At 40.1% G+C, this 144,179-nt stretch overlaps 3 protein-coding genes and 1 long non-coding RNA gene across 8 annotated transcripts; 2 read left to right on the plus strand and 2 right to left on the minus strand.

Moving 5' to 3' along the window:
- The first annotated feature begins 1,531 nt into the window (after positions 1–1,531).
- Positions 1,532–18,114, plus strand: PDIA6 (protein disulfide isomerase family A member 6). The gene is made up of 13 exons (XM_026097154.2): positions 1,532–1,667; positions 4,673–4,814; positions 6,218–6,275; positions 6,990–7,116; positions 7,600–7,706; positions 9,731–9,864; positions 10,329–10,443; positions 11,428–11,568; positions 12,483–12,567; positions 12,660–12,732; positions 13,953–14,111; positions 16,212–16,308; positions 17,092–18,114. Exons 1-13 carry the CDS (start codon positions 1,634–1,636, stop codon positions 17,158–17,160), a joined length of 1,341 nt encoding a protein of 446 aa, XP_025952939.1. The 5' UTR covers positions 1,532–1,633; the 3' UTR covers positions 17,161–18,114.
- Positions 18,115–18,606: 492 nt separating this feature from the next.
- Positions 18,607–39,071, minus strand: ATP6V1C2 (ATPase H+ transporting V1 subunit C2). Of its 4 annotated transcripts, none has more exons than XM_064508462.1 (13): positions 38,926–39,071; positions 37,664–37,822; positions 36,040–36,107; positions 30,892–30,977; positions 26,066–26,160; positions 25,271–25,362; positions 23,290–23,388; positions 22,267–22,335; positions 21,186–21,278; positions 20,662–20,755; positions 20,273–20,370; positions 19,739–19,868; positions 18,607–19,006 (listed from the first exon to the last, which is right to left on the minus strand). In XM_064508462.1, the coding sequence occupies exons 2-13, from the start codon at positions 37,790–37,792 to the stop codon at positions 18,911–18,913; spliced, it is 1,149 nt and encodes a 382-aa protein (XP_064364532.1). In that variant the 5' UTR covers positions 37,793–37,822; positions 38,926–39,071; the 3' UTR covers positions 18,607–18,910. The 4 variants fall into 4 exon arrangements, with proteins under 4 accessions (XP_064364532.1, XP_064364533.1, XP_025952941.1 ...); XM_064508463.1 differs by having other exon boundaries at positions 38,871–39,056; XM_026097156.2 differs by lacking the exon at positions 38,926–39,071 and adding an exon at positions 37,990–38,594.
- Positions 39,072–43,700: 4,629 nt separating this feature from the next.
- On the minus strand, positions 43,701–46,484 carry LOC112981486 (uncharacterized). The gene is made up of 2 exons (XR_003258723.2): positions 46,358–46,484; positions 43,701–45,109 (listed from the first exon to the last, which is right to left on the minus strand). It is a non-coding gene; the product is annotated as an uncharacterized LOC112981486 (long non-coding RNA).
- Positions 46,485–46,873: 389 nt separating this feature from the next.
- NOL10 (nucleolar protein 10) lies at positions 46,874–102,646 on the plus strand. Of its 2 annotated transcripts, XM_026097199.2 has the most exons (21): positions 46,874–47,002; positions 48,291–48,336; positions 49,094–49,192; positions 49,896–49,973; positions 51,796–51,833; positions 55,531–55,667; positions 56,432–56,497; positions 57,972–58,032; positions 58,523–58,608; positions 58,964–59,042; positions 60,230–60,379; positions 62,553–62,619; positions 67,827–67,879; positions 86,335–86,461; positions 88,215–88,294; positions 88,425–88,523; positions 89,476–89,559; positions 91,396–91,569; positions 91,962–92,209; positions 97,288–97,390; positions 100,730–102,646. In XM_026097199.2, the coding sequence occupies exons 1-21, from the start codon at positions 46,937–46,939 to the stop codon at positions 100,847–100,849; spliced, it is 2,061 nt and encodes a 686-aa protein (XP_025952984.1). In that variant the 5' UTR covers positions 46,874–46,936; the 3' UTR covers positions 100,850–102,646. The 2 variants fall into 2 exon arrangements, with proteins under 2 accessions (XP_025952984.1, XP_025952985.1); XM_026097200.2 differs by lacking the exons at positions 62,553–62,619; positions 67,827–67,879.
- Positions 102,647–144,179: the final 41,533 nt, after the last annotated feature.

Genomic DNA, 144,179 nt, shown 5'->3' on the forward strand with positions numbered 1-144,179 from the left:
CCCAAAGTGTCATGTTCACTTTTTTTCATCATACTGGTGCAATAGAAGAGCAATGCTGATATTCCTTCCCTGCTGGGAAGGATGCATCATATTCTCCACAGCAGCTCCTATTTGTTTTATAGACTAATGAAATCACTTCAGAAGGGCTGGTACCAAGAGTCACTAGACAGCACCTCATCTAAGGAGAAGCTTTCCTGGTGCCATATCATAAAACTTCCCTAAAATAGAAGACTTTTACAGACAGATTTGAAGCCAGTAAAAATAACATGTAAAGTATGTTATGTTTTATCTTAAGAACTAGGAATCATCACAAACTTGAACCTGTCTGTTCTGCAGGCTGCCTTTTTTAAGAATAAAATGCCAAGTTGTCAATACTATATGGCCACTCTGATCAAGACTGCTTAACTTTGTGCATCCATGTTCCATCCTATCTGAAACAATGTGAGTTTGGTAACAGCTGGATATCATTCTCACTATTGTGCTAACAATATCATACCTTAAGGAGCAGGTCTGAGTAGCACTAAAAGTGCTATTTGTGAGCATGAAGCCATGAGGATGTGGGTAGGATGTAAGAATCAGTCCATTTCCCATCCGATTTCTGAACTTTTCTATTTTGGTGGTAATTAAGTCCAGCTACTATTACTTCACTAAAAAATCAACAGCTCAGTGAATCTTTGACTCTTAATCTGTCTGGATCTGTGCCCAGCAACAGCATAGCCCCAAGTTCTAATACCTCCTACAGTGTGCAAACATTTGGAATAATAATAAAAAAAAACACTTCAGGATTTTGAGTCAGCTGAGTTTCCGTGTCTTTTGAACTGGGATGAAGATTTTTCATCCAGAGTAGCCATATACAACACGTTGTGCCACTGGACCCAAACGTTCCAAGTCTGTTGGACGCAGGGAGGCTATCCAAGTTTTAATAGTGCCTGTGCTAGCACGCATCAGCCTTCCTCACCACCATCCTTCCCTTTTTTCCCTTTGGCCTCCAACAGATATGGCTAAACTAATTTCTGTTTGTGCATTCAAGCTTTTGGCTTGCGAACAAATTTTTTTCTAATCTAGGTGTTGGTCCTGGTTTTCAGAGTGACACTATCTAAATTGTCAAAACCTGGAGGCTCAGTCTGCTTTTAAAGGCAGCACAAACGAGGCTTTGGCACCGCCCAGGCCGGGACACAGGCCCGTCTTCCCCTGAAAGCCCTGCGCCGGGTTTCGCCCAGGCCCACGTCCCGCTCTGCTCACGGCAGAGGCCGAGGACGACTTGTTGGCTCTCTGGCTATGACGGGACTCCAAGAAGCAGCTCAAAGCGGACAAAGAGCGTTTTCCCGGGAACACCCCGCTGGGAGCACTGGCCGGGACACGTCCCCCGCCCCCTGCCCTCGGCAGCTCCCACCCCTCCGCGCAGCCCTACTCCGCTCTCCACGGCCCCGCCGCCCTCCGCCCCTCACGACCCCGCAGCCGAGCGGCGGCTGACGCGGCCTCCCCCCATTGGCTATGCAAATACGCCAGCGCCGGCGCCGCCAATGGGTGGCGGCCACGGCGGGGAACGCGGCGGCGCGTGGGAGCGGGGGGGAGGGGCGGGGAAAGCTCTAGTAGCGGCGGCGGCGGACGGTGGCAGGGTGTTGCGGCAGCCATGGGGGCGCGGGGCACGAGTCGCCTCTGGTGGGGTAGGAGCCGTGCGGGCGGGTGGGCTCGTGAGGGGCGGGGGGCGCGCGCGGCGGGACAGCCGTTGGAGGGGGGAGGGGGCGGCCGTTAGTGGGGCCGGGAGGGGCCATTCGCCTGAGGAGGGCGGGGGGCCGCGGCTTCCCCGCCAGGGGCGTTTCTGGCCCTGCTGGGGGGGTCTGCGGCCGCCGGGAGTGCTGGGGGGCTCCTCGTGCCCCGCGCCGTGGTGCCGGAGGGGGGACGTTGGGGTCTTGTGGCGGATGAGATAGTCGGGTCCGGGGTGTGCCCTGTACCCTGCGTGCGAGGGGAAGCGCCACCTGCGCGGCGTGCCGGGAAGACTGGGCCGTGCACGCTGTCCTCTTGAGGTGAAAGGTAGGAAGGGGGTAAGTTAAACGGGAGAGAGTGTCCGAAGGGATAGAGGCGATTTGTATCTATTCCAGAAGAGGAAGTAAGTGTAAAGACTGCTGCTTTTTCATGTGTTACCAGCACCAGCCGGTGTGTTGCCTTAACGTGCCCCAGTTGCTGGGTTGTCACCATACACAAATGAAGGTAGAAGGTTTAAAGATCCCAGCAAACAAACCTCAAACATCAGTATTTACTTTTCATTATAATTAAGAAAAAAAAAAATTTCCTCTAAGTGGTGGCATGTTATTTGTCTGACCTCCATGAACTGGGATCTAGCATTATAGAGAAAGTAATTTATTATTGGAAAACAAAGGGAGGAGTCCATGGAGAATTGTACTTCCTTTTCCCTCACCCTGTTGCTGGGTCTTCTGTGATGAATAAACCAATAACCACTTTATTAAGCGTTCCCAGTTGGTCCTCTTTATAAATAAAGTACTGAAAGTAAGATAACACCATGCAGAACCAAAGAGGTCTTGCTTAATGAGGGCCCACCAATAGTGCTGTGTGAACTTCACCACACCAAGCTCTTCTGCTGAACATGCGGTTTTCTTTTTAAGAAGCTCATAGAATCGTCATCATCCCATAGGGAAGGCTTTTCTTCCTAGCTGTAAGTTACATCTTGGCTTTTTGATGGGAACTAGTAATACTAAAATGAAGCCTTCTTACTTGGTTTAACAACGCTCCTATCCAAGTAATTCACTTACACTGCAAAACAACTAATTTTGAAATTACGTTATCTAAAATCTTTTTTTGTCTTTTTTGCCTAGTATCAAGCAAAGACTTGTGTTTTCCTGACTTAGGTTATTGCAGGAAAGTGATCTGTTCCTTACTTAGCTAAAGAGGAATTTAACCTTGAATATTTAACTATAGAAATGAAAATTATGCTAACAATTTATGAGAGTCATATTAAAAAATGCAGGGGCATATGACAGGTGAATTTCACCATGTACTTTCTTCTGTGAGCTCTCTTTGGTAAATTAGACGTTCTTGCTTTGAAATAGTTGGGAATTGACAGAAATGATTGAGAGAACTCTGTTCAGTTTCTGAATATATTCTTAGGTAAAGGTAAAATATGTTGGATTCAGCTTAATGGTCCGCTTTCATCTAAGGAGAAGTTTCTGTCTTTCTTGAGTGACTATAGCATTCAAGTAGCTTTTTGCATCCTTGTTTTCTTGCTGTACCCTAGTGGCAGCTGTTACTGTAGGTCACTGTGACATGCTGTGGCAGTCACGTATCACCCTGAAAGTCTATTGTTCCGTGCTGACGAAGTGCTGCTGTTTGTGGATGTACTGAAGGGAGAAAGCCTTTCTGACGTGCAAATCTGGTGATGGAAACCAAGTAGGAACCTCTCAAAACAAAGGGTTTGAGTTCTAGGGCTAGAAGAAGCCCTTAGGAGGGAGTATGGTGCAATGGATAGAGCACTGGGTTGCAGTGAACGGTTCAGTCTTGATCTCTGTCTTGGCCTACTAAGTAACATGAAAGATGTTACCACTTTCAGTGTCCCTCAGGTGCAGAGTAGGTATAATGAAACTGACCTTTTTGGAGCTGAACTGATAAAATGCCAGTGATGCTGTACAGTTCTGTGTGTGTGCTACAGACTGTAGAGTTTCTGCATCACTGAACTGTATCTTTCTCTCACATTCAGTCATGAAGAGTGAGAATCTGCCACTTCCTATTCAAGTTATTAACCACCTGGAACAAAGCTAACTGTTCTTATCTGTTTTTTACTTCCATGTCTGAAGTACTGCCTTTCTTTGGTGAATTAAGAGTCTCCTGCTATACAGGTTTATTACAAAGATGCTTGTCTTTCATCAGGTCATCTCTTAATCTCTCTGACAAGGTAGAAGGAGGGATTGTGAGGTCTTATACTGAATGTCTGAAGCAATAAAAAGGTCCAGAAATGACCAGAAAAATGAGGTGTTTCTTAACAGAAAGTTAATATCCTTGTGTGAGTGTGTGGGGTGTGGTTTTTTTAGTTCTACAGGTGCTTGAATCATTAACTGGAGAGATTTAGCTAGTCATCTTCAGTTCATCACTAGAGAGAGAAACCAATGCTAGATTAAGATCCCCACGAGCAAGAATGAGGAAACTCCTTACGCTATCAGTGCATCAAATGCTGGTCCTAAAATCAATGTAACTGAGTGTACTAAGACTAGTAGGGAAGCACCTGCATAATGTGATCCTATATGCTTGACAACACAGTTCTGAGTGCCTTATTGGCTAAGAAAAGGGCCATTGGTTTAGGAGTTTCTGTAAGAAAGAACTGAGAAAATTTAGCTGGTCCTGGGGGAGAGCCATGTGGAAGTGCTGTTTTGTGCCAGTAGTTAGGGTTGCAGCTTTGACAAAACAAAGTTCTATGGAAAGTCTTAACAGGGGTGACACAACTTCAGCTTTTATGTACAGAAAATCTATTATGTGGTCCTGTGGAATCATGATTTGAGTGAGGAGGAAAGACATTGCATTAACTTCCGTTTCTCTGGCGAGGTTGGAATCCCCTTTTTCCTACTAATTTATAGGATGGCAAGGGGAGGGGAGATTTGATCATGGAAACAGGAGAGCCATAATTGGTCTTGCAGGAGCACTGATTGCTTTGCTTTTGTTCTAGGCATCGTAAGCTGCACGTTGTTCCTGGCTGTTAATGGTCTATATTCGGCCAGTGATGATGTGATAGAGCTAACGCCAACAAACTTCAACAGGGAGGTCCTTCAGAGTGAGAGCTTGTGGCTTGTGGAGTTTTATGCCCCATGGTAAGTACCACAGCTGTGCATTTGCTTATTCTTACCTTGCAGAAGCACCACAGGAAGCCGGTGCTGACCAGTCAAGGGTTTTGTTCTGTTGTTGGCAACACAGATCTCAGTTTGGTGGCCACGTGACTAGCAAAATTAGCTGTGGTTAGGATTCCTGTTTTCAACACCCTTACCAGGGAAAAAGGGAGGAATTAGTCCTGAGCTCTTGCAGCTCCACTGAGAGGTTTAGGAAAAGCTCACTGCCACTTGTTCCAGCGTTGCTGCAGCTTTACAGGTTGAACAGTGGGAATGAAGTGTAGAATAGGTGTCACTAAATGGCCAGCTCTCTCTTCCCACAGACCTGTAGTGTGATGCTTACACACTGATGGCCAGTCAGCTGTTCGTCTCCTGCCATGGAGACCTGCAGGAGATGAGCAAGAACTTGTCTCATGTCTCATTAAGGAGTTATCTCTAGAATTAATTTTTCTGTCACCATCTCAGGTCTGTTTTAGCTTGCAGCAAACTCACTAGTGCCTAAATGTGGATTTTGGTGTCCATGTTTGCCTGTGTGTTAGAAAAGTCAAGTAACTTTTGATACTTCTTTATTCACATCCATCTCAAAACCTTTCATAGCTGGCTCCTGGTTTTAACAAGGGCTTGTTGGATTTTTCTCATCTAAAGTGTTAGATGACTCCCCTCCATTTTATATAATTACTTGAAATAAAACACTGCCTTTTGATATCCCCTATGAAGTGTTATCTGGCACTTTACAAATAAGACAGGATCACTTCCAGGCTGAGCCCATCCAGATTAATTTATACCTAGGATTAGTAGGATTTGCTTTTTAATTAGGTATGTTGGGTTTTGTATTCTCTCTCTGGTCAGTGTTTAAAAGAAACTCTGGTGGAAGTGTAGTGTGTGTGCATATATATGTGGATCTTCTGCTGAAGGTGTCTGGATTCACTTCAGTATCACCACTGATCTGGTTGGTTGAACTGTCCTACTCCATAGGAATTCTCTTCACAGTAAAAACACTGACGAAATTCCATCTTCTACTTTTCCTTTTTCCTTGGTTTAACAGTGTTGGGTGATGCAAGTTCTTTCAGTCAATCCTGCCTTTACACCTACTGAGTTAGAAATCGCCCTCTTGTGTATTTTTAGATGCTGCTTCTCAGTAGGGTATGTTTGCAAAACATGCCTCTGGAGGTTTTTCCTCAAATGTCTGAGTGATGGCGTGATGTGATGTCTGGCCTACCCTCTTCCCCTTACCACGATTAGAACTTAAGTCTTCTACAGACTGCAGATTGTGTGGCTGTTCTGTAATTCCAAACCCAACAAGGCTACTCTCATATTTTAACATATTCATGCAGATTTGAATGAGAACTACTGGTTTTTTTCTTTTTGTTTTTTTCTTCCCCTAAAAGGTGTGGTCATTGTCAAAGACTAACCCCTGAGTGGAAGAAAGCAGCAACAGCATTAAAAGTAAGTTCAAGCTTTCCCAAATGTCTTTGTGGTTGTTGATTGAGGACAGTTTGGCTCTTTGTCATCTGGCTTAGAAACATGGTTGGGGAGGGAGAATCCACCAAGGTGTGCTGCTTTGTCAGCCTTGCAGAAATTGTACTTCTCCAACCTGAGAATTGATGTATCCCAAGCAATTAAAATATCATGAAGTTTTGTTTATTTTTTTAAAAGGAAGCCATTATAAAGGCTTTGTAGAGGAAGCAAGACAATTCTGTGCTGGTAAATTTCCATTACTGTTTTTCAAGGCTGCTTTTGACACCATCAAGATGCTGGAATCCAGCCATTCTCTGGAATACTATGTTTCTTTTCTCCCTTGCTATTCTGTCACCTGCCTTTGAAGTTCAGAAGCAGGATGAACTGAGTATTTGAACACAGCTCTGTAAGCTGTGGGTGATGAACATTTGTTTCATTGCAATGACTTGTTGAACTATTCCTGCATAAATTCAATCCCCTTAAGAAAAGACAAGTATTCAAAACTTGGAAGTTGTTTGGGGTGAAGAAATAATTAGGCACATATGGTTTTCCATGATTTAATGCTTTCTGGGGAAGAGTCTCTTCCTTGTGGTGGCTGTTCTCCTACCTTTCTCATAACTATCTGTTCAGCATGCATGGAGTATAAAATGCATTAAATCACAGAAGATTTGTCTTACTCAATTTCTGTTTTTACTTCAACAGGGAGTAGTGAAAGTAGGTGCAGTAGATGCTGATAAGCATCAGTCCTTGGGCGGGCAATATGGCGTCAGAGGGTTTCCAACTATCAAGATTTTTGGAGCCAACAAAAACAAAGCGGAAGATTATCAGGGTAAATGTGATGCTCTTTCATGTTGCATGCCTAAAAATGTCCTTGAAGACAGGTAATTGTTAGCTGTTAATGCTGCCTTTTGTGGTGTTTTCTTCCTGTTTAATGCTTGTAGTAGCTGTTTGAGAGACAGACAAGTGGGATTTGTTTGACCAGATTGTCCATGTCTCAGAGCTGCTTGTCCCATCCCAAGTTTGTAGTTGGTGGAGGTCAAAAAGCAGTTCAGGGAATTGTTCCTTTCTGATTACTGTGAGCTTGCCGCAGTCATCCCCTTTCAGATAAGGTGAGTGTTTGGAAGTGAAGTGAATCATGCTGCATATTTAGATCAGTGATGTCCCTCCACTAGTATCACATCATTTGCAGCCCAGGCCTGCTCTGCTTGAATCCAGCAGGAAATGGTTTGGTCCCTGAATTTAGAATTCAGTCAGTAGTTTGCCTTAAACTTGCCTTTTTTGTGCTTTAATTGTTCATTTTGCTGCGTTGCAGGTGGCAGGACAAGTGAAGCCATTGTTGATGCTGCTCTAAGTGCTCTTCAGTCCCTGGTAAAAGACCGTATTAGTGGCAGAAGTGGAGGATATAGTTCTGGGAAACAGGTATTTATCAGGGAATGTGTAACTTTATTTGTAAATGGAGGTTCCCCTGTGCAGGAGATCAGGGACTTGTGCTCTCAGCTGTGTCTGTTAACAATCACAGAGTAGTACAGGTTGGAAGGGACCTCTGCTGTTTCTCTGCTCCAAAAACTGTCTAGTCCAACGCATCTGCTCAAAGCAGGGTCAGTTAGAGAAGGTTGCTCAGGACCATGTCCAGTCAGATTTTGAGCATTTCTGAGGATGGAGACCCCACTACTTCTCTCTGGGCAGCCTTTTCCAGTGTTCAACCAACTCAAGTTTAAAAAAAAAAAAAAGGTTTTCTTATGTTCAAGTGGCATTTCTTGTGTATCAGTCTGTGCCCATTGCTGCTTGTCCTGTCACTGGGCTCCGCTGAGAAGAGTCTGGCTCTGTCTTCATTCCCTCCCATCAGGTAATTATGCGCATTGATAGGATACCCACAGAGCCACCTTCTTGAGGCTAAAAAATTTCCAGCTCCCTCAACCTCTCCTCATGTGATAGATGCTCCAAGCCCTTAATTGTCATCATGGCCCTTGACATGGAAGTATTGGAGCAAGTCTGGCCCTTTTTGTACTGGGGAGCCTAGCACTGGACCCAGCATTCCAGATGAGGTCTCACCAGGGCTGAGTAGAGGGGAAGGGTCACCCTACCTTCACCTGCTGGTGACATTCTTTCTAAGGCAGCCAAGGAGGCATTTGGCCTTTGCTGCAAGGGCGCATTGTTAGCTTGTGATCAACTTGGTGTCCACCAGGGCCCTCAGGTCCTTTTCTACCAAACTGCTTGCCAGCTGATTGGCCTCTGGCATGGGGTTATTCCTCCCCAGGTGCAGGACTTTGCATTTCCCTTTGAATGTCGTGGGGTACCTGTTGGCCTGTTTTTCCGGCCTGTTGGGATATCTCTGAATTGGCAGCACAGCCACCTGATCTGTCAGCCACTCCTCCCAGTTTTGTATCACCTGGAAACTCGCTGGATGATGTGCTCTCTGTCACATCATCCAGGTCATCAATGAAGATACTAAACAGTATTGGCCCCAGTAACAACCCCTGGGGGACACCACTAGTGACTGGTCTCCAGCTAAACTTTGTCATTGATCACAACCCTTTGAGCCTAGCAGTTCAGCCAGTTTTCAGTCCACCTCACTATCCATTTATCTAGCATGCAGTTTATCAGTTGGTCTATGAGGGTTTTGTAGGAGACAGTGTCAAAAGGCTTACTAAAGTCAAGGTAAATAGGATCAACTGCTTTCCCCTCATCCACCAAACCAGTCTTCAGGCATGACTTCCCCTTGGTAAATCCATGCTGACTACTCCCAGTCGCCTTTGTGTCTAAAATATACTTGGAAATGGCTTCCAGGGGAATTAGGTCTGTCACCTTCCCAGGGATCATGGTAGTGTTTCTGCTTGGTATCAGGGTCACTATTTTTGCTGTTTAGTCCTCGTCTAACCTGGATAGATAAGGCTTTTTAATGTGGTAATGTTCTGCAGTTTTTTGTGCCAGATTCCTCCCTAACGGTGAATTGTAAAGCTCCTGACTCCTAGTGCTGCTTCTAAATCATGGAGCAAGTACACTCTGACATCCCCAGGTTGACCCAGTAGAAGGCCTAGGTGGATTGTACCATGTATAGCGTACCCCACTCACCCATGTTTTCTTTGGCCTGGAAGCCAGGGTGCACTGAGGGAGGGAGGATGGTGAGCGCTTTGTTTTCTGGCTGATTGGAGCATGAATAACTGAGATGACGTGGGAATGTTTCCAGTTAGGTACCGTTTGACCTGGATTCTGTTTTTTAGGAGAAGGTTCACTTGCTGTTTCTTTGAAGTGCTGTAGGGAATAGGCTGTCGATGTTGTTGTGTCGAGCTCTACAATGGGAAAGTTGCATGATGTAACGCTGCCTGTCTTGTATCTAACTCAAATGCAGACCATTTGGTACAACATGACACACAGGAGATAACCAAACTTGGTCTCCCACGCAAGCTATTTCTTATTTGAGGGTCTATGTTTGTTTCTTACAGAGACGAGAGAGCGGAGGTGGAGATAAGAAGGATGTGATTGAGCTGACTGATGACAGCTTTGATAAGAACGTCATAAATAGTGACGATGTGTGGATGGTGGAGTTCTACGCCCCGTGGTGTGGGCACTGCAAAAAGTAACTGAGGTTTTTGACAATTCAGTTCCAGTTAATGCTTCTTTGTGTGGAAGAGCCTTAATCCCCTAAGAGGGACCTTGCTCTTCTTTTTATCAGAAGTGTTTTTTTCCATAAGGTGTTACTGAAAATGTTTGGGCTTTTCCTGCTCAGGGCAGCTAGGTGCTGTTCAGTGTGTAAGAGTATCTTCTTGCTGTGCTCCTGCATAGTAGTAAAACTCCTGCTCACTACTGGAAATAAGATCAAGAAGTTATATTAACCTTTCATTCCTTCTGATGCAGGACTTAAGACTACTTGAAGTAATCAGTCTGGCTGTCATTCTTTACATAGACTTTTTTCCCCTCCAAGTAGAGTACATTGCATAATGTTGGCACCATCATGCACTTTTACTGAGTTTTGGAGCGCTTAGAGCACCGATTGTTAAAGAATAGTTAACTTCTATAACACCGATAATCTCTGTTTTTCAGTTTGGAGCCAGAATGGGCAGCTGCTGCCACTGAAGTGAAGGAGCAAACTAAGGGAAAAGTAAAGCTGGCTGCAGTAGATGCAACAGTCAATCAGATGTTGGCAGGCCGATATGGGGTGAGTATGCTCTACAGTGGTTACGATTCCTTTCCCATCTCTAGTAAGTCAAATTTCCCTTTGCTTACCAAACTATTTTTTAACCTGGTGCTTCTTAGTGTTTTATACTAAAAATATTAAGAGTGGCACATACCATTTCTCCACAAAATTCTTTCCTGAATGTTGAGTAACAATATGAATAAATAGGGTGAGGGAAAAGCAGAGTAAATGGGGACGTTGCTAATGAAAAAGGCCACCTGTTTCCGTGAGATCTGGTATAGCTTTATCATTCTAAGTGAGAAGTCTCCCCTTTCAGACTGTCATGTATTCTGCCCAGGTATCTCCAGAACACAAATGTGTTCATGTACAGAAACTGTACTGGTTTCTCTAGCCAGTTATCAGGGATCGCTCCAAAAATATTAGCTGCTTGGACCAGTTATGCTTTGGCCTAGAGTGAACTGGCAGTCTTTAATTCTCAGTGATACAGTACAGGGAGACTTAATAATGTGCTGCTTAAAGTATTCCTGTAAGTACATGTGGCTGGCAGTCACTAAGAGGCTGGACAAGTGTCCATAACTTCCACTTATTGGAAGTAAAGCAGAGGGAGCCTAGGATCCATTTGTTGCCATGAAGACACAGCACTGTCTTCCCAGGGCCAAAGTGGAATTAAGGTCTTAAGACCTTAGTATCTTAAAAATGCGAAGGGTTAAGATGGTCCCGCTGATACTTAAACATGTAGTGCTTGGTGCCTCTAAACCGATGAGACCATTGCAGCTTCATCAGTCATAAAATTTGAGACTGTTTCAGTTGTATTGACACTGTTTCAAACTGATAGATAGGGAGCTACAAAACTGTTAACTTCAGTCATAAGGTGTTGAGACTTGTTTCTTTTAGGGGTAAATCTGTCTTCCCTTCCTCTTAATCTAGAGCATGTTAGGGTAGCAGGTAACTTCCACCATAAATGTACAGATTTGTTTGAGATGATGACTTTAACTTCCCTTGCAGATTCGTGGATTTCCCACAATCAAAATCTTTCAAAAAGGAGAAGATCCTGTTGATTATGATGGTGGAAGAACCAGGTCTGATATCATTGCTCGTGCTCTGGATCTGTTTTCTGATAATGCACCACCACCTGAGCTCCTGGAGGTATATTGACTATAAATAAAACAGCCAAAGTGTGCTGTTTGTGCACCATTTTTGTGGCAGAAATATCCAAAGATCACAAGTTTTTCTACTGTGAATATATTGTTCACTGATAGACTCTCAGAACTGATACAGTGAAGGCACTGGCAGTGCTGGTACCAGGGTGGATTACTGTTGTGTCCAAATCGTCCCCCAGAAGGAATGGGTGAAAAGGTTGAGTTCTGTGCCCCGTGCTTAATCTAAGAACTGAGGGCAGGGTTTGTCACCTACAGTGCCATCCACTGGGAGTTGGATGAAGCCTGTGACTTTGCTTGTTGTCTGGAAAACCCTGCTCTCATATGGTGGTTCTCAGTTTCAGCTTGACAGAGGTAGATTTGGAGTAGTGATCTAGATAAATGCATTGATTCCTTTTTAAGGTAGTAGATCGATCCCATAAAACTGGTATTGCTCTGTCAGTGTCAGTTAAGTCTGCCTGTCTTTAGTGCTGCACCCTGCTGGCTCTCCTTATACCAACAACCGTGAATGATACTGACAGGGCACGTGCATAGGTTTGGGTGTGCTATTTGCAGGGTAATTTGCAATTTATTAGAGTAATAGTTTATTTTATACCATCACTGGTCCAGGGACAGTGTTTCTGAGCAAGAAGTGACATTTTACTGGGCTCCCTGTAAGCATCATTTATTACTGCTACTGCTTCCCTGTTGCAACAAGTATTAACAGAAGGCTTTGTGAACTTTTTTGTTTGTCTTGTGTTGGGGAACCAGTGGTGTAGGAGAGGCATATAAATTGTTGTGTGAAGTTGTTTCAGAAGCTTTTTATCAAGTAGGATGGAGTTTGTGGGCGGATGGAGGGAAGTGCAGTTACAGCTGGGTACTCCAGAGTTTTACTGTCACTGACTTTATGCTTCCTTCTTCTAGATCATTAGTGAAGATGTTCTGAAGAGTACCTGCGATGCTCATCAGCTCTGCATCATTTCTGTCCTGCCTCATATTCTTGACACAGGTAGAATTCAAGCAAGCAGTCTTCTGTATGAATTTGTCACTTAAGGCATGTAGTCATGTTTTTTAATTTGCGCAATTCTGTCTGTCACACAGGAGCCTCAGGGAGGAATTCTTACTTGGATGTCATGTTAAAAATGGCTGAAAAATACAAAAAGAAAATGTGGGGGTAAGTGTCACTGTAGGTTGGGCTGGTCCTCTTGATGAAGATGGGAGATTTTTAGAGAGGCAGTGGAAGAGAACATTGCATGATAGTGATTCATCTGCAGATAGTTGTTCCTTGTTTAGGATCCCACATCTTGATATTTTTTGCAACTGTAGCTAGTTTTGTTGTGGGGATGGATACATCTTGTTCTGTGAAGTCATGACAGAATGAAACCTAGTCTGGTTAGTGAGTCACTGGATAGCTCTGTCTGCTGCGGGGGGAGGGATTAATGGCTCAAACTGCTCGATTTCTTTCCTTACTACTTTGCCTTCCTCCCAAATACTTCATTTATAAGTAAAAGCTGATATCTAAACACTGAGATCAGATGAAGCATGTTTTACTGTTGTCCTGAACACTAAAATCTTTCAACAAATATTTATTCAGTTTCTTTGATGCCTTTTGCTGGTGGGTAAGTGTCCCTCTTTGACTGTTTACTTATGAAATAGAACATAAATGGCAGTCTGTTAACAACACATTTCACATTCCTAAAGAAGCAGGCCATAAGGCTTTGCTTCTTCCTCCAGAGTGCAGGTTAGGATCTGTGGGACTTTTCCCCCCCCCCCCCCCCAGAAGTCAAGAGTTTTGCTGAAGAGGGAATGTTAGCAAGGCTTCTTTAGGAAGTGAGAGCTGTTCTAAATCAGTGACTGCTCTGAAAATGGGACAAGATGGCATTCACGCCCTGGAGAAAAGTGCTGAGATTAGAGGAACTGAGACCTGACCAGTGCAGAAATAACACTGGGCGAAAATGTTGGTCTTCCAGTCTTTGGCTGGAAATCCCCTACAGTGGGAATTGGGCAATGCTAAGTCATGTTTAGATCTGTGACTTGAGCGATTTTTAAGCCTTACTTAATGTAGGTTGGAGTACAGCAATTTGTTAAATTGGTAGTGTGGTTCTTGACTTGGAATGTCTTTCATACCTGTTCTTCTGATATGGCTTTCAGTAGTTGTGAGCATGGGCCTGCCCTACATGTGCTGTTTGTGAAGGGCTTGCTTCTGCTGCATGGGTCAGAATCAGGACCCTGCTATCCACTGCTGACTTGAATAACAAGAAAGTGGGATGGGGTGATGCTGTCAGGCAGTTAGTACCCCAGCTCAAACTCTGCATGGCTGTGGGATATGTGTTATTCTAAACAGCTGTACTGACTTTGCTAACTATTTTCTGGTTTTTTTTTTCTCCCCCCAAGATGGCTGTGGACAGAAGCAGGTGCTCAGTCAGATCTTGAGAGCTCTTTGGGGATTGGAGGCTTTGGGTATCCAGCAATGGCAGCTGTTAATGCACGGAAGATGAAATTTGCCCTTCTGAAAGGATCTTTCAGTGAGCAGGGGATTAATGAGTTTCTCAGGTATTAAGTGTTTCTTTAAGTGATTTAAATCTTTCAGTAATGGGCTGTGACTCTAGAGCAAGAACATGCTGTCCTGGATGAGATAAGGTTTGTACGCATAAGAATTCAGATGATGGGTAATCACTGGATTGAGGGAATGACTTAAGTGGGATTGGACCTACTAAAACAGTCTTTACTTTTTTTTTTATGGTGGACAGATGTAGTCAAGAAGCTGGCCATTTGCAGTCTAACCCTGAGTGGGTTTTAATGACCATTCAAAAATAAAAAAGTTAACTTTGATCTTGAAGAACTCTGCTTCTCTGGTAACCAAGGAATCTGTAGCATTTAGTAATCAATAGTATTTAATTCAAATGGTGCATTCTGATTAATATTAGTAAATGGATAGATCCTGTCGTGAGAATTGTTAACCATGTCATTTCACAATGATGTAAGTGAGCCTGAATCAACGTTTAGCTTCCGTTTGTTGCCAGTCATCTTTCTGCAGCCTTCCCTTCACTCCCGGTCCCTCTCACATTGTACTTATGGTGAGCTGCTCTGGAGAGCTGAACCAATCCAGCCAAAGTTTGAATGGTTTTCTGCTCTGTAAATTCCCTGAACCAGCCTCTTGCATAATCAGGGGAGAGCCAATGTTGAGCAAAATTGAATGGGAAAGGAAATAGGAAGGAGGACAGGGCAGCAGCAGCACTGGAACAGAGCAGTTAGTGTTACTGAAACAAAGTGAGATGTCTGGCTACTGCAGCTCCATGCTTCTGGATAAAACCCCAGCTGCCAAAAGATGTGTAAGAGCCTTTGAGAATCTGTGTTAGCAATGTTAACGTCCACATCCTTGCTTGGAGAATGGCAGAGGATGTTAATTGCAAAAACAAATGTAACTGAATCTATCCTCTTAGCATAGGAAGCACATTAATTGAACCTTGTTCCTGCTGGATTCATGCAAAGAGTGTTATATTCTGCTTTATTTTTATATGTATTATATATTTCTGCGCAAGAGATCTATTTTTTCTTAGAACAGTGCTAAAAAAGGAAGGCTGAGAGGATTAAGTGAAACTTAGGATTTGGATGCAAGAAGAGTGTACTGGACAGTCTGTACTAATGCATGTCAGAGAAATGTTTGTTTTCAGATGTGGCAAATTGCTAGATTTTAAAATCCATCTTAGTGAAACTTCTGGCCAGCGTGGTTGGTGCTTCCAGGACAGAACAGCCAATTGAACAGCTTAGTAAGATGATTAGATTGATACTTTTTTACTGCAGAGCAATGATTTGTGGAATAATCTCTTATTTTACACTTCAGCTCAGCTGTGCTGCCTACAGGGAAGGCAGTACAGTCACAGCTAGTGTAGCTGGCTCTTAACTCTGTAAGCCAAATGTAGTAGGATTTATAATCTAGTAGGCAGTATCCAGCGTTGACCAAAATTAAGAAAATCAGCACTGAGAAAAGTGTAAAAATGTTAGTCTATCTAGATAGGTATGCTTATTCAGTCTGATTTGCCACTGAAAGAATACAAAGGGAGTAGCTCTTCAGCATTTTAAAATGTTGGATTGTTTAAGTAAGCATACATAGCAGATTATGCCTGAGATGCCTGAAGGCAGAAGCTGGTTAGTTTGTGAGTGCCTTTGTAACAAGCAGAGGTTTAGAGTCAGACCAAAAAGAGGAACTTAATGACTGGTAGTTTTCAGTAACAGCTGTATAAAACCAGTAACTCTAGAAACTAGAACTATAAATTGTTCTTGGAGCTGGCTCAACTGTATGCTGTATATGACTTAAAGGGACTGCCTTTGTCCATGAGTACTACTAGGGAAGCTGCTGAAATACAAAACTATGTAGCTCACAAAGTTCTTTGTCTTTTTTTTTTTTTTAAATCTTTAGATCTAATTGAAAACTATCAATACTGTTTTCAGGGCTTTTTATTGTTCTCTGCTTCTCAATCTGAAAAGCCACTGTTTTCAGACAGTTCAGATTGGAGATCTGCTAACATTTTGATCATGTTTGCTCGAGGCAAGCTAATCAGTTGACTTCCTTTTATCCAAAGCAGGCCCAGCTCTAGGCGGATAGGAGTTGGAGAAATTCTTTAAACCTAATTTTTACTTGTTTCTTCTTAGGGAGCTCTCTGTTGGCCGTGGCTCTACAGCACCAGTGGGTGGTGGAGCTTTCCCTAAAATTAACATAGTTGAAGCTTGGGATGGCAAAGATGGTGAGGTAAGAGATGTTCCATCTCTAGAAGTATTGTTACTTTGCCAGGTTGAGAAGTGAGTGGAGAGAGTTTATTAAGAACAGGTACTATTAAAAAAAAAAAAAAAAATCTTTGTTCTTCAAGGTAAGATTGTAGCAAATCTCATTACCTAGATTCTGCCAGAACTCCAAGAAGAAACTGAACACCGGCTTGGTTGTCTGACACTGGACAGTCACTTCTGTCTAGCAGCTAGGATATGATCTAAAATTTGAAACCCTTGAGGGAAACTTGAGTTATTAGCCTGTGCTGGGTAATGAGAAGGCTGTAGTGTGTGCATGCAAGACCTGAAGCTTGCAGACACTGATTCTGCAGTACCGAACCACTGACCTTACCTATGCACTTTCCAACAGCAAACTTTGGTGGCACAGTCTGCATAATTACACAGTGCTTGAGTAAGTTCTTGTTTAAGGCTCAACACCAGCATAAACAGTCGCTACTACCTGTTGAGCTCCTTTGATAGAATTAAAATACAGAAGATAATGCTGTTACATATTCTATTTGTAGTTGCTTTTTTTTAATATCTGGAATATTTGTATTAGTAGAAAATACCCTTTTTCCAGTCTTAAGTACAGGTCAAGTTCTCAGAGTTAATACACTTGGAGCTTTTATGAACAAAAGATATGACAGGAGCCATTATGCCCATGGAGGGAGCTTTACTTCTAAAATGAGAGGTATCTTTCAAAGTTAGTGATGTCCCAGTGTTACTAGGTGCTTCTGAACGCTTGCTTAAAACCCTCACTTTTTTACAGCTTCCAGTGGAAGATGATATTGATCTCAGTGATGTGGATCTTGATGACTGGGATAAAGATGAGCTGTGAGATCTTCAGGAAACCTCTTTTCTTGGGAGAGTTTGTGCAGTGGTTTGCAACCTGGTTCACAATCAAATGGATATTCCAGTGGCCTTTCTATGGAAAAGTAGCACATGACACACCGTGCTATTTAATCCACTGCAGCAGTGAACTGTACGCATCTCAAGAAAACATTGCAAAAATTCTATGAATTGTTGTAACCAGTAAACTTGATTGTATTCTGTGTAACAAATATTTTGAGGACAACATGGATCTTTCTTTGAAACACCTTGGGTTTTATTTTTTTGAGACAGTATGTGCTATTTGAATGTTACTGAAGGTTGTTAGTGTAACCGATTTTAAATGTGTGTTTTTTATTGAGGTGGAACCTGGTCAGCTTCTGTTTCAGTTAAAGAATAAAACAAAATATTTTCAACACACAGTGTTAGTCTTGTACAGAGTAACAAGGGTGCACATGATAAAAACTATCCAGGTTTGAATGACTCTGAAAAATGAACTGTAAGATAGACTGGTGAGAGTGGAGTCCTAAACCACCCCCCTGCTGTGAAAGAGCTTTAATGATTTGGCCTAAAGCCTGATTAGACAATCTTAGTATAAATGCTCTTTAGTCTTCCTTTTCCTCTTCCTTCTCAGGGGCTTTCTCTTTCTTTGTGCTAGAATTGATATGATCATTAATACAATGAAAGTTGGGTTGCTGCTCAAATGGGAGATGCATCTAGTAGAAACTGATGCTGAACTGGGAGCTGTTGGTCTTTCCCCGGGGTGAGCAGCGAAGCTAATCCCAGTTTATGGCTTGAGAGGGTGCTGACAGAAAAGGACTGAATTGCTGTGTCCAGTAAAGTGGCTCTGACATTTTTTGACTTCCCGTCTGGTATTGTTTTGATTTGAATTGTAATTTTCTTGGAAGGGGGATCAGGAGATAGTTGCTGCTTTTTTTTTGGTAATAAAAATACACTTGTATTACTGCTGCTCTTCATGTCTTATGTATCAGTGTCTAGTGAAGTGACCCTCATGATCAGCTTAGTTTATAAGGTAAGGAATGAAAGAACTTGGTAGTTTGCATCCTTTCAAGGAAATAATGTAATACAGATACTCATAACCCAGTGTTCTCTGTAAGAAAGCGACTTTTATAGGGATGAGCTAAGGGCAATGTAGTAACTGCTGGTAGGAAACTATAATTTGACCACTGATTTGAGGAAGGAAACTCTAATGAACGTGTCTTAACTGAAGTGTCTTGGCAAAAACTAAACTTGTGAGTAGCTGGGACTATAACATTAGATTACAATTGCAGGTAACATTACAATAGTTACATAGCAGTCTTTGAAGATCTAACTTAACCTTTTTAAGATTAAAGCTTGGGGTTTTGCTCTGATGCTTTCTACTTCTGTTTTTTAAGTTTGCTTTGTTTATAAAACCACAACTGTACACACCTAGTAGATCCATTAGCCACCACACTCTCTTTAAAATTCATTTTATTTCAAGTCCACTACAGATTCCATCTTTGTAACTTACAAAAAAAAGAATAAATACTACCATAGTACCTCTTGCCTCTGAAATATGTTTTCTGAAAACCATGAACCAGAAACACTTGTACTGAAGTCATTTTAAATTATTGAAAGTGTTAGGAAAATCTTTACACAATTATCCTGCTACTCAGATATCTGCATTTTAATTTGACTTTTCAGTAGCAGAAGTTGCATTTTACTGTAACATTAGGGTCTTGAAAATGAATAGATTAAGCTTGAGCAATTCTCTCTTTTTAGCTGCAATCAAGAAGACTGAGGTCAATCTTGAAATAGACGTAAGGGTAGTATTCTTGGTTACTCATTTGTAAACCAGGGATGTCCATGCCAGGCTGTAAAAGGAGACAATATTACTTTAGTACCAGAAAACAAACTTCCAAGCCAATCAGTTGCTTTTGCACACCCCTTTGGTAGCTGGAATGGATTCTTGTATTTGTGCTTTTTATTTGCTTAGCACTTGGAGTTCACCATGTGAATCTGGTGTTTGCTTGGTGTTTTTAGGCTGCCTAATGCCTTATTCTAATGCAGTCAGCACTGAGAATTCACCTTTGGTTGCACTGTCCTCCCTTCTTGCATTGTCAGTCTCATGCTTGCCTGTTATTGAGCTGTTTTAAGTGATGGTTTATCCTAGTGGGGGTGATCTTTTGTGTGCTTGAGATACGGGGAGGGAGAAAGCAAGCATCACTGCCTGCTGAAGTCCTAGTTGAGATGTGTAGTCAATGACCACTCTCTACAGAGGAGGGAGACATCCAGCATTTGGTCTGGGTTCATTTTTGTTGCTTCTGTTTGAAAGTTTATAGACAACTTAGAAAGCTTTTTACTTAGACAAGCTGCCATAATGGAACAGAGCTTGCTGTAAAGATCAGATACTTCAAAGGAAAGTGTAAACAATCTGACTCTACTGGTCATTTTAATCCAATCTGTAACTACCAGTGATTACTGGAGCTGCATCTGGGGATGCTAGGTGTGAGGAGTTGCTTGCTGTAGCCCCCGAGTTACAAATGTGTTCTTTTGACTAAACTCTGACAAGGTATAGCAAGTGCAGTTGTAGTCGAAATACATACATCCATGATACTTGCTGCTGCAACTTCGTCCAGGTGTTTGAAGACCACATTTAGGACATCTCTCAGGCGTTTTATGGACTTCCTGTTTGGCTGCAGCAACATTGCGTGGAAATTTACTGGGAGGCCATACCTTGAAATACATCAATGTACACGATCATTTCCTGGGAGGAGGCACACCTTTCCACTCCTGCCCTCTCCAGTCTCCTGGTGCTCTAGCTGCTTGTTTCTGCATCACAGTGTCTCAGTTGTGTTGTGATGCCTCCTTACCTAAATGCATTTTCTTTTTGAAGCCATAAGGCAACTAAACAGTATCTTTCAGTTTCTACTTTCACTGAAAGTGCTCCTAAAGAACCGTATTTGCTGTCAACTTCATATGTCTCTTTCTTTCTTGGTGGCCTTTCTTGTCTCCTGTGAGCGCCTGGAACCAGGTGCATAAAAGGGATTTTCTCACCCATGAGTGGACAGCCCCAGAAAGTGAGCTGTGCATTTTGACTTTAGAAATCTCTGCCAGCCTTGCATGTTTTACCCACTTACCTCAGGACAGATTCAGCAAAAACTCTCAAGGCTTTCACATGAATCCAAGCCATGAATGCTTCACTGAAGTTCACTTTCAGCCAGCGCAGTAATGGGCCCTACGAAAGCAAACATAACAATACTGTGATCCCTTTGCTGTGTGAAGTGGCTCCACAGTGCCCGCCATTAAAGCTACGATGAGCAGCTGAGTTAATTGTCAGGCAGCCTGGCATTAGCTCCTAGCTTATTGCAAACTTGAGTGACCTTGGGCAGGTTGTGTTACCTGCCCAGTGCCTCAGCTTTCTGTGCTAAATGGAGCTCATGGCAATCTGTGGGGAGTGAGGGCTCCTTAGGCACACTGGTATCAAAGGCTGTCAATAGATGGGCCATCAACTTCATATGCTACTTACGTACTGTTGCTTCTTATCGGAAGCTAATTTCATCAGCTCTTCTTTTTCACATTTCAGTTCTTTCTCATCAAAATAAAATTCTCGAACCATGAACCTATAATTGAAGGACATTTATTCTCAAAATCTATATTCTATGCAACATGCACACCCATTTCTTTTGCCTCTGGAGAAACATGCATAGGATGTTTTGAAGTGGCTGGCCATTTAACCATTTAAAGTATGTGGAAGCGTTGAAGTTACCTAAAAAAGCAAGAATGAATCTTCTGGCTGTTCTGCAGCATGAGAGCAGGAAGAACAATGCCAGGATCCCTAGTCTGGGGCTTAAAGAATTAATTCACTGTATCCACTGTCACAGCACCTTCTCACCCTGCTTTCTCTGTGGCTTTAGGGCCAGTAGCAGCCCTAACAGCAAAGCAGCTTTAAAAACAACGATGCATTTGACTGTGCTGCACAAAGAACAGGCCTCAGTTTATCCTCATCATCTGTTTGCTAGCCTGGCCTGCTGAGCAATCGGTGATTGTTACCTGTTCTCTCTGGCTTTAGCCTTGAAGTCATCCATCACTTTTCTAAATAGAGTCACCGTGAAGAGTCCTCCCTCTGCATCTTCAGCAATCATTCTGCAGGAGGAAATTCACTGCTGTGATTTGGCATGACAAATCCCTCCTGTCTTGTTCATGTTCCCCTTTTGCAGTTCTTTTTTTCATTTATGATAGTGAATGATACCCTGCTTTTCAAGATTTGCTGCGACTGAAATAGGGAACAAAGACTTTACTAGCATCAGCTACAGTATTTCAAATGTAGACATCAATAACTAAGTTCTTCAATGCATCGTAGCATACACGTATGCTCTGCTTGTCTGCTTTTTCTGTGTCTCCTGATAATCTTCCTGCACTTCCTGTGTACTTATGTCTTTGAGACAGGCAGTGGCACACAGCTGTCTTCCTCCTATTCTCCCTCCATGTTCTCTGCTTCTTCCATTTCAGATAATATCACTGACAACTCTTGTGCCCTGGATTTGACCTCATTATGTGCTTCAATCTGAGCAGTAGAATATTCCATTTCTAGTAAGGAGTTTTTAGTCCAGGTGAAAGGATAAGTGTTAATGTAGCATTTGCTGATACAAATAACAGTTTGGAAATTGAATTAACCTTTCTACAGCAGGAAGCAATTAAAGATGCAAGAATAGTGTTTGGTCTTTGTCAAAGTGGTTTCCATCAAGTTGTATGTGTTTATGTAAGTCTGAATTCTGCCTAGATTACTGTAACGTGTTGTTTGTCTGCTTTTCACAAAAGGCAAAGGACCTGGTTCGTTTTCTGGGTGAACATTGAAAGCAGACAGAACTAGATTACTGGAAAAAGGAACAACAAACTAATTGAAAAACACCTCCAACAATTTGTTTTTTCATTCATCTATACTTTCCTTCAGCTGAGCAATTTCTCATTTCAGTCAAGGTTGCAGCAGAAATGAGACTGGGCAAATCTATATGTTAACATGGAACCCGTGTGTTAGACAAATGATTCCCTCTGGGATCCAGTAATTTGAGGAACTGAAATATGGCAGGGATCTCTGGAGCAAACTGGGAGCTTAATTTGGAATTTAACTTACTTTGTGGAGCGAGGCACCACCATATCAGAGAGGGACTCATAGGTCTTCTGCCACTGCACATAGCTTGACCTTTGGTCAACACAGAACAAAGCACAGTCAATAAATACAGTATACTAGGAAGCAATATATTGATAAATGTAGTTAATTAAGCTATTGGCTTGGGGTAGGAGGTTGGAGCTCTCCAGGCTGGGTTATGTGATAAAGGCATTGCCTCTCCTACCCCCTCCTGTCCTAGCCACCAGCTGGTCTGAAGACAGAAATGTTTTCCTCAGTGTCGCAGTCTTACCCCCCTCAGCTTCAGTCTTGGCACAAGGAAGGGTCTAAAGCAGGAATCTGAAGATGGGAAGTATGTGCTTTTGGCACACACTTCCAGGCTGCTACACAGTGTCGCATGCTCCTGGCCCCCCTGCACAAGATGCGGCTAGCCTGCAGGTGAGTGTGCCACCTCTGTATGTGCAGTCTCAGGACTGATCTCATGCTGTACTGAAAACATGGGGAGTGCTGGCACTGGGAGAAAGAGGGTCGAGAGAAGGGTAAGGGTTTGCAAAGTGAGCAGTCTGTTTATGGGGAAAATCTGAGAGAACATGAACATGCATAGATACAAAACTCAAAAACTTACCTCAGCTTTTTGAAAATGTTTTTCACAGACAGAAGAGTGATGATACTGTATGTGTGTGTGCTGTGAAAGAGCTCTACCGAGAGGATAAAGTTTGTGGAGGCTTCTAGAAAAGGACACCCTGAAACTTTGCCACTGACAGTGAAGGCAGTCATCCCACGTGCAGGCATTTAGGAATACAGGACTGGCAGAGGCTGTCAGCATGGCAGGTCTAATCCTTTTTATACGCTGGCTAAGTTCCAGTAAAGATTGCTGCTTTTTTTTTTTTTTTTTTTTAACCTATACTATTCCTGCCAGGAGGCTGTTTGAGAAGCCACTCTGTAAACAGTTAATATTGCTTGGATCTAGCGTTTAGGCCTGAAACTCAATACCACATTTGAGCACATGTGCACACACTATAGCCTTACTTTGGCACTACGACTAGGAGTGTGATAAGATACTCAGAATTCAGAACAAAGTCGTCTTTATGCACAATGTCTGCTAGGGTCCGGGTCAGCAGATTTCCCCTACAGTGAGCAAGACAAAGAAAAAATAACATTAGGAGGAACCCAACAGCAGCACACTGGAGGTACTGCACTGTAGGTACAGTTGCTATATAGCAGTATATACTGGGGAAGGAAAACATGAGGAAGGATGTGGCTAAAGGACATGTCTACACATTTAGAATGGCAATTTATTTTTACTGAGATTAAAAAGAAAAAAGAATTAACCCTAATGCAAGAATATTGGCTAGTTTAGCACTAGGCTAGTTTATGCCCTTCCTCTATCTGAAATTATACTATTCTGCTGCTATTGCTTTTATAGTAAGGGTATAGATACTGAAAAAGTGCGTGTCTGAAGTTACCGCTTGTCTCTTAGTCATTGTCACATCTTGCTGGAGGTAATTGCTTTTTCAAGGCTGCCTGTTGAGCTGCCTATGTAACCACACTTCAGTCACAGTAAGCAATGTTAGTAAAGACCTGAGCCACCATAGCAAAGCTGGCGTATCTCGACTGCAGCGGATGAGCTGTCACTCACACAAGCATGCAGAGATTACCTCCAGCTCAGGACAGTGGGAGCAGCAGCCTCATGTGTGGGCGCTGTGTGACCTGTGGAGGGTGCCTGTTTGCAGCCTAAGCCCATTTAATCATATTAAGTCCCACTGGAGCTGCACACCTAGTAAGCGCAGATGCGTGGGGCTGGCTGGGCATGCCCAGGAGGGACTGCGGGATATGAGAAGAGAGCAGCTGTCCTCCCTGTCACTGCCCAGTGGGGCAGGAGTGAGGAAGGACCAGTTTTCGGTTAGCTGTGCCAGTCTGAACAATAATTAACTGGCCAGTGATATCTCATAGCTGTTTGTTAAACCTAACCCAGCTGGCACAAGTTCACACCAGAGAGGCCAGCATTTCAAGGCAGACAGCACTGAGAGAGGGAGACAGGCCTGGACCACAAGGTCTCAGCTCTTTTCCCTTGCCACCCTCCCAGAGCCCTGGCACTGCTCACATTCCTACACAGACCTTTCGTCTCTCTCCAGGTGCCTAAAGCCGACATGGGATTTGTGGAGCTGGAGAGAAGCTGCAGGAGTGGGCTGGGAATATAAGCGCTGGTTTCTAGGCAGGCTGCCAGCTGGGCTGCCTGCAGTGCCAGGGAGGCAGGGACCAACACACTCTGCCTAGAGCATGGGCCTGCGTAGGAAAGAGCGGCACACATGAGCATGCACTGGATGAGGACTTGCACAGCATTTGCTCTACGTTTACTACTTACAGGAACAGTACAGGAACTTACTATTCTCCCCAGTGATACCCTGGAGAAAATCCAGGTAACAGCACTGACACAGGTAAAGAGCATCAGCAACTGAAGAGAGCAGAGAAAACCTTTGGGAAGGCCTGAGTGAACATTGCTCCCACTAACAGAATGAAACAAAGAAAAGAAAAACTAAGTGGGTTGCTGCTGAGGTAGGCACAGCAGGGAAGGAGAATAAATGCCTTTGCCTGAAACATTGTAAAGCTGACCTGTCTGAACAGCATTTGCAGAGCTCCTGTAGGGAACAGCTCTGAGTTGCAAGGGAATTCACCAGTTGACTCAGTTGATCTAATTTCTGACTGCCTGAAATCTCGTCAGAACAATGCAGGAGCATTTGGTTATGGCTCTTTCCCAAGACTGTCTGTTCACACTGCTACTAAAATCATATTAGGAACTGCAGCCTCCCTCAAGCAGACTTTAACACATGCTGATCACACCAGCTTCCCCTAACTTCCACTGTGTCTGGGAGGGTTTAGCATGCCCCAAAGCCAGACACTAAATTTGTTCCCATCAGAACACACATGGTCCGCTGAAAAGAAATGAATGTGGCAAGCATTGTACTCAGTTCAGCCAGCAGAGATGGGGACAGGCACGTGCTGTACATACACAGTTTTCTTTTCCAGGCTTTGCAAATTTCCTTTAATGTTGTTATATGCAGCTGCTCGGGTCTTCAGGTCTGATTCTATCTGAGTGATTTGCTAGAAACAAAGCAAAAAAAGCCATTCATCCAGGTGCTTGGGGTGCACTGCTCTCACCCTCCTCCCTCTACCTCTGCACTTTAAAGAAAGTATGTGACAGCCGTCAGCAGCCCCTTGTAGAACAACCTGGTGATGGCCAAGAGGGAGCCCGTATCAAATCTAGATGCCACCAAGTTCCCCTGTGGCAAACACCTCTTCAGAAAGTAGGATTCAGTTAGCTGTAACCATGTGTATTATAGTTGTACCTAAGGGAGCAAGTTCATTGTTTCATATATTACCAATATCGAAGAACAGATCATTCCTTCCCCAATGAATTGAGGGTGTAAATAACTCATCCAACCTGCAATGTTTTTGATTTAACATAAGGCCAATGATTTTGCAAGAGAGCTCCAACATGGATAATAATACTGCAGTATCTAAAAACAATAAAGTATTACAATAAAGGGGATTAAAGTGCAGAAAGCATGTCAAAATCTGATAGTGTCATATGTTTATGGAATGGATAGGTTTAAATATATCAGTATTATTACAGTAGAAATTAAAATAATACCAACTGCTTCAGTACAGAATGTGTGCTTCTGAGTCTGCTCCTGCCCAAACCAAAGGCAAAACTCTCACTGACTCTCATGAGAGGAGACCAAAAACTTCAAAAAGACACGATTCCCCATTCTGGTGTCTTTTTAAAATTTAGAGTACAATTTACCTTTGCTAATGCTTCTGATATATTCTTCAGTGGCTGCTTTATGGGATATTTGGCCATATCCCATTCAAACCGGGTCAGATAGCTAATTAGGTCAACTGAAAATACAAAGAAATGTATTAAAGCAAGCAAGTTACTTCGGGGTAGCAGTCCCAGTTATACCCTAGATAAAACTTTCATTAACATTAGAGGTGTATTTGAACCAGAAATCTCTCTCTGAAACCTCACAGAAATTTGATCCTGATCAAATATGCAGAAATCACATTCCAAACCTGGAAAAAGCTGAACCAGAATCTAACTTTTTTGTACTACACCTAGCACTGTTAACACTGATACTGCAAAATTGGCTGTACCAGCAGGACAAAGCACCGTGCATCTAATCTCCACTGTAGAGATAGGGTCATGTAACACACCTCAGTCTTGACGAGGGATTTAGTATGTCTGAATTTAATCCCAGCAAGAACTGTTAGAAAAATACTTTGGGCCTGCTCCTGCAGTAATACTCAAGGTTGTCGAGAGCTTGATCCAAGATATTAAGAGCATAGCCCCCCAAAACAAGTCAGCCTTAGGCCACTAAGAGCCATGGCTTCTTCCCAGAATCCAGGAGAAATGATGCACAGGACATCCAGCTCCTAGAACAGGCTCTGGCTGTTATATTTCATTTGAAGACCAAGGCTCTTTAGCATCAGAAAACATTAAGGCTTGGGAATGTTATGGTACTAAATAAAAATTCTCCCCTAACAGCTCATGCAATCAGACAGCTCTTTGTCTTAGCTGAGCCCAGACACCCTTATGATACCAAACACACTCCTACAGTGCTCTTGGGCAACTTTATAGGATGGGGTAAACTCATACATCCTGACACAACAAGCAGAGGGGCTGGGACTGTCACCCTGCGGGTTAGGAAGGCTGCGGAAAAGCAACAGACACTGTCTTAACGTCTGGACAAATAAGCTGGAGGCACCAACTCACACCAACAGGGTGGACTTGCTTCCAGACCAAGAGGGTGCACATGGAGAGTGCCTGGCAATTGCTCTGGTGAAACAGGGAGCAAATCAAGCTCAAGGTGCTAAGTAAAAGGAGGGACATGCTGGGGCCACTCAGAGCTCTTTGCTACCTTGCCAAAAGGGTTGGCTCATACCTGCAGCAAGGACTAAGCACGATTTCTTGTGGATGGTCTTCCAGGGTGTGGGAAAGATTTTATGAAGTGAGTTTTGTGAAAAGGAATGCGGTAAGTTGTTTAATTGCCGCAGTACCAGGCTAAGGGTACTACACTGTGTGGTGTGACACCGAATACCCTTGGCAGGAGAGCGCTATCCTTTCCATGGGCTTCTCTCACCCTACAACAGAGTCAGTTTACCTTATTAGATTTCCAAAGCATGGAAAGTCTTATGTTAGAAGGACACAGGCTCCTTATCAAAGGATACCACTGTCCAGGAGGCAGACAGCACGGATGTGACTGAGTTCTCCCCCTCTTTCTTCGAAACCACAAGCAGCCATGTAAACTTCCCACACATCCAATGCACAGGAGTCACAGGGCTAAGATGCAGACCTTCCTCCTAAGGTCTGATGAGGGAACAGCAGATTCTCCTGCACAGGGAATGTGTGGGACAGGGACAAAATTTCAGGGCTCTCCTACAGCCACCGCATGCAGTTTTGTGGTAGCCTTTGCTCACAGTCTCTGGGGAGAAGGAAACCTGCAAAGAGCATGGTATTACATGGCTGTGCAGAGGAACAGTGCATTCACCCACTGACTCTTTGAAGACAAGCACCAACCTATTTATAGCTGAGGAGATGTGAAAGCTCCCTCAAGACATACACATGCCCCTTCTGCCCTTGCTTGTCTTTAATCTCAACAGAATACAGATGTCAGGCACCTGTGCACTGCATGGCACTTCAGCCCATTTTACAAGGCTACCCCTCCGCAGTGCACTGGCAGTAGTGCAGGCAAGTTAAACAGCCTGATCTTGGGGACGGCACAAACTTCCCTTGTGTGAACACATTGACAGAACAGAGCTTAAAATACCAATCAGTATTGGTATTAAAGATCCCAGACACTCCTGGAATAGTATCCCTTCACTCATGGAGCCTGTCAAGTCACTTCTAAAATACATTTCTTAGCTGCCCATCCAAAAAGAGATGCTTCCTACCCCACTGTGTCCTGTGCCCACAGGCTGAAACCTTAACTCTGATTTACTTATCTTACTGTAAGAGGCTATTTTAAATGTTTTCCCTACAAATCCCTTTATTCTTCAAAATGTTTATGCTTCTCATTTTGATTTGTTGTTCATTCCAGTTTTGAGCTCATTGTAAAGAATGGCGTTATTCCACTGGTTATCAAATTTTTAAATTCACTTTGGGTTAACATCACAGTAAGTGGAACAGAATTTGGTCTGAACCCTTGCAGAAAAGCTTTACTTACACTTCACATTTTTGATTTCATCAAGTGCAAAAAAGTATTTCCTGCTGCTGTGATATTCTGAAATTCCAGTAATACACAAATACACATTCTATAAGAGAGACATCTCCATAAGGTTGCTTCCAGCTCTTGCCCACTGAGATGTACTACATGTGTTCACTTAACTAAAAGGGCTGTATTTTCTGCTACTTCGCATGTTCCTTTGCACAAAGCTAACGAAACAATTGTTAGACACCCAGCCACCATTTAGTCCGTATGTGGGCTAAACTGTTGTTGGGAATATATACAAAATGAGCTAAAAATGGGACTACCTGCATAGTGTAACTTAAAATTTGAGCTGGGATGATTTATGCAGCAAGAGGTCATATGTTATAATCTCATTTCTGACTTTATGATCTCAAAGAAGTCTTCAGTTTTAAGATCCTTCCTTTCCTAACTGGAAAGGGGGAAGAGGAAGAACCCCTTCAACAATGTTGTTGCTGTCTATGAAGAATGATATTGAAATGTATTAGGACCATCCTTCTGTACTAAAACTGATTCAATTTTTTTAACATGCAATCAAAAATATTTGAAAGGTTGAAGTCTTATGAATCATTCAGATGATCAGAGGACAGAAATTAGTAATGTGTACAGTCAAGTAATTTCCACATCCTTCTATTACAACACATGCAGAGCTGACAGGAAAGCAAAATGATGTAAAAAGAGAAAATAAAGGAAATAAGTTAAACCTGTTGTTTCTCAAGTCATAGGGATATCGTGATCAAGCTACGAGGTTGTTACTTGAGAAATCCATCGTAACCTGATCACTGTATCTCTACAACCAGACCAAGACTTGTCTCTAGCACTAATACACACAAATGCATGCTTGTAACAACACTGCAATCACCAGTTCTCAACATACTTTTTAGACATTTCATTTTGTCCTTTAGCCCTGAAACATAGTAAGTGGGATTATTGTACTTGTCAAGCAGTTGCATTCATCAAACGCCAGTCTTAGTTCATGCAAGAAGGACATTCTACAAGAACTTCCTCCCCATCAGATATTCACACAGACGCAAAGTGCAACATCGCAGGCAGTTAAAGGGGCTGATGGAGTATGCGCTTTTAGCTTCTTCCTCTGCCAGTTAAAGGTATTGCTTTACAAGCTTGTAGTAGCACGTGTAAGGCACCCAGCTTTGCTCTACATTTCCAGGATAGCTGGGGAAAACCACACTTTTCAGCAGCTCTGAGACACACTGAGGATCTGAAGAGATGTGTAAAGATCACACCTAGGGAGCTGTTAGTTGTGTCCTTGACACAGACTCCCTTTAGGGCCTTGAGGATCATACTAAATGATGAAGGGAGGAAGTAAGTTCATGGAAGTTATAAAAACACCATGTTGACTACTTAGCAATGATGCAAGGGTGCACACAGTAGAGCAGTTCTGCTCCCATGGCCCTTTATCATGTCAGAAGTGCCTCTGCTGTCAGTGCACGGTCTTGTCCTCTGCAGTGCAACTGCTGCTGGCCAGGGCAGGATGTCACAAGGGAAACCAAGGTGAATTCACTGGCGACAGGAGTGGCATGTAGCATGTGCATGTCCTGTCAGCTTCTGGCACAACCTTGTGAGTGCAGCCCAGGCTCCCCTGAGGAAATGGTATACAGGCAGGGCACTGGCAGAGCCCTCCTCCTATTGCAAGGACCACAGAGAAATTATGTCCTGCTGCTTGTACAGGCCTGCAAAGAGCACGTCATCTACCTGCCTGCTGCAGAGCAGCAGGGTAGTTCTACTAATAGAGAAAACACATATGCTGAGTTATTAGTGTAGAAAACTGCTCAGGCCTCGCTTGTTATTGCAACACTGACTGTTAACACAGTATTTTTGATCTTGCTGCTCACAACCAACTCATAACTCCCATTAGATGAAGTTTTTCATGTTTCGGAGCTGCCACCTCACACATCCACCTGTGATGCCAGACAGACCCGCAGCTATCTGAGCACATGCCCCAGCACTGTAGGAGCGAAAGAAAAATGCTAACAGATCGCTGACGGATGTCATGCAGCCATACAGAATAAACTTTAGCTACCTGTAAGTGACTAAGCCCATAAAGGCCAATAAAAGTGTTACATTATTTTAGGAATGAAGGAGAATATCTCCTGCTTTCTTCTTCACTCCTCAGGTCTGGTGCTGGAAAAATTCCTTCCATAAAGGGGTACTGGACACTGAACACCATCTTGGAAGCAAAATTGGAACTTGACAAAACTTCTAACAGGTTTGAGAAAAATGGGATCAGGCTTTAGATGTGTTTATAAAAAGTCTGGCTGATGTTTGTCCTTCCTAATGTGTATGTGTTTTGATTCTACATGTTCATATTCTGAAGCAAACACAGGCAGTAACCAAGCATCAAGGTATTCCCATTCACAGCACCTACCTCCACTGGCCAGAAGATTTTCCTGGACTTTATCTTTTGAGTCCTCCATGACTTCTCCTATGTACTGGGCTATTTTCTTTATTACGCTTAGGAGTAACAAGAGAAGCTTTGTTAGTGAAGAAAGTAAACGAATATAAACCAGTTGCCACAATTATCTGATTAACACGGAGATACCCAAACAAAATACTTCTGAAGCAAGGCAGTTTAACTTGTACTTCAAATAATGATAAATGACCTCTGGCATATTGCAGAATCAAATGCCTTATTTCTAAATACACCTATCTCTGTAAACACATTCTAGGCAATATCATTTCCCAAGGAAAATAGTGCTCTAGACTTTCACAAGATTAAGATTCAGCCTTCTGTACACTGTATTTCATGATACTCATAGAAGAAACCAGAAGAAAAGAAACACATATCTAAAACTCTAGAGATGACAAAGGGTTTAGTGGCTACACAGAATACTCCAGGTTAATAGTGGCTGAAATAGATCTCTTCCATGGGATGCTAGGTAAATAACTCCCAGCCCAGCGTTACAGAGAGGCCGTACCCACAAGCTTCTTTCCGGGGTTTGCCTGGCCTCTCTGTCAGAGCGATAGGTCTTTTCCTCCTTCTAAGGACAGGAGAATACTTGATCCTCCAAGTTCAGTGGCTAAACCAAGCAATCACAAAACCAGTCCTATACATCATTTACCATTTTTGTCAAAGAGACTTTCCAAAATTTCCATTGGAATGTTTAGTACCTTTCTTCTGTTTCTTTTTTACTAAAAGCAAGGAGATCTCCTTACAAGTAGGAAGAGGTGGTTGTGCCTTCCATTATGCTTTTTAGTTTGGCAGACAGGACATTTCTTTAAGATGTGGGAAAAGTAGATTCAAATTCTCATTCTGCCCAGTTCAGAGCAGGGATTTGAACAGAGCTCCCCCCTGAGAACATTCTCTCCACTGTGTTACATATTCTTTGCTTGTTTTAAAAAAGGAATTGATAAGCCCCTCCAGGAGTACAGCCCTCTCACCCTAGTCAAAGCACCTACTTTATAACGGCTGAAGAACCCTTCTCATTGGTCCGGTATCTTTCTGTACTCAAAAGTACTTGCAGAATTTGACTTCAATGCCCTAACAGTTCCAGGTTGATTACACCTGGTAAATAAAGCAACAGCTGAAAATAAACTGCCTAACCATAAAATTTGCAGATGTGAAATGGACATAGTCCTTCAGGTGGTGACATGAAATGGAGCATAATGGCAGGTTTCTTTCTCTTTTCTGTGCTTCAGGAGAGAAGACTGCTGTGGCTAAAGATGTGCTAGAGAATGAAAGGGCATCTGCAGTGTTTGGGCAATGTGTCTTGTGACATCCTGTGGCTTTCAGGATATCACAATCATGGAATCAGGAAAGGGCTTTCAGACCAGGTACAGATGCCATGGAAGCGTCAGAGAAAAAGAGTTCCACTGATGTGCTGCAAAGCAGATTTATAGGCCATTTATAAGCAATAATTCATAAGGGTAAAGATTTCTCTCCATCGCAATTCCTATGAAGAAACTCAGTTTTTGGGAAAGTTTTCCAGTGTTGTGATGGGGGAGAAAAGACCAGTGACTGCTGATGCTGCCACAACTGTAGCGGTGACAACTGCTGCTACTCTCATGACACCAGACAGATGCAGTTCAGAATCTAAGCAAGTGACTGGTGCACCAGATAAAAGTCCCTCGTTCTCTGGGAGGAATCTGCACCATTTCACTCTCATTCACTGCCATCTAAGGGCTGCTCTAGTTTTTCACTGACTGGCTGCAGTCAATTAGGGACCTGGCACCAGCTGCGTTTCGCTGGAGAACTTTGCATCTTCCCTACACTCAGGCTGAGGAGACGATGCAGAGGTCAACCACAGCAGCCCTGTGTCAGCTGAGGCCTTGCCAAACATTTCTGCAATTTTCAGCTTGCAGACCTGGCTGGTTTTCAGCTCCTTCGTGGTGCCTAGAGAGCCCACTGGAGCTTGGAACAAAACAAGACTCCAGCCCAGGGGTAAGAACAGCAGCAGAAGGCTAAAGACGTGATGGACAAAGCAGCCGACAGGAGAGCATATAAATCAGCACTCTTTCCAATGGATCCGACCTGCTTTCATTCCTGTTCAGTGCAGCCACATGCTGACCTGATAGCTGGGAGACAGCTGGCTCTCGTCTCTTCGCCTAGGTGCAGACTGCAGGACAGGCAAGGGCGCTGGCACGCCCTGCAGTTCTGGTGGCCCAGTCAAGACTTGGCTCCCTTCCAGCCCACACACCCCGGCGTCCCTGCAGTCGGGATATGGCCAGCATGTAGCTTCACATGGTGCCAGAGAAGTGCTCTCCAGTCCCAGATTAGTCCCTGTGCCTCCTCTCCCCTCCCGTGAAATGCAAGTGGGACTCACTCATCTAAGTCTGACCAGCTAGACTATAGTCTGCCACCTATGCAGGGAGCGGCAAAGCCGAACACCACCGATGTCTGAGGCAGGTGAGAGGATCATCCTCCGGAGGAGCCCCGCTGACTACAGCAGCAACTAACTCTTAGACCTCTATATTTAGATGAGATGAATCCCACCCTGAGCAAATATTATGCTCAAATGCTGTGATGTAAAATGAGAGGGTTTCAACTAAACTGCAGCTGAGTAATAGAAATAAAAACCTATGAACAGAAAATGTGTAAAAATAAAGTCATGTATGGTAGTGTCTCAGAAGAATCACGCATTTTGCTTGCGAAAGTACCACAATGTCATTACTTTAAAAAAAAAAAAAAAGAAAGAAAAGTCTAACATGCTTTAAATGATGCTGTGTATTAAGCAGCACCACCAGCTAGGCCCCCATAACACTGCTGGGGGCAGCCAGCCTGCAATCAGGACACCGTCGAATGCTCTGCAGACCCGGGAGCTGGGACAGTCCCTGGGTAAGAGTCACGCAAGGGACTGTGAGCTTCAGAGAGCACCATGCTACCATATGGTGACATGGAAAAACACTCTGCCTCCCTGTGTAAATAAATAATAAAAGTATGTGGAAACAATAGACCCTGCAAACTCTTGCCCCTTCTCTGCTGTCCTGGCAGGAGGCAGTGCTGACAGGCTGGTGCTGCCCGGCTTTACTGGCGGTTTTGTTTGTCTAGCAACAGTTCAGCAGGTAGCTATTTCAGAGGAGCAGGAATGTAAATGCTCAGGTCATTTGAACAGGCTTGTAACCCTCTGTATGTCATTTACGTCAACTAAGTGTAAGTGCTTGGCACTTTAACCCTTGAATAACAATTTATAATCAAAACCCGGGACATTTATTTTACGCATAAAATGATTTTGTACTCCTTTGTTGGACTTTTCCTGCTGATACATTTGTGTTGATTATTCTCTGCTTATAATCTACCCTGATGCATTTCTCTCAAACACGTTTTCCCTGTTTTTAAAACTCTTTGATCCCTCTTGACTGCTTAGCTCTATGGATAAACATGACAAATAGGAAGAGTGCTTTTCTCAGTAATTTACTCTGCCAGGGCCTGACTAAGCCCTTTGCTCCATGCCCATGGCATGTCATATGATGAGTGGCATTGCTTATATTAAGGGGACAATTAGTGGAGTAAAGTGGTGGTCAGCTCAAACAAGGAACTGTACCATGTTGTTAAGTTACAACAAAGGTAATACTGACATTTCACTTAAATTTACCTTCAGTAACCTAAGCGCGTAACCTACAGCAGGCTTTACAGATACCCTAATTCCTCACAAAGTTGGGAATTAGTTATGCCCTTCTGAAAATCAGTTGTGCATGATTTCTGCAGCCCTCAAACCCAGATCACACAGTTGCTTGGGAATTTGCTAATGTCAATAGATCCTTCTGTTAGGATAGCTAACTCATATTGGTAGTGTTTCTCCCTATTCTTACCCACATTCCCACTTCATTCCAGCATGAACAATCTCCACAAGGCCTGAACACCTTGACAAAGAATTTGGGGCCTGGTTTCCCCCACCAGATGGAGACGGTCACAGCAAGTGGAGTTTTATTGATGAATCCTGCTAAGAAGTCTGAAAAAGCAACTCTATAAAGGTCAATATTGTGTCCAGCCCAAAGCAATCAAATGCAATCAATCATCCAAATTCAGCCCCGACCCTGCTGTTGTGCCAGTAAGGTCAAAAAAAATATCCTGGAGAGAAATGTATCCTACCAAATTTAACTTCTGCCCAAAGTGGCTAGCATAGATGTAACCAGCTTATATCAGTAGTTCTGTATCCATTTGCAGCCGACAGACAAAATCCATGCAAGTATCAAGCATATTTAGGCAAGTAAATCTTTAAACATTCCTGGCTAGGAGAAAAAGGCAAAAATTTAGCCCTAGAGCTAACATCTGCCTCTGTGACCAAGACCATACCTCTACGTAAGGTATGCTTCCAAAAGAAAACAAAACAAAAAAGAAACAACTTGTACTTTTATTTCCTCAACAAGCAAAGTCTACTTTGAGCCATAAAATCTTATAACCAGGCATTTTCTCAGCTTCCTGCACTATATTGTCCTTTGTACAGCCAGATCAGATTGGTCCAAAAGGCATAGGGGGCCACGATCAGCAAGGAAATCATGTGAGGCAGAGCATGAGTTAGTTTGACACAATGTAAGTCAATATTCTGGCTTTCAGGGAGTTTAAAAATATGAATGTGAGAGCTCCAGATATCTCTCAGAAGGATTTCTTCCTTAGAACTCCTGCATCTGACTGAGAAAGGTCACCAATCTCAAGAATAATTTTCTGGAAAAAGAAAATAAGGGATAAAGGGATAAAGAAAATAAAGCACATTCTCTAAATGCTGCTTTATTAATTTGAGTTCCTGGGTTATTGGGGTGGGGGGGATGTTGTTCCTTAAAAAAGAACACTTTCTAGCAGTTTCCCTCTGAGAAACAGCTTCCCTAGAATTGCCACTCAAACAGATCACTGTGCAGATAAAATCGTCACTGACTTCATCCAGCCACATTTTAAGGAACGGTCCTTTATTTGTGATGACTCTGTGATAATCAACAGAAGGGTTAAATAAAGCCTATCCACTTTAGCCGAGTTCCAGTCTGGGTTAAACTGAGTCAGACTGAGGTGAACACAAGGACATACCATCCCATAAAAACAAAAGACTGTTTCTCATTTGTATGTAGTAAATAAGATCTATTTTACCTTTCAGCAAGGCTATCAAGTTTTCCCAACTCATCTGAGAGTCCAACAAGAGCATCCAGTGTCCCAACCTGTGCAAAAGATGAGAAATAGGTAAAAAATGCACAAGGCAGTGAAAAGTCTCTGTTGGCAGAGTCTTAAGAACACTGACTTTTATTTAGCATTTATGAATTCACAGGTTTAGCAGAACTTTATTCATTTAATGGAAAATAGTAGTAATTCCTTTTCCCAAGACTTAGGGCATAAAAAGCCTTTTTCCAATAAAGGAAAAACTGCATATATAGTCTCGAGATCACGCATCAGTGTCTTCCTTCCTATTTTTCATTCCTGAATCATCAAGTAGCATAGACTGGTCTCTTACCTCATAAAATATTGACTAGAAATGCACACTATGTATATATATATAAACCAAATCTTATGTACAGAGAGAATCAAGGGAAGCAATATTTATTCCAAAGAGGGTCTTTGAATGTGTTCTTTGCTATTATCAAAGACTAAGTCTCTCATAAAAATCATTTCCTCCAAGTCCAATATCTGCTTTTCTATGATTCTCTGTCCTGCATTTATGGTATCACAATATATTACTAAATCTTTTCTCATAACATTGCCAGCTCAGTGTGGCAGAGTATATGCAGGGTCAAGCTGAAGGAGAACAGGAGAGGAAACAAATTTTACAGAGAACAATTAGCAAAACAAGAAGAGCTGCAGCTTCAGATGTTGCAAATGCTTTACTTCCTTTGGCATTTATGAACTGACACCAACACCAGCTGGGTAAGGGCCATAAATGGTAAAATCATTGCTATCTCAGATGCACATGTAAAATACAACATTTCCAGTCTGCAATGTTCATGTGAAAATTGCTATTTGAGAACAGGCCACACTCCTATTTCACTTGTATCTTTATGTAACTGGAATAACTTAAGTTATAATTTTCAACAATTTTTTGGATTAAGGCCAGATCCTGGATGCACTAAGTGTATCCTTGTAAGTGATGGGTGATGGCAACTCTCCATGGAACCAAGTTGTACCTCTGTTGTAGCTCTATTGACTTGAATGCAACATATTTGGATTTTTCATACCCATAACTGAAATAAAAATAAGTTGCATATATTTTAAAATAAGGATTAAATAATGCAAAGACATATGAAAAACCTGGATTAATAATATTCCTATTTATATGACAAGTGGTCATGTAGCTGAATATACACACATCTCTACTTCCCACGTAGTAATACGAACTATAAGGGACTGTCTTGTCTTGACAGCAGTCTTACCGATATAGTTCTAGATACTTAACTACTCCTTTTGTATCAGTGATTCAAGATGTACGACGTTGTATGGCTTTCCTCACTGGGAGTAAATAGTACACTGAATGCAATAGATCAGTTACTTAATTGGTCATCTTCCCTCCTTATACCTATATCCTCCCAATATGAATGAGACCCTCAAGCAGACTGACTTCTCCTCTCTGATCAGTTTTCAGCTTACTATAATTCATTCTGTAATTGCAATCCTCTTCCACTCTATGCATATTATCCCAAAAGAGAAATCCTATATTAATCTGAAAAATCTTTACCCCTGTCTGGGGTTGCTGTATTCCCCATGCCCAAACCCTTTCCTCTTTTACCTTTAAGTCTGGAATATGGAATTTGCTGTTGCTGGACAGGTTGGATTTAGATGTCACTGTGTTCATTCTCTCCCAGGCCTGCAGGTTCGTTTTGTCTCCCGGAGCAGAAATTAGCCAGAACTCCGACATGATCTAATCTTTTCCCTTTGCTCCTGGTCACTGTAGAAACACAAAGCAAGTAAGAGGCTAAAAGTACTGCGTAAAATGAGTTTTCTCCCTAAGAACAGAAAAAGTTAGAACGAAACCCCTGGATTAGTAATTATTTCTTTTTGGAAACAGAAGGACAGTGAGTCATTCCCCTGTCTCACACTGAAATGGAACACGACCTTCTCCTGAATGTCACAGAAAGAGTGCAGCAGTTCCTCCTTTCTCAGGGTTTCATCCAGTTTCTGGGCAGGACATTCTTCTGAATGAAGAAATGAAGTTTCCTCCTCCCCTTTTCACTCCCACCCTGTTCGTTCTCACTTGCACTGTACAATAAAACTCATATCAATGCCAGTCTCCACTGTGGAGTTTGTGGAGTTTGGAGACTTCACAAAACCATTCAAATGTAATTAAGGATTTCTGCTTCTTAATATTATCTCTTCAAATCTTCGGGCACTTGTAGGCAAAAAGTGAAAACAAAATGTAGAAGGACCTCTGCTGAACTTTCAGGCTGCAAGAGATGCCACTGGCAAGATGGAGTATCAGCCTCCTCTGTGCTTTTCTTTCCAAGTTGGATGGGAAGGAGTTGGAGAAAGGCAAGTCATGATGCCCAGAGTATCAGCAAAACACAATGCACGTAGAGAACTGCAGTCCGCATCCGCGGGGACAGCTAAGCTGCTGTTCGCTGGAAGATCAGGGCGGGAGAGCGGGACCGGCACACGCAGCCCTCCCATTCTTCTCCCCCGGGACCCTCCCGGGTGTCTCTGCCGTGCAGGACATCTTCGGGCCCAGGCGAGCGGGCTGGAGAAGACCTGACGCTCGCCTCTTAGCACCCCCGACGTGCCCCGGCGGTGCCCTCGGGGCGGGAGCCGGCCTCGCTGCCCCGCGGGCCGGGGCACGGCCACGGGGCGAGGCGGGCGGCGGCGCCCGGGCCCCAGCGCTGCGGGCGGGCAGCCGGCGGCGCAGCGCGGAGCGTAGCGGAGCCCGCGGCCAGCGTCCCCCGCGCCGGTGGCCTCTGCCGGGTGCCGCTGCCCGCTCCGTGCCGAGCCGTGCCGAGCCGTACCGAGCCGTGCCGAGCCGCGCCGAGTGGTGCCCGGCCGTGCTGAGCGGTGCCGTACCGAGCCGAGTGGTGCCGAGCCGCGCCGAGCCGAGCCGAGCCGCGCCGCTGCTGCCAGCCCGGCCGCGGTGCCCCCGCGCAGCGCGGCGCCGGCGGCGGGCGGCTCCCGGCGGGGCGGGCGCGCCGGCCCGGACATGCTCGGTGAGGCGCCCGGGGCAGGGCCGGTGCGGAGCCGGGCCGGAGGCCGGGGAGGCGGGGGCAGGCAGGCAGCGGCGGGGCAGGCGGGGGCTGCGGGGGCTGCGCGGCTGGACCGAGGTGCCCAGATGCGGGCAGATGCGAAGGGGGAGAAGGCTGCCCTGAAGGGCCGGCGGCCCCCGCAGGCCGAGGGACCCGCTCTCCGGGCTCCGCTGCAGGCTCTCCGGGGCTGCGGCAGCCGGGAGCCTCTTCGTGGCCGCTCTCGGGTATTTGCAAGGCGTCTCGGGGGCTGCGCTCATGGTGGACCCCGAGGCAAGCTGGCTTGCCCTTCGCAAACCTCGTGGCAAAAGGCAAAGAGCCTCTCTCTTGCCCTGGTGAAGGAAGAATAGATACTGTTTTTCTTTAGACTCTCAGAGCAGGTTATTACATCTGATGAGAGAACCCCCTAAAAGCTGATAAAAGCTGTAACTTTTGTGGTTTCATCTTCATGCTTTCTTTTAGCTTTAACTCACAAAAATGATGCAGAGAGAATTTATTTTTGTTAAAAAACGGCTGCCTTTATCAATTCTGAAATTTTGGGGATTATTAAAAAAACTTTTAGGAAACTTTTGTTTCCTGGACTTCCCTGAGTGTTTTGTCTGACAAATACTCACTCACTGCAGAAATCTGCAAAGTTTCCTCCCTTTGGTGATGCCTCGTCTTTGGCAGAATATTGTTGAGCCTTTTAGTCCTTATTAAAACCTTCAGTTTGTCTTAAGTTGTCCTAAATTTGCCTACAATATTGAGAGTGTTTTGTAGATCATGTGGGGTAATGTTCTGCAGACCCTTCCAAACTAGACCTCTAGCTGGGAGATGCTTTAAAGGAAACCTTTGTCCATTCCCTAAGCACTTAGACTGCCTGCCTTCGAGTGGCATCTCTGCCAATGGGAACTTAAACCCCCTCTTACAAAGTAAGTGGTGCATCCAGATCTCATTTTCCATGGAGTGCTCTAATCACTGTGCTACCATATAACATTTGGACATGTCTCCTGTTGTTGGTGTTCTTTTTCTTCCACAGACAGTGCATTTCGCTCTGGACTTAGTCATGTTTCTGTGTGCCCAATTGTAATTGAAGCCCCACAGGAATTTAAGTGGAAGGACGCCTTTGTTTTTCCTCGTGATCTGTCCTAAACTGAGGTGGGGCTTGAACTGCTTGGACCAGGCAGGTCTGGCCATGCACAGAGGCAGAATCCTCAACACTTCTGAGAACCTTAAAGCAAGATCCCTATCGAGTTTAGGCATCTCTCCGCAGGAGGCAGAAGCGGCTAATGAGAGACCTGAATAATAATATTAGACTGGGATACCTCTGCTCCATCTGAGTCACACTTCAGGCTATTTGCATACAGGTTCAGGTTTTAGACTCTAAATTTATAGAGTCTTTAGATTAGATGAGATAAAAAACAGGATTCACCTTTTCTCTTTAATCTCTCTCAGTGATACATAAAAAAGCAATGCTTACATGGAGGAGCACAACCTCCACTGAAAGCTCTCCAGAAAAAGACACAGATTTTTTAGCTCAAATAACCACTGTTGGAGTTTGTTTGTTTTGGCTTATGCTTTTTCCTTTCTAGACTAATTAAACAGTAAGAGTTCATAACTGTGATTAGTCTAGTTCTTTTGAATCATAGTGTCCTCCAGGGCACAGCCAAGGACTTTACATAGGATAGGCAAAGAACCTATCATAGTGATATATGTGTGCGTGATTGCGTGATGGGGGGCAGGACTGAATCCTTGAACTGGCATTCACAGAAATGGTGATTATTGTCTAATCTTTCTTTTTTTTTGTTTATCTAGACTATACATTTTAATAATAATGAAAGTAGAATTATCTGATGTTAAAGAATATACATCATATTTTTACTCACAGGCTGGTGGTCTGAGAGGTACAAAAACCTCACTGCCTAGATAAAGCAGTTCTTCCCCAGTTCAAACCAAGTACAGAGTTTCACTGGATCTTTGATGCAGTTGTAGCAATAGATTTTTTTTTTTGCATGAATCATTTTAGAAATGTTACATTCTCATAAGCTTCTTATATTTAAATTGCGTCAGTTGACACTGGTGTTAACAGATGAGAAACGTTATTTGCTGCACTGATGCTAGATGCTTCCGTATGCATGGGTATCAGAGAGAATAAGGTAATATCTCAGCTAAAGGGCTCTTAGATTTCTGGATTCCACAATATATGCTATTTCATTCCTAAATGTTCTTATTATAGCAATGTCATTTTTATGATTCTTATTTTTTCATATAGAATCATTTGCTTTGGCTACTTTTATTAAATTACAAGTCACCATGCTACTTACTTTATTATTTTAATAGCAAATTATCAACTAACTGATATTCTTGCCTAAGCAATGTCCTCTAGAATGTTTTCTATTATGACATATCCTGTTTTTATTGAGACTTTTAAATCTTTTTTTTCTCCATTTTACACTCTTTTCAGCCTGGACGAAGCAGCAATGAAGATGGAGGAGGGAAGAATCATGCAGCAACACAGCTGTCATGAGATAGGGAGCGTGTGCTGCACATGCTGCTGGTAGCACAGCTATGACAGCTCCTGTGCCCCCGCTGCTCCCCTAGCTGGCACTGTGTGTTATGCCTTGTGATCTCCAGGCTGTCTAATTCCCTTATGATCATCATGTGTTCTTCTATTCATTTTGATCCATCAGCACAAATGGCATTTCTGAGGCTTTGCCTCTCGCTCTGTGTATAAGTACTTCTTCACATGTCACACTAATACGCAAAACTCAGTCTCCAGACAGTCACGACAAGCACTATAATATCCTATTTGAAATACCTCCTGAGGCAAATTTCTCATAACAGATAATCAAAGTTGATCATCTAGGCACTGATGACATTGATATCAATGGGAATGCTTATGTTTTAAGTATTCAGCTGTAAAACAGCAACCACAGAGCTATAGTTCTCTGTAAAACAATTTATACATCTATTACAGGTATTACTTGTTTAGTCTCCCAGTAATGCATATTTTTTTCCTCTGAATAAAAAGAATCTTTTAAAAATACCATTTTCTGGTTCTGAGTGTTTTATTGTTATGGTAGTAATATATTTAAAAATATAGTCTGCAATATTTCAATGAAATAAAATATTGTACTACTTAACTGAAAATGTTTTCTGTGTACTATTAAGATGTAAGATTAGTGTGTAAACTGTTTCTTTAAGCATTACAATTCCTTAGCTGTATATCTATATCTTAAATATAATCTTAGGAAACATTGGCTATTCACTCTCTTATACTGTGCAAATATAGGAGGAGCTTCCTGATGAATTACATCTGTTTACTTTTGTACACTGAATGTAAAACATAGTTTCAATGCAAACATACTTGACAACTTGTATTTAGCAAAATTTTATGTTCCTAATCAGTGCTTGAAATTGCCAGTATAGAAGTTTATACTATGCCAACACTCCTCATGGCACTAGGTCTGCATTCTAGCACTGTTCAGACATGAGCTGCAAGACTGACAGGTTTTATCTTTGGACATACACATTTTCTTTTTGAGCAATTAACAGAAATAAAAAGACTGTAGGTATTTGACATTGGAAGTCCAAATGATTTCAAAGTATCTGTTCAGTTTTGAGAAATAAGCATATAATTTGTGGGTTCTGAGGCCCAAATTGTAACATACAGGTGGCTTTGAAAGTGTGACATTGACACATAATTAATCATATATTATATTGTAGCAGAAGCATACCACAGTATAAAAAAGAGAAGGGTATTCACAGCAATCACCTGTGGGAAAAGGCTCCTTGGAAGACAGAAGCTGAGTTAGATGAGCTGTATGCTTGAGGAAGCCCACTTCTCTTCATTGACGACATAGAGCAAGGGGACAAGCTCCCCAGTTTGGGTTAGATGTCTTGGTTAGGTATATTGAACAAATTGAAGTGTATGTATGGCAGATTTTGTTCATAAATGAAGACAAAATGTGACAAAATAATTGTCACTGTCCCCAAAAGAAATAAAAGCATTAATAATAATTTAGAATAGTTGTGTGTTTGCAGGGGCTTGTAGGAGTTTGTAGGTGTAGGGGCTACTCTGAAGCCACTTACTGAGTAAAATATTCCCTATTATACATGTCAGAGCCTTCCTCTCTGAATGGGTGGAAAACCCCCGCCAGGGCCCTGGAAACCATGATACCGACAAAAGGAGTACAACTATGAGCATGTCAGGATGGGATCCATAAATCCTTCATGCTGAGACAGAAACCCGTCTAGAAGTGGCCAAGAGGAAATGCTAAGCATGTGATTATATCCGAAATCTCATGACCCTGCAGGGGGGAGTTTAAACTCTCAATTTCCACTCTTGAGGAATATGACAACCATCAGGTTTTGCTCAGAGATGTATGAAACGTAAGTGGCTATGGGACTCAGGCCTCCTACTTCTGGAATGCTCTAGCCATGATTTCTTGCATAACTTAATTTTAGAACTACTATACTTATTAATTAGCCTTTGGGCTTTTTTTTTCCACTGCTTTCCATTTACAAAATATTTAAATCCTTCTGATGCTTGGTGTCTGTTTGGAAACCTATATTGCATGCCTTGCAATTTCATTTACTGTCAACTGAACACTACACAAGAAATGAAGAAAAATAAGCATCTATTGTTTATGCAATGACATCACTGGGCATTTTCATAGCAAAAGAGAGAGACTCATGGTTGCATATGCAAGCAAAATATGAAATAGTTACCAAAAACCAAACTATGTATGGATTAGGTCTGTGGTAATAATGCCATATTAATAAATGTTTCCTACATAAGCAAAGGTCCCAGTTTGAATACAGGTAATGTATCATGAATACAACAATCAGATCAATGATAGGAAAAGTTAAAATGCCTATTTTATAACATGTAAGTTAATTTAACACTGTGAATCATTAGTTCTCTGTCAAATTTCTTAATTACTTTTTTAAGAAGTAGGTCGCCTGTTGTCTTCTGGAGGGAAACAATCACATGATTTTAAACAGTAAATAAACATCTGCACAATATTTATAGTTCCACAGATTTGAGAATGTCACAGCAGCAGAACAAGAAATCTGTGTAGAACAGCTGGAAATTCAAAACTGCACTATGCTGAAGGGACACCATGTGCATCCATGGTCATCAAAGCCAGTAAAGATTATTTTCAGTTTGCTTGTCACTACATTGTTTCACAACACTGCATTATGTATTTCACAAGGTAATGCACAAAGCAAATTCTGACACTAGTGAAAATAAGACAAAGCACACAAAATAATTTGGTCTTAGTTGAAAGCATTCTGTATCACACCTATTTGTAATCAGTATGCCTAACTGTTCATCTATATTCATTCCAATGGAAAATCTGAAAGTATATGGTTACTACATGCAACTAAGAATCATAGTATACATGAAGCAAAAAGCTTGTGCATCATTCAGATACTGATTTTTGAACTCATCTGCAGTAAGTGTAACAGGCAGATTTAGCGTCTCAGGTTATCTGGACTGAAACTCTAATAGTCTGAATTCTAGCTGATCTTTTCTCTTACAATTTTCTAAGAAATATTACATGTGTGAATGACAAGGCTTGGATTTATCAACTTTGCATGAGAGCTGAATTTGATAAAAGGAACGAGAAATTTCAGTTTCAAGTAACTTGAAATAAAATGTTGCTTCCTGCTGTCCAGCAAGAACCTCTGAAGTCTGCCCCTCTTCTTTTGCGCTGTGGTCATTGAAATGGGTCTGGAGAATGGACAAGAGGAACAAGAATCTTTCGGGCAGCCTCATCCAAAGAAAGTCACACAGCTCTCTAACATGTCAGAATCTCCAGTGGCTCTACCTCTGCGAATTTCAGGAATTCTTTGTAGGTTTAGTCCTCCTGACCCTGTCTAATGGCTTTTGAGGCGTCCTGGAGCATCCTGCCTTCAGCTGCTGTTGCAGAAGGGTGATGGTCTTCTACAGATCTTGTGCCACATCAACCAATCCCATATAGATGTCTTGGATATCCTGGGGCATTGCAAATCACATGAGACACCTATGTGTGGGCAAGCAAATTAAGCTTTAAATGTCTATTTATAGCCAGCGATGGTCTAGATAATTAGACAGTGGAACCTAAATAAAGATTCAGTTCTCCCTGAAGTAGACATCTAGCGGCTAACAAGCTACGTTGCTCAGGCTTCATTAATTGTATTTACTAGGGATGAGATTCAGCTGCCTGAGCCTCTAGTGCCATTTGAGATGTCCTTGCATATCCTGCCTGGCCTCCAGCTTATGCTCCAGAAAGGAACGGGTTTTCCACAGGTCTGATGTCAACCCTATCTAGGTGTCCTGGATACTATAAGGCATCTCAAATGCCACTAGACAACCTATATTTATTTAAGTAAATTACGCCTTTGATCTCTGAATGGGAGCTTGAACATCGAACACCCATTTAGACACTTACAGTTAGGTGTGTCGACCTTACAGGAATCTCAGCTATAAGACCTTCTAATATGAAATAAAACAGTCCTTTCTAGTCATGATATTGGTATCACCATTGCTGAAACACATAATCTGTGAAACACCATACTGATAGAAGATTTATTTCAAACAGCTTCAGTTTGCATCTTGCAGTGATAAGAAATCTAGTTATGATAGTCATTGCTTTTCTAAGATGTATACAATTTGATAGATTTTTGTTGTTGTTCTCATAAGTTAAAAATGAAATGTTCTGATTTTTGCATGTCTGTGTCTTGTTTAAACTGTGATGCAAAGCAATAAAAATATGTCTTGTTCTTCATATTTACTGGCAAGATTCTGATGAACCAAATTCTGGATTCATTTTTTTCCACAGATAACTAACATGGTTTGCTGTTAGGTCAAGAAAATTAACCTCCCGAACAAAGTCTGTAAAAGGAACATCTGCCTTGGTGACTTAAGACTGTTTGGAACAGCAATGCTAGCTACCTTGTGGACAGACAACAAGGTTTATGTTTTAATGTTACAAAAAGGGATTTTATATAACAATGAAGAGAACCACAGATTGTGCAGCACAGTCACCCTTTTGCCAACCTGCTCCATAAACACAAATCCGTTGTTATGCCTGGCAGTAGCTTGCACAGGTATTTCTGAATGTCAGAAATGACTTACTAATGCTTTGGGAAAGTGTTAGTAGCTAAGAATAAACAACTTTTCTATAAGCAGTGGAATTAACAAAGCCTGGCTTCTTACGGAGCTGCATCTGACTTAACTTCTCCCCTGTATCCTCAATATACTTCTCTCTTCCCGCCCCACTCTCTCCCACCTTCCTTGGTGCAGTGACAACTCATGTCAGGGCTGGCTGGGAGGTCCCTGCTTCCTGAAGAGCGGCCCAGCACAGACGCTGCCCGCTGCCTGCCTGCCGCGTAGAAGCCACCTTTCTCTCGGCGAGGGCACTACCGCGGGCCTCCAGCAAACCCCTGACTGCGGCACGAAGTGCGGCATCTCCAGGCACCTGCTCAAGAGCTGCAGAGGCCGCGTTTGGAGGAGCGGGATGCGAGCGCGGGATGCGGTGGCCCCTGCGGGTTAGCCCAAACGCCACGGACGCGAGCGCAAGCGCACACAGCGCCGGGGCGGGGGAGAGCGCCACGCCGCCGCCCTCGCTGCCCCCGGCACACGCGTACGGGGAAGGGGAGGCCAGGGCGAAGCCCACCTCCCCGCGCCACAGCCGCAGGCCCGAGGCGCCCGGACCTGCAGCCGCGCAACCGCCGCGCCCAACCGCACCCCGCGCCGGTAGCGACCGCCCGGCCCGCGGCCCGGAAGCCGCTCGCGCGCCGGCCTCGCCCGCTGCCTTCCGCTTCCCCTAGCAGCAGGAAGAGGCGCGCGGGGGCGCAGGGCCGCCGCCATGCAGGTCTCCAGCCTCAACGAGGTGAAGATCTACAGCCTCAGCGCCGGCAGGAGCCTCCCGGAGGTGAGCGAGCGGCAGCGCAGGGCGGCGCCCCAACGGCCGCGGCGCAGCGCGCGCGCGCTCTCCGCCCTCGCCGTGAGGGGAGGGAGCGCGGCGCGGCCGCCGGCACTTCCCGCGCCTCGTGGCGGCCCCGAGCCGGGACCCGGAGCCGGCAGGGGCGTGTGGCGAGAAGCGTCCCGGGCGGGGGAGGCCTGCGTCGGGGCGGCGCGGCGCCCGAGCTGCCCCTGCCGCCCCTCCCCGCGGCGGGGGGCGGAGGAGGGGCAGAGCGGGCTGCGGGAAGGCGGGAGCCGCCGGGGAGGGGGTGCGCGGGGGCTGCCCGTGTGGCTCGGCGCTCCTCTCGACCCCCTTTTGTCGGAAACGAAGCGGTGCCTCGGAGGCAGAGGTGGAGGTGCCGCCCGGTTCGCGGGCGGTTTAGAGGCCGGCTTGTCCTTTGCCGGTGTTTTCGTGCCGCCCTCCTGCCGCTGGCGGGGCTGGGTTTAGTTTCACGGCGGGGTGCTGTGCGGCTCTGGAGCGCGTTACCGCGAGGCCTCAAAAGTCCGCGTGGATCAAAAAGGAGATGGATGGATCCGCATAAGAAAAATCATCACGGGCTGATAAATGCAAAGAAGGGCTAGGGCTTTGCTCTGGTGGAGACTGGGGAGCAGGCGGGGAAACCATCGCTGTGTCCTGCTGCATTCTTGTTCTGCTCCCTGGGTGCCTGTCACTGACTGCTGCTGTAGGTCGTGTAGCTGGGCCACATCTGACGACGCGTGGCTGTTTCTGTGTTCTTACAGCAGAAGTCTTAAAAAGCCAGGGGACTGTTAACGTATTATTCTTTTGGGTCCCATTCCTTTCCTGAGTTATCCAGATCATTCCAAGTTTGTAAGTTCTGGAATTCTGAGCTGATGCTACGTGTGTAGCTCCAGTCAAGACCGGAGCGGCTTCCAAAACTGTTCTGATTGACTTTTTTTATATATGCTTATATTGTGTGCGTGTGTGGGGGGGGGTGTTAGCTAAAACAGTTACAAATATTTTTAAACTAAAAATGCAGTTTGAATACCTGTATCTCTAGTGGTAGTTATGTTATTCTACAGACACTCAGCAACTTAAAAAGTAATGTTTTTTTAAAATGTAAAATTGTTAAGCTTACTAATGGAATTTTTAATGTAATTAATGAATAGAAAAAAAATGAATGTGCCTGACAGGTCCTAAATTTCTTATACTTTCAAGTTTGATGAACTTTAAGCAATTGTCTGGTTTCTTTATGTGTAATAAACAATACTGATGATAGATGTAATTTATTTTCTTTCAGTGGCTCTCTGACAGGAAGAAAAGAGCTTTACAGAAGAAAGATGTTGGTGCGTTGTCCCATGATATAGTCCTTAATAATACGTGGTTGCATGTGTACAACATGAAAGTCCAGAATTGTACAAATTACAAACTGATAAAAGAAAGTTAGTTACATCTAGCTCATATTTTGATAGCTACAAAAAAGCTACGAAGAATTAAGCTTAGAAGACCATACTTTAGCTTCCTATATAGCTTAATGTGAATAGAATATTATCAGTATCGTTTTAAGTTCCACACATTAAGTATTGGGATTGTAGATTGAACAAAATCATGATGGGTACATTCCATGTATATTTTATGATAAAGCCCAACTACTGAGTTCTTTATGTGTGTTCTGCTGTGTTTAGAGCAGTGCAGGAACATCATCATTTTAGCCTGAGCTTGTTCTGCAGAAAAAAGGATGGCCATTTAAGTATCATAAGAAGTGCCATGTAAAAATACTTTCCCAACTAAAACACTTACAAAGAGGTAACAGGATGTTGGAATATATTATACGACCTCTCAGTTGTATAAAATGTATGATACATATTTGCTAATATGTAATAATGTATTACATATTTGCTACCTCAGAATAGACATTTATTCTGCATGGAGGTAGCCTACTTCTCAGGGTTAACAGACTGTATTAATCTCCACATAGCATATCTTATTTACACTTAAAAGATCAAGACTAATTTTCTGTATTCAGTTCATTCAGTGTACAAGAAACCCTTACACTTTTTGACTGATACAGTACTACTATCTTTAAAAACAATTTTTTTATAGATATTCGTAGAAGAATTGAACTTATTCAAGACTTTGAGATGCCAACGATTAGCACAAAGATTAAGGTGTCAAGAGATGGACAGTATATTATGGCAGTTGGTGAGTTAACTAAATATCTCTCTATAGCAAAGGCTGAAAGTAGTAGGAAATCTTGACTGCAGAAGACCTTACTATTTAAGGTATTTAAGGTAGAGGGTTTTTTTAAAATGGAGCATTGCTTAGACTTTGAGTTTACTGTTATGATGTGATAGAACCAATATCTTGGTATTATGATACTGTGCTGAAACATTTGTTTTTAGAATACAGGTATCTTTCTTTTTAGGATACTGTTGAAAACTAAGTTCCTAATTATTTTTATTTTATATATGTATATATAACTTCTGAACATTGTTATTTGAGTATTGCTTTAAATGTCAGCAGATAATACTACATTTCATAACTACTGAAGCACACTACAAACCTGAATCCTTTAAGTAGAACTTATTAGCATAAGAAGACTTGGTCTTTCACACCAACTGGAAGATATTATTCAATTTTAAATAATGTATCCAGTAATCAAAAGAACCTTTGTATAGGTAGAAGACTTTCAGACATCAAAGCCTGAATCTTTTAAGGTTAGTTACAGAGACCTGTTTTCCCAATCACAGACCTTTTGATACTTTTGTTGTTTTATAAGGTCAGAATTCTTGTAGTTGAAATACAGTAAAGTCTGTATATGTAAGACTTTATTGTCAAAACACATGCTTTGGTGTTATCTTTTTGTTTGTTTTTTTTTTAATTAAGGATCAATTTTTTCTTTCAGGAACTTATAAGCCAAGGATCCGCTGTTTTGATACCTATCAGTTGTCCCAGAAATTTGAAAGGTGCTTAGATTCTGAAGGTTAGTGCAAGATATGACTGCTTACTACCTTTCACATATAATTCAGATTTAACTAAAGTGCACGTTTCCTTCACTATGTTGAGGAGGCCAGAATGTATTGGGGGTAGGGAATGACACAGGAATCTAGAGGAAGATGTCACCTGATCTTTATCCCTTCCCTTTTATAAGTTCTTTCTTCCCTTGGAGCCAAATGAAGAAGTAGCATTCACTTCAAGCCACTAAACATGGCACTTGGAGAATGAATGTGGCCAAAGACCACAATTCTGAGGAATGGTACGTGTGTGTGTGATGGCTAGATAGCAGCAAGTTCTCCCTTCTTTTCTCTTCCTTCTGTGAAGTCCTAAGGTAGATAAGTGCAGTGTGGTGGTTGCGCCATCATTACTTCAGTGAATTCTCATCGTTTTCCTACTGGAGCCCACGCTCACTGTCTGAGTTACAGAAGGAAGAGAATTCCCTGAGTTTTTTTGTGGAAGCAAAGGTACCTTAGGGCTGGGTGGTAGCATGGACAAGGCCCTAATTACATCTTCTTTGCTAGTGTTTTGGATGGAGAAAAACTATAGTGAGGACAGCAAGGAGCCATCTGGACAACAAGTGAGGGAGAATCTGCTGGAAGGTTAGACTAGGGGAGGAGATCAGAGCTGCATGGATTTGGGGAAGGCTTTTTGTGTGTGTGTGTGTTTGTGTGTGTGTGCGTGCACGCGCGCACGTGCATGTTTAGTTAAAATAGGAAGACTAAGGGCTGAAGGCTGGGATACACGTGTGAACAAAACAGGGATGAGTAGGGAGTGGCAGAAGTCTCAAGTCATTACAGAAAAATGAAACCATGGTCTAGCTGCAATGTGTGCAAAACTGTGGAGTAAAAATGAAAATTGAGAACCACTGAATTAGGTCAGGAAAAGGGGAGCAAAGCATAGTGGTGTTTTCTTACACTATGCCTAAGTACTACGAGGAATCGTGTAGTGAAGGGACAGTGTTGCAAGTAAGAAAGAGGAGAGGAGGTGTAGGGGTCAGGGTTGAGAGTGGCTGGAGAGGAGAAGAGGTGGCAAGAGTGAGACCTGATTTTTTCAAGGAGTAAAAGTCATTGTAATAGTGAATACTTGCTGATATATTTGAGTTTAAAGTTTAAATTTTTTAGAACTGCCGTCTCACTAGACTGTGAAGTTATGTTTACTTTGAAATTAGCATAGAGTCACTTCAGGTAACTTTGAATAAGCTAACTCATTTAAATGTAGCCAGCTTAGGTGAAGCAGCTACTACCTAATGTTCCTGACCCAGTTCATTTAAAGCTAGCTGAAGTTCAATACATTTCAGTCAGTGTAGATAATAACTTTCAAATTTGTGATTATTGGATTCTTAAAACTTTTTCTGTGGAAGTGCTGACACCTTAGAAAGTTCATGTATGCAGACTTCTGTGTAGCATATCTGAACTCTTTTTTTTTTTCTTTTTAATCATCTTTTGTGCATTGTCAAAGATTCATGGACCACACACACACACTGAAAACCATTGGATTAGACCTTCCTTGAGTCAATAAATACGTGGTTGGGCATTGTGTTGAGGAAAGTCTCAAATGTACAAGAATGATAAAAAGATTACAAGATGCTTCATATGTTTCTAAAGTTTTAGAAAAGAACTTACTGTTTTGCAAATTAAGTTATATAATTAAAGATTTTATCACAATGCCTATATGATGCATTGACACCTGTGGGGAATACTTACATGACTAAAGGTTAACATAAATGTAAATGTTTTCAGGATTTATGCCAATGCTTGCAAATAAGTTTTCTTACTTATTTGACTTAACCTTCTTGCTCTCTCCTCTAGTGGTTACGTTTGAGATTTTATCAGATGATTACTCAAAGGTATGTTTAATGTTTTCAATGTATAAATGAGAAAATGTTTAATGTATATATTAAAATGCATTTTCAAATATAGTTAAGGCAGTCAATCACAACTTTTGGAACAGAAAAATAATAATTAAAAAAAGTAAACATTTTTATACCTTCAAAGTATTGTTTGTTTTCTTTGCCTCTTTGTGCTGTAATTTGCATTACCACCTTTAAAGTCTTTTGCCTGTAGTAGAGAAAAAATTCAAATAATGATCTATTCTATGAATAAAATAATGTGAAAAGCAGAATTAATCATTCTTCTTATGGTAATATAATCATGATCACTTGTGACAGTAGTCCAGATGCACCATTTTTGAAAGGTGGGATAGCTACAACTAAGTAAATAGCCTGATTTGGCAGTATTGTTGTAGTCACAATGATCTAAGCATATGAATGAGGCAAAAATAGTGGAGAGAAGTAGTATCTTTTGTTTTGTGAACTGCTGTAACTAGAGAAAACAGTGGAGTTCTTAGGCCCATGAGCCTTTCTTCAGGTCTGATGCAGATACCTCTTCTGATTCTGCTGAGGACCTGAAACAGAGTTTACGTGCTTGAAAGCTCATCTGTTTTCTAAAGCTACGACAGTTGGTGTAAAAAAAGATACTACCTCTTTCTATAAAATTTCCTTTGCTGATTCATCAGGGTATTATGTGCCAATTAAAAATGAAATTTAGTTGTGTAAGTAATTTTGCTGATTTCATTGGGACAAGCTGTTATTTCACAGTTAAGTGTTTACTGAAATATTTTTCTGAGATGAGACCTTAGTATTTCTGCTGTGGTTTGTTTTAATAAATGTTTCCATTTTGTCAGAGACATTATCATGTAACTTTCTAGGTCTAGTCTTTTCAAAATTTCCCCCTGTAAGTTTTCTAAGCATGTGTGTGAATTCAAGTAGAAGGTGGCACTGATGATATAGTACAGTTGTCTCCAACCTGTCTGTTTGTCTGTGGGAGAATGTTTCCTGTTGTAAAGACCAAACAGCTATGTGGGTGAGAAACATATGTTCAGAGATCTGTTTCTGGCTGGTTACTAGCAAGTCTCGCACATGTCCTAAACTAAAATTGGTACTATATTCCAGGCCGGAGCCCTAGCTTGGCAATTTAACGCAACCTTGTCTTCGATTTTATTTTCCAAAAGTGTAGCTAATCATTAGAAAGAAAACCATTTTCAGGTGGTTGTTTTATTTATGTCTTAAACATGATTAAAAAGAGACAACAATGTTTCAAGTGTAATTTCTCAAACACTTGGAATCATAGAAATACTGATTGGAAAGGGAGGTGATTTAATGCTTGAAGCAGGACTGTTGCCAATACTTTTGAAAGCTGGAAGCATTGGAGATGCAGTAAACTCTGGATAAATTGCTGAAATGCTGTGCTACCTCTTCGTAAAGAATTTTTTTTATTAATGTTCAAACTGACCCTCCAAACCTCAGTTTTTTGCTGTTGCTTTAATGTTCTGTGGCTGAGAAGATTGTGAGTCTGTCATCTTGTAACTTTAGTTGTACACTGCTATTAGATTGTCCCATGGGATCCTCTTTGCTTAATTAAACAAACCAAGCCCCCTCAACCTTTCCTTGTACATCAAGTGTTCTATCCCTTGTCTGTTTTTGTAGCCCTCCTCATCCTCTCAGCATCCCTCTTGAAGTGGGAGGCCCCAAACTAGACCCATTGCCTCAGGAGCACTGAGTATAGCATGGAAAATAGCTTCCACTCGATCTGCTGCCATGATGCTCCTAATGTAGCCTTTTGAGTCTGGTTTGCTGTTTCACACTGGGAACATGCTGCTGGCTCATTTCAAATTGGCATCCACAATCCCAGGTACGCTTCTGTGCTTTCCCAGTTTTAGACTGAGGAAAGAGTAAAAATGTGAGAAAAGAGAAAATCTTTTCTTCCTCAGCCTTCTGCAAAAAGACATGAGTTTCCACTTAGTGATTTTTGCCGCATACCAGGAGCTCTGCTTTTGCTACCCAAAGGTTATAATTTCAACTAGTGACTGAAATTAATATAATAAGAAGGAAAGACAAACATGATTTCCACTGAATTGTATCTAATGATAATAAAAGAAAACATAAATGTCTTTAATTCCAATACTGTAGAGAGTGAGAGAAGAATGGATATGCACAACATTTCTCATTGAAAATGAGAAATGCATCATTCTCACTGAATCTTCTCTCTTCCTGATAACAGTTTTTTGATGGCTTCCTATTAATTTGCTAAAAGAATGTGACATTGTTATTTAATTTAAATATGATTTAATTTTTTGTGGTTCTTGTGAATTTTCTTAGCTTCTGTACTGCACAAAGCTGCAGAAATTTCTTCTTTTGTGGTGACTTAATAGTTACAATAGAGGAAAGATTTGATCTGAGCATTGGTTTAAAGAAGTAAAGAGCTTTGCTTGTTTTAGACCTGCAATTAAAAATATGAAGGTATTAGGCACACAGTTGATTGGGTTGTATATGAAAAACAGAATCACAGAACAGTTATGGTTGGAAGCAACTACTGGAAATCAGCAGGCCGAACTCCCCTGCTCAAGCAAGGTTGGTTAGAGCAGGTTGCCCAGGACCGCATCTAGTCAGGTTTTAAATATCTCAGAGGATAGAGGCTCTACAACCTCTCCAGACAATCTGTCCCAGCATTCAGCCATCCTCACAGTGATGAAGTGTTTGTTTTCAGGATTGTCGTTGTTTGATATCACCTATGCAGCTGCATCTGTGCTCTTGTATGAAACAGTAGTTACACTTCTGAAAGACAATATTCCACTTTGTTTTGGATCTTAGAAGGGCCCACCTATGAATAAAAGTTGAAACATTGGGGTTTCTGATAACAGAAGAGGCATAACTAAGAGGAGACTTGGTGATCAATTTTTTTTTGAAGTAATAATCCAGTTAGTACTTTGTTCATGTCCCATAAGGGAAAAATATATAGGTATATGAACAAAGGTGACAGATTTAAAACCACAGTGGTACTTGGTCTTTCCCGAGATTCTCATCATTATTAGCATTGCTAACAATATAGTCCAGCAGTGGGGAATTCTTAAAAATTCTTAACTGTGTACCAGATGCATGAAGACATGGACTATATCTATTCTAAAGTAAACGAGCACCTATTCTATCCTAAGCTAAATAGAGATGAGGCTCAGAGTCAAAAGTTTTCTGTGGCTGTCCATATTATTATTTGCATTATTCCTGGTGTGATTTTGGGTCAGGCTAACTATTACTCTACCACACAGTGCTTGAGCATGATTTGAAGTACAGCTTGAGTCCGTTGGACATTGTGGGTGTACCAACCCTATTTGAAGTGGGAAGAATGCATTCATGTGGATATCAGATGTGGAAAGAAATTATAAACTCTAGTGTCTGAAAGAAAAGCAGATGTTAATTTTGGTGATGCATAATACAGGTGGCTATACTGCTTCTGGTTGCAGAGTTAGTTTCAGGGTATCACATATACTTCTGTAAACATTCATTTAATATTTATTAATAAAGCACTTTGCTGTGGCTAGCGAGAATGACAAAACACCTGTCAATTCCGTCACTCTAATAGAAATGATTTACATGGGTTGCAGTAATCCTCTGTGAGTATGAAAAATCACTGGAGTTTGTGTTGTAACAAAAGTTGAGAAGATGCTGCTATCTCCTTCTGTATATTCTATTCTCTCTGCTTTATTTTCAGATTGTCTTCTTGCAGTGTGACAGATTCGTGGAGTTTCATTCACAGCATGGCCACTACTACAGAACAAGAATACCAAAATTTGGTAGAGACTTTTCTTATCACTATCCATCGTGTGACCTGTATTTTGTAGCAGCAAGGTATTGATCCAATGGATTATTTTGTTTCATTTTTGTTAGGAATGTTTTCTAAGAATAAAATGAACATAAAAATACTGGAAAAGTTAAGAATACTTTTTTTATTGGAAAAAATGGTAAAAATTCCAATTTCATAACGGAGACTGCTTGTGAAGAGTAGAAGATATGGGAAATTTAGATTAATTCAGTTTATTGCATAATTTAAGACTTTGATTCTTAAACCAGGTACATCATGTATTTGGAAACTTGTTCTCAAAATTGCAATTCATTGTATTGTATTTTAAAAAACGATGAACATCTAAATAAGGAAAATGAGATAACTTTTTCTATCCTAGCTGATGTTTCATCACTGTTCAAATTTAGCCTATTGAGTAAAATCGCGTAAAATTATAATTGAGTTTGTGAGAAGACATAGTAAAAATAAAATAGGGTCTTTAAGGTTTCAGACAAGTTGTGATTCAAGATGTAAGCTAAATCATAGCAAATTAAAAAATCTTAAGAAAGGAATTAATACATCTTTTCCCTGGAAAAAGTGTGATTGATATGACATTGCAGTGTAATGAATGTCTTTGAACATACACTTTTTTTCCTGTATTTTTAAAGTTGAAAGATGGATGTATCCTACGTTTTAGAATGTAAAATCTGAAAATTGTGTATTTGGTAAATTTAAGCTCTTGACAAGAGTTTTCATGACTTCCTCTAACTTATAACAATATTTTTCAGTATTTGGAAGAGAAATGAGTAATCGTAGATTTTTTTCTTTGTAGTTCTGAAGTATACAGGCTAAATCTGGAACAAGGAAGGTTTCTGAACTCCTTGCAGACTGATGCTTCGTAAGTATCTGTAATGCATGACAGCTGTCTTTTTTCCACCAGATGGAGCCAAACTACTAGTATGCCCACTGTCAGCATTGTGTCTGAATAGTGCCCAAGTACATTGTAAGGTAGAGTTCAAAAAGGAACATATGCTGAGTCTAAGCCTCATTCTATTTTATGTTTTGTCATTCTTTGGGTTTTTTATATATTTTAATAGAGCTTTATTTAGTGGATATTTTAAAATTGCTTAATATAGACTTACAACTGGTATTATTTAACTTTATCTTAAGAACATTCCATTAAACCTTTGCCATTAATCCTCAATTGAACCATCATATATAGATCTACCACAGGGCATGAACTTTCTCAGACATGCTTTTGTCCTTCTGCTCTTGAAATAGCCAAAGGAGATTTTTATATTGCCAACCTGTGTCTGATTTGTTTGAAATCTCCACCAGAGCAGCTGCTGAGCTTCTTTTGTGTGGCAAGAGGACAGACTTGACTGGATAAAGTGGCCAGTAGGTGGGCAGTAGTAGGTAGTCAGTGGGTAAGATAGCTTAGTAGCAATGTTTAGGCAGGCACAACTAGAGAAGCTGAGCAGCAGCAAAACAAAGGGGATAAGCCTGGAGCAAGAGAGTTGTGAGTCTTGTTTTAAATCTGAATCATGGAAACGAGACTTGAAGATATGAGAAGGCTGTGAGGTAGGGGAATTGGATGTGTTATAGAATTAGAGGTGGAGGGTTTGAATGGCAGAAGTTGGAAGGCTTTGGGATGAGTGGGTGTCTGGGGTGTAAGGAGCGGCCAAAGCTTTACAAAAATAAATATTTGTGCTCTGGAAGAGCTGTTGGAGATATACGAAGCTCCTGGCGTGCACTGTTGAGAACTTTAGAGATACTTTAGAGAGGGAAAGGAAGACTAGCTGTTGCTCAGAATACGCTGGGGATTTTTTTAAGCTTCGGAGGACATGAAATTTGGAAGATCTTTTGACAAAATTGAGGTGTTTATGAATATAGTGCGGGAGACAGATGTGGCAAGCCTTGATGGTAGGGTGGTGGGTATGGGCAGAGAATCATTCAGGTTGGAAGCAAGCCCAGGCGGTCTGTAGGCCAGTCTCCTGCTCAAAGCATGGTCAGTGCCAATTCATACGAGGTTGCCTAGGGCTTTGTCCAGTTGGATCTTGAAAACTCCAAGGATAGAGCTGCCATTCTGGGCAACCTGCTCCAGTGTTTAATTATCCTCATGGCGAAAAGCATTATCTTTACGTCCAGTCAGAACCTCCCCTGTTTCAGGTTCTGGGCACTCTCTCTGATTCTCCTTCTATGCTTGGCTCCAACTTCTTGCTATGCTCCTCCTAGGTATCAGACAGCTACTATTAGGTGCTGCTTTGCTTCTCTAGGCTAAGCAGTAGTGTACATGGTTACCAAAATCTTCTTAGTTGCTCATGTGTCAAGTTATTCTGAGGTCATTAAACATACTCCTTTTTCTGTTTTAGAGAGAATAATGTCTGTGACATAAATCCTACACACTTCTTGTTTGCTACAGGGACAGCTGAGGTAAATGTTTGCATTCTTTTTATAAAAAGGGCAGTAATATTTGTTTCTCTTTTATATTAGATTGCAAAAAGATAAGAAGAAATCATGACATGTAGCTAAATAATTAATTTAATCTCATTTGCTCTGCTAAGTATAGAACTGTTAAACAAGAAGACTATTTTTAGAGCATAATGTAGTTATAATTTCTGAGCTATTTTGAGGATGAGAGAGAAAATAATGTTGTCTTGCCTTAGAGTACAAACATTGTACAAATTAACATGTGCACCCTATTAATATCAGGAAATTTAATATTAATGGTTTACATTCAGATCACAGTTTTAAAAAATCTAAATGAAATGTGTGGAAATTGTATGCCATTATTAGAACAACTCATGTCAACCTAGGAAATATGATTATTTATATATGAAATAATTCATAATTTTATTCAAACATTTTCCGAATGCCAAAAATTTGTTGTATAAGCTCAAATTATATTTTCTCTACTGTTTAGGGTAAAGTGGAATGCTGGGACCCTAGAACTAGAAATCGAGTTGGGTTGTTGGATTGTGCTTTAAGCAGTGTGACAGCAGATACAGAGTGAGTAAAAACTACTTTTATAAAGCGTGTTCTTCCTTTTTTGAGAAGTTTCGCCTTTAGAAACAAATCCTGTTTTGCATTAATATCACCTGCAAATAATCTCCTCATTGCTAGCATGAATAAAAGATTCATCCTGCCTTTGATGTCTTAGTAATTGATCTGAATAAAAATGGCTATTTTTCAACTATATATACAACTGCAAGTTGTAAATGTAAATAATACAGCTTTTTTGAAGAAGTGCTTCTCAGTGATATCAATAAATTAATTTGCATTAATTATTTTAGCTATTTTTATTTTTTTAATATTTGCAGCTTTTATTGAAATTATGTCTAATTATAATCATTATGCTTTGCAGGATAGATGGTTTACCTTCCATTTCAGCACTGAAATTTAGTGGAGCTTTGAATATGGCTGTTGGAACGTCTACTGGGCAGGTAGATTTAACTTCGTGTACAACAGATCTTAGGAGATCCTGTTCTTGCAATTGCCAGTTCATGCATGTCATCGATTGAGTATGCTTACTGTGATATGAATATAAAATAATAAAAATAAGAGCATAAATTTCACGTATAGAACAGTAGCAGTCATTCTTAAAGTGCAAATTAATCTGATCAAATGGTCTTACGGTTCAGAATACTCTAGGGACAGCTTAAAATCATCACAGCGTACATACTATATAATTTCAAATTCTGCAGTTTTCTTTTGACTCAGGAGTCAAGTATGCAGAGAAGTTACTGCTTTTAGTGGCTCTATCAGTACCATCTCAGCGCAGCATATGTGCTCTCCTTTTATCTTGAGAGAAGCAGAAGTGATTGTCTTTCAACTATTATTTTTACTTTCTCACCTTCTTCTGGGCATAATAGGGGATCATTTCTATTCTTTTATTCGTTTTTACCCATCAATTTGTAAAGTGGAGTAAGAGGATGTTTTTTTCTGTCTTGAGACTTTTCATGAGGTTAGAAAACTGCAGCTTGCTCAGGAGCAGATGGTTATGTAAGAGTTGTAGCTGTGATGGTCTTGGCATACGTGAGGCAAATTTTATTGGAGAATATATTTTTTATTAAAAAAAACAGTAACACTTCTTCCTCCAAATTATTAGTATTCACACTTTGCATGTGAAAGATCTAAGGTATTCCTTGGGTTTCATAGGCAATTATTGAGAGCATAATGCAGGCTTCTGGAAGATGTGGCCATTTTCCTAATAATCAAAAAAGAAAAAAAAAACTTTGTTGTTTTACTCAGTGAAAGTGATACTTAGTGAATCTAGAAGGGCTTCTGAAAATTTAAATCTTGTAAGACTAGTACAAGTATCTGGAAGTGAAATATTGGTAATTAGGAGATACTAAGAGTCTTGAAAACAGCTCATTTTTCAGTACAAATTAAAAAGACTTTGGGAAGTTTACTCATAATTTTTCTAGACTGAAGCATGTTGTCGGTAAAACTAAATTGTAAACTGAGCTGGTTTAATAAGCATTCTTCAGAACTTAAAATGATTTCCGTTGCATAGAACTTGTCTTGTGTTTTAAGTAAAAAATCCCAAATTTATTTAAATCATTAGTGGAGAATTGTTTTAGGTGACTTCCTCTTGATCTTAAGTTTAATCTGTGTTTTATTCTTCTAGGTTTTATTATATGATCTCCGGTCTAGTAACCCATTAATAGTCAAAGATCACCAATATGGCTTGCCTATTAAGTCAATTCAGTTTCAGCATGAGTTAGATTTAATTATCTCTGCAGATTCTCGAATCATAAAAATGTGGAACAAAGATACAGTAAGTGTTTTTATGTTGTTGCAGTTATATCTTGTATTTTCATATTTTTTTTTTCATGTGCAGTTCGAAGTTAAATAATAAAGCTTAAATTCAGTGTAGGAATTTGGGTTTTTTAATGTGTTCTAATTTAGATAGTATTCTGTCCTGTCTGACTAAATAAACTAGCATCTGAAAAGGTATTCAGCAGCCTGTCAGGTATAAAGATACTGTCTTTGTTTTTTTTAATGTTTTGTTAAGCATCTGCCTAAGATGCTTCTTTCAGTAGAAGGTTTTAAAAATAAAAAGCAGTATCTTAGCCATTGCCGTGGTTTGTGCATTTCTCACAATCTGCTTAAACACATCCATTTCTGACTTTTTATTGGAGAAGAATTGGTCATCTACTCCAATTTCCTGCTTAAAGCAGGGCAAACTTCAAAGGTAGATCAGTTAGTTTGTAGACTATTAAAATCAGGTACTGCTTGTTTCCACAGAAAACTATTCTGATGGTGAAGCACACATTATACCTACATCAAAATTATAATGCATATTGCGTTGTATTAATGGATTATGTTGTAGTAGACATACTGTCCTTGCCTTTTGCACCTATAAATGAAGTTGAACTTTCTAATTATGAGGCTTTCTTTCGTTATATTGTACTATTCTTTTTCTTATCTTTCCATCAGTGCAGCTTGCACAGAATATGTTAACCCATAGCTCCATAGTAATACTACTGTAATTTGGTTTGGTTTAAGGGGCTATCTTTAGTCACTGTATTCCTTCTAAAAAAACATGCTCTACCCTGTGTCTGTGCAGTTATTTTTCTATTGTTGTGTTTCTTCATGAACTTTCAATAGCCTCTTTTATTTTTTCTGTGATCTCAGACAGTTTTTTTGTAAGCTCTTCTGCAGTTACTTTTCATTGTCTGAAAGGGCAAATAAGTTATTGGTGATTATTTAAAACATCTGCAATGGCCTCTCTCCATTTTTCCTAGGTGTATATATTTCTCTCATTGAGAATTAAAAACTGTAAGGTTTGTCAGGTGGCCTCTGCAGTGGGAAGAGGGAGGGTTTTTTGCTGCTGGAAGGCAAAGATAGCTTTGGACTCTTTCCTAGAGTATGTTCCAGCTGGCTCCACCTCTCCCAGATGTTGGTTCCTGACTATCTCTGGCTGGGAACCAACTGCAGAGGCAGACTGTGGGGTGGAGAGCATATGGCTTTGATATCAGAATAGCCCCATGCTGAGACGTGCCTTGGGGTGGGGAGCATGAGGCTTTTGTCTGCTAAGACCGGGGTGGGGGAGGACTCTTATTAATCATCGGGGAGAGACCAGAGGTGGGTGGGGTAACAGCATATAACTGGGAGGGAAAGGAAGGGCCCAGAAAGGTAGGTGGGATTGCTGCAGGGAAAGAAAAAAGAGGAATAGGATCAAAATTTGCTCTGTTCCTGTCCCTCATTTAGAACTGTGTAGACATGTACACTCATGCTTCAGCATCTGTGGCCCAGTTCTTAGAGACTCTTCTTTTGCTGGCTGTCTTATGTGTTGGCATATAAAAGCACCTGTATTTTGTCTGGGGCTTTCAGGCTCTGTTCCAATTCTTATTTTTTGAGAGTGTTGTTTTCTGCTTTTACCTTTTTCTTAAATACTGTTTCAACTTCAGTTCTGATCTAAGTTAGATACAAGTGAGTGCTTTTATTCAGACCTCTATAATACTGAGTTTGTAACTGCAGGTAGTGTGAAGTGCTGTGCTGTACCTCATTTTTATGTAGATGTGAGCAGAGTGGAGGAACCAAGCTCCAGAATCGAATTCCACTGCCAACCTATCATTTCAGCTAATATACTTACTAAAAATGAAACAATTTAAAACTACCGCATTCAGACTTGGACAAAGTAAAATCTGCACCGGCAATGTGGCAGGAGCTTATGGACTGCTTCCGTAAAATAAAACAGAGCAGATCTGATGTTTGTGTTATCAACGCAGAAGTTGGGGCAGAGAAAGTACAGGTCTCACTGTACATGGCTGTGTCTTCAGTAACCAGCAGGCTAAGCTTCCTTGTAAGAGATCTGATCAGTGACAGAATAAAACGTTGAATCCCTTATGTTCGTCCATCTTTATTCCATATTTCTTAGCTTCTATCATGGCTATTTTTAACATTGCTTGAATTCTTTGTAATATATTTTCTTCGTACAATTTCAGGGGAAGATATTTACTTCAATGGAGCCAGAATATGACATCAATGATGTCTGTCTTTATCCAAATTCAGGTACATTAGATATATTAAGTTCAAAAGAGAAAGCTAATGTTGCCCAAAGGTGTGATCCTTTTTCTTATTTAGGTGATACGGATTAGATCTACTCTCTTCCTTATGTCAGATCTAGGAAAAAATGCTTGCTTGTCAATTAGTGTCACTGTTTTCTCTGCATCTGTGTTAAATCAATGCCTCTTTGGAGTTAAAAGCTGCTGTGCTGTCAATTGAATGATCAGCTACTTTTGCCTCTTCAAATATCATAAGCCTTTCATAAGAATAGAAATTTGGGCCTTTTTCTATTCTCAGTCCCAAATGAATCAGACCTCTCTTTCTAGAGCTAGTAAAACCATCTTTATTAGAAGGTTACAAATTTCTACAAGTGTTTACAAATATTTGATCTTTGTTTTTAGATCTAGCACTTATTGTACCCTACTTACGATTGAATAGTCTGTTTAAAATTTTAGATTTCTAAGTTTTTCTAAGATTTCCAAGATGTTAAATTTTTGATTGCTAAGCGCACAGATTTACACGCTTATGGTGACTGTGTTCAAGTTTGCTATGGCTCATAAGGTTATGTTTAAAGGTCAAAACAGTCATTTTAACCAAGGTTTCTGGATCTTACTTTCTGAGGAAAAATGTTTTACAAAATGGCATTTATATGTGCACATTTTCTTTAGTTATACCTGAGATTGTAACTGGCTTTAATTTTCCTCACTTGATTTGAGTTGCTTAGTTCTTAGCTAGTATATGACACCTAATTCCTATTTAGAAAGCAGTACTGAAAAAGATGAAAGTTCTCTAGAATGGCACATGACAAAATTCTTGATCCAGAGAATGTCTATGTTGCAAACTCTGCTTTTATCTTAATTTTAGATAGAGGTAGCAGTGAAGGCAGAGTGACTTAGACTTTAGATTACACTAGCAGCTGAAAATCAAGATTGTAGATAAGTGAGTTTGAGATTTCTAACAAGTTAAAACTTATCTTGTCTTTTCTGCCAAGTTCAGTTAAGAATGTGTCCTTTATTTTCTGCAAGAGTATTTAAATACTGAGCACTGCTGAAATGGTGGGCATTTCTGAGCTCGTGCTGTAGCAAAACTCTAAGGGTCTACAGGATCTTGCTGATAAAAGTTTTAACTAATTTCCACGCTGCTCAGGGCTAACCCCTCTGAAACAGAATGGTGTTTCACTACTTATCAATTAGGCCAGGTTTACTGAGCCTTCAAAAAGACATAAATACCATTTTATTGGTGTCCCATATACTTGTTTTTTTCCCAGTTCAGAGTGCCAGAAATAGTGTGAGCAATAAGTCAAAGCCTGCCAGAAGAGGGACTCTTTGGCACGATGCGGAGGGTACATATTGCATGCCCTGGTTGTACTTAGTAGTTAATTTGCAGGTATTTGAGAATAGCTGTGATAACAGCGTGGACTGTGTAATACGGAGGTAGCCAAACCTAGTCTTATCTCATCCACAGTGCCTACAGAGAGAGGTCATTAGAGTGAATTATCCTTAGAACCTCATCCAGGTTTCATCTCTGAGGAGCTAATTGATTTGATCTGAAAGAGAGCCCTGGAGTGGATTAACATTCCTGCAGTGTTGATAATTAAGGGACCATGAGAAGGAGAGAAAAACAGCCAAGTTATTTGTAAATGAAGATTGTCAAGCTTGACAATTATCTCGGAATAATATAGTTTGGAAGGGAACCCTGGGGGTCATACGTTCCTGCTCAAAGTGGGGCCAACTTCGAAGTTAGATCCAACTTCAAAGTGATCAGGTTGTTCAGGTCATACCCAGTCAAGTTTGAATATCTATAAGGTTGGATGTTCCACCACTATGGATGTTCTACAATCTCTGTGGTGTGTAAACATAGTGTAAATGCTTTTGCAGATGTAGGCTTAAATGATTTTCATGAGACTCTTCAGGAGGAGTCTTTTAGCACAAAGAATTAAATGTAGTTGTCTCCCTAATGTTGCTTATTGGACACTGCCTTTATAAGTGTCTGAACCCAGTAACCTAGACTACGTATTCCAGTCGTATGTTCTGTGTTTCCTTCTTATTCTTCTATGTCCATTCTTATTCTTCTTTCTTCTTGGACTATATCTGTAGGGGGCAGATTGAGGTATGCCATTTGGCAACAGCTGTTGTGGGATGAAGCTGGTTTGTATTTTATAGCCCTATAGAGACAGGGAAAATTGGAACATGTTGCAGGGAATAATTAAGGGACTAAGGTAAGAAGTGGTGCACTGCACGTTTGTCATAAGTACTGTTGCTGCAAAATGCATGATACCTAGCATTATCTTCTCCTCTTTCCAAATCTGAGTAATTAAATTCCTGAAAATCAGGAAGTACTTTCAGTAATATCAACTTCCAGTTGTGGGAATCAGGAAATACAAAATCACTTAAACACTGGTATGGCTATGAATGTGCTGTCTTTGGTCTCCGAGCACCCCTGGATGTTTGCGAAGCTATCAGGGAACAGCAAATCCCAAGAGATCCTTGCCTAGATTGTACTCTAACACTTTATGCAAAACTACTGCTTGCAAAGCCCTTACCCTAGTCTTACCCTTTTGCCCTTTATTCGCTTAAACATAGTTTTTGCTCTTCATCATTGCATAGGACAAGACACTTGAATGTTTTATTTCACTGATGTGGGTCAAAGTTCAGAATTTTAATGAGAAACACTTACATGTTTTGTTTCAAACTTGAAGAAAGTAATTTCAGAAATGTCATGAACGAGAAGGCATTGAATTTACATTTAGAGTGCTTTTGTTTGCGAAAATTGTTTAGTACATGTAGATATTTTACTTTTACATTTTATATTTATAAGTTTATGATAAGAGTTGTAATATTCTAATTTTATTTTAAAATCACAGAAGATAGCTGCTACTTCATATTAATTGCAGCCATTTTCTACAACAAAATGTCTTTTGCATGTGCTGTAATGAAATACTTTAATGCTGCATTGTCAGAATTACAAAACAATAACAATGGAAAACAGAAACTACATTGAAACATAAAATATTGTGAAATATTTATGGTAAATTGTGGATCAGTTTAATGTGAAAAACTTATTCTTGAAGAAGTTGAATAGATTTGTGCTTCTGTTCTTAATAAATGATTTTACCAAGTAGCTTAGGTGCTTCTGCCTTTTATGGGAAGCAAACCCTTGTGCATCATTGACCAAACTGCATGACGACAAGGTTTATTGCATCTCTTAAAGTAATTATGGGTCTCTTCTTCTTAATCATACATGCACAGAATAGGGTCGGGGGAGAAAAGGATTGCCATTATTGAGTAACCTTGACTCAGCTTAAGTTAAGTTGTAGAATATAAATGAAACCTAACAGCATTTTAGCATCAGTGGATAGAAATTTGTGCCTCATTCATTTCAATTATTGCAAAACCATTTAAAAGAAAAAACAAAAACTTTTTTGCTTTCTCTAAAACTGCTTCTCTCATTTAATACTGCTCCATACTTGTATTTTTATCCCCTTAAATTGGTAATACCATATCGTATACCTCTTTCCTAAGATGGTCCTATTAAAATCTCTTCTCTGGAAAAAGCGTTCTCATTTATTTCCCTCTGAAGTATCTTGCAACTGATCAAAGTAGACTGTTTTCCTTTTAATAATAGGTGGAAGACTCTCAAAGATAAGGCTTTCCTTTGTTGTAATTTTTGAAGCACCTGCAAAATTCGTTTCTATCATTTTGTCTCTAGTGAATTTATTCAGTAAATGGAGAAATGCTTTTTCTCCTGTGATAGAATGAACATGCTGATACACTAAGGGAGCTCTTAATTCATGAAATATATGCTGTAAATTCTTGCTTTTTCCTTAAACTGCCTGCAAACCTTTCCAGGTTTGGTTTTTAGCTTCAGTTTGCTGACTAAGCTTTCACAAATTTCTTGCTTTGCCAGGAAAGCAAGCCCCCTTTTTTCCAACATTGAGAGTCCAGCTGCATTGTATATTTTTAATAAAAGGATTAGGTAGGAAGGATTACCCCACCCAAGTTAATTGCGTTCCTCTAGTTGGGTGTAAATTATATTTCTACCCTCTGGGTGTGTGGTAATTGACCCCATTATTCATAGTCTCGGTAGCATATGTTACAGTACTTTTAGATCAGAAATTATCTAACTTGATTGCTTCTTTTCTTCTTTTTTCATGCTCCATCTTCTTGTAATACATGATGTTCAGCTACATAGAAAAGTCAAAATTGAGACAAACATTAAGTATATGCCAAATGTCCGTAGTATGCTCTCATGTAGAAGGAAATTGAGAGTATTCCTCATTTTGAACTTATCCTGTGACAGTTCCAGATTTTCCGTGAATTCAGTATTTCTACAGTAGTTTTTTTATATTCAAGGTATTTGCAGTCATTACTCACAGTATCTTGTTTCCATAAGAATAGGTATTTCAAGTTTTATGTTTGCCCCAGTTTGTTAATATCACTGGTATTACATTTGAAGCCACAATATCCTGTCTGTCATTTTATGTTGAAAGCCTATTCTTGATTTCCCAAGATGAAATATATAGAAAGCTGTAAACCATGCTATAATTTATGACTTTGTTTAGAATATGCGTGTATTTAAAAACAAAACAAAACAAAGCCAAAAAAACCCCTCGTATTATTAATACCAGTTTATGTCCAGGGTTTTAAATGCAATACTAACTAGATTTGTTCTAAACAGTAATACGGGATGAGCTATTTAAATCTGTTATGAAAATTGGCAGTCTGCACTGGTCGGAACTTAGTGTTTCTTGAAGTGGTGATGACCAGCTATTAAGTTAGAGGACAAAAGGCATAAACATAGAGCAAACTAAGCTTTGTTATTTGTACTGCTATCATACTTTTCTTTCCTTGGAGTATGAGGCAGCAACTTAATAGGGGTTCATGTTAGCTATTTCACTGCAGATCCTGAATAGGTATTATATGAGCTACAGATAATGTAATTTCACCCCTCCACCCCCAGCCTACGGAGGGTTTTTTCCCACAAATACTCATATGTCCACTCTAATAATTATTTTTTGGCAGCAGCAAATTTTCCAGTTTTTTTCCTCCGTTTTCCTGGAAAGATACTGTAAGCCCAGCTTGTCTATGAAATGGATTTGGAATGAATGTACGAATCTACTTCATCTGAATTAAATGCCTCAAATATATGTATTTTTAAAAAAGTAAAGTTATCCTCTTGTGACCAATATTTTTAATGTGGAAATCTCTTTTTAGGAATGCTAATGACTGCCAATGAAGCCCCTAAAATGAGTATCTATTATATGCCAGTAAGTAATACAAATTAACTGCATTCTTCAGAATACTGATAAGCAAAGATATTGGTCTTTTAAAACTGTCAATAGTTTGGTGCTGTTGAAGTTTTCGTGTTGGAAAATGATTTCTGCAAATTCACGTATACATACTCTGACTTCTCATGATAAAGAAGATAAAGCTACGCATAATTTATTCATATAATATATTATTAAAAACAATCTTTAATCTTGCCTTTTGTTCCCAGTTCCAAAACTAGCTAGTGGCAGTAGGAAATGCAGGTGGAGCTTTGACAGAAAAAAATTGCTGCTTTTTGATTAGTTGATCAAAAGAGAATGATTAAATAGAGACCATATAGTTTATTGTTAAGATAATTTTACTTTGTTGTGAACAGTTTCGTTAGTGTCTTTAATATGTAGTATATAGTGACATAGTCATGGCAGTTAATATTTTTCTTTGTTCTGACAGAGGAATGTTATTGTGTGACTTCAGGCGTGGTGCTTAGCAGTGCCTTCTGCTCAATATCATACTTGAATGAAAACTTTTCACTTGAGAAAATATTCACTTGAAAAACTTAACTACACGCTCATCTCTGAAGATTGATTGTAGGGAGACAACAGCAGCCACCCTTCTGGTGTTCATATGGGGAACTGCACAGAAAAATACACCTTTTGTTTTTGACTATACAGGGCATTCAGTAGGATTTTTGGCCTGGTAGGATATAAATACTTGGATGTGTATGAGAATGTTACATGCAGAAGAGCAGACTGGACTCTGAAAATGTCTACACTTTTCCCTAAGTTGTTTTATTCATATTCTGGACAAATTTTATTTTTTTAATTTTGAAAAATATTTTAACCGTGGTTTAAATCAGCAGCTAAGAAATCTTAATTCAGATAAAGCATTTTAATTTTGTTTTGTTTCTTTTTTGTATTTTTTTTTCTTGTATGGTTTTGGTTTCACTTAAGACATGTAGATACAGCAGTTTACATTTTTCTTTGTACAGTATACACTATATACATGCTGTATATACATGTTTCCACACAACTCTGTACCCCTCTAAATAATTTTATAGCCCAGATTGTATTTGCATGTATTATTAGATTTTTACATTTTAAAAAAGTGCAAAATTTTATACTTAAGTTTCTGTGTGTGTGTCATGTATGTCAAGCTGCTTTGCAGGTCTAAATTGACTATTTCTCTGCTTCATTTCTAACCACCTTAAATTTTATTATGTTAAGTACTGCAGTTACATGCTTGATATACCAAAGGAGGGGGAAACGGGAGCAACAAATGTTTTTGCATTTAAGGACAAATATAATCTATAATTAGAAATTGAACACTTTGTTTCTATTTACTTTGTCCTTTGTGAGGTTTAAAGAGTAGCTCTCTATGAGGTATTTTTGGCTATCTTCTTTTTAATTACTGGATTGGAGAAGACAGGCTTTTGTACTTTCAAAGTCTATACAGTGTTTAAAACTTCAGTGGACTAGTTACTGAGTTTAAATAGTTCAGAGGAAAAAAAGCATTCCTGCTGTCACTAAGAGTAGGGTCCAGCTTCTCCCTGAAAATAGTTTCTCTGCACGGAGATTTTCTTGTGTAGGTGTGCATGATATATGAATTTTACAGCTATAGCACATTAGAGGTGCATATACAACATTGCAACTTAGCCAAAAAATTGCCTGATTGTCACCAGCAATCAATGTTTGTTAGAACTTGCTCTAGCCAGTATTGTTTTGAGTACTCTTGCATGAATTCAAAGTTAACCTGAAACATGGTTACTTTTTACTCTCTTAAAAATCTCAGTCACAGAATCCTCTGTGAATACTGAATTCATGTTTCTGAAGTCAGATATGTAATTTTTAGCCAATAATAAACACTTTGTAGTAGATTTCAGACTGTACTTAATAGATATTCGCTGTGAACCTAAGTATTATTTAATAGTAACTAGTATTTATGCAGAGCACAGGCTATTCCAATTAAAATCAACACAAGTCTGTCTTTCCTTAAAACATCATCCTCTGTCAACTTTCTCTGATTATAATATCAAATATTTAGTTACATGAATAACTGAGTCCACCTACAGTAGTCTGAATCTTAGCTTTTTATGCTTTTTGTGTCCACAGTGGCACATGGACATACAGATGGGCCCCCATTTAGTTTGCAAATGCTAAAAAGAAATACAAATGAGAATTCACTTTTTGTGAGACTGTTGTGTAGGAAAAAACTTGGTTTGCCTTGATTTGATCAAATCAAACATTCAATTTGAAGGCTACTGCCCAGACTAAATTTGCTATTTGAAATGAGCTAAACTTCTCCAGTTCATCTCAGTAGCTTTGAGTCTGAAGGGTGCTGAAGATATCTTAAGTATTGGCTTGAATTTTTTATTCAGCAATCTATAGTTCATTTTAAAATGAGATTTGCATGTGATATAAAAACATGGAGTACTCATTTTAGACAATAGAAAAGTTGAAGGAAGGGAGAAGAAATTACTCTAAAATAGACGCAAAAGTTTCATGCTGTAGTAACTGGCTGTTCTACCTTGTCTGCCTTTTCACAGACAAGAAGGAAAGGGCTGGTACAGTTGATATCGTGTAATTGAATGGTTTCTTGTTGTACTTCCTAAAAATCAGGCATGTAGCTGACAAAATCTGTTTTTATTGTCTGTTTTGTTTTCTTTTAATCTCTTTTCTAAATGAGGAAAATATAAAATGCAGAAGTTATGTCAGCCTCAAGCTGCTCCAGGGTGTTTGTTATTAAGAAAAACTCAATGTTATTAATGTCTTAATGTTACAATTTTATTTCTTGATCTTTGGGGCTGGTTATTTGAGCTCAGAGATGCACACCTGTCCTTTGGTTTATATGTCGGTAGACATTAAGATATGTTTTCTTCCCATCCCTGGAACACTGAGTGATTTCCTTGCACAGAAAAAGATGAGTTCAGTTGTCTTCGGAATAAAACTTTGAAGACCTAGTAATTTGCTGTACTGCTGAATCTCTTTTCATAGGCAATTTTTCTGGCTTTTTTTTTTTTTTTTTTTTAAGAATTAGGATTCCCTTTTGAATAGTTTCCCAATGAATAGTTTGTTTTTCAGTTTGTTTTTCTGTTTGTTTGTTTACTTTGAGATAGACATGAATACTACTTATGGTATGTCCTCTCTTTTTGAGATTTAGACAAGAGTTAAGTTGTTATCTTTGAATTGCACAGCAGAATAAATGCCTGAGGGAAATGCTACTAATATAGTGGGCAGTCTTGTTTCAGAACTTTTGGAAGTCATTTTGTATGTCATAGCCAAATAGAATTCATTCAGCTGTCCCAGCCCCTTATTGCCCTGTAGTGCTAGTAATTATTCCAATTTTTTAAAAGTCCTCATTGAAACAACTACAAGGAACTATCATGGTTCTGGTCAAGGAGGATACTTCAAATTTCTAATGTAGGCTGCTATGCTCTAGCCCTTCTCATTAACAAAGTGGGAAAAAAAATCTTCAAAATAAGAGATGCACAGAAGTAAAGTGTTACTGAGCAGGAGTACTTATCTATATGGATGGGTGCAAGCAGATCCACAGTCCTCTGTCCTTGATTCAAGTTGGCCAGACGGTGTAGAACTGTGCCCAGCCTGATATACCCTGCCTCTCAGTAGGTTTTATTAGTGTGGGCACAGCGCTGTGCTAACACAGCTATATGGTTCTGAACTAGAACTGGCTTGTGTCCGGCCAGCTTGGAGTACGGACTGACTGAGCTCATGTCTGACTGAATCATCTGTGTAGATGTGCCCATTCTCTCCGTTGTTAATGCCAAAGCTAAATATCCATTGCAAAACTCAAAAATTACTGTCTCTTGAACTTTGAGATTATAAAAAAGTTGACAACGAGTATCATAATGTTGTCTGTAAATGAAATGGCATGCTTCAGCTTTTACTGTAGAATTTTCAACAAGGTATGTATGACATTTGAGACTAGGAATGTCTGACAGAGCTATGCTTTTCTTTAAAAAAAAAAATACAAACAGTTGTGCTTTTTGTATGCAGAGCTGTTAGTACAGGGAAAAGGAAGGTGATTTTTGGTTTCCTAGAAAGGATAGGCAGATTTGGTTTTAAATGGCAGGAAGATTCCTTATGCAGGTACAAGTGCAGGGAATGAATAAAAGCCGAACTGAACCTGACCGTTAAAATGAAATATTTGTTTTACATAGGTAACATATTGAGTGGCTTAGCTTAGAGACTTTGGTTTTGTTTTATTTTGTTTGTCCTTAATGAGGGCAAGCACCTCTGACTGAAATTGGGCTGTTTGCCAATAGTTTAATAGTTAACTTGCAGTTTATGCAAACATTTGGAACCTGCTTCTTGCCAGCTGGCTTCTGGGTAGATTACTTTGATGTGTGCTTCGGGAAGGTTGAAATGAAATTGTGTGCGCCTTTGGATACTTTTCAGACTACTGACTCAGAAATGTAAGTTGAGTCAATAGTGCAACCAGGCCCTGGCCAAAGAAGTGAAGAGAGGAAGGAGCTCCACTGACACATGGTGGTCCACTGGACTGAGATAAAAAATAAGCCACATTCTCTTAGGTTTAGTCTAGACTGTCAGCTTCCATGACATACAATGTTTTCTTTTCAGGTTGTACAGAATAAATTCCTAAATTCCTAAATGATCTCCTGGATGCTTTGGGTGGAAAGCAAGGAGAATAGATATTATTTATCCTGAGTATTTACTACTGGTTACATGAACATGTCTGATCTTAGCATGGACATTTCAAGCCAGTTGTCTCCTTTATGGGACTTAAAACTTTGGGCTACATACTGAAACTGAAACTTGCTCTATTCATTAGGCTGTTAGAAGAACAGAGCAATGAAGAGTGTAATTAATTGAGTGTAATATTCTGTTTCTGGATTTTTTTTTACTTTCCTGCAGTCTTGGCAGAAAACTCCCTGTTGGGGCTAGAAGCAATGTACTTTTGGTGCAGAGAAGATATTAAGTTCTTTAAGAAAAAATAAATCCTGGAGCATCTCTGGCTTCTTTTCAGGTGGTTTTGGAAAATCATTTGATAGCCTAGCACTCTCCTAGTTCAGGATTGTTGGAGTTGGAAATGTTTCAAAGGCAAATATTTCTTGCCCACTCAGTAATTCAGTTTCTCCAAGAATATCTTTAGAATGGGTCTGGTTTCTAATGCAATACCTACTTCAGATACATGGATCCCTTTATTGCTAGAAATATTTATGAATTTTGTCCTCCTCAAATTGGGTGGCTTTTCAACTAAACCAACCATTCCTAATACTTCTTTCCCTTAATACATGCTATTTTAAATGATCTCTCTACCCCCTTTTTTTGAAGTCGTCTACTAATCTAATTACTTTATATCATCCTCTTTTTTGCATATTCCTCAAAAATACATGTTCTTAAAAAAGTGGTGCCAATTTTTCCTTAGTTACCTGAAATAACATCGTCACAGATTAAGACACCAAATTCTGCTAGCTTGTATGTTTTCATTTAATGCATTGGCTATTTGATGAAATAAATCAATAGAGGGAACCTGTGCTGAAGTCAATGCAAGTGAAGGCAATTTTTTAATACTTTTAGTTCATCTTCTTTATTTCTTTTTTTTGATACTGGTTTGGAACAGTCCTGGATTGTAAATTAAGGATGAACATGTTTTGGGTGGATCGTAGGCTTCCAGGTAAGCTGCTTCTAAATATACTTGTTACTGAGTTGACCAGAGCTGTGTTTACAGATAGAAAAAGAATTTATCTGAACTAGGTTCGTATTTTTTTGTCAGTCTGGTGATTAACTGCTATCACTAGTTCTGTACAAGAGGTTGTAATCATCAGATAGCTATCATTCTACATCCTGTCATTTGTCACTTAAAAAGATTTTTTTTCTATTTTGTGGCATTCTGAACACTTACCTCTGTGATCATAGCCTTTCAGAATAGTTTTATCAATCTAAGACTTTCTCTGTCATCCTTTCATTATTTCGGAATCTACTCATTGTCTTTTTTTCTCTCTTGGGTCTTCATATGGTGGAGATAAATTTAGACAAAACACCTCTTCGCATCTTGTACTTCATGCACTTAAGACCAGTGTTGTGAATATTCATCTATCATTCAAATGCTTTATGGGTGCAGTTTGGAGTTGCAGCAAGATCTTCTGACCTGGTTTTTCGGTTCTTCATGGTAAAAGCTATAAAGCAAACAATGCAGTTCTTGGTGTATTTGTCACTGGCATTTCGGCAATAATAGAACAAATTGACATTATCGTGTGAGATTTTGATATCTTTTAGGATGTTTTCATGTCTTCTGATTGATGGTATTAGGTCATTCTGGAATTGATGCTACCTTAACTGTCTGCTTGAAGATCATGTGATGAAGCTTAGTTTTTTAGAAGACAGTTGTTCAAATCCTTCAATATTCAACTACTTCAATTTTCTTAGCTAGTCTTAGGTAAGGTGGAAAACTACCACGAAACTGAATGTTTTGAGGAGAGCTTTTTCTATCCCATAACAATATGTAGTGTAGAAAAATGTTTTATTCCTTAGGAAAAATTGTGGTAAAATAAAAATACTGTAGTTATGACACAGAATGGTATATGTTGGTCTTAACCTTACCCTTGCTTATTTTGAGGACTGGGAAATGTCTAGAAAGCAGAGATGTTTCAAAGTAGTCTATTAAAATTGTTCTTCCAAGGATAGCAGCGTTAAAAGAAAAATGTTTCCATTAGTAAAAAGACACCTGAGTTGGTCTTTGGCCTTTAACTTAATTCTGAGTTTTGGTATATCATTCCTTTTAGAACTGTGTTTTCCATCCAGATTGTGCTAATCCTTTACACATGAATTTGTGCAAACAATATAAAGTGGATGTCAGGTGAATGATGCATTGCCTATCTCGAAGTATTAAGCGTAGGAAAGAAGTTGTTTATCTTGACAAACAGAAATGTGAACTTCCTAGTTTTAACCTAAACACTTTCGAACTGAAATATAACACATTGGGCTTATTCCCAACAAAGGATATCCTCCATTTCCCATGCAGTGGTTCAGAGAAACTGTACCACTTCTCTCACACACACAAAAAGCAAGCACCAATGTGCGATAATCGGGAAACAATATCTGATCTTCCTGTAAAACTTCCTTTAGATGTTTCTTGTGCTGGTTATGTAGCAGTTCAACATCATGTATAAATTATGAAACTGTATGAGTCCTGCTTATTGCTTTTATGGATGATAATATGCCATACAAAACTTCTCCAACTTTTTGAGGGACAGCACCATGCTGACAGTTAAGTGAAGTCCGTACTTCTTTATAGTTAACTGTTGATGGTCTTTCAGCTTGTAATAAGGATTTTTTTTTTTTAATTAGAAAAGACAAAGCATGTGGGAATTTTCTTTGTGAGGTAGTTTCAGCCAAGTCTTGATTTCATTATATTTCAGAAAGTAGGAGCAGGTGACTCTTGTGACTTATCTGTGTTAGTATCTTCTGTGTTGTGCTCATTAGTGAGTCAAATGTGAGTAATGACTGTTTCCTACTTAAAGAAAAAAAAGACTAGCGATATTTCCTACTCAAAATAATTTCACAAGTTATCTAAAATTTCTTTTAGTTAAAACTATGCTCTGAAAAGAGTTGACTGGTATATGATGAAGGTATCTTCATTATCTCTCTAGAGGGGTTGGACATTCCCAAAAGTTTGTTGCCTTTTCTTCCTGTGTGTTTGTAAAATGTCCCAGACCACTTGTCCTCCAAGATTTGCAAAGAGCAATTAAACTGCCATGGTAGTGAGTTATTAGAAGCCCACGTATTCTTAGATTTCCAGTAGAGTTTGTCAGTTGCACAAAATAGAAGGAACAATTGGATTTGACATTTCTGGTACTTTTATATCTGTAGCATCCTTCAAATTTCCCTAAAACACAAATTGTCCTTTGAACTCCAGTACAGTAAGTTTTGTTTTCTTGAACTTAATGGTCTTCGTACTATAAAATTACTTGGCATCTGGCTTGTATTGTGAGAGTCCTATTGTTCCTGGTCACTTAAAAGTGCAAGAGGCAAGTCATCACACAGTGCAACAGTTGAAAAGTTTCCTGTACCATCAGAGAAATGGACAAGATGAATTGCTGGGATTTTCCATTTTTGACTTATTCTTGGTTCCCCTTGTTACTTTAGATTGCAGTCAGAGGCTCCTACATATATGCTAAAATCAGTGTCCCTCTCAGTGCCCCTGTCCCTCTAGTCTGTTTCAGAATCTGTAGTTGTGTCCATTGTTGGCCCTTGTCCTTAGTATTGCAACAAATGTTACTATATTTTGAGTTACAAATTTCTGACCTTGTCAGGACAGTTCCAGGTTGGAGGCCATGGTATTTTTTATTTTTCTGCCAGAGCTTCCACTGTGTTCTGCCTGCTAAAGTTTTAAAATAGTGCTATTAAAGAAAAGCTTCTTAAACTTCATAGAAATATTGGCCATTTCATTCTGAGCAGCAATAGGATTTACCACTTATAGGGGCTGCTACCTTCGTTGGAAGAGCAAGACACATCAAGAAACTAGAACTCAAAAATATAATGAATAGATTGAGGGAAGGGAGAGATGAAAAGGTTAGCCTTCTTCACCCTTATATGCCCTTATGCAGAATGCAGGAAATGGTGTTTACACACAGATGCCCTTTAATGTATTGGAGGTCATGAAAAAGTCATTACAATCCCTGAAATTATTAGATTGAGATTTTCTGGTTTTATAAGGCTACTTTGCATTAAAGTGGCACAAGATTTCCCCTGTGTAGAATCTCTCCCCTGGTGTAAAAAAGGCCAAGGCAATTATAAAGTCTCCCCCCTGTCAAGGCTTTTTCCATCTTGCCTGCCATCACAATTCTAAATGGATAGGAGAGCATTGTGAGGGATTTACTCTTCAAAGAATATTGTGATAATTTGTTTTTGTTAGAGTTCATATAGAATGTGGAGGGCATTCTTCATAGTTGTCATTTTGTTGCAAATTTGGCACTAGTACTAAATAGTACGGTCTTTAAAATATCTATTTTTTTAGCAGAGAAATCTGAATAATTAATAGACTGTGAAACATGCTTTAAAATAGTGAAATCCAGGAAGAATTCTTGTGGGGGGAGGGGGTAAAAAGTAATTAAAAAAATTATGATTGCTGTATGTGAATTGTCAGATTAAAAGGCTTTAGTAATATTTAAAGTCACTTTTTTGCCTCTATTAAAATAACATTCTCATCTGCCATGCCATTTAAGTGAGAGTGTCAGGATTCAGTCTGACAGTACTACTCAGTTGGTCTTCTGTGGCTTCCTTCTGCTGAAGGTGATGGCCCTGTTCCTTTCTTCTCCTCCCATTCCTGCTCCTGGCAGGGCCAGCCTACCCCATCCCCTATGGCGGTCTTGGAGTTTGTTGGACCCCCTGGTGTGCTGATTCAACTGCCAAAGCAGGTAGGGGTGTTTATGCTTGTTCAGTGAGGTAAATTGGCTTGGTGAAGGGTCTTATGAATACTGGAACCTCTGCAAAGCAAGTGGTAAGAGAACATAGTCAGATGTGGTAGAGAATGGGAGGTGTGGTTAGCAAAAGTGAAATAGGGCTAGTCAGCAAGACATTAGATCAGCTCATCATACCTGATCTGTACCTTTCTTATCATGGATAATCAGCAGGAGATGTTCACAGGTAAATAAATCAGAATACTTTCAGAGCCAAATCTAGATGAAAAATGAAGATTTCTTTGCATATTAAATGTGATAGTTTCAGTTCAACTTGTTACAAAATTTTTAAGTAACTTAGATAAGTGCCTATAGCAGAAATGCTTTAGAAGTTGCTATATTAGAGTAATAAGACTTTTGGGAACTTTTGATTCATTTCCAGCTAGTATTTATGGAATAATGCTTGAAATACATCATGCTTGTAACACATGCTTTGAGAAGTCACTCTCTTCTTACCTCTTTTAGCTTCATTTGATCAATTGACTTGAAGTGAAAGTAATGGGTTCTTGCACTTCAAGTTTCTTTATTTTTCTGACCTTAAATCCTCTCAACTCTGGTTGTCTAAAGAACTAAAATGAATAGGGAGTTTGATAAATGGAAAGACCCATATAAATAGTGAATTGTGTTTAGCTTTTAAGTTTGTCGGCATATCAGAACATTATAGGGATATTGATGAAAGCATCAGACTCCTTAACTCTCAGTATCATTGCTGGGAAGTTAGGGAAGACTTGTGGAAATCCCCTCTTTTCTTCCTCTGTACTGAGAAAAAGAATTATTCTCTTAATTTCATTTACAGTTTTAAGGAGTAATTCTTTTGTCTTTTCTGAAAAATTATTTGTTATTCCTGTCCTGACGGGCATTTTTCCAAGACTGTGTACCACAGGACCATTATCTTCCTCAAAGATGGTGGCTTCACCAAGAAGACATTCATAGTAAGTGAGAGCAGACCTGTGACTGGCTAACTGAATAATTTATGTCGGATGAGAGGATCTGAGATTAAAAAAAAAAAAAAAAAAAAAAAACCTATAAAGCTGAAAAGTTTAGAAGAAGAAAAAGACGTACTTACTCTCTGATAAATACTGGGGCAGAAAGATGTAATATCTTATTCCTAGAAGATGTCTGCAAGTTTCTGCAGCAGTTTTTTGTGTGTGTGTCTGTGTGTTTTTGGGTTTTTTTTGTTTTTTTTAATACTGGAAAGATCTTAAAAGCGAGGTTTCCTTTGTCATGCTCTGTAAGAACTATAACCTCCAAATTGTTGATTTGGTAATCCATAGCCAAATCCATAGCATAATGAATGTTAGGAAAACCAACCTTTCTCAGATTAGTAAATCTGCCAAAAATGTCCGTGTGTACAGGAGTTAGAGAGGGAGGGAGAAAGAGAGAGAAAGATAATGTTATAATTCAGTGAAATTTATGAGTGTGTGGCTTAAAACCAAATGCAATGCTTTTGTTGGTAGTATGCTGAAAAAGAAAAATGTGCAGGTCAGTCTCTCATGGTCATAGTTGTACTCCAGTGAGTTACTTGATTGCAGTGGATATTCAGTTAGCATTAAAGCATCAAGTCTACAAGATATAATGTGGAGTGAACGAAAGCATGAAATTGAAAAATGAATTTATGTGGGAGATTCATATGGAGTTTATTCCTAAAACCAATTTAATTTAGTGAATTAAAAAAAAATTATTCAATAAATTAAATGGGATTACTCATGAGATTAACAGGGCAGAACTGAAGTTGATTGTAGAGCCTGTGTAGGAAAAAGTAGGTTTGAAAGGAATGGATGAATAACATTCAAAATTGCAAATTGTTCTGAGCACATTAGTGGCTAAGGGAAACATACTGCATATGGAAACATAACAAGGTAACATGATCCCAAGGCTAACTTTCTAACACTTTCTGATGTGTTAGGCTCCTTCATGTTCTTGACCAGAAACTCAAAAGCTCAGAAACAAGAATGGAGAGCCAGTTTGTCCTGTCAACAAGTTAGAAATAATACATCTGTTTTTTGAGAGTTACCAGTTACACTTGATGTAAACTTCTTGTCCTGCCTTTTGAATATATCTGGTGGAAACTTTTCAAAATAATTTGATATTGAGATCTGTCTCTCTAATTCTTAAAATTAGAGAACAAAACATTAAAAACAGTACTCTTAAAATGAACAGTAATTAATTACTCATGTAATTGCATTAATTAAACTTGGCTATGCAATTAGGGAGCTAATTATGTTGAAAATGCAATTGCATATTTCAGTCACTGTCCACACCCTTGGGACACCCAGTTGCTTCTCCTTTCCCCTTCCTTAAGTGGCTTGGTTGAAGCTGAGAATATATATGCATAGATGTGGAATTGCCTTTACCAAATAGTGTGTCCTGTTAAAAATTTACAATGACTTTTAGTGTGCTATTTTAAGAAAGAAAGAAAGCTACCCAAATTATGATTTTTTCATTATTCTTTGTCTCCTACAAAGAATTTTTTTGTCTTCCACAGATAGATATGTATGTGATATCACTGGGGCTTTTATATATATATTAAATATATGTAAAATTTGTTTAAAGAAAGTATAATCTAGAAAAGAATCTGTCTTTGTCCAAGTGCCTTACATTTTTTTTCCGAATGGGAACAGAGGAATGGAAGAGCCTTCTTACCATGGAGTCCAGTCTCAACTTCTTACGGGCAATCAGATTGTATAATCTTTTCTGTGAATGTATCAGATTGCATCTTAAAATTATTTGTTTCTTCCTCATAATCTTCATTATAAGACTGTTGCAGATTCACATTGCTCTGATATTTAGCTAACTTCTCTAATTTACAGTGTCAGTATGATAACTTTGCATGCATTTATTCTTGTGCAAGCATTATTCTGTTTCACAGTCATCCTAGTAGCCTTTCACTGTATGTCTTGCAGTTTGCATTTATATATCCTGAATATTATTACCTAGAGTTGTACAAGATGTTTCAGCTTATTATCCCTATTCCATACCATAACAGTTGCCTTATATTTTACTGTTGTGTGATCAAATAGTATCAGTTATTTCTGTTCTGTCCTTTCCAACTGATAGTCATTGGACATAAATTGAACCCAACTTCCAGTATTTTAGCTTTCAAGGTAGCTGTTTCTTCTTGAGAGATTTTGATCCTTCTTTTTTGGACAGGTTGTCATCAGCAGTTTTCACTGGCATTATCCTACTGTATGTGACAGTCATTAGTGAAAATATTTAATATGATAGTCCTTGAGTGTCACTTGCAACCTCTTTTCTCTTTAGCCAGTTTCTTTCTTGCCTTACAATTACTAAAAATTCTCATTTTAGCTAGTAATTTTACATGAGACACTCTATTCAGAGCTCTCCTGAGGTCCTTATAGATACGCTATTTTTGTTTTAATCAGTATTATTCAAATGTGGTGGCAGTTATTTTTTTTAACTATAATTATGCATTTTTGCTACCTTACAGTCAGACTTAAGATCCATAGAGAATACCACAACAAGCAATTTGAAAACTTGCGAAAGGAAGTTTTACTTTTAAAATAATGTTATGCAAGAGCAATGGTATAACATAGTTTCTTCCTTATTTGTTATCAGCTGTGTTAGTATGGTATTGCACAGTTATCGCCTTGCAGTGTTAATTCCTGTGAAACTGCACAATGCTGTCTTGTTTCAAGGAGGCAGCTAATCCTTCTGCTTTTATAAAGCCTCTGGAAGTTCTTGAGTGTTTTTGTTGAATGATGTTGTCCATATTCATTAAGTTAGTCCTCTCTCCTAGAGGAATTCATGCAAATTCTATTTAATTATTTTCTAATCTGATTTATGCTTTGTGTTTTAATTACTAAAATAGATCAATAAATGTTGGGAGGCGTTTCTGCTGTCTGAGTCTTAATGTATTTTTGACATTTTTTTACAATCTAACAGTTGTTATTGCCTCATATGAAATCTTCCAGGGGCTTAAAATTTAATGTCCTGAAAAATATGTCATGGAACCCGTTTTGGCTCCTTCAGAAGAGAGCAGAACTGTTCAATTTGCTTGTGTAGTTTTGTTGCCTTAAACCTTCAAATACTTAACATTACACATCTTTATGTGTATTCAGAGTTGTTTAATTTAAATCTCATGACATTTGACTATACAAGCTGCTAAGCATCCTGAGCTTCTTGAGATTGTTCCCAGTTACATGCTTAATATTAGTTAAGATTAGAGCTAGTCTTTCTGTAGCTCAAATGACTCTGTGAAGCTGGCTGTCAAATTGTTGAATGGTATTTAAAAGAACAAGTGTTGTGTAGTGTTCCAGATTGAAGATAAGGAACGTCTGTTGTGGTTTGGGAATAATGCCTCGTCTGTCCTAGAATGCCATTAATTTCAGGGCAAATAGAAAGCAATGACAAAATGATACATTTTACAGAAGTCCTCAGGAGTTATGCCTAAATCATAATAAGTACAGTACATTTCAGAGTTGTAGCATGTAAGATTTATAGTGTTATTAATTTAAATATCTTGTAAAACAGAACACAAAGAACTGGGGATTTTGAAGTTATTTTAAGGTAGCTTTTTAGAAAGTTGTCAGTGTTTTCTGCTTCCTTTTCTAGAACAGTCTGGCCTTGGTCATATGAGAAGCTGATCATCTCAGATCAGTTGCATATTAGATTACTCATCATATTATTTTGTATTTTTTATGTCTAAAGTCAAAAAAAGACATTCTACTGTCTACTAACAAAAATTTGGTATCAGCAGCATCATATTTGTAATATGAGTTATAAAGTGTGCATCTTTACTTTTTTTACTTTGCATAATACCAGTGGTGTTTGGTATAATGCTGTGGTACCTTTGGTACTTTTTGGTACTTTTGGTTTGGTATAATACCATCTGGTATAACACGTCTCAGTGTGCCTAGTGACAGGACAAGAGGCAGTGGGCACAAATTAAAACACAGGAAATGCCATCTGAACGTAAGAGAAAACGTGTTTACTGTGAAGGTGGTTGGATGGTGGAACAGGTTGCCCAGAGAGCTTGTGGAGTCTCGGTCCTTGGAGCTGTCACAAGGCTGTGCAGCCTGCTCTAGGGGGCCCTGCTTGAGCAGGGCCGTGGGCTGGATGATCTCCAGAGGCCCTTGCCAACCTCAACGAGTCTATCGTTCTGCAATAATACAACATAGGTAATGGCAAGACGTCTGTGTCCTCCGTGTTAGATGGGAGGATTGCAGTGGGCAGCCTACTTGGGTCAGAGTGGTCTGTGTAGGGAGGAGAGGGCCTCACACACGACTGATCCTCCTCACGTGACCAGGAGCATGCGGCATGTGGCCTAGCTGCCCCTGCGTCTTGTATTGTAATGGCTGGACAGCCAGTGATGGGGTGGGGGACACCTGCCTCTTGATCATGTCAGAGGTGTTATTTCCGGTCATTTAACAGGAGGCAGAACACAAAACAACACACCAACTTGCTGTCAGCTGGATCCAGCCCACAGGCTAGGGTTTTCTGTTCTGTTTGTAGGCAGAAGTATTTTCAAAGACAACTTTGACTTTAACCAGAAATTGGTGGTGATTATTTTAATATTTGGTTATCCTATTGAAAATAGGATAATAATGGAAATAGCAAAAATATTGTTTTGAGCACTATTGATGATGATGTCTGGCTTCTCTATTAAAATAAATATTTGAAAAAAATAGAGTTTAAACGTGTATTCACTGAATAATGATTTTCCCATTAGCTGTATGTAACTTTTTTAAAACTGACAAAGAAACTGATTTGACATATCATTAATTTTGTAAAAATGAGAACTATGAGTTTAGTTGCATATTAATTACCTTTATAACATTTTCTTACTCTTCCTGTGAATTCCAATGCATTTTTCTGCATTAGGTGTAGTAGAATTGTATGTTCTCAATTTAAATTGACAAATATGTAAATCCTTAGTCTATACAGCTTGCAGAGCTCCTTTGCTCTTTTGTTTGTTTGTTTTGGTGGAGACTTTGAACAGCACACTGTGTTGCCCGGCAGGTACTCTGAGGTGGGCTGGGGGCCCAGCTCTGTTCTGACCTGTGCTGCCATGCTTCCTTTGTGTAGAAATCAGGGAACTGGGGGAAAAATGTGCCTACCTGAATCTTGTCTTGAGACAAAGTAATTTGGATCCTAAAGTATGCACAGAGCTATACTGCCCCCCCTGCCCCCAAGGTAGTATCCTTACAAAATACTAAATTGCGCTCTATGGTTATAGCAACTTGAGCTGGCACTGGTTCAGGTGGCACTGGCTCTGCCCATGCTTGATTGCCTGGTGTCGACAAGTCCTCTGAACTTTGTTTGTGTCTGGCCACAGGAACATCAGAGCCTCTCTCTTCTGATGGCACTTAGTACTATCCTGGGACCTCTGTGCACAAAACTGCAGTTAAAATGCAGTGGCATTTTAATACTGTAAATAAACACACTTGCAGGAGAAGGAAATTTCTTGCTTGTGTTTTTTTTTTCTTGTTGTGTCTTTTTTTGTTTGCCTTTTTCGTTTTTAAATTTCTTCCTTTCACCTTAGCCTTAAAAATGTTCTGTTTTAATGCATACAGCAAAACTCCAAAGGTATCCTAAAATAGGTAGGCTCTCAGTTTGAATAGGCTGGGACAGGGGGAAACAAAGTAATAAAATTTACACAAACAACTCTGTAGAGTTTTCCTTTTTGTCAGATTATATGAGAAATCTGAACAATGGTTGACATTTCTATTTTTTCCTGGTATTCTGTCACTGCTTTTTTTCTGCTTATTATCTCGTTTCCCACTTATTTTCTATGACCTGATTCTCCAACTTGCTCCACAGATTATATTGAATAATCAGGTTTTTTAGCTTTTAAGTGTTTCATGACAGATTATGTGCCATAGAGCTTCTACTGTGAATGCCAGGTTTTGAGTACAGGGATATTTAGAACAGTGTGTGGAGCTACAGTTTAATAGCAGGTAGACTCTTTTCCCTTGTTTTGGAGACTTCTGCTTTAGTTGTTCATTTAAAGATTTATACCAAACAAGACCACATCTGGGGATTACCCTTAGTATTTGGAGTGGCCTGAATTCTAATGAGTAACGTGCACTTTGTAAATCTTGAACAGATAGTGTCGTAGAAATGGAAGTGAAGAAAAAGGTTTATCGAAGTGATAGACTTGTTCACATAATGTGTCACAAGGTGGAATGAAGAGGAACTTTCATTTAATTGGAATAGACATGAGTCAAGGATTCTCTAATCTCATTTCTAACAATCTTCAGCAGACAAATTTGATAACAAGAGAAGTTTTGTTTAGTTAGTAAACAACCTGTTTTTCTAAAAGAAGCACAGTTTTATCCACCCCAGTCATGTTTTAACAGTCTTGTAATGAAATACTGATTTGTGATTTATTGAATAGCATGAAAAAAGTGGTACATGTAATATAATTGGTCTGCATTCATGTTAATATTAATTTTGGCATTTAGCCTTGAGAAAAAAGAATTTGGGGGCAATTACTGAATAATTTAAAATCTAAATGGAGACAAAAATGTCTGACTGAAATGATGGCACAAAATCAATCTGAATGTCATATGGTGCTTAAGCAGACTATTAGTGGATCAGACAAGATTAAATATGTAATGTCTTTTTTGTCAGTGACATCATAGCTCTTTTCTTGAGAGCTCTTAACTAGTTGGAATAAAATATGCAGCACTGTAAAAAAGAACTACCTAGTGCAATTTTTGAGATGCTATGTTATGGTTCTCAGCTAGGATTGAAATCTTAGGAAGAAAAGTTTATGAATATTTTGCCTTTTCTTGGGGGAAGAAACAATATGTCAAGGCCTCAACTAGTACTTGATACAAAGACAGTAGTGATCTAAAATGTGATATTATGGTCTAGAATACTGAAATATTGTCATCTAGAATACAATTTTTTGGTTTCGTATGTGTAGTTGTATTCAAAGACCAGTCCTTTTGAATGAAGTGCTAACACACATTTTTTAAATGTGGAACATTATCTCATACTGTTACCACAGCTATCATGTTAAAATGAACTGTATATATTCTATAGATATACAATCACTTCTATTTGTTTCCATAATCAAATAAGATTTTAATGTTGGTTTTGAATGACAACCATTACTAATGTTGTCATTACTATCCGTATTGTCATTTCAATTGAGGAGTTTTTCATGTGAATTTTCAGCAGACAAATTGGAAGTCTCATTGAAAGTCGCACTCTGCAGAAGTTAACTAGCCACTTTACATCCTAAAATGTCAGTTGATTTGCCCCAGAGAGAAAAGTGTAGTATTGGATTTTTCCATTCAGCTCACCTACTGAAATAATCATACTGTCACAGCAAGTATGGTTGTGTGCCTCAGGTTAGAGAGGGATTCCAACAAGGAGAGTGGGAGGGAAGGGTGAAGGGAGCTAATTGTTAACTTGGGAAATTTGGAGGAAACATATATGGAAAAGTGTACTGATAGTGCAACGTAATATTGTTCGATAAATCCTTTGCCTCACAGTGGAAATATGTAGCTGTTTTCTTAGTATTTCGCATTATCTCTTCCTACAATATGGGTTTTTCCTTGAATAAAAAATATGAAATGTGCATGTGGTGTTTTGTTTTAATTAAAATAAATAGAACAGAATAGGATTTAACATAATTGCTTAGTGAGCTAATGAGTTCAAGATCCAGCTGTACTTTGCAGATTGTTTTGATATCTAGTGCCATTAGTTAAGGTCATAATTGTATCTATAATATTTGGCTCTGAGGATAGCTTTTAATAAATTAATCAGTCAGACTGTGACCGCTTGAAACAGCTAAACACGAAGCCTCTAAATTGTTGGCCTCAAATAAATGACCTAAATTAAAATAACTTTACATAATTTATAGTACTCTTTATTGGTAATGCAAGCAGTAGGTTTAATTGCATTTTCTAACTGCTGTTGTTCTTAAGATACATTTGTTTTCAGAGGGATTTGTTTATTCTTACATTACCGCACCGTAGCTGAGAGCCTAGCTCTAGTTTTCTGTGTAAGAATATACAATTTTATAATGTTCTTTCATATCCACAGGTTTTAGGACCTGCCCCAAAATGGTGTTCCTTCTTGGACAACTTGACTGAAGAGCTGGAAGAGAATCCAGATAGCACAGTTTATGATGATTACAAATTTGTTACCAGAAAAGACCTTGAAAATTTAGGTAAAACACTTGAATCTCCTCTTTAATTGGCTTCTTTGTTCAGTTTTAGATCACTTACATGTGTACTTTGTAGTTCAGAAGGGACACACAACTAAGCAACATGGAGGACTGTTAGAAATCCACTGGCAATAGTTTCTGCCAATCCTCTTGGTTATTAATATACCAGACTGATGGCTTTACATTCTGTGGTTCCTGCCCAGTGTAACAATAGATGTTTTTGTTTCTCAGATTTTTATCCCAAGGAGAAGATTGATATTTGCTGATATAATATGTCTAGGAATCTGTGTGTGTGCTTTCAGACGCTCGGTGGAAGGCACAGGAAAAGTTCATTTAGCTTTCAAAATATTTTTTAGGTTCTCTAACAGTATGTTGGAAACCATAGCAAAATTAGAAAAAAGATTCACCTGCAAAAAGATATCTTCATTAAATGTAATATTTTCCTTCAGAAAATAGAAATCATTCTAGGGCCAATAGAAAAACAGTTTTAACATGTATGGTACTACAGTACTGAAAATGATCTAGCAGAGGAAGTACGTTTCACTCAAACTAGTTAGTCCTTTTTCGTCCTGTTACATATTGTGATTTTTGCAATGCTTTACTCCAGGTTAGTTTAAATTTCTTTACCTCTAAATAAAATGCTACCTTATGGCGATTGCCTTAGGCCTGGCAGGAGACCATACAAGGAGAAGGTCCTCTAAAGCAGCTGCATCTTAAGCATTAGTGTTCTAAAGCAGGTGGTCTGAATGTACCTGCAGATCTTTATTTGAAACTGAAAGGATTAAGGCACTGTGGTATTATCTATACAGAATGTTGACTGGGAATAGTTCTGCTTTAATGCTCTATAACTTAGTCAAATTGAATTCTCCATAAATGCAAGTTTTCAAATAAAGAATGAGCTTAAGGGGTACCTTTCACTGCCTATGTCCCAATGTCCTTTTTCTTTTTTTTTCTTTTTTTTTCTTTTTTTGGTATTACTAGCCATTAACTAGAGTACTCTTGTTTTGGAATATGCAGGAAGATTGACTTCTGGAAACAGTTAAAACTTTTTAGAGAGAACTTTGCTTTCTGAGGTGCAGAGAGTTATCTCACTTTTTTTGTTTAATAGTAAGTTTGTTAATTCTTAATTTCTAACGATCCAATGTCTGCAGAGGAAATTTTATTTAAATTTAAATAAATAAAAAGCTTCTCTTTTTCTCAGTTTTGGTATTTTGTGAAGATATAGGGAACAAAAATCTGAGAACACTTAAGTGTTTTCATTCTTACTTAGGTCAGGGCCTAGGGTGACAGTTTTATGATCTGATGTGGTACTGTATTTCTTTCAACATGTTGATTCTTCAAAGATAGTGACCCAAGGCAAAGCTCTTTAATTAAAAACATCTCTATACCCCACTAAAAAAGTAATAGTCAAATGTGTATGGACTTTCAAAAAAAACCTCTCTCAAATTTTTCCTTTTAAACTTTCTTTAGAGTTTAGTGCATGTGGGCAGCTTTAAAAAGTGCACAGTAACATGAATTATGACAAGAAAAAAGGACTGTATTGCTCTGAAGTAGCTCATATTTCTTGCTGGCCTAACTGATTTTCTTGTGGTTTTACTCAGTCTTGATGTAGTAGATGTGGCTGTTAGAGAGACTGATGTGTTGGGTTGGTAGTGCTTGTTTGTCTTGAAACGAGTAAGTGAAGTGACTTGCTTGAAATAGGAATTCTTTATATATCAAAGTTCTTTGAAGTCTTCCTCTGTAATTTTTTCCCCAGGCCTTGCTCATCTCATTGGATCGTCATTACTCAGAGCATATATGCATGGCTTTTTCATGGACATAAGACTTTATCATAAGGTAAATAAGGCTGATTCTTGTAAATTTTTGCGTTTAACGATCAAATATTTGTGCTAATTTTTTTTTCAAGTAGAGAGCTGCCTCTTGCATTAGTGGTATTTTTTCTTCACTACCTTCTGTTTGATTAAAGGCAAAAATGATGGCCAACCCATTTGCTTACGAAGAATACAGAAGAGAGAAAATAAGACAGAAAATAGAAGAAACGCGTGCACAGAGAGTTCAACTAAAGGTAAATCCTGTTTCCAGTGAGTAAGCCTCTGGAGAAAACTATTCATAAAGAATAATTCATTCTTCAGTATATCTCAGAGATGTAATTACTGGGATTTGATTCTGTTTATCATCAGAGATGCAAGGTAAAGTTAGTTTTTAATTTTTTTTTGAATAGAACCGTAAAATTTCCATGGATATGAATCCTACAAATGAGAAAAGGTGAGGCTAAACAGTAAGGAACAGCTCTCATCACATTTGGCAGTTGAACAAGATAACCGAGTGATGAAACCTGCTGTTTCTACTTCTGTCATTAAACCAAATGACTTAGGCCATTAAAATATAATACTCTGAAAGACATGTATAAAAATACTATTGTGGGGCTCTGTGTTACTACCTAGTACCTTTCTAAATTGAATTTGTTCAACATACAAGGAAAAATAAATGCTTTCAAAGTACCCAACCTAATGCCTTACAAGGGGAGAACAATACAGAAGCTCTATAGAAGTTTTCTCCAAACCTTGCTAGTACTTGGAAATGTTCTAAATGAACCAAGGAGCTCTTTCAGTAATAGTTGTAGTAATGAATAAGAACTATCTTTTCTTAGTATGATGTGCTTTTAGTCACCTACTAAAATGTCCAAGTGTACTTTTTGTTTATGTTGAGTAAGATCACTGTTTTGGGGACTTTCTCCTTTTTTCTTAATCCAATAGGTAACAATCTAATAAAGGAAAAAGCTAATAAATGTAATGTTGGTTTTGTAGGAAGCACTTAGTGTGTTAAAATAGCATGCAAAATTTGATTCTAATCATACTGTCTAGATAAGTATAGGTTTTTTTACTTTGTTTGATCTGGAGTGAGTGTTATATGGTGTTTAAAAAAATGCTTTGGAGGTAAAACTCATGAAGGTAAACTATGTAGGTTTTCTGTGCATCGAAGAATAATATATTGATTAATTGCTTTCCTCTCATCAGAAGCTTCCAAAAGTCAATAAAGAGCTTGCACTCAAACTGATTGAAGAAGAGGAGCAACAAGCTACTAGAAAAAGGAAACAAAAGGTGAGCTTTTTTTTTTGGAGGGAACACGGAAATAGAAATGCTTACAGTGATTGATTGCTGTTATTGGCCAAAACAGATTCATAATTCCATTTTTTCTTAACTCTCTAGATAGCTTATTCTGACAGGTGGATTTCACTGCAGCTGGAGCACCAAGAATGCCATGTAATAACTTTCAGTCATCTATATAGTAAGCATATATTGATGAAATACTCACTGTGAAGATGATGTGGGCTTCACAGGAATCCAGAAGCTAGCTAAATGCAGCATCAGTAACAAAGTTGTCCAGAAAAACCCCATTTTTTTTCATTTGTTAGTATTTTGGTGGTGACCACAAGTTAAGCATTATCTATAGAAAGGAAGAGCAGGCAGTTGCCCAGAATAGCACTGCAGTATAATTGCCCTTCGTTGTACACATGAACTCCATTTGTTAGTATTTTTAGTAAAATGTTAAGTACATTTTATAAAGTAGCCAAAATGGTTCACTCTTATGCAACAGTTTATAATAGTTAATGTTGAAAGTAATCCATTTCTATCTTAGATGTTATATAAAGGAAAACACAAATTAGCATTTAATATCTGGTAGGAGAGAGTGGCATAGCAGAAATTTACCTTGTCGGTCTCTATAAATTAGCAGAAAGCTCTGGTGCTTTATGTGGATGTCATTCTGTAGGTGCTTATTCTCACAGGAATATAGCATTCATGAAATAGTAAGCAAGGCAGACATTAACTTTGTGGAGCATCGAATGAAACCTTATGTGTTGAGCTGAGGTGATGGCATGAATTGATGAAAAAGTAGGTGGTGATAAAACCTTAAATACAAACTTTCCAAGCCTCTATTACGATGGAAATATGCATTCAATAAATGGGGGGTGGGGAATTTGTCTAGGAGTATGGATTGTATTTTTAAGTGGTTAAAAAAAATACATAAAAACATATTCTGATTATTTTCCTGAAATGACATTAAGAGTCTTATGAAGAGCAATGTATTTGAGGCTTTGGGATGGAAATTTCATTTTTCCAAATAAAACAGCAAGTCACACGTGCAGCATCTTCTGTATTCGAGATTTACAGTTGTTCTTTTCTGTATCTTTTTTTTTCCCCTTGTTAGGTAGCTATCGAAATTTAATGTTGGGGTGGGTTAAATGTGCTTAAGTTTGGCAATGTTGACAGACAAGCTTTTTATGATAAAAAGCTATGTATTCAGTGATTTAAAACAACAACAACAGCTTATTCACATAAGCTTGAACCGTGCCTAATTCATCAGTGGCATAACTTACACTGGCTTAATTTTCTTTTAACAGGAACAGGCTGACTTTTCCACTTTGTATGTGAAGGCAGCATAGAAAAACTGTATAAGATATACAGAAACACTTATTCTTAAGTGTTTACACCAAAACAATAGTAGCATTGCGTAAAGATGTATTTTGCCCTAATAATTTGTTTTATATACTATAGAATCATCCTGATCAGGCAGGGTATTCGCTTTGGAGGTACTGCTGATTAGCCAATAGATATCAACACATCTCCAGATTAGTTGGTTGAATATATGAGAAACATTAATTCAAAAATATTAGTAGTAGTGTATTTAAGCTGTCTATAGTGTGCATAAGAAACCGTCTTGCTTACAAATAGCTTAAAATGATAGTCACTTGATTTGTGGAAATAATAAAATAGAATTAGAATATATCTTTTTTTATATGACCTAGAAGGAGAAAGCAACTGGCATTTTCCATACTGTTTGGGGGGTTTGTTTAATTAAACAGGTATTAATTGAATGAGCTTTGTTTTACCAATTTTAGAATTTTGTGACTAACTCATACTTTCCTTTGTTTCCAGAATCTGCCTAGCCTTCTCAAAGATGATCGTTTTAAGGTCATGTTTGAGAACCCAGATTTCCAGGTAGATGAGCAGAGTGAAGAATTCAGGTTGCTTAACCCACTTGTTTCTAAAATAAGTGAGAAAAGAAAGAAGAAACTAAAGATCTTAGAGGAAAAGGAAGCACAAGAACAGGTAAAATATTTTCTATTAGGAAAAAATCTGTAGTTTTTTATTTTGTTTCAAACATTCAGACTTTTTTACCCTAGAAAGAAGAAAAGAGGAAAGAAGTGGAAAAATATCTACCAGCTACAGTAATTTAGATATAAATTATAATGTTATCATAGTTTGTTTTCAGATGTGAATAATATTATGTCTACATAAATATAGGTTAGAAAAACATGTAATGTGTAGGTGGAGGTAATTTTATAATCTGTTTTCTGCTTTATTTGCTGTTAGTGCTTTTTTCAAGTTTAAGTTCTCTTCAACTGTGCTTATGTAAGGCTGTCACGTACTCTTATTTGCAGGAATAGTTTGAAAAGAAAATTAGTTGATGATTTCTTATTTTAAACTATTTTTGTCTACAGGAAGAGGAAGAAGAACCAGAAGGAAAACCAAGTGATGCAGAAAGTTCTGAGAGTTCAGATGATGAAAAAGGCTGGGTTGAAGAGGTCAGGAAACAGCGCAAACTTCTACGCCAAGAGGAAAAAGTAAAGCGGCAGGAAAGGTTCAAGGAGGATCAGCAAACATTACTGAAACCTCAATTTTTTGAGATTAAAGAAGGAGAGGAATTCAGAAGCTTCAAAGACTCTGCCAAAAAACAAAAATTAATGAAGTAAGACTAATGCTCTTATTTTAATAGGTGGGGGTGGAGGGTTATCAAGTATTTCTGTACTATGCAGGCCAGTGGTATTTGGTTAATTGGCATGATAGTCTTGGAAATACGTATTAATAAAGCCACATCTGGTGATTCAGGGATATAACTTACAGGGACACAGTTAAAAGTTTTATTTTCTAGTTAAACAAGTATAATGTTTAAAATATGGGAGAGGGACAATGAAAATGGGATGAGTAAAAGTCAATATTCTGAGACAGATTTGGGGATCCACTACTCAGTGCTGGTGAACTGCTGCTCACAGGAATAACAGCACTGTTGTCTGTGGAACTGGCTGTATTACTCCACCAGTGTCATAAAGAGATTGACAACCTGGATCTTTTTGATCTGATCCTCCAAAAGACTGGAATACTGCATGAGTAGTCACTGTTTTGGGAGTAGGATCCAGGGTGGTAAAAAAAAAAAATTCTGGTCTGGGTATTTTTACAGCATCCAGAAACTTTTGACAAAATATGCTTTCCCTATGTTGTCAGGACTCACTATTTCTGTTTTTCTTTTTGCAATGCTAAAAATCAAACTTGTGGGGTTTTTTTCAAATTTCACATTTCGCTTTTATCCTTAAATTGTTGATAAACTGAAGTAGTTGGGTACTATATGAAGAGCACATGTATCTTTTAGAGTTGCAAACTAAAGGACTTGGCTTTGAGGTGCTTAATGCCCACAAATCTCATTGATTTTTTTTCAGGGGTGAATTAAGCCCTTCAGAAGTTGAGGTTTAATAGCCTTTTATTACTTGGAGAGTAGACACCAGTGTTAAAGCCTTGAGAAACAATAGCTTCAAAGTTCTTGCAACATATGGATACAGAGCAGAATTCTGACCAATGTTGGAAACAGGTTGCTGCACTAGATGGATCCAGTAATAGCTGTTATGCTTTTATTTAGAATTAAATGATACAGTGAAAGAAAAAAATGAATAATACATATAGTGGGGCTCCTTTCTTAGTGTCACTAATGACTGACTACAGAGTACTATTGGATTAGTCTAGATGTTTCGTGATGGATATTTTCTAAAGTTACTTAAGGAATCATTTGATAAAAAAAAAGATAGCCTCTCCTTAAAAGTACAGATTTTTAACTGGGATTATGTAAAATGGTCTCTAAGTATTACTAATGTGTTGGTTCTATGGTAATCTGTGATTTACATGTTATACCTGTAAAATCTCTTTAAATACAAGTAGTAGGATTTATAAATTAGAATTTGTAGCAGTTCTGCAGAACTGATTCTTGTGTTCCCCTAACCTGTTTTCTGTCAGCAAATGTTTACAAACAGGTTTTTTTTTCATTCTTTTTATTGAATATACCTATTAATTCTAAACTCTTGCATTTCTTAGTAGATTTTTTCCATCAACTTTCTTCTGTTTTCTTTTTTTCATCCAAAAGGTGAAGCAACTTTTTGCTCTTGTAGGTTTTCTGCCTTGTCAGAAAGACTCTCAATTTGAAATATTAAGATTTCTTTTCATTTAATTTAAAACATGGGGAGGGAAAAATCATTGCTTCGGACAGAAGAAAAATGAAAGCAAATACTATAAAACTGTCCAGTGGATGGAGGAATATCAGAGATGACATAAGACATGGAAAGACATGTAAAAGGCTCCTTTTGAGGGAAGAGAGAATATATCTTAAGGTTCACTGTTAATACTGTGCAGGATATTTTGCAAGGTGTGGTGCATAATTAGGGTGGCTCATGTTAGATGCCTGCTGTTTGAGAAATGCACAGATTGGATGTGATGTCATGTTTGAAGACAAAATTGAAGATAGAATAGGGTGACAAAAAATGGATGTGACTGTTATATCCTTTAAGTTTGACTATGAGTTACCTTCATGGTATTGTCTTTTCATGATTTTTCTTTTGTCTGAACACTCGCTGACCCAATTTGTGCTCATCCAGCCATTATGTACGTAGTTTGATATTCCTGAAGTTCTTACAACGAATTTTAAAATTATCAGCTGGTGTCTTTTTCTAATCTTGTGTAACTGATATGATTCTGCCATCATAATTAGTCAACGTTGTGAGATGACTTGTTTTTGTTAATAAGTGTTTTTGCATACTAAAATTTTATAGAGAAAATACCTAAATATGTTTTCTGCTAGCCTTATTCAGTGATAAGTAGTCAGCATAAAAGCAATTAATTCAAGTAATGTACTGAAAATTGGGAAGACTGTAGTGGCATGTACAATCTAGTGAGTCTGGCATGTTTGTCTTTGATTTGATTTATCCAAGCTATGGAATGATTGTCTGTGACCAATATAATTAAGTACCTTAATACCTTCACTATGCACTTAATGGCTAGGTGTTCTTTTTTTCTCTAATCATATAATGTTCTACCTGAGGAAACAGTTTATGACTTATATAAAACTGGGTGTTTCTTTTGACATGTTCCTGACTCAGCACAGCTCCAAGCCCAGCTTCTAAAGCAGTGGTGCGTACTATATATTTCTTAGTAGACCAACAGTCTACGCATTTCTTTGTGCAGAGAGGCTGCAAAATTTATTCACAAGTGCAACAAATGCCTTGTCTCAAATCTCTCTACATTCCATTTTCCCCTCTCGCGCTCCTATGCTTACACATGAAAACCTGCTGCAGGTGTTAGTAAAGATGCAAAACTTGCATAATAAGTAAACAAAGAAAAGTTTAAGTTCCTTACATAATAATTTAAAAGAAATACATAAAAGGAAATGGTTTTTATCAGTGTACCAAGAGACCTTTTGATTTTGTGGGTGTACCTTTTAAATTTTTGTTATTAAAGTTAGAGCATATCAAAACTGAAAATGACAGTAGTGATATTTTAAAATATGACAGTCGATACATATATTCCCTGAGATGGCCTAGAAAGTCAAAAAAAAAAAAGCTATCAAAAATATAGTTCACATTCCTAGGTATTGCTGATATAAAACAGAAGGTGAAGTTCTAAAAACTGTTCTCTTCCTTAGGAAGAGAAAAAGAAGTGCCTAGACATTTTTTTTTTTTTTTTTATTAACTATAGGTCAGGGGCAGCATTTTTAATAAAACTTTTAATGGATCTATTGAATCAATTTATTGAGGATGTTAAAAAGAAAAAAATAATTGTTTTAAGTGTTTGTATATCATAGTGTGTACAGTTCACTATCATTTGGGGTTGCATATTTCCAGATAAATATAGCCTTCAGTAAAATTGCAATCCCAAACAGTTTTCCCAATATCTCCTCATTTTAATTTTTCTCCTGACCGAAGCAGTATCTAGGCAGTCATGCTAAATAATTGCTGGGTAGTAGCCATATTTCTCCAATTCACTTTCAAAGGGGAGAAAAATGGAACTTCACTTGAATATAGAAATCCCACCACAATGTCAGTGACTGATCTTCTGCCATAGTTAGCTCTAAGGCTTAGCTTGTCTTCCCGATTCACACAAGTTTTTACATGTACTCAATGAAAAAGATACTACAGAAAAGATACAATCAAAGTACCTAGTCATGAGAAATAAAGCAATTCTTGACAGTGATTTTTTTGTAGTTAATCTGAAAAGTCTTTGTTACATAAACGTCTCATTATCCAAAATTCAGCAGACTTCAGAGGTTTCATACACAGGGCACAATCTGTGAGCCCTTCATGCATGGAAATTCCGTGGCCTTTAGTGGCTGCTTATCATGCTTATTGCTGCTTATCGTATTTTTATGATGACTTATTTCCCCCACCTTTCGTAAAAGTAATTTGCAAAAATGTATATACTCGCATCCTATTAACGCATACACTTTAAAACTTGTACAAAAAAGTAATCTTTTACCCCTTTTCAGAAGGATCTAATAGGGTACTAATAGCAATATCTCAAATTGCAAGAACTGAATTTATTTACAGGTATATGAAAGTTTCCTAAGTACATCACAGAATAAGTTTGTCTTCCTTATTGAACTGGTTGTGCAAGCCGTGTCATTCTCAGTTAGCATTACCTACTTGTAAGGAAGTCCATAGAACCCAGATTATAGATGATGGACTTGTTATGTTAGGAATCACAGATGTGTTTAGCAAGGCTGGCTGGAGCAAGTACCACCTCTCACTGTCTGCCTCACACCTTTGCTGGGGGCTGTGAGGAGACAAAGTGTAGTTCTACTCCTCGGTTGTTCCAGTTTACAACCCAAAGTACTGAAGTCATCAATGGTGATATTAAATATCTGCTTGTAACCTGGAACAAGTGGGGCATGTCCACATGTTTTACCTTTGTAGGGGCATTAGCTTCCAGTGGGAGGGGAGCTGAAAGTAGTATCTGTTTCGGCCACAATAGCTAACTCCTGTGTAGACAAATGCTAGAGTTCAGTGCCTGAGGGACAGTGTATATACCAGAGAGCTTACAGAAACTAACTGACAGGCACCATGCAGTTGATGGCATATACTCATGTAAAGCTCTTTATAGGGTCAGGATCTGTCTTGTTTATCAGATTCAGTCATTTGCATTTGTTTTTTGGTTTTTTTTTTAAACTGTTTGCATTACACTGTTCCAGGTTCAGTGTCAAAACAGTCATTTATAATTGGATTACATAGCTTATCTCTGTCAGTGAAGTGATGCATTCTATGAAGAATTAACTTGAAAATATATTCAGGATTATTTCCTCCCCTCCAAAGTGGAGGAGAGACTTCAGAAATAAAAGATTTCAAGCAAACTGGATACATCTGGCTATAAAATACTTGTATTTTTATTTGTAACATGTACTTACAAGTGCAGCTGAATATACCTGACTTTTTTGACATTTCATAGAAAATCATTGCAATGGAAGGGCAAGATTTCTTTCTCAGATCAGTCCTGATGCTTTTTTAAAAGAAAAAACAAGGAACTTTACGTAAATTTTAAAAATGACTTTACTATAAGAAATATCTGGAGGGAATGATTTGAGCTTGCATTTCTTTCCTGTTTGTTGAATGTTTATTTTTGAGAGGTATGGCATTTGAGGGTTTCAGAGAATCTGAGATTAGTTTTGACTGCATTATCAGTCTTTATTATAGTAATAAGATGGCAAGAATAGGAACTAATGTTAATTATTCTCTGCAGGAAAACTCTTGGAGATCGTTTAAAGCTTGAAGAAAAACTTGGCACACTCAGTGTGTCTGATACCACAGTAGGCAGCAAACAGGCAACATTCAAATTAAAAAAGGTGAGCTATATATATACATATTTTTTTTTAAGATAATACAGAGGTAACTTTAGTTTTTGCATGAAAGAACAGGAACCTTAAAACCATCAAACAAATGTCCCTCTTCGTTTCTTTATAAGCTGCCAACTCTTCTGCTTCTTGCCAAGAGAATGAAAGCCTCCGGTAGTACTCTGCGTTTATGCCCTTATAACTCAGGCAGCACTCAAAAACTTATGTTTCGGTGGAAAATACTGGCTTCCATTTTTTAGTAGTTTATTTGCAGACATACCATCAGAAGCTTGTGACCTTACCTGACATCTGTGCCAGGATTGATCAGATCTTGGTTTGCAGGTCTAAACACAATCAGGATGCTGTAGGTAACAGGCTTTCTCTTGGTTGATAATGATGCTGAGTCTCAGCCTGATAAAAAACAGCACTGAACCACTTCTGTCATTGAACTTTTGTAACACAAATCACAGGAACGATTTCTGATCCTGTTCTACTTACCAAATTCCATTTGAAGTATGTAGTCAAATTCTGCCTATCTACCTTTCCCATAGGGTTTTTATTTCCTGTTGTAAGGAATTTTGTAGATCCTAATGTAGGTAGGTGTAGTGAAATGCATGCATGCGTTTGCTGAATTTGTGGAACACTTAGGGATTTCTTTTGCTAGAAAAACATTTTAGAACTGAAGCAAGGACATATTATAAAAGCTGAAGATCCATTTTCATTCTTCAGATTCTTCAGCTGACAAAAGGTACTTCAGTTAAAACTGTTTTTCCTCAGGTAAACTTGTCTTCTCTAATACATTTCTCCTTACCACTGGTCAAATATTCTTGTCTCACAGAAAGAAAACTACACTACCATCACAAGAATGTTTAAGTAGTTATTTGATTATCATTTTGGGTACATTTGAATAAAAACGTTAAATAACCAAATTTGTTGGAATGTTTCTGCATTATTTTCTACATGATCCTTGTCTCTTTTCAGATGTCCTTCTTCATCTGTTTTTGATTCCTTTATTTCTGGAATTTAAAATGTGTTCGCTATGGAATAAGTCACTGCTATCACCATTCCAGGACTTTTACCAACTTCAGTTATGTTAGTGCCTTGCAGCTAATTAAATGAGCTTTGCAGGGCTCCTAAAACGTAGTCTTTTTTTACAGTAACTTTAAATTAAAAAGTGCTGAACCACAGAGTTTCTTGCAGTTGATGGTGAACAATGAACTATCACCTTCCATTAGGAGTTTTGTGAAGAATTAGGAGTAAGGAGGGAGAGGACAGATGTGGTACTAGTTCAGAAAGCCGTATTTACGTGAGTCCGTTGGATATGATTTTTTTTCCCAGTTCTCTTGCTGTTAATGCATATGGATTTTTTTTGTGTATAACTGTAACTGATGTTGCTTTACTGAAATACGTAAGTCGTGCCTCTAAAGTTGGGGGTCTTTTTCTCCTATGAACTGAATAACAAAATAAGGCTTAGAAGGCATTTCTCAAATAAACAGTCCACTGGGTATATATTCTGAAGTCCCGAGAAACAGAGCAGGGAGAACTAAGAAGAATTCATGCCGTGCAGTATGCTCAGTTACGACGCTTTTTTTTGAAATGATGAAGAGAATGAAGTTGGCAAGCCAAGAAGGAATTTAGTATTACTCCAGTCATTATTAACTTCTGCTTTGTGATGCCCTATCTTTAAAGTGCAGGTGTATTTAGGAGTAAGTAGAAAGATGTAGGGTTGTGATTCCGCAGGATTGATATCATGTGACCTTGTAGCCATATTCAGCCTCAATTCCACTGACCTGTTGCACTGTAGCTGTTGAGTTGTATTAACAGCTCTCCAAGTGCCCAGTAACCACTGACAAATCCAGTGCTACAATCATTTGTCACTGATATTTCACAGATCACTTTTCAGGGGGTTTCATTATGGTACCTCAGTATTGCATCCTGTTTTTCAATTTTAGCATGCTTTGTCATAGCGAATAGATATGATAAAATAACAGGTTTTCTAAACTACTTAAAGAAAGGTGATGTAGAGGCCTTTTTTATTAAAAAACAAAGCTTTTAATGCAAATCAAGCCAATTTCAGTACACTAGCTGTAACAGTAAACATTAAATTAAGAGATATTTGTCAAGACTGTTTCAGATGAAGTCTGGAGGCAGCGAGGAACCACTTGCATTTTCACATAGCGGGTTTCTTGATCCCTACTTGTAGGGAAAATGAGCCAATAAATTTCAACCAAGTCTAAAGATCATTAACTTTTATTACCATGATACAAGTATGTGTTTACTGCTACATTTGTTAAATTGGTTCATATCTCACTTCAGCCCAAATTCTGTCTATGCATACAAATCTCTAGCTCAAGTTCAAAAAATACTTTTAATGGGAGATTTAGGGAGAGAGGGGCTGATGTTTGAGTGCTGCTGATACAAAATTAGTGGTGCAGTGGGGATGCAGCTGTTTGAGTTACAGTATTCTCTCTCTCTGTTAATCCAGTCATCCTTTGCTGCTGTTTTGAAGTCACTCTAATTCCTGGAGTATTTTGTAGCACAGAGACTTGCATGAGCTTGGCTAGTTCAAGTCCACTAGTTCCAATTTATGCTTAGTTTGAAAACAAACCTTAGTCCTACAAAGAAGGCAGTATTTAATGGCTGTGAGAGCCCTTTCATCTATGTAGTATGTAAATGAAACCCTTTCAGTGCATTTTTGATGAAGAGGAAAAACATTAACAGAGTATGTGCCACATGAGCAGAGTTTTTTAATCATTTTCACATAGAAAATCTAGAATTGTAAACAGCATATCAAATACTTTTAATATTATCAGAAAACCCATCTGTTTCAGTGAAATTAACTAATTGTCCTGTCTGCTTTTTAAAATGCAGTTGTGCAAATATTAAGTATGAAAATATTTTTGACCAAGATATAGTTATCTTGTAATAAATAATCTCAGTAAAAAATAATCTCAGTACTCATAAAGTAATAAATAGTCTCAGATTCCTGAATGACTTGTGAATGATAGTGCTTAGAGATAGCCAGAATCAATGGGTACAGTGTAAGACAAGATAATGTGAGAACATTTATAGTAATATTTCCAGATTTCCCTGAAGAAATTGTAACTAAATATAGAGGTACTTGAATAATGAGGTGTTATGTAAGTTTACAAGAACCTGAGTAGAATAAAATACCGTTTTGTAAACTTGTATGGTAAAACTACTACATCGTCCCATTTCCACAATTCTAGATATGGCACCGGTAAAGTTTTTACTGTTTGGTGCTCTGGAACTCTTCCGACTTTTAGTACTGACATTATTTTTCAAGGTTCGGAATTCTAATTCATGTCTATTTTTGTTTTAATATTCCAGTCAGAGCAACAAAAGAAACAGCAGGAAGCTGAGAAACAGCATCGTCAAGAGAGGAAAACACTCAGGCGTTCTGCTGGCCACCTCAAGAACAAACGTGGAAGAGGGCAACGGTTTCATTGATTTATTTTATGTTAATTTTTCTAAGAAACTGCTTTTCTCTTATTTTTCGTTTGAAAATGGGACTTCACAGTACAAATGTATTTGTATTTGTAATGGACACAGAAACCAGAACTTGCTAAACCTTCTATTAACTATTGAAAAGCTTATGAAAGTGTAAGTATTGGCAAAAGGACATTGTGAGTATGGTGTATTATAAACTCCAGTATGGTTGTATTTGTGCAGAAGGCATCAGCAGCTGGTTATTGTGTAACCCTGGATGTAGTCTATATAAGAATTTATCTATACAACAAGGCTGTCTGTCTTTTTTTTAATTTAAGCAGTTGGTTTTTGCTTTCTGAAATGTTCTTTATTTGTGACTACTTAGATGCAAGATCTTGGGTGAATTATTTTGTCTGAAAACTTTCTTTACAAGGATACTATGAATTTTGCTTTTCTTTTATGCTTCTAGTAGAGTGACGTACAATTGTTTTTCAAAACAGTTCTCAAAAACTGATTTTGACTTTATGTTCTTAGGCTGCCTCTGTAGCCAAGAGGAGATTAAAAAAAAAATGGTCATCCTGAGAGCAATGGAGAATGGCAAGCTTGCATTGTTGTGAGTCACCCTATAAGGAAATCTCTCTTGCCTCACTGATGCACAACGAGGAATCTAGGAGGGATTAGCTTAATAAGCTAAAGTTTGGTGAACATTGCCTTTACTCGGAATCCTTGGTACCAGGTTTAATGTGTTTTGGTAAGAAAGCCATGAATCAGCAGGCTTGTAGAATCATGTAGTATATGTCTATATACCCAGCAAATTAAGGCCATACAAGTAGTCTCCATTCCTTCAAAGTTAGTTTAGTTAAATAACTTAAGAAACTTGAACCTATGTTAAGGAAATGATTGATTATTTTGAATGTCATCTTTCTGATTACCAACAGAATGCTTGTTGCTAAGCAGCATGCAGCATCTCTTCTTGGTTTTTATCTCGCAAAACCTTCATTTACATAAGTAGTCTGCTACACAGGCAAAGGAATTAATTTTACCTTTCATCTTGAAGGAACTTTGTTACTGCTTTCTAAAAAGCTTTATAATTTGCCTTTTTGCTAAATCCAAAAAACTCTGAACTTTGGATCCAGCAAGAGTCAGTGAATCTCCTCAACCCTGTAAATCACTTTGAGAACTGAAAATTATTAAGTGTTTTGCTTTATAAACCAGAGAGACTATTAATCTGGTCAGGTCTCCTATACAATACTTACCATAAAATTTTTGCAGTTATTTCAATAAGAACCTAACAATTACTACTGAATCAAACTACTAAGGGAAATATTTTTTTTTTATCTTAGCCTGATGTTTTCTGATCAAGGTTTATTTTTTAGTCAATAGATTAATTGGCCACACAGTTAAATTTATTTTCTTCTGATTTAATTTTACCTGGTTTTAATTCCCTGCCTCTGGTTTTAATTATATTGTTTCCTTTAATATAAAAATTCCTTTTGCACATGGTATTTCCTTCTTTGAAACATACATTGCGATCAAGTCCCCTCTAAGTCTTTGCATTCAGCTAAAAGACAAGAATTCTCTGTGTCATAGGTTTTTTTCTTCAGCTTTCAAATTTCTACATTGTCTGTGAACTTGTCACACTTTCTATGTAACACAGAACTACCCAGTATTCCAGTGTCAGTCTTACCTATGCCTTATATCAAGAAGTACCATTATTACTTTAGCCACTGAGAAACTCTAATGCAGTGTCATTGCTCCAGGGTGTGTCCCTCTTTTTGGAGTCTTGCCTTTTGGTGACATTAAACTTCTGAAATCCAACTGAAATGACAAGTCAAAGTATGTACTAGTGCAATGATAACAGCTTTACTCTGGAGCATTGTATTATCTATTGGAAATTATCTGCATACTATTCAGGTGTGTTCTCTTCATACATATGGCTGTACTAAACATGCAGAGATTAATTGTGGAAACTTGCTACAGCCCTGACTGATACAGGAAGAGTTAGAGATTAGCTGTACAGAACTGGTACTGTAAGAACAGGAATTTGGAGATGTCTTCCTGTAGATATGTCACATTTTTATATGCAATGTGTATAAATCGTGTATATATGTGTGTGTGTGTGCGTGTGTGTGTGTGTGTATATAATATATATATATATATGTATGTGTATATATATATATGTATGTGTGTGTGTATATATATATATAATGATACTCACACTTTTATCTCTAATTAGCCTTACTATGGCAGTAAGAGATACCGGTCATTCTGGAGAACAATCTTAGAAAATTGGAGGTCACAGATAGTATTTGTGAATGAGAGCTGGCCTGAGTTTCTGAGTATTCTTGAACTTCATACTGAACTTCAGTAGTTGTGATGTGCCCCTTCAAGAAGAGAGACTCTACTGTCTTTGAATTCTTTAGTATGCTTGTCTTTGTTTAGGAGCACTTGCTTTGTGGATGGTTCTCCATTCAGCAGTTTCTTCATTTGTGCATGTCATTGCTCAAGGCTTGCAAGAGATCATGATGGAGTAAGGTAGTTGTATAAGATGAAGAATAGGCAAAACTGTAAAATCTCCATTTTAGCCGTAACTGAATTCATGCTCTGGTAGGTAACCAGTGGACCAATGTAGGTTTCGAAAAAACAGAGAGAATTAACCGGTAACAGGTCTCTGTGCCAAAGGCTGTTTTATGCTTCTGATATGTTTCTGAAGGAAGTACATATCATTCTAATGCATGCAGGTGGACAACGGATATGTCTCTAAAGTGGAAAGGCAGTATATAATGTCAAAATTAGTAAATTAATTGAGCTAATATGTAACCTAAGGCTACTTTTTCCCATGACCTTATTTAAGAATTTAGAGGTTTTGATGCCAGCAGCGGGTTAGAATCAGTGATATCCAGAAAAGCATATTTCCTATCCTTGGTCTGACTATAAAGTGCTTGAAAGAGGGCCATGTTCTTTATATATTGCTCACTTCAGTGAGAAGTGTTAGATGTTTGCATTTTGGTAACAGAGTTAGGCATGGCTCCTTCAGGGTGTCCAGCACTTGAACTCTGGAATACAGATAAGCTATTGTTTGTAGGCTGTGCCAAGCTGCCTGACATGCCTTCAAGCCCAAGACCTTACAGTGAAATATGATGACAGGTCCTTGCAAGCCTTGCCTTTGAAGTGTGAGGGAGCACAAGAGTGGGCTGCTCCACAAGGGAAGGGAAGCTGGGAGCTGAAGGTAACAACAAAGCAGGCAGGGGCAGTGACCTCTCCAACAGGGGCTGCAGTCCTGCAGTAACCAAACAAGAAGAGCAGGGCAGGTCTGGTGACAGTAATGAGGTTCAGCCAGCAGATCAGGTTACCAGACAAGTCCCTAGTGACAAGGATAGTCCAAGGTCAAGTCAGCGGGTCAGGACCAGTGAGGTGCATGGACAGGCATGGGCACACCTGCAGCATAGCTTAGGCAAGGACCAGGGCTGATGCAGCTCCCAAGCAAAGGAGAGGCTTCTCAGAGCTCTTTCTCGCACAGCTCTCCTCACAGCTATCTGATCCCCACTTATTTAGCTGAACCATATCAAAGGCTGGCTTTGAGCACAGGCTGCCAAACCCTTGACAAGGTGTGGGGAGAGGTAGAAGAGCCTGTCGGTGCACTCAGGGCCCTGACATGAAGCATATTTCAGATTCTTCAGATTGATAAAGCAGGTTAATGTCCTTGAACAGCTGTTTGGGGGGAAAATTGAGAGTTTCAGTAGAAGCTGACATTAATGCAGTATCATTGCAACCAATTAACTTCACGATGCAACCTGAACAGGAGTTCCTTAGGTGTCATCCTGATTATATCAACCTATTTTCTGTTAACAGTACTTTATTTTCCATTCTGTAGGAATAAGTATGATCCAGTATTGCAAGTCCTAGAAGCTCAGCAGCTGCTGTGATCCTTTTGACATTTAAGGCTGGTTAGTCTAAGGCAAGAATGACCAGATGCTGTGGCCTTGTGGAAACCCTGATTGTTTCATATGTATGAGAATTTAGTGCTAATAATCTTTTTTAAAAGCTCACTATAAATAAACTTTAAATTTCAATTTAGTGGTTAAACATGCATGTGTGAAATATCAGCAAGATAGAGAGACCTAGATCTGACATGTTGCCTAAACTTCAGTGCCATCTTGCTCCACAAATAATATAGTTGACTTCAGGTAATCTATCTGTCATTAAACTGAAATTATTTGTGTAATGTTCTTTCCAAAATGCTGTTAACAGACCAAGAAGCATGTTGAATTCCTGTGAGTTGAGTTCCTATAATTGTCTGAAATTGAGAGTATTCATCAGTTTACACAAAACAGTGAAAGAACTTACAGCACCTTTCTTCATATCAGAAAATAATAGTGAAATATGATTTAAAATATTTCCCTGCATAAATATCAAGTATATTTAAAATGTATATACACATTTTTTTACTCATGGAGTGCCTTTAGGTATGGACATTAAAGTAAGTATGAATTGGAATTACCAACTTCAAGAAGAGTTGTGTGGGAGGATGTAACAGCTTTCAGAATATTCCATCCCCATTTTTGTTCTCTATGTTCATTCACCCTAGGTGGGGAAAAGGAATAATAGGCTTGAATTCCAGGAAGAAAGACTGAGACAAACTTTCAAATAGGGAAGGATAGTGAAACAGTGGCATAGAAGACTGAGAGAAGTTTTTTAATATCCATTGAAAGATTTGTAATGTCAGATTAAACATCTGCAGGAATCTCACAGGTATAGTGGAGTCTGCCTTGAGGAAGAGGAATGGATTAATGAACTTCAGAGTACTTCTCAAGCCCAATGATTCTATGATCGGTTGTAGGACATAAGGAATAGGCATGCAGCATTAATTGACTGGAGTAATTTTTCCCCTTTGTCCCATCCCTCAGCTGAATCACTCACTACTTTTATCTTTATCTCTTTTCATAAAGATTTAATACTTTTTTGGCTTGTTTCCATAGCTAATATATTTTGTCCTTAGGAAGTAGGGTTTTTTATGCTGAATGAAAGCACATAAATCTATTAATAAGCTTTAGCTCTTGATCATTTTCTCTGTGTTTCAAAGACCATTTTACTCAACGAGTGACTTTTTGTGAGGAATGTGAAGTAGTCCTGTTGTATCACTGAAATGAACAATTTATAGTACAGCCTGCAAAAAATAACCAGATTTAGCAAACTCTTGCACAACAGCTTGAGCAAAAAGAATCCCAGCATTTTAAAGACACTGTAGTTGGATAAATGTAAACCTTTTAATGTTCTTAAGTCTGTTCTTAAGTCATTCTGACTATAAAACTGAGTATTTCTAATTTCCACACCCCTTCCCCAGACCTATAATTTAGGCTTTCTCTCTCTGCCCCATTCCTCTCTTTGATGGCTGTGCTTGTTTTAACTGCATTTTATCTTTCTTCCTCTTTTATTTTTTTAATTTGGCCCAGATCATTGATCCATGTGGGACCTAGCAGCAGATTTCTATTGATAATGTGGAAAGGTGATAGAGGAAGGGAAGCTTCAACCATCCATTGGTTTTCATTCTCTTCTTTCTTTGATTTCATGTGTGATTTCTTACAAGTATTCAGAGTATCCTGCATTTGTATTGTTAGTGGCATTTCCATATGGAATATTGGTGAGCATCCTATGGTACTGATTAGTTTGCACATTCTAGCATAATCACAGGTAAAGTAAGCTAATTTTTATATAGGTGAATGAAAACTGCAATGACTGTGAATCATCCATAGTGCTTCTAGTGTAAATTCAAAAATGTACCTATCTGTTGCTGACTTTGCTTTTCAGGATCTCGTCTTCTAATCCTTGTTGTCTTAGTGTTTTCAGACTTCAGTGCATTTGCAAGAAGTGAAGATTGACCCTGAACATGGCTGCTGTTTGGAAAGCAATCATTTTTCTCTTGCTGTTAGAAAGCAATTGCTGTTAGAAGTTGCAGAGATACAGTGCTGCATTTATGCTGACAGTAACATTCAGTTAGAGCTTTCTTATATGAATACAGTCATTTTATAGCAAGATCAGGTGTGAGTTCAAAACACTTGTTCCCGGTGTGAACATGCTTTACAAATGACATTTGGGTCAGCTTACCTATGAAAACAAGTCCTTGTTCTCTTTTAACTCTCCCTTGCGTGGGGCAAAAGTGAAAATCCCATTTCCTCATTAGGGAGAAAACTAGGCAGTTGAAGTGGGAAATACCAGCCCAGCCCTAATCAAAATTTATACTCCCAATTCCTGGAACCACCCTTCCCTTCCCTACAGCGATTTCTGCCAAAGCTGTTCTGTCTTTCTTACTTATTATCTCTTGTTTTAACATCTGGCTGTTTCTTGTGGGGTGCCTGTCTCAGCACTCAATTTTTTTTGTGAATATAAGGATCTGTAGCACAAAGTTGTGCAAATATAGCACAGACTTGAGAATGAACACTAAAATGATGATAATAGATGGGTTGCAAATAGGCACACCTTGAACAGAATGGATTTGTATGAACTTAGAGCTCTGCAGTGCTGTGACATCAAAGCACGTGGTGGGGGTTTGGAGAGTTGGCACATGATCTTGCGCAAGTCATTTAGGACAGGTGGAGGGGTGCATGTCATTTTAACCGGAAAAGAAAACCCACTTGTATTGCTCAGTGTGCTTCTGAACCGCTGTTCTAGCCATAGTGTAGTAAGTGTCTCGATGTTTTGTTGGGTGGGTTGTTTTGTTTTTTAATTTTTTAAAGAATTTTACTATTGCATTAGTAGAAATGGGCCCAGGTCTAGGAGCGTTATGTGCAATTACATAAAAAGTCGAGCATTCAGAAATACATAACAATTATATGTCATCTTAATTCAGTAATGAATTCTATGGCCATAACATTTACCTGCATTTCTCCTGTAAACGTATTTTGTTATGTATTTTATCCTTTGAAATACTGCATCTTAACATCACCAGTTAAATGCATACAGTAGGGGCCGTGGTCATAAAAGGCCACATGCTTACCTGTAAGGATGTAATCTTCTTATGCAAATGGCAATGTAGTGAAAAGTCATTATCTTGTCTATTAGGGTTTTGCTGATACTCTTGTAAACTGAATCAAGAGGAACATTTGTGACACTCCCATCATAGCTGCTATGTTTTTCTTCTTTCCCAGATGTAAATGGGAGATTGCCCAACAAGACTATGACACAGTTACACTATAAATATGAGGCAATATTTTTAAACAGATCTCCACAGCAAATAAATATCCTCTATCTAAGATACTTTAGACAGGTTACAACAGCTCTCTTTTGCACAGTGCCATGGTAACTACATTACTGCAATTTAAATACTAATAAAAGTAGAGTATAGATGATGATGTTCCAGTGCTTAGGACTGGGCCTGACACTATTAAATTCAGTAATAGAGACATGACCAAATAACATTATTTTTAATCTCACACATCTGCATGCAGCTGGTGACTAGTATCATTAAGTTAACTGTAATTAGTCAATAAGGGAGGCAAATATTGATATGAGGAAGGTATTGGTAAGCTTAGAGGAATATGTTTTTTAGGAGAAGTTTGAAGGAGGTGGTCCTTATTTCCCTATGCAGTCTCTCAAACTATGAGAGGTTCTGGTCAAAACTGAAAGAAGATGAAAACCTCTCCAGAGCTGAGAAGCAGAGCATGAGGAGACCTAAGGCTATTTTAGGCATTCAAGAAGCAGTTGACCTGCCTGGAATGGTGGGAATGAAAGCTGACTTCAACAGTGGCATTTTGGATAGATGTGAGGGCAAGACTGCCAACGTATGATTGATATTTACTGTGACCAAAGCAAGAGAGATTTTGTACCTGAGTGGAAAGAACACTGCACTTCAGTGTAACTAAGGATGAAATAATCAAAAAGTTTAGACAGATAGCTCGCTCTCTCCACTGTTTTTCCAGAAGATTTTTTTGTAGCCTCCATTGCTGTATGATATGTACATGATGTCTGTTGAAGCACTGCCTAGAGAATAATGAACATGGCTCCAATGCACAGTAGTGGATGCCTTGCTCTCTAGTGAGACTTGCATGTTTTCTCTTAATCCTGGAGAAGTGATTGAACTATTATGTCAGTTAACACACATTATTTTCCCTTGCTTCTGAAGATCTGGGAAGGCAGAACTTCTTCCTTCGCACAGGTCATGACTCCCTGTAAAATTAGAAGAATTTCTTGTAGAAAGAGAGAATTTGGAAAAAGAGTAACAGTCTAGTATGGTGGTCTGTAAAGCAGCTGAGGAGGAAGGGAGAGAGGAAGATGGCAAACTGCGTTGGATCTGGCCAAAATGTTTCTATTAAAACACTTTGCAACAGAAAAAAAGAGCTTATCAATGGAAATGGCAAATTTTCAAGAGCTGAAACAAATCTGTTCTGGTTTGGGATGTTCAGTGAAGACTCTCTAACTTTTGATTTTAGCACCATTTTCTCTTAGGTGGTAGAATCATGTCCTGACCTGCTCCAGTTTCTTGCACTTTAGTATCTTTAAAATACTGGCTTCCTCCAGACAGCATAAGGTTATTAGAGCTGGGCAGACAGAAACAGAAATAGTGATCTCTTTCAAACATTTTTTTTCCTGTTTGGTTTTTTTTTCTTTTTTTCCTGACATTCCTGAGTTACTGGGGGTTAGATAACTGAGCATTATCTAATCACAAAGCCTTAGTCAGTGAGTGCTGGTGTGGAACAGCAGTTCGAAGTGTCTGCAGCTTGTGACCACTGAAGCACTGAGCTGTCTGAACCCTTTCTGTCTTCCGTTCCTTTTGGATAGACATGCTTTGACACTGACAGCATCAGTAAGTCAGCAACAGATTGTCCAGTCTCCTTTCAGCTGACCAAATGGTTTTAGATAATACTATTCACAGGGCAAAGTAGTTATAGGTAGTTTGATAGACAACCTCTTCAGTTCCTCAAGATGTCTTTAGCTGTTTTGGCCTAACAGCTCAACAAATTTCTACACTAAGTGTAGTGGGAATGAAAATTATCAATGCTGATGTTTTTTCTTTATGTAGTTGGGATTTGCTGACAACTAACTGATAAAAGCCAAGTGGAAATAATTTCATAATCACAGGAAGGTTTGCAGCTTCTGAGACAATTCTGCCTTTGGCTTTCTATGCATTATTTTGGTTGCATCTATCATCATATTGACTGATCCATTTTAGGGCATCATGACCTAAACTGGGTTGAAGAAACAGATGGGCTTAAGAACCTATCATTGTGTAAGATACTTGTGCAGCCAATGAACTTTTACTGTACTTAGGTTGTGTAATTCCCACAGATCAAAATTTCTGTCTCTTAGCTAAGGCTTCAGAATTCGGACTGGCATTCAGGCTTGCTCAGAGTTCAAAGGTGTTTGAACCTAAAATGCAGGCTTATCTCTGCATTGTCCACAACTCCGAAGTCTTTAATACAAGGCTGTCCTAAGAGCTTAAAAACACTGATTCTTCTAATCTTCCCTCTACAGCAGATTCTCTGAGCAATCTTCCTGCTCTTTCTTGAAATTCTTCAAATGCCTGCATGTTATGGGGCCAACGTGTTTAGAAATATCTTTGGTGTTTCAGAAAGGTACCACATGCTCCCTGTAGGGCCTAGGCAGTATTCCTCATTACTTACCTAAAAAGCAATAGAACCGTAACTGTTCATAGTACAGTTTATTTTCTCACATAAATATTAAAGTTAGGTTAAGCAAAGCTAGCCAATGGGTTCAGTGAAAGAAGGATGTAGCCTTCAAGTAGAATGACAGAAATAAGGGAGTACAATGATTCTGAGGCATTTCAGGGTCAATTTCTCAAAATGAATGATGCAAATGCTGCTCCTCTACCTGTTGTCTTTTTGGAACCCTTTCGGATGTGGATTTCAAGCACTAAAAGGGAGAAATTCTGTTATTTCAAGGAGATCTCCTCCTCTAATTTTGCCAGAGAAGCAAGATGGCATAAGAACTAGATACTGTGACCATGTTCCAGATCCACAGAATAGGCTACCTGCACAGCTGATCTGTAGCTTAGGTTGGCTAACATGCAATTGCTGTGAAAGATGGACTTACTTTTCTCTAAATTGAAAGTTCTAACATGAGTACGTAACTAAAGCTGCCCAAAGGCAGAGAATTAACTTGAACGAGCAGTACTTAATTTGTATTGGTTCTCATGGATGCTGCTTACATTAATTGCAAGGATCCCAGTTGCACAGGATGAACTATTACTGAAATCATTTCTTAGATTTATTAGGCATAAGCCGGCTTTCATCCCACATGCAGGGCTTTGAACTGTTACTGAATAATTTCTCAATTCATTTTCTTCAGGCTTTTATTTCACCTGCAGGTCTTGCCTTTTCCACCTAAACAGCCTCCAAACAACAGGGTCAGTCCTGACGTCCTGACGCAGGCCACACTCTCACTGACATCAAAGGAGTTTTGCCTGTTTTGAGATGGTGCTGGATATACTTATTGGGACAATTGCAAGGTACTATCTGGCTTACCAATTGCTTGTTGGTTTGGGTTATTCTGGGGGGTGGAGTTGAAGGGAAGCAGTATATAATATCGGGGTGAGGGGAAAATGGCTGTTTAGGTGTACTGAGTTTAATAGTTCTGTTGGTTGCTGCCCTCTCCCATAAGGATGGCTGTGCAGAGTAGTCTGTGGTTGCCACTCCATGGCAGAGGCCCAAGGTGGAGTTGTGCACAAGTCTAGCAGGGTCCAAGAAACTACTCACCCACCTCCTCAGGGAGTCAGACCTGTCACATGCATAGACTCAGTTCTTGGTTGCCAAATAATTTCCCAGTGTCAAGGAGGGATGCAGGAAGACACTGGATGCTCTGTATGACTTCTGCTACTCCCTCTCTTCACACCCATTCCCTGTGCATGTACTATGGTAGGTCTCAAAAGAGGAGGGGGGAGATGAAGACTGTGCTTCAGAAGAACAAGAACAAAATTTCAGAATTCGCTGAGTAGTTCTGCCAGAGCGTTGTCCTAACTGGCTGGCAGGGGAAGGAGCTGAAATTTCTGACTTTTCCTGATACGTTCTCTTACATCTTTGCTTTAATTTCCTGACAGTATGGCACATCACACACCATGCCTTCCAAGACAGGAGAGGAGGGAAGACACTGTTCAGGCTCTGAAATAATTGTTAGAAGATAATGGGGGGCTAAAAAGAAATGCACCCTCATGCATATATTCCTCTTCCAATCATCAAACACTACTGCATGCATATATGATGAGGATGCTGTCCAGCTCATGGTTGCATCCAGCCTTGATCAAGCTAGGTGTAAGCTAATTGATTCCCACATGACCATCTCCAGTGCAGCCTGGTTATCATATTTGCATGGGGATTTTTGCTAATACAGCAAAGACCATTTTTGGTCCTGAGCCATTGCTCATGCTATTTGGCTGAAATTTTTATGAGAATTATTTATTAGTGGTTAAATGCAAATATGTTCTACCTGTACAGAAGGCAGACAAAGAAGGTACATTTCCTGCTCCTCGAAATTTATGATCTAATTAGAGACAGTATTTCTGCCAAAAATCTCTGTGCCATGATTGCCGTTACCAAGGATTTAAGCCAAATACTCCCTTTTCTCTGGGAATATGCAATTTGGAAAGGGAGAAAAAAAAGAGAAATTTAAATTTTATATATATATATATATATATGTATATGTATATGTAAAATCTAATCTACTGATAGTTTCTCCTGTTTTACTTCTGATGTACTAAGGGAGAGCAACAGAATCTACTTTTTGTGTTTTTTGACAGTGAAACTCTGTGGATCTTGCTTGCAAAGGCATTTCCAACTGTATTCAGTAACAGTTTAGGTCTTAAATGCCACTGGTGGTTGGGCTTTATACATAGAAGGCTTTCAAATTACCCCTGTACAGCAGGTTCATTATCTGTAGGTGATCACACAGGTTTTTTACTTGGTTATAGGAGCAGAAAAGGGCAATGGGATTGCAAAATGTCAGAGTACTCAGGGAGAAAGAAGAACCCTGTGGATATTTACAGATTCAGATGAGTTGGTATTTCAGGTTTGCAGTGACACTTTCAAGAGTTCTAGTAAAACCTTTCTTTGAGCAGTGAATAGTTATGGTGTAGCCCACATCTGCTTAGAGATGTGCCACTTGTTTCTGCGGCAGCAGCTTCTACCTAACAATAGCCAAGCTATCAACATTATTCATCTTGGGGACTTTCTTAGATGTAGTTTCTCTGTTCTTAGTGATCCTCAGTGTATTTACCTTCCATGTACTTGTTCATCTTTCCCATGAAACCTGCAGACTGTTAGCACCTACAATATCCACTGCCACTGCATGATCTACCACTTCCTTTTGTTTGTGCTGAGTCTTGCTACTGTGGCTTCCCTTGAGTTTCTTTCTAGCTCTTCACTTTGAGGAAATAGTGAGGCAGTTGATCCCTTTTCATCCTCTTTGTGACAACATTCTTGATATTGTAGACTTCTTTCATCCCCCTTAAGTCTTATCTTTTCCAGGCTGAAGTCCTAAACCATTCAGTTGCTTCTTCTACAGAAGCTTCCCCATATTTGGGGGTTCTGGGGGAAGTCAGTAAACAAGCAAACAATGTAGTGCACTTGCCTTTCCAAAAAGTTATTAATAATATGTTTCTCTTTGGCTTGGAAACTAGGCTTGGTTCCTGCCAGTTTTTACGGGGTAAGAGGAAAGATTTTCCTGTGGGTTAATATGTTATTACAGAGAGGAAACAAAGGGAGAGGGTAAATGGTCAGTTTCCCTTGTAAGTGATCTGGAAAGATAAATAATAGCACAGGAAATTAAAAAATAAAGAAGACTGCAAAGAGCTGTAAGAGAATTGAGTAAAACTGGGTAGGAAACAAAGTGGCAGCTGTCACTGTGGCATGCTGGGACATGACAGCGGCATGTCAACTACGCAAAGTAAGGGCAGGCAGGAAAATTCATTCAGTATCAGAGACACAACAATGAGCCATAAACTGATTATTGCTTTTCAGGAAAGAGATCTTAAAGTCACTGGAGAAAGTTCTCTGAAAACATTGATTCAGTGTTCAGCAATAGTCAAATGTTGTTGGAAAGGAATAGGAAAGGAAGAGAAAAAATAGTAATAAAAACACCCTGTGCCATATATAAATCCCCAGTGCTCCTGTACCGTGGGTATTATGTTTAGCTCTGAGCACTTAACTTTAAGAAAGGGCATGGTATAACTAGAAAAGGCATTGAAGAGAAACAACAAGCTTGATATGATATATGGAGAGCTTCCCTTGCAAGTAGGGCTTAAATAATGTGGGACTTTTTAGGCTGGCAATAAAGACAGCTGAGCAGCCATATGGTAAAGGTCTATAAAATAGTTTGAATGGTGTGTAGAAGAAGAAAACTATTATTAAATATTCTTCATAATGTAAGATCCAGGCGCCATCAAATAGAATTATCAGGTAGCAGGTTTAAGACACACACACACACACACACACACACACACACACACACACACACACAAGGAATATGTATATGACATACAGATACATTGTGGAACTAGTAATCATAGGCTATCATGGAGGCCAGAGGTATGAACTAGTTCAAAAAGGGTTGAGATAAGCTCACAAGTGATTAGTCCATTATTATTTACTACATATGAGAACCTGGATGCCATGCCCAGCTCAGGAAATCATAAATTAGTAATTGCCAGAATCTGGGAGCAGGTACTGAGAAAAAGATCACTCTACTTGTCCTGTTTCTTTTACCCTTCCTTATGCATCTGCTATGGAGCAGATCACTTTGGCCTTTGGGTATTTGTATGTTGCTGTGAGAATACTGAAGCACTGCAACTGTGTCTAGGAAGGCTATGAAATTTCTCATTGAAGCATGACAGCAGATTAGATAAACATCTGTCAGATCAGGGTAGTTTATCCTGCTTTAGAAGGGATTCAGGGACCTCTAAGCATCTCTTTAGTCCAATTTTCTATGATTTTGTAGAAACCAAGACTGAAAGTGGCTACTTCTCCATTTTCTGACCTCTGTCCTGTCATCAGTACATGAAAGAAAGGGGTCCTGGCTGCTAAAGGGAAAGAAATGCTAAAGCTGAAACTAGGGCAGAGCTGGCAGCCAGCACAATCTTCCCACTGTTACCATCACCGTGAAGGCTGGGGATGAATTACACATTTGAAGAACACCAGAGCAGACACGCCAGGATGACTCAAAAGCCAGACTAAACTGTAAGCTGGACCTGTAGGCAATGGAGCCAAAGTCGTGTCAGTCTCTTGTGTTACGGGCAGCCTGCCTAAAGAATGCAAGTGGCAGAACAAGGTTGCTGCAAGCCCCAGAAGGGAGGAATTGCAATTGTTAAGCCTGTAGGTATAAGCCATTGTTATAACTTCATAGCAGAAGTGGTAAAGGCCCAGATGAAGCATCTAAGGAGCAGTTTCACAACACATCTGACCCATGAGCCTTCCATGGGGAAAAAGGATAGAACTGGAATGGGCTTGTTGGATCCAAATGCTGCTATGTGACAGATGGCAGTCTCTTCACTAGATACTACTATTAGATTTTCCTCTTGGTATGACTCTATTTCTGGACTGCAAATTAAATTGCAGGGCCCTGTGGCAGGAGCAGTGTGATGGTAGGGAGGGCAGCTGCAGCTGATGCTCGTGCTATTCAGAATGCCCATTCTTCAAGGTGATTTCATGCAGGGAGCTCAGTCAGCTGTAACTTCCCCCACTCCCTCTCCACCAACTAAACCAGTCACTGCTGTAGCATTGAAAATGGACAGCAACAGACTTGAAAAGTTACAGACTATGCTGAGGGAAGAAGATGAACAAATTAAGAGTTACATATTTGCAGTTATAGAGAGGAGTTGAGGTCCCAAGTAACTTAAGGAACATAGCAAGATCTGTCATTTGAAAACAACTACATGCAAGAAAAAGTATAAGAAAATAGTGAATTTCTGTATATTCCTCTGTCTCCTCTCTGAAATTCTCTGAAGATTTATGCTAGCTGCAGCCCTTTTTTCCAGGGACTTATTTTCAGACCCTCTGTTATTAACAGACAAGTAGTATTGCCAGAAAGATAGCTGAACCTCTAACCTTCAGTCCAGCTCATTAACCCACAGTCCAGAAGACCAGAACTGTGTCTAACCACATATACCCAAGCCTGGAAATATCTCCTCAGAGGCAAAATAGATTCCAAGCTGTGACTGGCTATCGTGAAGAAACCTGAAGATGTGTTCCATGGCCATATCATGCATGTTATGAACAGTCAGAAGTGTTTGATGGCTTCTGCCCAAGTCAGACTCATACTGTCTACCACATATAAAATATGAGTAATGGCCAATCTCTGAACCACAAGTAAACCACTTCAGGATAACTCCATTAAGGTAGGCTCTGCAAGTAATAATCGTGAACAGCTCCATGCAGTCCATAAATGTGTTTCACCTCCAAAATCTCTCCTCTTCCTATGTGGCAAAGTCTTTTTCTAATGCATTTGAAACCAGAGCAACAAATGAAAATATTGCCAGCTTATTTTTAACTGTTGATGACAACTTCTGACGTGATTAGAGAGCTTTTCTTACTGTTATTGCATTCATGAAATCCCAGCATAGCAGGAAAAATTAGAGCATAAAGGATGTTCCTATGGAATAAAACCTGGTTGGAAGAATGCAAGTTTGACTGTTAGTAGTCTTAAAGATGGCATTTCTGTAACCCTACTGGAAAATAGAGCATGCCAGGATGTAAAACAGTTCTGTTGTTCCGAAAGTACTTTTGCATTTAACATAAAGAAACTGTAGGAATCAGGTCTGTTTTAGCTAGATGCATCCTGGAGCCACTGCATGATGGTTGCAGGAGGGAGATGATGTGGTATCAGCCTATTATTGTTGAAGTGTCCTAATTAGCTCCCAGCATTAGGGAAATCAAAGATTAGATCGCAACATCCTAACTAGGATCATCATGAGTGTTTATAGGGAACAATTTATTTGTTAAGAAGTGCAGCTTTGGTCTGTCTAAACTCTCAGTTGAATTCCCCAGAGTTTTTCAGGCAAGACTTCTGAAAGATTTGGGCACCGCTCACAACAGTGGTGAAGACTAGAGCAGTCATCCTCTCCACATCTGAGGAACATGACATTTGAGGTTAGGGCTCCCTTATTCAGCAAGCAAGACAGGTGTACTTTATACAAAATTTTAGGTTGGACTGCAGAAAGAAACAAGAACTCTATAGCCTGTTGGTCAAAACATTCCTCTAGGAAGTGATATCTGTTTGATTTAAGTTAATATTTAAATATTTTACAGTTTCTAGGACAATTTCATCAGGTGAGGTTACTCAAAATTGTATATGGTAGTGATTAACATACACTGCTCAGAGGGAGGTCTCAGTTCACTCGCCTACTCTCATGTAGCACAGGAGAGATCAGAAATCAAACCTCCATGGTGACTTCTCCCTGTCAGTACCACCTCTGATAAAGCTGTCGGATAGGTCCCCCCATCCCCCCAAGCTCTTAACACAGTCATAGGCTTTCCCTGCATATAGTCCAGGCCAAAACTGAGTTTTCCATTTTCTTGAAATTAAATCAATTAAAATCAAACATTTTCAGTTTCTGGCCCACCCAAAATAATTTTTATTCATTCTTCTGTTTGACACAGTGAGCTCCTCATCTGCCCCCCTCCCCTATAATAATTTGCATGTCCCTAATCCTAGGATTTACTTAAGCAACTACAGAGGATCCTGAAATGACTTCTACTCTAACTGCTTTGTCTCCAGCTGGAAACACTTACTGATTTGTCCAATTCTCACCACATACATTATTAAGATCAAAGGCAGACCTCAAAACATTAGCAACTAATTTCAGTGTTATAGTTCTAATAAAATAAAAGTGGGCCGCTATTAGGCAACATCTCTTTTGTATGTGGTAACTTCTTTGAATTCTGAGGTTTTCTTCCTTCCCAGATAGAATTAATCATAGTTGCAAGAATCTATGGATTATTGCTGCTTTTAAATTTGCAACAGAGTGGCAGATGGGAGTAATTTGGCTATGTCTCTGACAGGAGCATGGAGAGAGGCAAAATAGTGTTAATAATTTGGTTTTTCTTATTCTAATAAAATTCTGAATTCAGTGTTAGAGACTCTTTTTGCAAGGGTCTCCTTTTATTACATAGCTTGGTAGCAGATGTTAATTCATTTTATAGCAATACAAGCAAGAGGAAAAGAAAATGCCACAGTTCATTCTCCTGAACAGAAGATTTGGATAAGCGCATGGAAGAGTTGCCAGGTTTCTGAATTAAGAGGTAGTGAAGGTGGAAAGGAGTAAAGGTATGGGGAATTAGAATATCTCATTAATATAGGAGACAAAAACAATTGTAAATCATTGGCCTTCACTGAACTAGAATATAAGAATGACTACTTTCTTTTAAAGTATTTGTTTAGACTCCACTTCCCCCCTGCCCCCCGAAAATTACCATTTCAGATCATAGCTCAGGCAAAAAAAGCATGATGGCCTTTGAGTCTAGACTGAACAGCCATCTATACTGCCAAACCCTCTGATCAGCCGTCAGAGCCTCTAACCCTGGACCCATGGCTGGTTTGGAAGCTCTGATGCTGCTGAAGGCTTGAAGCAGAGGTTGCCAGACCAGTCCTACCTCAGCACATGCCTGGAGCTTACCCAGGGCAGGGGCACAGGGAGGTGCCAGCACTTGTCCTGTGGGTGACTGTGAGGGTGACTGAGCACTGGAACAGGTTGCCCAGAGAGGTTGTGGAGTCTCCATCCTTGGAGATATTCAAAACTCAGCAGAACATGGTCCTGGACAACCTGCTGTACGTGACCCTCCTTGAATGGGGGGGGAGTAGCGGGGGTGGACTAGATGATCTCCAGAGGTTGCTTCCAACCCCAGCCATTCTGTGTTCTCTGGTCCCTGGTCCTACCAGCCTGTTTTGGGATACTCCACATCCTGCTTCTACTCCTTGTATTTAGAAGCAAGTGAGAAAGGATGCAGGAACCTGATTTACAGTAGGGCTCTGCTGTGGGGACCAGGAAGCCCAAAACATGGGCTGCAAAAAAGATTTAGATAGGTATCTTCCTTGGTCTGGGCTGTGTGACCATTAATTCCCTCTGTGGTGCTGATCACTTATGCTTGAGATTACCACCAGTTAGCACAAACAGATGGGCAAACCAGCTCTGAAGAGAGGAGCATGACTGAAACTGCCTCCTGTCTGGAGTCAGTTCCTTGTGTAAAGTTGGAATTTGTACCTGAAACCACCTCCCTCCCTGAAAGTCATTCTTCTGTGACTGTGCTTTGTGGGAGAGGAAGAGGGCAGGCACCCTGTTTGGTGAGCAAAGCCTCCTGGTTAGAAGCCTTACCTAGCACACTGATGAGCTGAGTCCCAGGCACCGCCCGAGCTGAGGATGTTTGAACTCCGGTCTTAAGCCAGTATCCTAATACTCAGGGCAAGGCTGGGATAGGACTAGTCTCCTCCCAGCCGCTGCCAGTAAGATTCACAGCCTAAGAGGAGCCTGTCCCTGTGACTATTGGATAGGACTACCTGGGTGTGAAGAGAGAAGCCTGGGCTGCTGTGAGAGCCTGGGATCTGGGCTTCCATTTCCTCTGAGGCGTGAGCTAACTTCTAGGCTTCTGTACAGAAAAGGCACATTAGCATTTCCTCTGGATGCCCCTCTCTATTGTAAGGAAAGTGGCTACTGCTTTTTGGGCTGTCAGGGTCCTCCACTGCGGGTAAGGCCTGTGCTCCAGCTGCACCTACTGAATGGGACTTTCTAGGTGCCATAAGTACGAGCACCACTGTGTTTAGTGAACCTCAAACAGCAAGAGGAAGAAATAGTGCACCATAGTGCTCAGCTTGGCCAAGGTGGTTTTATTTCTAGGTGTTTGCAGTAGGAGAAAACTCTAGCCAACCAGTCTTTCTGGTGAAAGGCAGAGCTTTACTGAATCATTGTTTCAGGCACTTATATTTCCTTATAAAGGGGTCTTAATATCCAAATGCCACTGACGACTGTTGGTTTCTGCTGTTCCCACTCTCGCTCTCTCTCCCCTTGGCCTTGTGCCCCTGCCCACCAGCCAGCCCCTTGTTTGTGTGGTCACCACTATCAATGGGACTGGCCATGAACTGAATCTGTGACCAGGTTTGGGTAACAGATGTCATCTTCACTATGACATTGTTATTTTCAATGCCAGTCAATTCACTGAATCACTTGATGGCACAGTCCTCCTTTTTGTCATCCACTGATGCTTGGATTGCCTGATGGATGAATTCCCTAAACTGGTCTTGTTGCCTGGGTTGTGGACCTATGCCCCCTGCTATTCTGGTTCACAGACTGTCTCAATACAAACCTACCTGGGTTTAAGCTAATTTACTGTGTCACAAACTGAATAGCTGAGGTGCAGTTGTGAGTCCAATCTGTCTGGATGTGCTGCAAGATAAAGGGAATGGCTTGAACCACCGTGGCAAAATTTGCCAGAGCTGGTCTGTCAGAGCCCAGAGTTAAAAGGGGCCTTTTCCCATGTTGTTATGCCAGAAGAGAGGATCACAAACAACTGGCTGTCACTGATTTACTCTGAAGTCTAAGTTTTTGCAACACCACGATTTAAGTAGTTCCATCCCCAATTAACTTCAAAGACACAGATTAACTGAGCAGAGTCTCGATTACAAGGAAAGCTTTGCAGTAGGGGTTTGCATCTTGACATCTGCTCAGAGCTAGCAGCTAGCTGTTTTTTCTGGGCCAGGACAGAACAATGTGTCCAGTGCCAGAGAAAGTCTCTACTCTGGCTTCCTCAATCTGCATTGCTTGGTGGCAAGGGGGCCTTCTCTCATTTTACAGTGGGCAGTGGTGCAAATTGCTCTCCTGTGATTTGACATTACCTTAGTATGACCTTTAATCTTCCAATGCTTTTTTATTTTTAAGCTGAAATAATACATGGACTAATAGTATTGTAAAAAATAAGGGTCTGGATATTTCCCTCTGCTTCACCACTGCAACACCATAGATTTAATATGACCTACTGCAACAATATTGTGTACACTGCATAATATGTAAGTACAACTCCAGACAGTCTCACAAAGGCTAATCTGAAAGTGAGTTTATGGCAACCTACCTCAACCCATAATAACCGTTAGCTCCCTTCTGCTACTGCTAAACTTGCTAGCTTTCTGCTTGGTTCACTTCAGAAGCAGAAAGGAAAAAAGTGGATTTCTGTAGAATATAGGCCAGCTCCTCAACTGGTCACTGAAGCTTTGCAAATTTGTGCCAGATGGGGACTGGGCACTGGCTTTGGCAGATGAAAAACTACCTGGCCAAGATTTAGCGGCATCTGGCTAGATATTCTTTGCTTTTTAAGAGATTTGTTGTTACTCATCTCAAATACTTTGCTCTTGGATCTGGTATTATCTGCCTATAGATTTTCCTCTGACCGCTTACGGTGAGGTTTTCGCGTACATGCAGTCACAGTAGATAAATCCCTTATAAAGAGATAATCATAATCTGTTTAATCAGCACATGGTAATAATCCTCCATAAATAGACTGACTGCAGCAAACCTTTTAGTAGGTCAGTGTCTCCACTGATCTTTTCTCTCTTCTCTTTTGTTCTGTGTTAGTTGTGTAGTAGGAGAAGTTTTGGAGTGATCAGGAAAGGAAAAGATCATGGGTGCATGCAGGAGCTGACAGCATGCATACATGCTATTTGGTGGTGACAGACCTGAGAATAGCATGTAAAGGTGAGTGAGAGGAATGCAAGCGTGACTTCATTGTGATTTAGCACATGACCAATTTCAGTGAATCCCCCCTTGTGACTATTAAACAAGCATTTACAATGTGCTCTTGTTTGCTTTTCTTTCCCTAGAAGTTGATGATACTGCTGACACTGCAGAAGTTCCAGTTACTATTCTTGTAACACATGGTACACAAGCATTACTGTAAATTTATCCATATTGATGGATGAGCTATTGAAATGGCAGGCAATGTGAACGTTGCACCAGCCTGCAGCAAACTCTCCTTGTCTGTAAGCTTGGTAAAAACATTCCTAAAGGAAAGATGATTCATCCAAGCAACTCCAGCAAAAGATCAGCTCCATGCAGACCAAGAACAGCCAGAAAAGGGGAGGAAGGAATATCTTACTAGAGGAATGGCAGTGGTGTTACCTGCCTGCAACCCCTTTTCCAGTCCTTCTTAGCAAGCAGTTGTTAAAATTTTTGCACAGGTTGTGTAAAGAATAATGTTTCTAAGCACTAAGTATGTGCTACTGGGTTTAGTGCATTGGATACTGCATTGGAGGGATCCCAGGTAAAGCAAGGAAAGCAAATAAGGTATGGGAAATCGGAGGGGCTGGTCTAAATTGTCAGAAAATATTCTGATTTCAGACAGACCACTGTAACTTCAAATTTGGGGCTGTCTGAAGAGTTCAAGAAAGTATGATTGGAAAGAACAGTGCCTTGGGCTTCCTTGAGTTTGTCTTTATTCAGAGAAGAGAGGACAGCGTAACCTTTAACGTTTGCTTTATTTTTTGATTCGCAGGTCAGCTTTAACAGGCCTGCACGCACTTGAAAAAAGGACAAGCTGCGTCCAGTCCTGTGGATCTTACTCATGGGACTAGTCCTTACTCATCGAAACGGCCCCCGCAAAGTCGATGAGACTGCTTGTATGATTGAGCCTTTCGGCACAAAGGCCTGTTCATTCAGATGGGGATCTGTTTGTTCTGCACACCATAAAAATGCAGCCGCCTCTGGAAGACAGCAGGAATTTTACTGGTGCTCGCTCCAATGTGCTAAGGGCCACAAGACTGCCTGGGACAGTCCTGGAGCACAGGACCATGCTGGCACCCCGGTGACAGTCTGCCAGAAACCAACATAAATATGGATCCAGGCATAAGATATCTCTGTTTTCTTATCCCATACTGCAACCCCAGTAACTGGCCATTCCCAGGGCTGTGGCAGCAGATAGAGTCCTCATCTCTTATCTGTCTTTTTAGATGCTATAGAATTTGTCATTTAAGTTGACTGAGGAAGGTGGGAATGGAAGCAAAGTGTTTCCATTTATATGATATGCTGCAAAAGACATCCTTTTGTATCCCTTTTTTTTTTGCCTGAGCAAAAATGTTGTCACCCTCAACTACAGAGCAGCTTGGAACCAGGAAATGGGGCAATCTCTTATCCAGGCAGTTGAGGACTGTAAAATTCTGTATTGGAATAGGTCCAGGTGACAAATGCAGAGACCCACACAACCCTGATGTTCACAAACATCCAGGACATCCGTTTTAACATGGCATCTTCATCAGCAGTGTCCTTGGCTGTGGCTATTGATACTGGTTCTGTTTCTGCTGCAAAGATTGATGTGTGTGGATTGCCCAGCTCCAAATAAGAATGGTGCTTCCTGTGTCACAGCAATCAGATAGTGGTGGGACACACTGGTAACCTCTTCTTTTATCTCAGCTTCCTGTTAAATACGGGCTTACAGTTGGAAGGATGGTCTTACAGTTAGGACACTGGATTGGTAGGACTTAATTTCAGTTCTAGTTTCTAGCTGCTCCTTCTCATAAGATTTCGAGAAAGTCATTCAAACTCTACCTCCTTTTGTTCCATTTTTGGAATAGGAGCAATTCCTGATCTCAGAGAAATGCAGGGAGGAAAAGTTACAAATGTGAATTAATTGTGAATTAACACAATCATGGGGGCCTAACAAGTAACGAGTGTGAGAGAGAAAGAAAGGCTGGTAGGCTGTGCCACTCTGATTCTGATTGCTAGTGTTAAAGGTATCACAGTGACATGAATCCTTTGAGTTTGGTGGGGGTTTTGCTTGTTTCTTAGACATCTCCCACAAACACTTCAAGTTCAGCCTGTTATAGCTAGTGAGATCTTTTGAGTGCAAGGCCTAAAGACAAGGAGACGTTTTACCCAGTTATGTATAACTTTCAAGGATCTGCATGTAGGCACATTCACACATGAAGAAAAGTCCTCCCTTAAGGTTAGTGTTAGGCTGCCATGACAGTACATTTCTGTAACATTGCCATCACCGACAGACTGATCTGGCATTTGCTAACCTGTTTAAAAACATACAACCTGAGTGAAACTATTCTCAGGAACAGGCCTCCAGAACTTCAGTGTGATATGGAGTGGAGACTGATTAGCTGATGTATCTCTGCTGTCCTAACTCCATCAGTGAGGGTGCTGTAATTGCACCTCTGAGAATTGTCTGGCAACCTTGGGCTGCGTTTGAATTTCACTGTGATTAGTGGTTTTGCTTGAGCTTTTCTCATCCATGTTTTCACCCAACGGAAGGTACTTTTAAGTGGGGATCTTTGTCCCATTCAGTAAAGCAGTGCTAATCAAATCAGAGTGAGTAAAGGCCTTGCTGAAGAGGAGATATTATAGCCCAGAACAGAGCCAGAAGGGAAGGCACATCAGGAACTTTATTTGTGGGATCACAAGACCGTTTGGAATAGTGACATGTTATTACGAAGTCATATTCTCAGGCAGTAGAAGTTCTTGGTGATCTTTTCAGATCAGTTATCCTGTGGATTATGAGCATCTGTCTCTGAGGAAAGGGAACTAACAGCTTAAAAATTGTTGATTTTTTTCTAAAGCTTGTTAGGCATGGGGATAAAATAGGCTTAATTCTTCCTCTTTTTTTTTCTATAGAGGGGGCACCTTCAATATAAACAGTAAAGGCAAAGAAATTTAGACATGATGACCCTACTCCAGTGTGATTTATAAAGAAGATCCTCATACCTGAATGATCTGACAGCTGTATTCCAATGAATCTTGACTGATTAATATAAGTTGTTTTTGCTCCCCAAGGGTCAGCCCCATCCCTGCGGGAGTTAGACGGTGTGTGCCCACCCCTCAGCTGCTCCAGCACACAGTTTGACATGCTAGCCAGAGCTACCTGTGCAAGCAGACTAAGCCTCAGCAGCCTCCTTTGTGCTTTGAGGAACACAACCATGCTCAATTTGCCAACACTTTGGATGAGGAGCAACCTCTAGCAGGTAGGTGGTCAGCTGTGATGGACAGGAACTTCTTAAAGTGCCCTTACTATTTCCAAAGTGAAGATACCTTTCTGCAGTTAATAGTTAAACTTTGGCTGTTGCTCTGTTTTAGCTTTTGACAGTACTTCTTTGGCTTTCTTTAAACCCATGTTTCCAAGGGTGTTTCTAGATGCATAATTGGCAATAGCCTGCTGATAAACTAGGAAAGCTTTTAAGTAGATGCTCTGAAGCATCTTCCACATGCAGTTTTAGCATGTATTTAATAAATAGAGTTTAAAGCCTCAGAACTAATACTGTCAAATTGGTCAGGCTGTTGATATCAGTTTGAACGAGGTTTTGCTTAAGTCATTTTCTAAATCAATCTTTAAATCATGTCATTACCTTGGTGCAAAAATCTGTGGATAGATAAGTTTTCTTGTCTCTGCACTGCGTTAGACTTCAGCTTTTACTGGTACAACAGTGTCAGCCCAAATCAGAAGACAAAATACTTCTCTGATATTTTCAAAATGTCTTCAGTAAAAACTCAGATCTCATCCTTTTTATCTGAGACTGTGCCCAAGATAACTGGGGAAGACTTTCTTAATATAACCAAATCTTTTAAAAGGCAGAAAATAAACCCAAAATATATCCACCCTTCTTCATATGTTAGAAAGCAGCAAAAAGAGCTTGTGACTGTTAAAAATGCTTTCCAAACACCATTAAATCTATTTATCTTTTAAAGGTCCAATATTTCCTTTTTGTCAGTGCACTTTGGTTCTGCTCCTTTATAATCTCTTTTCCACTCTCAGCCCACAAGACTAACCATGCTTCATTTTTTTCATGGTACATTTCCCCCTTCCTGTTCTTGTCTCCTCGCTTTCACCCCCAGAGATTTGGGATGGTCTGAAGACAGGAGAGAGCTCCTGCTGTGTCTAAAGATAGCTTCTGCTGGATGGGTAGTGGGATATGGAGCCTTTCACCCTCTGGGTTGCTAATTTGGCTATGAATCAGATCAGTCATGACTGAAATACGCTGTTCTTCAGTAGCTTTCTAGTGGTCTGTTTGATATGATTTATTCATGTTCATATCGGTCTGATCCCATTTGTCACAAACCACCACCACAACTGATATTAACTTGCTCTCAATCTGATCCCCACTAAGATGGCATAACCCTTTGGATGCATCTGTCCTGTCTGGATTGATTTTTCCTGTTGTTGTTCCCTTGGCCATAGGTCGAACAGTTCTTTCTACAAGAAAATTGACCCAATGCCTTTCATCAACTGGAAAAAGCAAGTCAGTGCCCAGTAGTGAGGGCACAAGCAAACCTTCCTTTTGCTCTCAGCTATGCCATTAGAAGATGTTACTATCTTTTCAGGGTGTTGATGACTGTTCCTTTGCCAGGGGTGACCGTGTCCAAAGTGCTAATGCTGGACAAGGCCATACAAACAATTTCTGATCAGCTTTGATGAGCCATGTAGGCTCAAACATTCAGCACCTGTGCTTTAAAATAATCTGGCTGATTTTGACTACAACAGGTTGGGGATTGCTTACAGGCCCCCTCCTGTTGGCTGATTCGCGGGGGTGGCCTCTTTAAGTTGGAGGGTGCTGTTGTGCCTCTGGCAATGAAAGAGCCTTTCACTGGCAGAGATAATTGAAAGTCTGTTCACAGCCTGTATGTGCGCTCAGAGTCTGCACCCTGTTTTTCTGGATCTTAAAAATGTTGTAGTAATACAAGAACAGAGACACTCTGCAGAGGCCTGAAGTCAGTCTGGTCATTTAATACCTAGGGAGGCATCTCTCAGGTGGCTTCTGCACCCTAGATGTCACACTGTCATTCCACTGCTCTCAGAGGGACAGGGACTTGATTAGACAAGCAAGGCTAGGGGCTGGAGGGGTCCTGGTCCTATTTACAAATAGCTTCGCTTGAGTCCCTGATCTCAGTGTACCAAGAGATAGCAAGACCAAAGGAGCTGAAATGTGAATAAGAGCTGAAAGTTTGGCATTTTCTCTGCTGTGGCAGATATGCTGTATGGCTTTAGTCAAATTCCTCTAAGCTTCAGTCTCTTGACTTTTAAAGTGGAGCAAATACTTTACTCACATGGCAGTTGCAAAGGTCATTGAGAAGTCATCAGCAGCAAGTTCTTTAGATCAGCGGACAGAAGGGTTTGTGTGATATGCGTTATTTGCATCATAGACCTCCCTTTTTGTCCATTCGGGAGTTTTTTGCCTCGGTGTCTCATTGAAACTGCTACTGGCATCTCAATTCCGGGCATGCCCTGCACATTTTACCTGTTCTCTGAACATCAGTCAAAGACTCTGGGAGGGGAAGCCAGCAACATACTAAATACATGTCAGTTCAGTTGTTTTCACATGCAGAGCTTTGCTTAGCCTTCTAAAGCTCGTTGTCTTCATGCCAAGTAATTGAAGGAGTCAAGGCCCTGTTTAACCTTTCTGGAAGAGCTGATGCTTTGACATCACAAAGAACTTCTTTGTTTGAGGAGTTAAAGGATCTTTACAAGGTTAGGCTCAGATATTACACCCCAGCACATGGTCACTAGCTGTAATTAGTAAGGTAGGTGATTTGGGGCTAGGATATGGGAGGCTTAGGGATTGACTGATTTCTCTGCCTGAGCGAATTTGAAACTGCGTCTCACACCCAATAGGACTCTGCCTTAGCCACCAGGTCCAAATTAGTGTACCATGGTGGCAGCTGGGGAAAGGTATAGCAAGGACTCTCCGTCTCTCATGTTGGAACTTCTGCTTTCTATAAGGTAGTTTAAATAATAATTAATCTGGAGAAGAAAAACAATTTTCTAGCCTTTGAATGACTAAAAGAGAAGGAATTTTAGGCTCTGTGTCCTGCTTCTATGAATAAGAGAGACTAAAGGATACCCAAACTAGGATACCCTGGGGTCTGTTGGTTTGGGTACTCTGTGTCATGGTGGCAGACTCTCAGGTTAAAGCCCTGTGCCAAATGAGACAAAGAGTGGATTTGAACTGAGAATGTCTTATTTTCTGAGAGAACTTCCTAGACCCTGGGTTAAAGAGAGAACCATAGTTGTCTTCAGTTTTTGAACCCAGGTTGTCTGTTTAATGTAGGTTGAACAAAATTCTGGCTAGACCAGACCAACTTTTTCTAGGAAATATTCAGCCTGAGATCCTACTGTCACCATCCCACATGTAGTCTCCCTGTGTAAAGTGAGCTCCTTGCCAAGAGTCAGAGCAATATGAATTTTCCTTCAAAACTGTGCAGTGTTCAGTACAACTATTGATTTATATACATTGATTTATATGCTGAATTTTGCTAGGAAAATGTTAGTCATGAATAAAGCTGTAATGCCTTTCTTTCACTATGCAAACTGTATTCCTAGAGCAGTTATTTTATCTCATTTCCCCCCTCATTTGTCTGGTGCTATTGTCCGTGCTTCTGCCTGTGTTCAAGGCAACTTTGGACCAACAAACTGAAGAACTGCCATTCCTTACCTGGTAGCAATCATTTTCAGCAGCTTTGTGTTCAAAGTGACGTAGTTAATGAGAGGAAAATTTAATTGCACCATCTTTATTCCATTATCTTTATTCCATTTTCTCTATTTCCTGTGTCTCCTTTGGGATTGTTACCTTGGCATGCGCAGTTGTAGCCTTGCCCTCTTTTAACCCAAGTTACCCTTTAATTGATCACTATCATTTTGCAACTTGGAACACGGGTCTGTCTTGCTGCAAGCTAAAACAGGCGCCACGTGAAGCATTTCTCCAGTGTCATGCCTGGTATTAGCTAGCTACTGTACAAGCTACTTTGACATCTTCACCCCTATAAATCTGTCCAGTATAATGAAGCTCATGGGTTATTTAAGGTAGAGGGCTCTTGGCTAAGGTCCTAAAGACCTGTGTTTCATCCACATCCTCGTGTAAGTAATTCCACATGTTTGCTGTCCATATGGACGTTGCACGAAGAAGAGAATCTTTCTAGAGCAATTGATTATCTGTCATTATTGTAGAAACCCATATGATTTGCTAAATTCTTCAACAGTCACATTTTATAATTAAAGCATTGATTTAAAATGAACAGCAGGTCCATCATAGTGAAATTAATACATTGATTGTAATTAATTAATTACTCTTTTTGTTCCAGAACATGCTCAGAAAGCCATATGTATCATTAGCCACCTACTGGAAGAGTAGCAGTTAACTAGGGTTATGATTTATGGCCACAGGGAAAAAAAAACAAAAACAAACGTATTTCATGTGTTTGGGCTGTGGAGAAGCACTAATGTATCCTCACATTCTTACAGCTTATTTTGTCCTGCATATGGAGGGGTGATTCTTGCTGTCCAAAATCTGGCATAAGTTATAGAAATCTACAGACAGCTGGGCCAGTACTTTTCAATCATACTTAACTTATCCTCTTTTGATGCCTTGGCAATGAGCCTAGTGTAATGTGAGGCACTACCTCGTGATCCTGGAATCCATAGACTAAAAATACTTAAAGGACTCTAGTCAGCAATTGTAGGAACAGTCTTCCTTATTCCTGGAGTGTACATATGCCTGGAGTGTACATATGCACTGAGCTACAGAGCAGAGGGGGGTTGAGAGTCCCATTCTGGGAGTGGGCCAACAGACATTACTTTGGGAGGAACACCTCTTTTTCTCACGTGGTGGATGTGCATCTGGCTGTGTGAAGAAGAGGAGCCAGACTACAACCTTTTTTGTCTCTATAAGCAGCTATGGAAACCTTCTTAGCCAGAAAAGGTTGGAGGCCATGAAAAAAAAACAAACAACAACTACCTCCTCCAAAAAGGTAATGAAATGTAAGGCACAAAAATACTTTTGCCCTTCAGGTACTAAGCAGGACTTTGTGGCTGACTGCTGTCAATTGCTAGTGCCTGAAGCTAGGACTCTTGAGCTTTGAGAGCAGTGTGGTGCTGGGAAATCTCTGTCCCACCAACCACCTACTGTTTGGGCTTGGGGCAGCCATGTCATCTCTCTCTGCATCTCTGATTCCTTCTCAGAATATGCCTTGTCTATGTACACTGAGTTCTCTGGGGTAAGGACCAGCCCATGTCATTTGTTAATATAGTGCTTGGCATGCTGGAGCATGAGTCCACTGAGGTCTCTAGTTGCTACTGAAGTGCAAAATAATTAAAAAAGTATATTAAGGCTTCTTTTATGTAAAGCAGTCATCCAGACTGTTGATGCTTGTTAGCTTCTAGGTAGAGTTCAAATTAGATCTCAAAACTGTGTCTTACACATAAGATTATCTGCATTCTAGATGTTATACTGTCACAATTACAACCACTGGAGAAACTCTCTCTATGTGGAAAAGTAGTTGAGCATTTTCCCTGCAGGGCCCTTAACATGGAGCTTGTTCCTGCTTGTCCCAAAAGAGCACTCAGTGGAAGAGCTCTTCAGAAACATTTTAGAAAGCCATCTTTGATTTTAGGGGCCCATGAAGAGACATATCAGTCTTTCTCAGATATCTGAACACTGAAAAACCAAAGTGCTTGGCAGATCAGAAAGCCCTCCTCTAGGCACATGAGCCTGGCTCTCTGAGGTTAGAGAGTTTTTCTGAAGGTCTGAGCCTGTGGAGATATCAATCTTTTGTAGATCGACATGACATGGTGAAGCTGTCCTTCCACCATCCAAACTAGCTCCTAACTCAAAGTCAAGTCACTGCACCTGGAGAACAGTGTACCAGGGCTTTCTGCAGCTGTATAGCCTTGCACCCAGTCTGTATTGCACCAACTCAGAGCATGAACAGAACTCAATTGTGCCTGATGTGAAAGGTTATATGGAGATATCCCACACATGGTCTGAAGTAAAGCTGAGTCAGCAGCACAGATGGCAACAGAGCCCAGAAACACAGTCCCTTCCTCAAAGGGCCAGGTAAAATAGCATTTGAAGAATGGGAACACTCCCTTTCAGAATATTAAACAAACCACTGGCAAGAGCTGGGACATCTACTAAGGGAAAGTTTTTAGGTCTTGCATCACATTATTTCCAGACCTTTTGCCCTCCTTACCAAGCTGCAATCATTTACGTGGTCCCATTTGGCTATAAAGTCCCCTGGTATGGCCCGTAAGAGGGAGCGTAGGCAGTTGTGGCTCCAGGTGGTACTAAATTTTCAAGCTACCAGCAAGTTAGACTTTGAACTTCTACCTTCACTATGCCTGGCAAATTGCCTCTTTGGTGCAGATGATGTAGCCCTGGAAAAACATGCTCTGCCACATCACACAGGCAAGCAAAGCCAACTGCGGCAGTGAAACGGTAATCCCCTATGAAGAAGCAAAAATTAGAGAGGAAAAATGTTCATTTTCAGTAAATGGCTTTCAAAATGGCAGGATTGCTTAAAAAGCCTTTTAATTAGTCAATTTTCTTTCTGCTGTTTAGTGCCTTATGATTGCTAAGCTTTTTATTGCTTTATATTTCTGTGCCACCTTGTAGGGTAACCCAGTAGCTTACATCACGTTCTGATAGTAGCAAAGCATTGCTGTAGCCAAAAGCAACAGACAGCTTCTTGAAAGTAACCTTAGTTTTTGTGAAACAAAAGCAAAATAATTTCTGACAAAGGATAATCATATACAGGGTCATTTTTCTGCTGTACTTCAGTTTTACCAGACATAGCAAGAGGAACAGCATGATAAGCTAGGTTTTAGGAAGACCTGTTCTGTGCTTAAGCCCATTCCTATATAACTGCTGGCCTCATAACAGGTGTCCTTCAGAAATGCAGTGAATTAGGAAGATTTATGCCCCAAGTCCTCATGACATTGGGGTAACTGGCAAGAAGAACTCTTGGGAAAGGGATGCAGTGACCTGGAGATCCCATATCCTTCTAGAAACAATGGAGCTACCTGTGACCTAGTAAAACAATGAAGAAAGGGTTGATGGTAACTTGCTTGATAAATGACTCAGCTGGCCACTTGAGGAAAGAGAGCTGATCCGGTGCTCCTAATAGGAATGACCTTGTTTTGTTCTGCATTATGCAAGTTAAAAAAGATCAATGCCCTTCTTGGATCTGTGCTGTGCTTTGTGACTTCTAACTCCCATGGCTGGCTTATGGTGAGTAATGCTGTTTTTGCTGAGAGCCTGCCTTGGTTTTGCAAATTTCTCTGAGGTGAAGTAGTCTGTTAGCAGGGGAGTTATAAATGTGCAGGGGTTGCTGCTGCCTAGCTTATTGTTTGGATTTAATCGCTTCTCCTCAGGGACTCTCACACTGGTGTTGTAGGCACTGCTCTCTCCTGCTGAGAATTTTTTGGTTGGATTATTTCCTCCTGGTGTCAGAAGACTGAAGCAAACTAAAAGAGAGGTGGGCTGGATCAGGCAGGTATCTAGACCATCGGTGAGACCACAGACTTTTAAACCCAGACCCATGGGGGTCTGGCAGCCTGGTTTAAGTACCCAGACCCATATGCAGTCCATAGCAAGGTGTCAGTACTGCTAAAGGGAGAGGCGGAAAGCAGACTGAGCTGCAAGCTGTCTAGAGCCAACCAAAAGGAAAGGCTGGGCACTTCTGGGCATTGTCTGAGCTACTGCCTCTCTCCTGAGAAAAAGCTCCTCCCTTAGGACTCAGATCTGTGTCCCTTTGCAGTACTGGGACCCTCGGCTGGGAAGCAGAGAACCTGTTCTGCCTCCTCAGCTGGCCAGGGTCTGACCACACAGTTCCCCCACTCAGCAGGGTACCTAACCAACCACTCGGCTAGATGGCACTTGTTGAAGCTGAGCTATCTTGCAGCCAGAAATCAAGGTGTCTCGAGAGCAGAAATGCTAGGGTCTCCACTGGGATGGAGCAAACTAGGAAGAGGAGCGTCCAGTCCTTCATCCCTACAGAGTTTATCCACTTTGCATAAGAGAATCACTGGTTACAGAAGAGGAAGAAATATGGGAGCAAGGAGGAGCTATTAAGTGAGGCACCATCATCAAAGCAGTGTGCCTGGGCATGCACCAAGACTTGCCACATGCTGGCAGGAAGAAGAGATGAAATACTCTCTGATCTCTGCTATATTAAAAAAAGCAAGAAGTTGTTTTATGAAAACATTAATGCACCATCTTCAGGGAAATTTACATTCAGTTTGTTACATTCAGGTTGAATGCCCCATTATTGTGGGCATTAGGTCTTATTTTTGGATGTGCCAGAGTTAAAGCAGAGCTACTCATGTCTGCAGTTCTCTGGAGTCATCACATCCTATTCAGAGGCAGTGAAAGGGTCATTCTTCAGTGCTGCAGCAGGAATTTCATCCTTTGAGACTGAATATTGGCATTTCCTCTCTCGGTATTTCTGAAATATGGGCCTGGTAGAGCACTTTTAGGCAGACAGTCATGAGCTCTTGTGTGGATTCACTGTGCTGGACCTTTCTTCTCTTACATTTCTCTTATTCTGGGAAGGCTGCAACAAAATCTCTTTACCCTCCTCAGCACTTTCTAAACACTGGATTTCCTACCTGCTACAACCCTTTCCTTGAAATGGGCCCAACTGCCTCACACTTTAATGAACTCGGTCTTGGGTTTAGATTTCACAGGTTCAGGGACATGTGAAAGAGCCATAACAGTCTTTATAAAGAGGGTAAGAAAACAATCAGTGTTTACAGAGCTAGCATGAAAAATGCAGTCAGAACACACACATGTATGTATATCCGTGTGTGCATCCCTGTTTGTTTTCCTCTTGGGTATTCACTGAGCTAAGGGCAGTGACCTCTGACTCACAAAATCCCTCTCCTGGCCCAAATTCCAGTGATGCGACTTGTTCTCTGCAATGATATCACACATTTCCCCTGTTGGGACTTCTAACTCCTTTTGAGGTCTCTTACTGTCTCTTGAGAACTACAGTTCTTAAGAACCAGAACTAAACTGATTTCTTTGTTCTTCTACATGGCAATTACTTACCAACCCCCCTTCTTCTGCAGTGAGATCAGGAAAAAACATTTGATCTCACATAGATTTAGTCCAAACAAATGGGAGGCATTAACATTTAAATATTGTCTGTTCTTTGGTCTGAGAGACACAGGTGACCCAGCCTTGCCACGTTCCTGGATGCTAAGGCACTCAGTGGTGCTGCTATCTGGTATGCTCGCCCTGAGTTCATAAACTGAACACGGAGAGATTTCCAGTGTGATCACAGGGAGTCCATCAGGTCATAGCCTATAATGTAGGACCTGTTTACAGGTACACTCTCATATATTTTATGCTGCTGTTTCGTCCAAAGCATATTTTCAGTTGAATGGCCTCTCACAGAAATAGTGTAGTAGATGAAATATTCTGGACAGAAATCTGCTGAGCAGGAGAAATCCTTAGTTGGAAAGTACCCTTTCCACAGTCTCACCCAACCCAAAACACAGGCTTACAAGTTTGAAATTGTATTACTTTTTAATTAAGTACTAGCTGTTGTTACCTTTAGAATCACAGGCTGGAGACACAAGATGCTCATGATTAAATATGTTGATCCCTATCCCATAATCCTAATGTTTTGCCAGTTGGCTATCAAAGTATGTCCGGAGCAGAGCAAGCATTTGGCAACTTAGCAGCCTTCAGTGATATAGGGAAAAAACCTCAAATGACTCTTTAGCATATACTCTTATTTTAATCTATAAACACTATCTACAGCTACTGAAGAAAGTCTTTTCAGTATTTCTTGGGTCTTTACAAGGTCTGAGGGACAGTCACGATGAACTCTTTTTCCCAGCTACTAAGTGCTTGGTACCTTAATAACAGGCTTTGGACAGGAAGGCCACATTTTTCTCCAGGGAGTGACTCTAGGGTTTGACACATTAAAAAGATCATTGTCATGGTCTTGCATGCATTGCTGCAAATGCATATTCACAGAAGCACTGGCTCTGAAATAGTTTGAGCAGTGGACACAAGTGGAAAATCCTTTGCCATGGTCCATCTCCTTCGGTGACAGATTGCTTACAAATTTGTCCTGAATTGCTTCCTCTAGTTTCTTAAACAAGTTTGCTTGTCTGATATGGTATTTGAACCCACTCAGAAATCTGCTGAATTTCCCAAAGAAAGTTACCTGGTGTGCCAAGTCTGGCCAGCGGGCTGTCAAGCAGTCAGCAAGTGACGTAAAGACAGTCCCTCCTCTAACAGAAAAGTTTTAACAGCTTTATATTCAGCTAAACAAATCTAGGCAGGCATACGTAGTCTTTTGAGTAAGAGCTTTTTGTGCTGAGTGTTCAAAGGGTCTCTATCCTAATCACTTCTTTGTAACTTTTCCAGGGGCTTGTAACCCCTCCACTTACCTCAGTGGTTGCTTTTCCTACCCCTTCCTTTCCTTATCTCCTTTGGTTTGATTTAGGGAGGCTTAAAACACATGGTGCAACTATTCTCATTATTTGTGTTTGGTGTAATCATATATTACTTATGCTAAAAGTTGTTCTTACCAACTACAGACTGTTTAGCATGAAAGCCTTCATCTTCTTGCATATGCTACAGTGGGCTGGCCAGAGTTTCCAAAAGTGATTCAATGCCCAGGTTTAGTTCACTCTTCCAGCAGACATGAGTCCAGGTCTTTCTGAAAAGGGAGTCTCTTTAAGATGCCACAAAAGGTATACAAGAAAAAGAGGCCGTTCCAAGAGCAAGTCTCTGTTGAAGGGCTTGGTCATAATCCTCTGTTACAGGCACACTGTGAAGTGTGTCTAGTTCATTCACACCTCCCTGCTTCATGCATTTCCCTGGTGTCATTTCTTCTTGAACTTTTCTGAGCTGAGGGCAAAGTCAAAGCACGAACTCTCTCTCCTGTGCCAGTTTCCTTTTTGGTTAAAGGGACTCTTTTGCAGGGATGACAAGTCTTCTCTTCCTCTTCCTTGTCCTGGTTTTCAAGGCTATTTGAATTCTCCCTGCATCTCTTGGGAGGCTGGGGAAAGTTATATAACAGTTGAGGAGTGCAACTTAGTGATTTCACAGTGTTGACACACAATTTCATTTCACTTCCTTTCCAAAATATAAAAAATGTCTGTTTCACCTTGAAATGCAATGTGTCTTATTGCTGTTAGTTCACTGAGACTGACACTGGGAATCACACCCCAGGTGTTAATTAAGTATTTAAGGGTATTTAACATACATTTCACCATTAAACCAACATTTCTGCTGTTACTGCTCTGGTGTTTCCCAGACGCTATTATCTGATGTTTCTAATTATCACAGTTTTATTCTTGTGTGGGTAGTTAACAGGATGTATTGATGTTCTCTGTGTGAAACTCTATCTTTAGCTTTTTAACTTCAATGCATATTTAAGATCACTTAAAAAGGTCCTGTAGCAGTGATCTCACCTCAGTGTTTTGGCGATGGCTGAGGGCATTGACAGGCATGATTCATTGGGAGAGAGTAGCCTTTGAGAGGCTACTACCTCAGTTACTCATTGGCCATAGGTCACTACTGGATCGCTTTAACTGAAACTAGGATTGATAAAAGTTGAAATTAAGATGCTTGGCTTAAAACTCTTATCAGTTGAAGAGACAACAGACAGCCACTTTGGCTAAAGTGTCAAGGGACTGTGACATCGGGTAGAGAATAGTAACTGCCAAGTATTTCTTATATCAGCCAATTTGTCTGTTGGAGTACCTACCCTTATTTCTTCCATAGCTTTTTTTATCCACCTCAGTGCCAGAATCTGATGAAACTCCACTAACCAGAGTGAAATTTGAGTGAGAATTCTCTCTACTGTGGAGAACCTGACATGCTGCAGAAGCAGAAAATATAGCAGAAATTTCATATCAGGGAACAGAGCATATATCTAAAGTGCAAGGACAGACTTTGAAGAGGGCAGCAAAGAGCTCTGATAGCACTGTGCCTCAGTGGGATGAGTGCAGGAGAGACCAAATGAGATCACACAGATGGGGAAAGCTGTAAACCATAGCAGAAAGAGCAACTCATCACACAGCCTGTGCTCTGCCCTGTGTGTGTTATGCCATAGAGTCTTCAACTGTGGTGGTGGATGTGAAGCATCCCTTGTACACCAACTGCAGGGCTCCTGAGCCCCAACTGCTGCAATGTCCAGAGAAAGGACCTTGCTTTGTTTGCTGTCCATGGGTCCCCATCATTCAGGAGGCCTCAACAGCCTTTGCTTCTCTGGGAAGTGGTGGGAAACATCCTTTTCTCGCAATCTGCAGGCAGTTGAGTCACTTTGCTCTTCGCCACTCTTCTGTAGAAGGAGCAGCTGTTGGTTTTGCTCCTCTGCTGCTCGCCAGTGAGGGACAGTGGTTCCAGCTACACTTCTTCTGCTTTGTGAACAACACCTATGAGGGCCTAAAGAAACCTGATTTTCTACATGAAAAACATTTTGTTACAGAGGGGAAGGAAGGCAAACTGGACATTACAGCAACACTCTGCTACCTGTCCCTTTTGTATCTGTAGCTTTGGAGTCTTGTCACTAGTCATTTAACACCTTGCTCTGCTAACTATCATCACTGATTAATTTTCACATTATTCACTAAAGAAGATGGTGACAATGATGAAAAAGTAACCATTCAGAAGAGGCAGCAGGAATTCTCATGCTTAAGGATTTCCAATGAGCTTTCAGCTTCATGGATGAGGCAAAAATCAGCTTCTGAAAGCCATCCTCTCTTACACTTGATGGTTCTGATGATCCTGTTCCTACTTCTGCATCCTCCATGCCATAGGCATGGTTCCTGTGAAGTGAAACAGTATGCATCTTGTAAGTCCTTGCATTCACCATCCAATTACATAGGATCCTATGGGAGAAGTTGCTTCTCTTTTCAGTCACTAACCATCTCATTTTCCAGCACCCTGTGTGGCTAGCTGGTTGTGACACTGTTATTTTTTCCCCATGCACTGTTTGCAAGCACTCCCATTATTCCTATTTGCAAGCTCTGGCTTTCCTGTTGTTAGTATCACAGAATCACAGAACGGTTGGGGTTGGAAGGGACCTCTGGAGATCATGTAGTCCAAACCCCCTGCTCAAGCAGGGTCACCCAGAGCACGTTGCCCAGGATCGTGTCCAGATGGCTTTTGAGTATCTCCAAGGAAGGAGACTCCACAACCTCTCTGGGCAACCTGTGCCAGTGCTCAGTCACCCTCACAGTAAAGATTTATCCCCTCATAGGAAGATGCTCCAGTCCCTTCATCATCTTAGTAGCCCTTCACTGGACTCGCTCCAGTAGCTCTATGTCTCTCATGTACAGGGGAGCCCAGAACAGGAGTACTATAGCCATTGCTGCCCTGCTTCTCTCCTTCAGTCCCCACATGGATCCTCTCCTTGCTCTTAGTTCTAGTGCCTCTAATTTTCCCTGGCAGGAGTAGGTCATGCCTTATTTTCCCTTCACTCTACCACCCTGTCCTGTCAGCTTCTACTATGCAAGAGATCCTTGGCGCTCGGCCTTCTCCATACCCAGATAATCTGGTCCCCACTGGCATATCAGAGTGTTGGGCTTCCTTGAAGGCCCCTCCTTGACAGGACATGCCTCCTTTCTGGTCCCTGCTATTGCCCTCTGCCTCTCAGCTGGCTAGGAGCAGACTCATGATATGTCTTCTCACCTCTGAGAGCTCTAGGTCAGTAATCAGAGAGCTACAGAGCCTCTATCCAATGGCTTCTGTGCTGACATGAGCCCCAGCCCACTGTAACAAGGGAGTTTAACTGGCTCATGACAGTGCCCCTCAGCTGTCACTGCACCTTGCTGACTCTGCCGCTCTGCCCTGTGTGCCCCCTTGTCCCTCAGGCTCCTGCCTTGCACCGCGGGACACCAGGATGCTCCAGGGCGTCCTGGCAGCTGGGGAGGAATGGAGGAGCCCGGGCGGTGCTTCCTACTCTGAACACAGGAACTGTGCCACATCAGTGCCTGAGAAGAAGGACCTTTGAGAACAGGAGGAAACTACCTGACGTGTCTACTCACTTACCTGAACTTTCCCAGCATGGTTTTTCAAGCCTCTTTCCCCACCTCTGTGAAATGGTAAGTGAGAGCAGGAACAGAAAGCTTTGCCTACCCTGTTCATAGAGATTGAATTTGATGTGAAGTTGTGGTCATCAGTTCCAAAAACCTGGGTTTACTACACTGTTTAAATCAGGCTGCCTCCCTCCTCCAACGGTACACTGCATTGCGCAGGAGGAGTGTTAGTCCAGTTGCTACTTAGTTGTGACTAGCAGTTGCATTAGAAAGCAATTGTTTATATCTTCTCCTTTGGAAAAGCTGCAGTTGAAGTATGTTTACATTCCCAGCAGACAGGCAACGTGGAAATGTCTTGAAATAGGAAATAGTGTCCCAGCTGAATGAGTAAACGGCATGAGATTTAAAAAAAACCACTATCATCATTTCCGAAAGACTTGCCAAATTCCTCGTTTCTGCGCTGATTTGCACATCCTGCAGATGTGTCTGCTCAAATTTCCCTTCTGATATTTTCCTCTTAAATATTATGTTAAACACAGGCATACAATTATCTGAATGAAGAGCTAGTGCAGTTAGTGACAAGCAGAGTAACTACTGTCTGTAAAACAGTGTGAGGAAGTGAGTGTGACCCTGTGCACATTTGTGTGCACACAGACCACATAGCAATGAACTAGCACACCATGTATTGTTCTTAGTTTCCCTGGCAAGTGCAAATGGTTCCCTGCTGGGTATAGCTGTAAGTCAAGAGTTTTTTCAAGCAAAAAACAGCATATGCACAATCCTGAATGCTGTTGTGTGTCTCCTGTGTGGTGTCAAGAGACTTCATCTATTAATGTGAAGAGGTACTTTTGTGCCTTATAGTAAAATCTGGGCTCATGAGATGTGGGGACCTTCTTGCAGAAAATTTCTAAGATGATCTCCAAATCTCATTTATATGGAAAACATCCTTTTTCATTGTCTCTCAAAGGATACAGGTACTGCTACAGGTACTGTTAGAAGACATTGCAAGGGAATTGAGACAGCCTAAGAAAGCAAAGGGCTTGCTTAAATATATGCTTGTTTTAGGAGTATGATTATGGTTATGATTACAGTTTTTACTTTTTTGTAATAACCTAGGCCCAGAAGGCCTAGTCATGAACCTCCACTGCAGCAAATCCTAAAAAACAAAACTTCTACCTCCTGTGGGGTCAGACTCTGAGCTGTGACCAGTGTTGACTTCCACTTGATGCTTCCTCTGGTTTACTGAGGTGGACATCAGAGCGATGAAAAGCTAAGTGGTTGTGTAGCATGACATCTCTAATAGGACCCTGACCTAATTTTGATACTGTCAGATTTAAGGCAAAAGTGACCAACGAAGAGTTTGTACATGCTCTAACTGAACCAATATGCTTGGGGATATAGGATCTTGAGCCAGGGAACCAAATACCATTTTCTTCTAAAGGAGCAATATTACCAAATCAGGCAGATGACACCAGAAGGTCAATGCTCCCAAAATGCTGCTTCCAGACTCCCGTTTCTTGAAGGTTCTGTCCTTATCTCATTTCCCAGTGCCGTGTTTTTTTGGAAGGGAAGGTAGCACTGTGAGAAGCAGCAGAGATAGTGTGTGTAGCTGGGGTTGGTAGAGGAGCCCTTCAATGTGCAGGGGATGCAAAAAGCTGGCTGGAATGAACAACTATAGGAAAAAAGGGGAAGATAATACTGTCCTTGCTTGGCATGGCTGAAATCCCATTCCACTTATTCATGCTGAACAATATCATATGCACAAGTAGTTCTGGTGGGATTACTGCAAAGGAGCTACTCAGCATGACAGAACTGAATCAGAGCCAGTCAGAGGCTCTCAGTAGCGAGGTGATGCTGGGAGACATTACAACGTCAGTGTCTCCGTAGCTGACTTGATGTTAGGATGTAATTCTCCGCATTTCTCTAAAAATGTAGTTACAGGGCCTGTCAAAGACAGGAGATGCAAAATGACAGACCATTAGTGTGATGTGGTATTCCTAATCCCATGATATGTTCTATTGCTGGAGAAAAGGGAATCTTTGTCAAAACCATCATAGTCATAATGACAAAGAAATCATCAAGAAACACAGGGAAGATAGTATCAGGGGAAGGAGATAAATTAAAGAGATGTATTTTGAATGTTAAATTTGAGTCTTACAGGCTGGAAGGTAGAAACTACTATCATCTCAGGGAATTTGCGTTCAAGTCTTATTTCAGCCACAAGTAGAAATGAATTCATTGGGTAGTTTTCTCCTAGTCCCTAGGAATTGTTATACCTCACTGTGATGAGCAGTCTGCGTTGCCAAGAGGCCTAGGCCAGGAATAACAACAGCAAGAACAGATTAAATGGTAAGATTAAGGTCTTGTCTATACAAGAAAAGTTGTATCAGCTTATCTAGGTGGATTCGAAGTGATGTAGTCAAACAGGAGAAAAGCTCAAATGTAGGGGCACTTAAACTTCTGCTGTAGTCAGTTTAACTGAAGGTGCAGTACCGCAGTGCCTCAGCACCCCTGAAGGTCTGGGGCCAGATGCCTATCTACATGTCTCAATGCTTCTGGAAACGCCTTAACCTCTATGTTGTGAAATGGGACAATAACACGCAGAGATGCTGTGAGGACAAATGCATCCAAGACTGTGAGACACTGAGGTGTTGCAGTAACTGGGGCCTGATGGCTAAGTCTATCCTGCAGGACAGGGGTGCCCCGCAGCCCTGGTCACTGGCTCTGCACTAAGTGCATATCAGGACCTCAGTGAGTGCCATCCCCAGCATGCTCAGCCTTTAGGTGCTTGGGAAGTGACAGGACCATGGGGTGCCCCAGGAAGTCCCCTTTGCCTGGGCAGTGAGGGCACAAGAACTACAGGGTGCATGGTGAAGCACATGTAGTGTAGGGCAGCCAACATGCAGCTTGGGTAGTTATGTTGGTGCCTGGGCAAGGATGCACGGGGAATTTTTTGTAATAAGTACTTTTATGCCATCTGGCTCTGGTGCTATAATGCTCCTTTCTCGCAGGTCCACAGAGGAAAATGACATCAGAGCATCAGAGGATTGGGCCTTCCTTGGGATGTAGTCTGAGTTGAAACTGTCTTTTCCAGTGAAGTTTCCTTACAGCCATGAAGGTCTTGTTTCTTGCCTTGTGTAGCTGAAGATGATTAGGATTTTATTTTGTTTCTCAGGCTATTTAATTAATGAATTATCCTCTTAAATTCTGCCAAACAGCGCAGTAATTTTTCATTTTAAAACCATGCATCAGCCATTAATTTTCAACAGCTGAGCCCTGATGTGCTGTTATAATTAGGTTATGTAAATGCAATGTGAAATTTGCAGTAGAAGAGGGGATAGTAAAAGTCACCAAGACCTTACTGATAGCTCTATGTTGCTCTGTGAAAATGAATTCCTGTTTTTTTAAGCCTGCTGGAGAAATAAGACTATTTTTGACGTGCTTTATCCTTTCGGATGCTGAACACACATTTGCGTGCATGGCGCTGAGTGCCTGCACCTCTGCTGACATTAATATGAAACTCATATTGAAGAGAACGTTGGCTTCTTGGTAAATCACCATATGGCACTCAGCTCCATGCAGAATCAGCCCCAGCACCCTCTCTACTTGCATGCAGATACAGAACCTGCATGATTCCTTTGCAGTGAAAGCAAATGCTATTATTAGTTTATAAAACAAGGTTTGTTGAATTTGGCAGGCAATGTGCATGTGTAAATTCCCCCAAATTAATTAAAACTTTTAAAGTGATGGTGGAGATATCACTGCTGCTCATCTAATAGATAGTTTTAACAGGTTCACAAATACTTTTATGTAATTAATTAATGCTTGGCTACCTCAGGTGAAATAATCTGGGCACGTACGTTTCCTTAATTCAGAGCAAAGGTAGAGGGGCAAATCCATGCTCTGTTTAAGCAGCTTCCATCCAAGTTGGTCTGAATCCCATTGTGGGTTCTAATTCATCTCTGGAAGACAAAATGTGATCTGAACTGACTGTATGAACAGAAGAAAGAAAATGCATGAAATAATAAATAAGGCCATTGCGTTTGCCAGGAATGGCTGCCAGAATATTCTTCTTCCCCAGAGTTTAACTTCTCTTCTTTTGTAGTCACAGAGGGAAACCAGACTCAGAACTGGTCAACAGTGACTCGTGCTGACCCTGTCACTCGTGCGGTGGCATTAGTGGTGCCGGTGAGCCTTGCTATGCCACTCTGCCTGGCAGTGAGGAGGACGATGTATAATGTGACATGAGCTGTGTAGCATTGCTTGCTTCCTGCAAACAAAAGCACAGGACATTTTGGTGAATGAACTGATACAATTAATTTGGTGATATGCCATCTGAATTTGACAGAAAATATCTAGAGTGCTTCCACCAAACAATGAGAGCTTACAGTGTTAATGAGGATGTGTTTGGGAACACTTCAAAAAGAAGATGGCTGCCTACGGACTTTGCAGCTCAAATGCAGCTCCTCTGCTTCCTACGCAAATTCCCAGTCTCAGTACTGTAAATCTGGAATGATTCTTTCCTCTGTCTTGCACATGGAGACACAGGCACATGCAAAACTTGAAACACTGTAAGGAAACAAAGACCCCTCAGAAAAGAAAACCCACAGCTTAATCTGAAGAAGATTTTTCTTAAATGACTGTATAATTCTAGTATGCTTGTGAAAGTGACTGAGGAAAATAGCCCTTTTCTCATCAGATTCCACATATTTTGAAAGTGCTATCTGCTGATCACTGTAGCATATAAATGTACACTTACTCACTTTTCATCAGTGTTAGCCATGGAGAATTGTCCCTGATATAATAGATAGAAAACTGTATTTTAGTTCTTTATTGCATCATCAGGAAAATTCTTTGATAAATCCCAATCTGTTTTCCCCAAGCAAAATAAGGCAGAATTAATGACTAGAATAAAATAATCAACTTGGATCCCAGATTAAGACGAATGGAGAACGTCCCCTTCATTTTCCTTTGCAGGCAGGGCATATCTGATCTGAGTCACTGAGGGAATCAGCCCAGAGACCTACCATCCCATTTTAACCTTCTTACTTTTTACAGCATCACACTTTAAAAGTCTTCCCAATATAAATCCAGTCCAGGTACCTGCAATGCAAAGCCATGCTACTTCCAGACATCAGGGAGGTACCCTGCTGACTCAGACTCTCCCCTGTCCTGCAAGCCTGCATGGTGATCAGCAAGACATGGTTCAGAAACAGATGCAGCTTCATATCGACTGTGTTTCCATGTCATTGTAATCAGTCTCTGGGTACAGCCCGGTCCAGTTCAGTCCTCTGATGACAAGGCTGCTTCTCACTTGCTCTTTTTCTGACCTAATGATTCTTGCATTCCAGATTGCACATGGCACAGCTTTAGCATGTATATGTACCTCTTTTCTCTCCTCCAAACACCAGGAACATGATATAGCCTGGTGGTCAGGACAGTCTCCTCTGTGTGCAAGAAGAGAGCTCATTACCTCAGGGTCTGGCAACACTGGAGTCCGGGTCTCACACTTATTCTGCCCTAGCCCCTGGGACATCATCCAGAAGTGGGTAAAGCAGGCCAGGATGTGCTCTGAGCTGATTTTAATGCTCTTGCTATAGAGC

Source organism: Dromaius novaehollandiae, chromosome 3, assembly GCF_036370855.1.
Source record: "Dromaius novaehollandiae isolate bDroNov1 chromosome 3, bDroNov1.hap1, whole genome shotgun sequence".
Classification (NCBI taxonomy): domain Eukaryota; kingdom Metazoa; phylum Chordata; class Aves; order Casuariiformes; family Dromaiidae; genus Dromaius; species Dromaius novaehollandiae.

What these genes read in the sequence shown, in the direction of transcription:
- PDIA6 (XM_026097154.2), top strand. Translation starts at nt 1,634, where the DNA reads ATGGGGGCGCGGGGCACGAGTCGCCTCTGGTGGG. An exon ending in GTGGAGTTTTATGCCCCATG is followed by an intron (nt 4,815 to 6,217) that starts GTAAGTACCACA and finishes TTCCCCTAAAAG; the next exon opens with GTGTGGTCATTGTCAAAGAC. An exon ending in CAAAGCGGAAGATTATCAGG is followed by an intron (nt 7,117 to 7,599) that starts GTAAATGTGATG and finishes GCTGCGTTGCAG; the next exon opens with GTGGCAGGACAAGTGAAGCC.
- ATP6V1C2 (XM_064508462.1), bottom strand. Translation starts at nt 37,792, where the DNA reads ATGTCGGAGTTCTGGCTAATTTCTGCTCCGGGAGACAAAACGAACCTG. An exon ending in CTTGATAGCCTTGCTGAAAG is followed by an intron (nt 30,978 to 36,039) that starts GTAAAATAGATC and finishes GTTACTCCTAAG; the next exon opens with CGTAATAAAGAAAATAGCCC. An exon ending in AGCCTGGAAAAGAAAACTGT is followed by an intron (nt 23,389 to 25,270) that starts GTATGTACAGCA and finishes TGCTCACTGTAG; the next exon opens with GGGAAATCTGCTGACCCGGA.
- NOL10 (XM_026097199.2), top strand. Translation starts at nt 46,937, where the DNA reads ATGCAGGTCTCCAGCCTCAACGAGGTGAAGATCTACAGCCTCAGCGCC. An exon ending in TTTACAGAAGAAAGATGTTG is followed by an intron (nt 48,337 to 49,093) that starts GTGCGTTGTCCC and finishes ATTTTTTTATAG; the next exon opens with ATATTCGTAGAAGAATTGAA. An exon ending in AAAAGACCTTGAAAATTTAG is followed by an intron (nt 86,462 to 88,214) that starts GTAAAACACTTG and finishes TTTTTTCCCCAG; the next exon opens with GCCTTGCTCATCTCATTGGA.